At 35.3% G+C, this 129,501-nt stretch overlaps 12 protein-coding genes, 1 long non-coding RNA gene and 1 pseudogene across 14 annotated transcripts; 9 read left to right on the top strand and 5 right to left on the bottom strand.

Moving 5' to 3' along the window:
• Positions 1-8,492: 8,492 nt before the first annotated feature.
• Positions 8,493-10,507, bottom strand: LOC108215992 (SPX domain-containing protein 1). The gene is made up of 3 exons (XM_017388639.2): positions 10,101-10,507; positions 9,473-9,599; positions 8,493-9,107 (listed from the first exon to the last, which is right to left on the bottom strand). Exons 1-3 carry the CDS (start codon positions 10,380-10,382, stop codon positions 8,671-8,673), a joined length of 846 nt encoding a protein of 281 aa, XP_017244128.1. The 5' UTR covers positions 10,383-10,507; the 3' UTR covers positions 8,493-8,670.
• A 6,039-nt stretch (positions 10,508-16,546) lies between these two features.
• Positions 16,547-20,388, top strand: LOC108216258 (phospholipase D alpha 1). Its single transcript, XM_017388967.2, has 3 exons — positions 16,547-16,854; positions 17,688-19,590; positions 19,704-20,388. The coding sequence occupies exons 1-3, from the start codon at positions 16,762-16,764 to the stop codon at positions 20,135-20,137; spliced, it is 2,430 nt and encodes an 809-aa protein (XP_017244456.1). The 5' UTR covers positions 16,547-16,761; the 3' UTR covers positions 20,138-20,388.
• A 533-nt stretch (positions 20,389-20,921) lies between these two features.
• On the top strand, positions 20,922-21,564 carry LOC108217986 (uncharacterized). The gene is made up of 2 exons (XM_064092175.1): positions 20,922-21,066; positions 21,278-21,564. The coding sequence occupies exons 1-2, from the start codon at positions 20,922-20,924 to the stop codon at positions 21,562-21,564; spliced, it is 432 nt and encodes a 143-aa protein (XP_063948245.1).
• A 1,807-nt stretch (positions 21,565-23,371) lies between these two features.
• On the top strand, positions 23,372-28,656 carry LOC108216210 (uncharacterized). The gene is made up of 3 exons (XR_001806058.2): positions 23,372-23,517; positions 25,967-26,123; positions 28,305-28,656. It is a non-coding gene; the product is annotated as an uncharacterized LOC108216210 (long non-coding RNA).
• An 11,849-nt stretch (positions 28,657-40,505) lies between these two features.
• LOC108218850 (EIN3-binding F-box protein 2) lies at positions 40,506-43,835 on the top strand. Its single transcript, XM_017391981.2, has 2 exons — positions 40,506-40,749; positions 41,198-43,835. Exons 1-2 carry the CDS (start codon positions 40,725-40,727, stop codon positions 43,132-43,134), a joined length of 1,962 nt encoding a protein of 653 aa, XP_017247470.1. The 5' UTR covers positions 40,506-40,724; the 3' UTR covers positions 43,135-43,835.
• A 786-nt stretch (positions 43,836-44,621) lies between these two features.
• On the top strand, positions 44,622-45,027 carry LOC108217269 (EPIDERMAL PATTERNING FACTOR-like protein 1). Its single transcript, XM_017390107.1, has 2 exons — positions 44,622-44,712; positions 44,807-45,027. Exons 1-2 carry the CDS (start codon positions 44,622-44,624, stop codon positions 45,025-45,027), a joined length of 312 nt encoding a protein of 103 aa, XP_017245596.1.
• Positions 45,028-47,532: 2,505 nt separating this feature from the next.
• On the bottom strand, positions 47,533-50,071 carry LOC108216790 (wax ester synthase/diacylglycerol acyltransferase 11). Its single transcript, XM_017389627.2, has 7 exons — positions 49,692-50,071; positions 49,000-49,554; positions 48,842-48,908; positions 48,624-48,739; positions 48,329-48,544; positions 47,949-48,086; positions 47,533-47,853 (listed from the first exon to the last, which is right to left on the bottom strand). Exons 1-7 carry the CDS (start codon positions 49,941-49,943, stop codon positions 47,707-47,709), a joined length of 1,491 nt encoding a protein of 496 aa, XP_017245116.1. The 5' UTR covers positions 49,944-50,071; the 3' UTR covers positions 47,533-47,706.
• A 4,102-nt stretch (positions 50,072-54,173) lies between these two features.
• Positions 54,174-57,071, bottom strand: LOC108217268 (wax ester synthase/diacylglycerol acyltransferase 11-like; annotated as a pseudogene).
• A 6,733-nt stretch (positions 57,072-63,804) lies between these two features.
• On the bottom strand, positions 63,805-66,864 carry LOC108216722 (axial regulator YABBY 5). Its single transcript, XM_017389556.2, has 7 exons — positions 66,667-66,864; positions 65,984-66,118; positions 65,168-65,297; positions 64,928-64,976; positions 64,749-64,824; positions 64,536-64,607; positions 63,805-64,097 (listed from the first exon to the last, which is right to left on the bottom strand). The coding sequence occupies exons 1-7, from the start codon at positions 66,745-66,747 to the stop codon at positions 64,050-64,052; spliced, it is 591 nt and encodes a 196-aa protein (XP_017245045.1). The 5' UTR covers positions 66,748-66,864; the 3' UTR covers positions 63,805-64,049.
• An 11,062-nt stretch (positions 66,865-77,926) lies between these two features.
• LOC108218579 (methyl-CpG-binding domain-containing protein 11) lies at positions 77,927-81,279 on the top strand. Its single transcript, XM_064091806.1, has 2 exons — positions 77,927-78,209; positions 80,000-81,279. Exons 1-2 carry the CDS (start codon positions 78,129-78,131, stop codon positions 80,924-80,926), a joined length of 1,008 nt encoding a protein of 335 aa, XP_063947876.1. The 5' UTR covers positions 77,927-78,128; the 3' UTR covers positions 80,927-81,279.
• Positions 81,280-82,664: 1,385 nt separating this feature from the next.
• Positions 82,665-84,254, top strand: LOC108217267 (umecyanin). The gene is made up of 2 exons (XM_064092518.1): positions 82,665-83,019; positions 83,738-84,254. The coding sequence occupies exons 1-2, from the start codon at positions 82,827-82,829 to the stop codon at positions 84,142-84,144; spliced, it is 600 nt and encodes a 199-aa protein (XP_063948588.1). The 5' UTR covers positions 82,665-82,826; the 3' UTR covers positions 84,145-84,254.
• Positions 84,255-88,069: 3,815 nt separating this feature from the next.
• On the top strand, positions 88,070-99,888 carry LOC108218815 (uncharacterized). The gene is made up of 20 exons (XM_017391935.2): positions 88,070-89,208; positions 89,658-90,114; positions 91,283-91,370; positions 91,482-91,663; positions 91,812-91,948; positions 92,398-92,464; positions 92,648-92,780; positions 92,858-92,972; positions 93,041-93,116; positions 93,221-93,403; positions 93,854-94,014; positions 94,200-94,305; positions 95,117-95,318; positions 95,419-95,699; positions 96,921-97,042; positions 97,967-98,111; positions 98,205-98,297; positions 98,837-98,910; positions 99,236-99,289; positions 99,366-99,888. Exons 1-20 carry the CDS (start codon positions 88,235-88,237, stop codon positions 99,661-99,663), a joined length of 3,948 nt encoding a protein of 1,315 aa, XP_017247424.1. The 5' UTR covers positions 88,070-88,234; the 3' UTR covers positions 99,664-99,888.
• An 881-nt stretch (positions 99,889-100,769) lies between these two features.
• LOC108219168 (BRAP2 RING ZnF UBP domain-containing protein 1) lies at positions 100,770-106,431 on the top strand. 2 transcript variants are annotated; one of them, XM_017392466.2, is made up of 11 exons: positions 100,770-101,261; positions 101,353-101,461; positions 101,532-101,646; positions 101,822-101,919; positions 103,489-103,595; positions 103,740-103,992; positions 105,061-105,114; positions 105,228-105,368; positions 105,464-105,528; positions 105,804-105,858; positions 105,949-106,431. In XM_017392466.2, the coding sequence occupies exons 1-11, from the start codon at positions 100,960-100,962 to the stop codon at positions 106,105-106,107; spliced, it is 1,458 nt and encodes a 485-aa protein (XP_017247955.1). In that variant the 5' UTR covers positions 100,770-100,959; the 3' UTR covers positions 106,108-106,431. The 2 variants fall into 2 exon arrangements, 1 of the variants encoding a protein (XP_017247955.1); XR_010291262.1 differs by lacking the exon at positions 105,949-106,431 and having other exon boundaries at positions 105,449-105,528.
• Positions 106,432-107,556: 1,125 nt separating this feature from the next.
• LOC108219079 (uncharacterized) lies at positions 107,557-120,921 on the bottom strand. Its single transcript, XM_017392336.2, has 15 exons — positions 120,761-120,921; positions 120,396-120,569; positions 120,252-120,303; positions 120,048-120,155; positions 118,210-118,294; positions 117,492-117,546; positions 114,765-115,163; positions 113,718-113,777; positions 112,361-112,459; positions 112,113-112,223; positions 110,655-110,726; positions 110,435-110,551; positions 109,755-109,904; positions 109,097-109,197; positions 107,557-108,029 (listed from the first exon to the last, which is right to left on the bottom strand). Exons 1-15 carry the CDS (start codon positions 120,824-120,826, stop codon positions 107,699-107,701), a joined length of 1,980 nt encoding a protein of 659 aa, XP_017247825.1. The 5' UTR covers positions 120,827-120,921; the 3' UTR covers positions 107,557-107,698.
• Between the last annotated feature and the right edge of the window lie 8,580 nt (positions 120,922-129,501).

Raw genomic sequence — 129,501 nt, 5'->3', positions numbered from 1 at the left:
ACACTGGAGAATTTGAGAACTTCCAAACTTAAGTTGAACCCGTTGAAATGTACCTTTGGGGTGGCTAGTGGGAAGTTCTTAGGGCATTTTGTCAGCCGTAAAGGGATCGAGGTTAACCCAGACAAGGCTAAGGCGGTTTTGAGAATGATGCCTCCAGCCACGACCAAGCAGGTCCAGTCCTTGAACGGCTGCCTCACCTCCCTCCATCGCTTTATCTCCAAACTGGCCGAAAGAAGCCTCCCTTTTTTCGAAGCTCTAAAGGGAGTGAATAAAAAATGGAGTCATTAACTGGACGCCCGGATGTCAAGAGGCATTTGAGTCGTTGAAGTCGTACCTTGTCTCCCCGCCTGTCCTATCCCAACCTCTTGCGGGGGAACCTCTCTTGCTGTACCTCGCAGTAGCCGAAGAAGCTGTAAGCGCCTGCTTGGTAAGGGAAGATGGAGAAAAACAACTACCGGTCTACTACACAAGCCGTGTGCTAAGGGGGCCCGAGATTCGATACTCAGTGACTGAGAAGGTCGCCTACTCCCTACTATTGGCCAGCCGGAAGCTTAGACCTTATTTCCAAGGCCACGACATACGGGTTCAGACAAACTACCCCCTTCGAGCGATCCTCAGAAAACCGGATCTCTCAGGACGCATGGCGAAGTGGGCCATCGAGCTTAGCCAATACAATGTTCAATTCCAGCCTCGGACTGCCATAAAAGGGCAAGCCCTCGCTGATTTCCTGATAGAATGTTACTCTGGGGAAGGCCAGAAAAGTTCCGATGATAACCTTCCGGTCCTCCAGGATATCCCTCCTCCTTGGATTTTGTTTGTGGACGGCTCTTCTACCTCTGAGAGCAGTGGAGCAGGAGTAGCTCTGACAAGCCCAGAAGGTTTTCTTGTCCAGCAGTCCATTTACTTTACTTTCAAAACCACAAACAATTGCGCTGAATATGAGGCTCTGCTGGCCGGCCTAAGACTAGCCAAGACCCTCCAAGTCGTCCATTTGAAAGCCTACAGTGACTCCCAGTTGGTAGTGAACCAAGTCTTGGGTAACTACTCAGCCAAAGCCCCCCTTTTAGCCAAATATCTGGAAGAAGTCCGAAGCCTGCTGTTACATTTCAAAATAGCGTCCCTGGAAGGCATCCCGCGGACTGAAAACGCCACTGCGGACTCATTAGCCCGGATGGCCACGGGGACTGAAGTTTCCCTGGAAACAGCAGTATACCGAACTTGCCTGTCTTCCCCCTCAGTGAAACTTCCATCAGAAAACGACGAATCTCTCGCAATAAACACCTACGGACCTAATTGGATGACCCCATTATATCATTACCTTTCTACTGGGATTCTCCCTGAAGACCGGAAGTCTGCCCAGTCCCTAAGAACCAAGGCCGCTCATTACACCTTGATTGATGGGGAACTATATCGAAGGTCCTTCTCAGCTCCCTTGCTCAAGTGTGTTGACGTCCCGGAAGCCGAATATTGTATGTTGGAAATACATGAAGGGATCTGCGGGAGCCATTCTTCAGGAGAGGCTTTAGCCCACAAGGTACTGAGATATGGGTATTATTGGCCCACCCTCCGACAAGATTGCCTAAATTATGCCAAGAATTGCCTCCAGTGCCAGCTTCACTCCCCTGTGCCAAGGTTACCACCAACTCCACCTTCCTCCATCTTGTCACCGATCCCTTTTGATACGTGGGGACTCGATATTGTAGGGCCTCTCCCCAAGGCTAAAGGGGCCCTCTGGTTTCTTCTTGTGGCAGTAGATTATATGACCAAGTGGGTAGAGGCGAAAGCTGTAGCCAATATCACTGCCACGACTTGCAGAAAGTTCTTTCATGACATGGTTCTAACCCGCTTCGGGATTCCCAGGGTCTTGATCACCGACAACGGGAAGCAATTTGTGGACGCTAGTTTCGAAGACTATCTCACTTCGTACAATATACAGCACAAAAGGTCTTCGGTGGCTTACCCGCAGTCCAACGGGCAAGTCGAAGTGACAAACCGCAGCCTCCTAAGGATCCTTAAGAAGAATCTGGAAGACAGCAAAAATCTGTGGGCGGAAGAACTCCCAAATATTCTTTGGGCCTACCGAACCGATACCAGAAAACCCACAGGCGAGAGTCCCTTCCGCCTCACATATGGTACCGAGGCCTTGATTCCTGTGGAGCTGGGCCAACCCTCCCTCCGGGTATCATCCTATGAACCTGGAAACAACGAGGCTGGTCTGAGGGCAAACTTGGACTTCCTTGAGGAGACAAGGGAAAATGCGGTCGTTCGAATGGCCCAGTATAAACAAAAAACCGCCAAGTATTTCGGAAAAATCAACCCTAGGAGCTTCCAGCCAGGGGATCAAGTGCTTAGGTCTTCGGCGGCCTCTGACCCGACTCATAACAAAAAACTGGACCCATCGTGGGAAGGCCCCTACCTCGTACATCACAGCGCCCGTCCTGGTTCCTACCACCTAACAAACCTCCTGGGAGAACCAATACCGAATACCTGGCACGCAATACACCTGAAGCAGTATTTTCCGTAAGAAGCCCGGAGCTCGAAGTTCCTAGGCATATGTATTTCCTTCACTGTTTTAATTTCCCCTGGTCTGTAAACATGTTAATGACCTTACGTATGTAAATACAGCTTTCTATGTTTAAGTGTCTCTTTTCGTCCATAGAGTTGTTTTCTTTCCTGCATATCTTCCTATGCCATTATATGTGGTCTACGGGCTACGGCAGCGGAACCCATCTCCTACGCCATTATAAGTAGCCTAAGGGCTACGGCTACGGGGCATATCTTCCTATGCCATTATATGTGGTCTACGGGCTACGGCAGCGGAACCCATCTCCTACGCCATTATAAGTAGCCTAAGGGCTACGGCTACGGGGCATATCTTCCTATGCCATTATATGTGGTCTACGGGCTACGGCAGCGGAACCCATCTCCTACGCCATTATAAGTAGCCTAAGGGCTACGGCTACGGGGCATATCTTCCTATGCCATTATATGTGGTCTACGGGCCACGGCAGCGGAACCCATCTCCTACGCCATTATAAGTAGCCTAAGGGCTACGGCTACGGGGCATATCTTCCTATGCCATTATATGTGGTCTACGGGCTACGGCAACGGAACCCATCTCCTACGCCATTATAAGTAGCCTAAGGGCTACGGCTACGGGGCATATCTTCCTATGCCATTATATGTGGTCTACGGGCCACGGCAGCGGAACCCATCTCCTACGCCATTATAAGTAGCCTAAGGGCTACGGCCACGGGGCATATCTTCCTATGCCATTATATGTGGTCTACGGGCTACGGCAGCGGAATCCATCTCCTACGCCATTATAAATAGCCTAAGGGCTACGGCTACGGGGCATATCTTCCTATGCCGTTACACATGATCTAAAGACTAAGGCCATGGGACACCTCTTCCTACACCGTTGTATGTGGTCTAAGGGCTACGGATACGGGATGGCTTTCCCAGCATTGTCCTGATCAGCCCGAAAAATACCCCTGTGGATCGCTTTACCCCGCTTAAACTTATGACTCGAAGGGCGAAGCTATGTGCCGCTCCACCCTACGTTTACACTTGTTACCTTATGATTGCTGCTGTGAATTCATACCTCCTTACTCCATCACATAACTCTTTGCCTTTATAGACAATGATAAAGTCCGTTTCGAATCTAACCTCGACGCTTTGAGAACAAGCCATACTTAGGCCTACCATGGTGAAAGAGATAAACGTGAAATATACAATGTACGTCAATACAAGCATACATGGGAGAAATAATTAATAAGGAAACTTTAATCTCATGAAAACCCTTTCCAAATACGTCCCAAAAAGGAGAATGTCTTAATACCATTGAGATGATCGATAAAAAACAACAGTCACATTTAATAACAATCAGCCACATTTTCCTAATAGCTGTTTTTCCAATAGCAAGTCATAATTAATAGTTTGGCGAGAGCCATAAATTCGAAGATTGATTTAAAAAGCAAACATTAAAACTAGATCATCATAAATCCGAAGAGCATTAAACAAGTGCAGATCAAAAACATCTCGGGAGTCTATTACTAGAAATTAAGCGATTCCGTTCCCACGAACACACAAAAGAAACCTTGCAGGATATACGTTGGGGATCCCCTCTTACGGGATAATGGTGCTCCTCTCCTGCACCTTAGCTGATCGCTCCTCGCCCCCTTGCTGGATCGCCAAATCCTTGTCTCCCTCCAGTTGACAAGTGGACAGGTCTCCCTGGTTTGCCCCGGTTCCACGGTCCCTTGCCACTTCTCCAATATCCAGGCCCTCCGCGCTCTCCAACGGATTCTCTTCACCCACTATAAGCACCGGCTGCAGCCCTCCGCTATCGACCCCTACGGGATCCGGCTCATACCCTTCCAAGTGAAGGTCCTGGAATTTCTCCACCGAATGCTTCTCCAGATCCACCACATTCCCTGCACCTATAAAATCCAAGCAATCTTGAAAGCCGACTGCGTGAAAGGAACCCGCCCCGGCGGCTATCTCATCCTTAAACTCTGCCGATTTCTTGTACTTTTCTACACAATCCTTGTAGGTAATGTTGGCTTCTCTCTCTGTTTTCTCCAGGATCTCGTTGATCTTCTTCAATTCATCCCTCTCTTTTTGAAGTTCTTCGTCCTTCTTAACCAACGTAGCATTTATCCTTTCAACCTCGGTACGCATGCTCTCCGATATACCCTGTTCCACCTCAAGATCCTCTCTAGCCTTCGACAAATCGCTCCCATACTGTTCCAGATTCTCATTGCCCTTTTTCAGTTCTTCCTGCAGCCTCTCCACTTCTTTCTTTGCTTCCCCCAGCGCCTTCTCGGCTTTCCTCCTGTCAGCTTTCTCGTTGTCTCGACCCTGACGCTCAGTCTTGGCCTGGAGCATGTTCTTCTTGGTCCTTTCTACCAGGCCCATAACTCTAGTCCCTAGCTGAAAAAAAAAAACAACACGGGCGTTACCAAATATATCGGAATACAACGAGGGAAGACGGCTAAAGAATTACAAGTACCTGACCCAGGGCTTCTTGAGCAGCGTCCAAAAGTTTGTCATCATCCTCCGCAGCCAATCGTTCCTTGTCTGGGGACAGAGAAAAGATGTTCAAAGCCTCTAAAGGAGCTCGTCCTTCGGAAGGATCCCCCAACCATCCTCTTCCGGCCTGGAACTGCGCCAAAGAATACCCTACGGTCCCAGCAGCTGCAGGAGTAGAGCCGTGGAGAACCAGCCCCGAACCGGACGAGACAAAACCCTTGATTTCCGAAGGGACGCCTCTCGTCCTAACAATTTCCTCAGGAAGGTCCGTCTCTTTTTCCTCGTCAGATAAGCTTTCTATGACCTGAACCGGAAGCTTCTCCATCCTCCTCGCCTTCTTGGAGGCCTTTTCTTCACTCTCTTTCTCAGTCGCACGCTTCTGAACTTTTTGAGCCGAGATCACTTCTGGATTGGGGACAACTGTAACCACCTCCCCCTTCGCCGAGCCTGTTGAAGCCGCAAGGGTCCCACTAACATCATCACCCTCTTTCTTTTTCAGAGCCCGGGTCCTGGCCAAATAAAGAGCTCTCGACTTATCAATGTTCATTGTAGGGACGTTCTTCAACAACACTGCGAAAACCAACAAGAAGGGTTCACGAGTTAAGGCTCCCACAAAAAAAAAGAGAGATAAGTATACACGTATACAAAGGAAAAACGCGGAAGTTTAGACAGCTGACAACTTGCAAACTACAAACAGTCCTTACAATTATGATTGATTAAAAAGGAAACATTTCTAAAATGCGCCTCGTTCCATAACCCCTTCAACTCCTCCCCAACAAACAAGGTTGCTTTCTCCACCTCGTGCTTCTTAATCTCTTCATGTCTTTTCACAATCCCAGTGGTCCCATCAGCATTTCGATACCATGGCAAATACCCTAGGTCTCCCCCTCTAAACATCAGAAATTCAGGGTGTCATCATTTGTTGCTAGATGGACCCGCTACCAAAACCCCGCCTAGTGGCCGTCCCATCCAATGCAGCTCGAACAAAGGCCTGTGACCCCTCGAAGCCTGAAGTTGGTGAAGAGCCCAGAAAAGACTCAGCGTAGGCTCCAACTTCAGATCTGTGCACCTGGCAATGAAGGCACAGATCTTTCTGATAGAGTTCGGTCCTAGTTGGCCCAACCCTATCTTCATATCCGACAACAACGTATGGATGAACCTATGCAGGGGCAACCGGAGGCCTGCGCGGAAATGTTCTAAGGGAATCCCCACCCAGAGGTCGTCCCCCCTATGATAAACCATCTCTCCTTCCCTGGGCATCCTTACCTCATATTCATCTGGAATTTGAAAAGCCTGTTTCACCACATCCAAGTACTCTGACCTAAACTCACATGGTTTATTGATATACTCCAGCTCCCCCAACTGGTTACTCAGAAGAGCATCTGAGATCCTGGCCCCTCCTGGCTCACGGGAACATTCTTCCCCATAGGTTTTAAAATAGTCCTCTCTACGGGTATCCGGAGGAGACATCACAAACTTTTCGGGAATATCGAGCCAACCCTTGGCTGACCCTATACAACTTCTTGTCGGGACTCGAAGTTTCTTCTTCTTCCCTTCTTGTCTCGGTTCCACTACCTCCCTCTTCTGCACCTTCCTACCACTCGCACTACCTCCCATCACTCCCTTCCCCTCCACCTTTTTGCCACTTACGGCCTTTTCTTTTCTCGACAAACCCACCTCCTTCGAAACCGGCTTCTTTCCTTTCAAGATCCGTACAGATAGGGGGACATCGGAATCACCCCCAGAGGAGGGAGAGTTTCTGGTTCCCTGGACCTTTCTGGATGATGATCCGGCTACACCCCCCTCAGAAGAAGAAACTTCCTTATCAATACTGTCGCTACCCTCACTAGAGTCACCCCCCACATCCGGAGAATCAGATAAAAACCGGTTCTCTGAATCTGTAGGGCTCTCGCCCTCCTCTGACCCATCTCGTCTTCTTCGTTTACCCATCTCTGTCAAATAACAATAAAGGACGGTTAGGGCTACAACCCATTTCGACCTCGCCATGATCCCAAGTTAACCCATTTATTTCGTTACTCAACAATCAACGTATTTACATAACCCTAATCCCCTGTTTCTCCCCCAAATCAAACCCCAAATCAAATTACAATGTAGACAATCTAACAAAAACCCACACTCCTGACCCGCTCCTCTATCTACCAAGAAGTCGGACACCATGCACACTCCGACTCATGAACAAATTGAAGCAACTACCAGGAACACTCAAACATCGATTTCAACCACACAAGAACCAGGATATAAGAAACACATAAAGATAACGATACATACCTGCGAACGGCGATGGCGAGAACTTTGGTTGACACCCTGGAAAAATCTCTGCTTTCCTCCCTCACTTCTCCTAACTCCAAAGAAAACCGCTGTTGAGAAGAAAAATGGAGCCAGAAAAACTGATATACGCTCTTATACATATAAATGGGCCATTAAAGCCTAATTAGTAGGCACAACTTTTAATAAACCCCCATAATGACTATTGGAGTGGGGCCCACCACTAAAAGGAAGCAAAACTGCCGCTTCCCCTTCTGTTTTGAAAAAAGAAAAAAAAACCGAGAAAAAGAGAAAAGAAAGGGAGAGTGAGAGAATTTCGGACGCCTCGGGCCCCTAAAGGGTCACCTCCCCATCCGAGGGGCATCTGATGGACCACAAAACCGTAAGACCACAGCCGCGCCTACAAAAACCTTTAGCCCCCAGGGTCCTCCGGAGAACCGTAGGCTTCGCCCGAAATAGTGATCAAGCTCCTTGTCAGCTCCCAGCTTGTCACACCCGAAGCACCTGGACACGTGGGGTTTCCCCCTTTACCTGTCATCCCCGGAAATCCGGGATCACCCCCACCTGTCCTATCGTAGCTCGTCCTGCTCATCAACCTAGTCTCTAGACCAGCCCAGTCATCCCCTCAAGCAGACAGCTTTAGCAGTATAAATAGCTCCTTCTAAACTCAGTTGAAGGGGCAAGAAAAAGAAAAAACACAAACACACCCATACCCTCACAAATGAAGACTACGGAAACACCTTGAGATCTCGACGGCCATCAGAGACGAAGGAAAGCAAGGTAGACGACAAACCAGAAGTTCCTAATCAGATACAATTGCCTTGAGATGATTGAATTATGCTTCAAACAATTGTTAGTATCAGAGTTTAATTGTTGAGGGTCTTGATGATTCCTCGAAGACTCTGTGTGCAATGTGTAGTGCAGCTATGCTCTCTCATTTCATACGCCTAATAGCCAAAGGCCCAAAACAGACACCAATCCCTGTATTATAAGTCTCACGTTGACAAGTCATATTGAGCATTAAAAGGAGTAAATCTTGTTGCGTAAATTATGAAGCATTTGCCGGTAAATTTCTGAGAGACAAAACAAATATTGTAGAAATTATCACTAGACTAATAACAAACATAAGTGCTAAAAAATGATTTCAAGCTTGAAAGACTGAAAATTCATGATTATGCAGTAAACATGTTCTTGTATTGGAAACTCGGGACGTTATAAAATCTATGAATTTGAGGGGTGGTTAGTATCTATTAAGTACATTATACATGTGCGTAGAATGATCACCAAAGGTACAACATCAAACTTAAACGGTGTAGATGAGCGATCCAAAGACTAAAAACTTAAACTATACTATTTGGCTTCTTGTGGAAGAACTGGGGTTTGGATCCATGCATCTTCCCTTCCACTAATTTGCAGAGGTGGCAATGAGAAAGCACTAACAGTGGAGCTTCCGCTTCGAATTTCTTTCAAAGCTCGTAATGCTGATATGGTGCTCTTCATGTACAAACTTTTCATGTACTCGATATCAGCAAGGTCCTTGGCAATTTCGACTGTGTCATCATTTTTGGCAGGGGCAGAGGTTAAGGTATCGTCCTTGTTCAGTATCTCAGATGAAGGTGGCAGTTCAGCCATAGGAAAGAGGCCGTCTAGCATTGCTTCACACTCCTTCACGAGCTTGTAAAGCAAGTCAGTGGTGAAAAAAGGTTGTTGTACAACCTTCTGGATAAAGGGCAAGCGAAGGAGAGCACCTGTTCTTTTGTCGTATTTCTTCAGTATCTTGACCAATCCTGTTGTCAAGGAAACTCAGTAAACTTGCGCAAAGAAAACACTACAATTTGAAAAATCTACTGCCTCAGACAAGGAAGAATATAAAATTGTTTGCATGATCAGGATTCATAGGCATTACCAAAATCTCGTAGCATAATAACTAATCGTAAATTCAAAAAACACCCAAACAAGCTGAAAAGCCTCTACTGCCTTGCTAACCGAGTAACATAGAACATTAAACTGTAAGCTGAAGAGACACTACTGCCTTGTTACTTAGGCAACGAGACACCACATTGTAACAGCATTAAATCTATTATAAGTTGTTGCATGATCTTTGATGTCATCATGTATGCTAAAAACAATCAGATATTCTAATTGACAGTACCTGTATAGTTAAGAGCACTATAATTTTCCAACAGCACCATCTCGCCATGGAAATCTACTATCTCCTTACGTATATCTATCATCTCCTCACTCCAATCTTTAGCGCTTGCTACTCTATCCCGCAAATCCTATAACCCAAACAATAAAAAAGGAAAAGAAAGGTCAGTATTCTACAATCCGACAATCTTATTTGTACAATTATATAATTCTCACTAACGCCCTCATATATAATCATAACTATGGCTATATAAGAACCAGTCTGCTGACGTGTCAGGATAACTACATTCACACACATAAAAAAAGCAATTAATAACCGTCGAGGATTTATTGATAGCCTAGCCACAAAAGTTGCGAGTTCAAAATATTCACTCCTCCGGTTCTACTAAAATAATTGCTTGAATTACCGAATAATGGAGATCATAACAGAGTAATTACAATCATTTGTTAGTACTATGTAAAGCATATTCCTGTTCGGCCTTGTAAAAATTCACCAGATTTAGGCAGCAAAAACAAACATAACAACCAAATAACTAGATAACCAATACTATAAACAAAATTAATAATGAATGATGATAATTAATCTATCCAAAAAATTGAAATATGAGAGAATTAGAAGAATATATAATTACCTTTAATCGAATGATGTATTCTTCTTCCTTCTCAACGAAGAACGAGTTAAATTTCTCAAGCTCATCCTCCAACAAATTAAGAAAATCAATCTCCTCATCGGACATATTCTCGCCGGCGGAGAGTCTCCGGCGTTTCTCCGGTCTGCTGGAATCATCGACGGCGGCCACAGAAGGATTGATAAGCTTGAGACGCTTTTTAAGTTCCTTATAAGACAAGAATTTGTCACGCCACTCGGGCAATGTTTCGTCGATCTGGTTGCTCAGGCTTTTCCCGAACTTCATGCTTCTATTGTTATTTTCTGAGAGAGAGAGAGATATCTCGGCGAGAAACGAGAGAGAGAAAAAGAGAAACACACAGAATGAAGGTAAATTAAAGAAACGCTTCGAGTGAGTATATAATAACGGGGAATATGCGGAGGTTTGTTTTGGGAATATTCTTTTTTATCTCCCTTTCATTTACTAAACTAATAATTAATCCATATCTTCCCACTGTTATTTCCCTTTCTTTTTAGTCTCAGGATTTTGACTCATTCGTTTCTTTTAATATACCGGTATATCATGGAATATGCCACTCACATGTTCACCATCGTCTGGCACGACCTAAATCTGCAACCCGATTTATTGAGACAAAACTTGAAAATGATCCGAAAATCACCTGATTGACACGAAATGGATCTGAAATTAGAATTTCGTTTCTAGTAAGTTCAATTTTCAGTTTTATTTAATTTTAAGTGATTTTAATTTTACCCGAAATCGACCCGTTTACTGACACGAACACGACTCGTTACCCGAAATTGCCTGTTTTTTTAATGCTTTTTAATTTTTCGCAAAAATTTAAAATACTCACACATATATTTTCGAACCCGAGGATTTATTATTAGTTGTAGTTGTAGCTAGATCTCTCCACTTGTCGTGTGATAAATAGATATAAAAAATCTTGACTTGAGGCTAGAGAATAAAAATAGCATCTTCTATAAGATCCATTGAAGTGTAGAGTTGAGTAAATGTAAAGAGCGGTGAAGTGGACTATAGACGAAAGACATGAAGTATGCAGAGATAGCATATTCGATTTAGGTTCTTTTGTGCCGTATAAATCTTCTTGTAATTCAGGCCCACCAGCGGGCATGTTATGCGGTGTTGCTCTATCTTCCCTTTTCTATATTCTACATTATCCCCCTTTAATGCCAAGCCAGCCCATTTTTATAATTAATTCGAGTTTCACTAGTTTTCTTTTACGGTGAAGTGGACTCGGGTCCGTTTATTGTTCAAATTTTCGCTCTGGATTAATTTTGAATCAAACAAGAATTTTAAGTATTACTTGCTGCAAATTATTGATTTTTTTAATATTTGTTTAAGATTGGTTCCTCACCATATACTACTCCATTCATTACTCTCATTTTTTACGTTTTTTGGTATCATTTTGAGTTGTATATAAAATATAGGTTCATAAATTATTCTATAAACTTGTTCTTTTTTGTATAAATCTTTAAATATTTAACTTTTATTCATAAGAAAATTTTGAAATAATTTATAAATGGCTTAATGACTTTTTAGCCCTTGAAGTTTGGGTGGAAGTTCCGATGTGGCCTCAAAGTTTAAAAATGTACCTTTCGACTCTCAAAATATCTTTGTCGTACCTTTTAACCCTTATGGCGTATACCGGTATATAATGGGGTAGACAAAGTTGACATTTCACACTTGAGGGTTAAAGGGGGCATTAAACATTAAGGGTTAAAGGTAACATCTAATGTATTTTAATATATTCTTTAGAGGTTAAAACGAACGAGATGTATACTTTAAGGGTTAAAAGGTACGCTCAAAATTTATCCCGAATATGAATTGTCAAATTTATTCCCCGATTTATACCGGTAATTTTAAAAAGGGCTAAAAGGTACGACAAAGATACTTTGAGGGTCGAAAGGTACGTTTTTAAACTTTGAGGCCGCATCGGAACTTCCACCCATACTTCGAGGGCTAAAAGGTCACTAAGCCTTGATAAATTAATATCTTATATGAGTTTTAAAATGTATGTTAAGATAAAAAATCCACTAGAACACATAAACGATAAATATGTTATCTAAATTCACATATATATGATGAGGGTGAGGTTCATGTTAGAACTAGTTTTAAAGTTAGAACTTAGAACCCATATAAAGTCATTAGATTTTGATTAAACTAATGGTCAGCTGCATTTAAAATTAGTTATGTACTATTGTTTTTTTATGCATGATTGTAGGTAATTAATGCTTGCATTATCTTCAATAATTATATATAGAAAAATTTGAATTTACCTTCTATAATTAAATAGTTGTATATTAATTGATATTATATTTTCAATGTACTGCAGTAGTATCAGTATAATTATTCAATAATATAAGTATGATATTTGATGTACTATAGCAGTACTTTTATTTTATTTTTAAAAAAAATATGTACTGCAATAGTATCGGTATAATTATTAAATAATATAAGTATGATATTTGACGTACTATAGCAGTATTTCTATTTTTTTTAGAAAAATATTGCATTATAATACCATCTTCTTTTATATTAGTACAAGTGCTGCAGCAGTATTACGTAAATTTGTTATACATTTACATGTATGGAATTAAATCACGCAAATTTGTTATGTATTTTCATGTATGAAAACAAAATATTTGATATATTAATTTTGTTATACTGATTTGTATACGTGAAATTTAATTGAGAATTGTGTTAATCATGGAATGTAATAAATCTGATTATTAACTCTCCTTTATTAAATATGGACACATAAATATATAACATGTGATTAATACTAGTGATAATCTTAACCACACATCCTATTTATATCTAATGGTAATTTATAGGGTCTAAGTTCTAAGTATAATGTGGTTCTATCTCGAATCTGACCCTATATGATGATATATGAATGTTTTTTTGCAAGAAACATATTACAAGATAACTCGTTGAACTATTAACAAATGTAATAGGATTTCTGAACATATCGTATTTTAATTATTGGTTAAGAGTGAAAAGAGTTGTACTTTTTTGGGAAATAAGCATCGGCTAACTCTGTGCCAATGAACATATGATAAAAAAAAAAAATCCATCATATCGATTGTATGAACGAATCCCTCGCTTCATCCAAATGTGTAAAAGATCCTAGCCGCACTTAAAAGCTGAGTACTCTACCGTTGAGTTAGCAACTTTACGTAGGGCAGAGTTTGATTTTTTGGGGGGTGATAGTGGAAAAGTTGACAGATAAGTCACTCTTACCGCCACTCTACAAAAACGTACTTGAGATTTTCACCTCATACAGCTCCTCGTTCAATTCATTAAATTGATCCATTTCCATACCGCTCATGATATATATATCATAACTCTGCCATCTATTTCAAGTGCATATCCCATTTTTGCACAACAAGGTTATGAAAATCCACGAGAAGCTACTGGTCGTATTGTATGTGTCAATTACCATTTGGCTAAGTGATACTCTATACATATCATTATTGTTATTCAAGAAAACACTTACTCCTAACTTCACAACTAAGTATCACGAATTAAAGCTCGAGCGGATAGATCTAAAGGTGAGCAAAAGAAACCGAAAAACCGAAACCGAGCTGAAAAACCGAAAAACCAAACCGAAAAAAAACCGTAACCGTCAAAAACCCAAAAAAACCGTAACCGAACTGAACCGATATAACGGTTTGGTAACGATTATGGTTTTACCCCCAAAACCGAACCGAAAAATCGAACCGTTTATATAATATATAATAAAAATATAACATTTATTATATATTATAATATATAACATATTATATACAACATATTATATATAACATAGTATATATGTGTTACAATATATTAATTATATAGTTTAGTAAGAAAAGTTGGTATTATAAGTATTTAGATATTTTTCTAAAATTAATAATAATATTAAATTTGTATACTAGTATCTAATCATATAAAAACTGAAAAAAACCGAAACCGACCAACGGTTAACCGAACCAGAAAAAACCGTTCGAAACGGTTCGGTTACGGTTTCTACTTAAAAACCGAACCGAACCGAAATACACAATTCGGTAACGGTTTTAGATAGAAACTGAGCCGATCATAGAAGAAACTACTTAAAAAATTATTTCTTTCCTGTTGCCATATTGGTACTCCCCATTTTTTTTTTTAAAGTGGTGAGATAAATGATGGAAATATTTTTTTAATAAAACATTTGACAATATAGATTCAGACAGAAACAAAATTATCTTAATTTTGCTTCTCTCCAAATTGGATAACATACTAGAAATCCATTTTTTATATTCTTATCCTTCTTTTCATTCTATCTCTTCCTAAAAATCTCAGAAACACATTTATAAGCGACACATTTATAAGCGAGTAATAATTTTTGCAAAGAAGAGACTTGAAAAGCATAGGCAGGCTATTACACTCCCTTAAGAATGCACCCAGAGTCCACTAAGATTTGATGATAATATGAATGTAACCAAACTGCCCAAAAGGGATATTCTTCTTCGAGGCCCAATATGTTATTCTCTTTCTTTGTGCGACCACTCCTTTCCAAGCTATTATGCACGTGGTTCAGTTTCTCCGAAGTCAAGTATATCAATATATGTAGTTTATTTCTGGTAACAAAGTCTAGTGAATCCGCAGTAGCACTGGCTAAGTTAAATCAAAACTGTTGATATAATCCGGGTTCGAACCCCGGCTGCGGAGAATAATTTTTTCCCCATGTTCTAGCCTAACTTGTGCCCATTTGTCACTGTTAGCATCATTCTCTTTTAAACACAATTCTGCGGGGGGCAATTTTTATATAATTTTGATAAATTGACGATATGTTTATTATATTATTTTTTTTCGAAAAATTAAATTGTTGTTAAACATAATGTTAAACAAATCATTGTTAAACTTACATTATTAAACATAATGTTATGTGATGTATAGTTAGAAAAAACAAGTCAACAAAATAGCTCATTTGTTAGCAAGAGTTTCATGGGAGGTTAATCATTTCAATGATTTTTTATATCCTCCACATGTGATGTTGGAGCACATTGTGTATGCATTATATATTATTATTATTATACTATCAAACTGAAGGTCAGTCATTAAATTTGGTGAGTCGGTTAATATTCGACCTACGGACCTCTTTAATTTATAACATGTTATAATATATTTTTTAAATCAAAATATTAAAAATTAGGTTAGTATATATGATCGATCGGTACAGGTCTCTTTAACCTATAACGTGTTAATAACGAAATATTAAAAGGTTGAATAGTTGGTTTATATTTGGATATATAGGTTTTTTTAAATTATAACATGTAAAAAATATTTTTAACATTCTCATTAAAATATATATGTTCGGCCTAATTTTTAATTAGTCATTTGATGGACTTAACTATTAAGAATTTATTCAGCTGTTAAATAAAAAATTTGTTTAACTACACAATTCGATCATAAATTTATTTTCATAATAAAACTAGTTAAATCTAAAAGATACATGATAAATAACAAATATTATAACATATTTATATCATCCGATTGCCACATTTCCCGACTTTTCCAACTCTGTACAAACACAAACACGATATAACAAGAAATATGTTGTGGCTGCTCTGTATTTCTTGACCAGTAGTTGAATTGAGTTGATCATGATTCATAATGACTACGAGATTATCAGATTAATAACAGTACTTTTAGTCACCTTTTCGTGTCTTAAGCAATATATTAAGTCTGCATTTTGAAAACGTTTCTCAGTAATAGGATAAACAAACTCCACTTTAGGTGATTAGAGATAGACTTTGTTAGCTGGCCCTTGAAATTTCTAATATCAGAAGCTACCCAAATTACCTAATCGAATAGTTCCAGCTCATGTGTACGCAAAATTATCTACTGAAAACACGATTAGCAGGTTGAAGCAGAGTTGTTTAGGAAAAGGAGACTTTTCATTGGGTAGAAATCAAGCTTAATCTAGAACCTTTGTTGCCCAACTCCAATAAAGAATGACCTTGCATGTGCCTTCTATGGCTCAGTCAATACGTTCCAAACTCAACCACTAAAGTGTAATCTCTTGTAATTTCTCAAGTACTTCCCAGGGCAGCCGTCAACTTGAAGGGTCTGTTCTAAACATGCTCGATTAATCTTCAACTAATTCTTAACAAATATTTGATCAATTTACTGATTAAAGTTCAATTCGATTAAAAATTCCCAATTTATTGAAAAAAATTCTGAATTGGTAGGTTCAACTGATTAGTTTCAATTTCCGATTTCTTTAATCATGATCTTAACTTGCATGTTTTGTGAATTTGTTTATAAATGAATTTACAAAATCTGAGTATTAAATTTTTGAGTTTCTATCATATACGCAAGACTTGTTCGCCTGTAATCGGGACCACCCGGTACTTAGTAGCCTAGTGCCTTGTTTATATATTCATATGAATATACAAGTTAGAAGCCACCACCACCAGTTCACATTTTGTTAATAATGCTTGTATATGCAGACATGTATAAATAGTTGTTTAAGTTGTCCTGATCGTTGTTATATTCTTCTCGGGTCATACATCTCTGTCTGGACAGAACTAAACTACTTCATTGTTAAATATATATATATTAAGTTTAGTAACTTAAGAAGGTGATCATCTAAGTTTATCAGCGGAGGTCTGATTCTAGAATGGCGCAAGTCCTGCTACACGGAACCATTCATGCAACGATCTACGAGGTCGACAAGCTCCATGCTGGTTTTGGCCGCAAATTCTTGCATAAGGTACTAATTTGTCCCTGCCGCTTCCTCTTTTAGCCTATTCATTTGTATGACTATGTGCTTAAATGTAGATATCTGAAGATTGCTTAGCCTTAGCTTATTGTTTGATGCATGAAAGGCTGGTTTTCTTAGCAGAGTGGTAGTATACTAGTATCACAATCATTCAATCAACATGCTAGTACAAAGACAAAAGTCTATCCACTGTTTACCCTTGTTGCAAAACTAATTACCCTTTGTCCTAATGCGGAACTGAGCATTGATATTATGTTGAGAACCGGTCAATCTAAACCTTAAGATGTTAGAGGAAGGTCTCAAATGGATCTGATGCTATATTTCAACAGACATGCCATATAAACTGCCAGGTTTCTGCCTTGGATTTTGGAACTTGCTTTAAATTAAGCAGAGTCTTATGAAGCAAATTATTTTCACTTTCTGCAAGGCTTTTGCCAGTTTGTTTGTAATCTTCGGATCTTTGTTTATTATTCTTAACTTGTTTTGATAGAGATGTCCCAATCCTTCTGTGTCATTTCTGCCATGGCACGTCGTCGTTCTACAAGTTATGTTCTGTCTGTGTAGTTTGTTTACCAATTCATACTCTAGTGCAAAATTTATTGTGTAGCCTAATTCATGCGATACAAAACACAAGTAGAACTTATCAAATGAATTTCTAATAGGAGCATATGGTAAAATACTATATTGTGACACAAATCAGCACTAGCAAATTGAAATAACCTAGGCCTTTAACTTAAGACATTGTCCAAGTAACACAACTGCTGATTGCTGTTTCATTTGCTTAAGCTTTCTCTTATATTCTCCTCCATGGACTTCTGATGCAGCTGAAGCAAGACGTGGAGAAAGTTGTGGGTTTTGATAGGACTGCTTGCCGTCTTTATGCAACTATAGACTTGGAGAAAGCCAGAGTTGGTCGCACCAGGCTATTAAAAGACGATCACTCCAATCCGCGGTGGAATGAATCATTTCACTTGTACTGTGCCCATATGGCTTCCAATGTTATATTCACTATCAAAGAAGATAATCCCATAGGGGCGGAAATTATTGGGAGAGCTTATTTGCCTGTTCAGGAACTTCTAGGAGGGAATGAAGTTGACAGGTGGCTCGAGATCCTTGATGATAAAGATCATAAACCAATACATGGACATTCTAAAATCCATGTAAAACTGCATTACTTTCATGTTACTAGAGAATGTACCTGGTCTCGAGGAATAACAAGTACAAAACATCCAGGTGTACCTTTCACATTTTTCACTCAGAGACATGGATGTAGAGTGTCGCTTTACCAAGATGCCCATATTCCAGACAACTTTATCCCAAAAATTCCTCTGTCTGGGGGAAGGTATTATGAGCCACACCGATGCTGGGAAGATATATTTGATGCTATTTCAGATGCAAAACACTTAATTTACATCACAGGATGGTCTGTTTATACTGAAACCACCCTGATAAGGGACTCAAGAAGGCCAAAGCGTGGTGGAGACATGACCCTAGGCCAGCTTCTCATAAAAAAGGCCAATGAAGGTGTGAGGGTTCTATTGCTTGTTTGGGATGACAGAACTTCTGTGAAATTACTAAAGCAGGACGGATTGATGGCAACTCATGATGAGGATACAGGAATGTACTTCCATAACACTGAAGTTAACTGTGTTCTGTGTCCACGTAATCCAGATGATGGACGGAGCATTATTCAAGACTTGGCAATCTCTGCCATGTTTACTCATCACCAAAAGATTGTTGTTGTTGACAGTAAAATGCCTAATGGAGATGAAAAGAGAAGAAGGATTGTGAGTTTTGTCGGTGGTATTGATCTTTGTGATGGGAGATATGATACTCCTTTTCACAGCATTTTCAGAACTTTAGGCACTGCCCACCATGATGATTTTCATCAGCCTAACTTTGAGGGTGCTTCTATAAAAAAAGGTGGCCCGAGGGAGCCCTGGCATGATATTCACAGCAAACTTGAAGGGCCGATTGCTTGGGACGTGCTCTATAATTTTGAGCAGAGATGGAGGAAACAAGGAGGAAGGGAGATTCTAGTTCAGTTGAGAGAACTTGAAAAGATTATTATACCACCGTCTGCAGTAATGTTCCCACATGACGACGAAAGATGGCATGTACAACTGTTCCGATCCATTGATGGTGGAGCTGCTTTTGGATTTCCTGATGCTCCTGAAGCTGCAGCCAGAGCAGGTCTGATTAGTGGTAAAGATAACATCATTGACCGAAGCATTCAGGATGCCTATATCCATGCAATTCGTCGAGCAAAAAATTTCATATACATTGAAAATCAGTATTTCCTTGGGAGTTCTTTCTCTTGGAACTCAAAGGACATCAAAGACGAAGATGTTGGTGCTTTACACTTGATTCCCAAAGAATTGTCGCTGAAAATTGTTAGTAAAATTGAGAAAGGGGAGCGATTCACAGTGTATGTTGTTATGCCAATGTGGCCGGAGGGTGTGCCTGAGAGCCCATCTGTTCAAGATATTCTGAACTGGCAAAAGAGGACCATGGAGATGATGTACACTGATATAGTTCAAGCCCTTCAAGCCAAAGGTCTTGAAGCTAATCCAAAAGATTATCTGACCTTTTTTTGCCTGGGGAACAGAGAAACCAAGAAAGATGGAGAATATTTACCTTCTGAGAAACCAGGCAATGATACTGATTACAGTAAAGCTCAGCAAGCCAGAAGATTCATGATCTATGTCCATTCTAAGATGATGATAGGTAACTTCTTTGTAAATATCAATCATCTTTCAGTTACTAGTCATTACCTCAATATTTTTTACATGTGGATGTGATGTTTACTTATCTGACAATAAACTACTTCACTCTTTCAGTTGATGATGAGTACATAATAATTGGGTCAGCAAATATAAATCAGAGGTCAATGGATGGTGCCAGGGACTCAGAAATTGCAATGGGAGGCTACCAGCCGCACCACCTGGCCACCGAGCAGCCAGCCCGGGGAGATATCCATGGCTTTAGGATGGCATTATGGTACGAGCACCTCGGACTGCTTGATAACTGTTTTACTCATCCAGAAAGTTTGGATTGCATCCGGAAAGTAAACAAACTTTCAGAAAAGTACTGGGACCTCTACGCTAGTGACACCCTGGACCAGGATTTGCCTGGACATTTGCTCTGCTACCCAGTTGGAGTTGCATCAACTGGAGAGGTGACACAGTTACCTGAAATGCAACATTTCCCAGATACCAAAGCTGATATTCTTGGCTCCAGAATTGATTACTATCCTCCAATTCTCACAACATAATGGAATTTTCCAAATTCTCGGCCTAATTAAACTAGTTGTCAAGTCATCTCAGTAGTTGGTAGACGTCATCGACTAATCATATTCAAAGACTGCATAATTACCAGTAAATTTCGTTCAATCTTCTGTGTATTGTTGTGAATAGGCTATTGGAATAATTTTGCTGCAGTGCAACATACTGTACATGCAGCACCACTCTATGTATTTGAATAACAAAATTTGAATCCAGGGCTACTCATCTTTTCTTTTCCAAATTCTATGGTTCTTATTTTATTGTACAGTAGTGTTCTAAAAATATCCGATTTATAAAAGAATCCCCGATTAATACTTATTGAACGAGGGTCCACTCTATAATCATATAAAAAGGCAATGACACATGGACTATGCACTCTTTGATCACCTACCACCCTGACCCCTCTCTTCCCCTTTTGCCTATTTCAACTAGTCATTTGCATTAATCTGTTATTTTTCTCCCTTTCACACCCCCCACAACTAATCCCTCATTGATTGTTTTTGAGTCAAAAATTCAATTAAAATCTCTTCTTTTCCACCAGTGACCTTACTATTCAAAAAAATTGTATATAGTAATAATGCAATTGCAAATTGATAATCCCCTGCTAAAAGTATAATGCTGTTTCCTTCATTAACTTCCACTGCAAACACCATACTCTTTTACCCTGATCATTTATACTTGTATATACTACAAAACCTACCCATTTCTTCACACTGACAAAGCCTTCTTTACTTAGCTGTTTCTTCTTCATTTTTTTCCTTTGTTATTATTAGGATGGCCTCATCGATATTGAGTTCAAATACTGCTGCTACGGTGGTGTTGGCGACAGCTATGGCCGTCTCAGGCACCGTGATTGTTCTTGCTTTACGCCTTCAGAAATTCTCCATTAATTACCTCCCAAAATCCTGCATCTCTTCAGGTGCTATTTCTTCACTCTTTTAACGATCTGCATCTTTTCAGGTCGCTCGTCTGAAAAATATTATAACAAATATTCATTTGTAAGGCATATAAGTCGTATAAAGATTAAATTCTACGTCAAACTATTTTAGCCTACAAACTCTATAATCAGTGTAAAAATGACATGTCACGCTAATACAATTCTACATTTTTGACTTTGTTTTTTCGGGTAGTTTATGCTAACGGGTTCAATGATTGTACTGATTATGTTTATGTTGATTTAGATAACAAGAAAAGGGAGCGAAAGAAGAAGAAAGTGCACTTTGCGGAGGATGTAATCGATCCAATTGGTAACGGTGAAGAATTTAGAAAAAGATTTGCAGATAAAAACAACCGCAAGGACAAAAATTTAAAGAGTAGTGATTATAAAGTGCCGAGGGAATTGTCGGCTAACAGGATGGCTCTGTACAACGGTATTCTCCGAGACCGTGTTGTTAACCGCACTGCCTATTCCTATTAAATATCGGCCTAGTGCTTTCTACGTTCAAAGGGAAGTACGAAATCAAACATACCAGTATATCCCGCTCAACAGGGTCTCGGTATTAACTATTACATGCAAATTGTGTAAATAGGCTTCGGAATATAAGATTAAGAAGGTTTAGTTTGTAATGTTTACTTTACCAACTTCCCTTCAATTCTACAAGTGATTGCTTTGTTATTATTAGACTATAAGAGAGCTTGATGACGCTTAGATTTGCGAAATTAAGATGTTTAGTAAATTATTAGCATGATTACTGTTACCCAAAGAGCTGTCTACATTATTTTTCACTTTATCTTTCTCTTTACAGATCATGTTATAAGAGTAGTTAATTCAAGTATGGTTGGTTCGGTTGATGAATGAGCATTATTACTGTTAGCCAAAGAGCTTTTATTTAACGGAAATGAAAGGTATTAATAATAGAAATTTAAGCATTCAACGCAGAGCAACAGAGCATGCAGTCAAGTAGGACATGGGTTTCATTCTGTACTTCCAATCCATGACCGATTCAACAAGACCCACTTGTTAACGTTATACATATCTGAGCTGTGCCGGCAGAGGGCATGTGTCTATGTATTTTATTTACAGACAATCATTCTGTCTTTGTTTGTTCACTTGTTTAATTTTGTTTGCCGATTACTCTCAAACAAAAGGAGAAGGGACGCATGACGACTTCCTGTCTTTTTAATTGTTTGATAACTATGTACATCAAGAATTATTCCTGATAAATTTTGAAAACATGTATTTCAGTACAAATTTTAAATTCAAATTACATGATTTAAGATGTTATTTTAAATTCTAAATTTAATACTAATATTTTAATGTCCTGGATTTCAATGAAATCCGAATCCTGCTTCTTTTTTATGCATACATGTCATTTGATGAAAACAAGATTTTAAATGAAATCCAATTTCATGTAATAAATAAAGCCGTGCTGTACGATAAACATATTTTAATATAAATATATTATTATTCAGTTGCTAATAGTAGAATATTAAAAATAAAATATTTACAAATATTTGAGGCGGAAAAATTATTCTCGATATTCATACATTTAGAGTTAAGTTTCTTGGAGTCCGTATTTTAGTATGTTTAATATGTCCTACGATTTATAAAATTAATTGTTCTACATATTGGTTACGTTGTATAATATAATCTTTAACTTGTTGGATATTTAAAGATATTATAGAACAAAAAAGATTAAAATTGAAACCACGGGTTAGATATTCAATTTTAAATAATGAAGACTCTAAGACTCCCCACCGAAACGAGCACTCCAAAGAACTTTATTGCATAAAAGGTACACACATGCTAAGTGCGGAAATTTTTGAATTTGAATCATTTTGATCCGTGTGGTTAGTGTATTTACAAGGGTCCATCATTATTAAGAAGTAAAAACCAATCAAAATGATCTAAATATAAAAATCTCCGTACTTAGCATGTGTCATGGGCACACCATAGAAAAACCGTTCCATAAATTCATACTCTTTCCGTCCCATTCGATTTTTAACATTATTTTTTGGCACTCTTTTTAAGATATCTTTAATATATAGTTCCGTGATGTTTTTTTAAAATTTTTTCTGAATAAAATTTGATGTCTAAACTTTTATTCAAAAAATAAATTAAAAAATATTAAAAAATTATATTTTATAACAGACTCAAAATACGTGCAAATATTAATCACCGGAACAGATGGAGTAATAACTAAATACAAAGAAACACCATCGCAGTGGTTCTCCGAGTTCAGAAGGATTATTCTTAATATTCCCAAAGGCCCATCTCACAGTTTGGACGTAACAATTGGAGCCGTGCATCCCAGGCCCATCTAGCATTAACATGCCTGTGGGCTTATGCTCGATGTCACTTGATTAATCTCCGGGTAAGCCCTCGCCTCTTTGCGATATCAGTCGACGTACAATCTCCGGCAACAATCAGGCAAGTCTCTCCATCTCAAGCTTGATACACGGACATGTATCTATATATTCGTGCGTATATTGCCTTGATAACTAATTTATATTTGAATTTATCAAGTATATATGTTTAATTAGAGGATTTATTCAATTTTGGTGTACGATTACACACATTTCTAAGTTAATTTTTAGGTTATTTGCTATTCGAACGGCCTCTTAGTTGCGATGAAATTCAATAGCGGTAGGTTTGTTGCTGTTTAAAATTGTGTAACAGAATAGGGAATCTATGCAGTAATCTTGTTGCATTTCACACATATTTGGTCCAAGTATCAAATTTCAGGTTGCTATATTTGCTTTGCCTACTCGTAAGCCAGGTACTGTATAGCCTCGATTAATTTAGGGGCGGGGTGAGATGGAATTTGTCCCGAGGGCGCTTTCGGATTTTAATAGTCCAGGGTATTAAATGTGAAGAAATGATAAAAGTAACAAGTTTTTGGTGAAACTTGTCAAATATAACAACTTTTGGGTATGATGGTTATTTTTAGCAACTGGAAACAATAAGATAATCAATCTCATTTGTGTTGGATCTCATTGTTCCCTCTTACCTGTTGGGCCACACAACATCCGTTAATTCCACATTAGTATGACATTGTGCGCTTTGTCCTTAACCAAGTCTGCACGGATTTGTTTTTGGGCTACTCTCAAAAGGCCTCAAACTAACGAAGTTGTTTGGCCGCTTATATTCAACACAAATCTTTTATGATTTGGGACTTTGGTTGACACGCACTCTACAACTTTACAATGTCCCCTGCCACGCCAGCCGACCACCTCAATGATAGGAAGACTTTCGACGCAAATTGTAATCTGCGACCGCAGTTCAAGCGAGAGTATTCCATGCCGCGCAACCCCAAGATCAACTTCTTAAGCATCTATGCCAGCCATAACTTCACAATAATATGATATGGAGTTATTTGGCTCGCTTATATTCAAGCTATCCACCCCTGCCACATAACACTTACCTCCATTATTTTACCTTTAAACTGTTGATTCCATTCTAATCCTTCTTATCTTTCCAATCAGACAAAGCCTTATGGTCCCAATATTGTTTGCCATGCATATAAATATTATTATATGACAAATTTATGATTGTTAATATTGTGTACGTAAACATTTATAATTTTTGTTCCTACATTTCATTTCTATGACTTAACTTAGAGCCAGTGTGGTTACACTTAAAATAATGAATTATGACCTAAACCAGCTCAAAGTGATAAGTTCAAAGTAAAAAATTGTTTGTTTGGGTATTTTTTTATTATGGGTAGCGTATGAGTCATTAGATATGTAATAATAAAAATAAATCTAACAGGTTATTCATTTCAATAATGATATTAATTCTTATCATATACAATCACAAAAATAAACTAAGTTGTTCAAAGAAGTATCTCCTAATAACTTCTGGTTTTAAGTCTGTTTCTGAAGAATTTTTAATTTTTTGAGTCATTTTCCGACTTTTACCCAAATAAACACTATTTAACTTTAAGTCGGAAATGACTTTAAGCTTGAGCTAGACAAACGCTCAATCCTAATTCCTACAAATTTGGAGATGAATGGCTCATTTCTTCTTTTACTTATTCACAAGTCTCAGCATATAAAGATTTCACCCTCTCAGTTTTCACCCTTTTCCCTTACCTCCATTCTTTCAGCTTTAAATCTGTCAATATGTTTCATTCCAATCCTTCCAATCAGACTGGGTCTCGTGGTCCCAAGATTGCTCCCCTTGCATATAAATATTACTATACACATCTTAGGTCCCAACTCCCAAGGTTGTTTCTATAACCAAAAAATTCAAAACTAGATGTGCTAAAAAGATTACAGGTGAAGGGAATGGCCCTGTATCATCTAATAAGGGCTGATGCTAAAGAATGTTCATTAGTGATTTTGATCCTGTAAAGAAAATTGCAAATTCTGTATTAGACACAAGTATTTGGAAAAAGCTGGAGTTTCACATGCCATTTACCATTTGGAAAGATAGAAATTGACTATACATATGGACCAGAATGGGTAGATAAATTAGTATATATACATAAGGTGTTTTATGTCTGCATAACAGTTTAATTCCTCTACATTTACCCACTGTTTTATTCTTACTAAACACGATCACAGGATAATGTTCCTTTTTGTAGTTGATGTTACACTGAAATATTTGTCGCTACATATTTCTGGTTATGACCGACGTCACCAACATTTGTTGCTCAGTTTTCTTTGACTGGGCACGTGGCTTATTGTTTATCTAAATATCTGTTACCCACATTATTTTTTTATGTGGGATAACTCATTTGCCATTTACCATCTGGAAGGATGGAATTGACTATATATCGACTAGATTGGGCAAATGATATAGTATCTGTAAACAAGTATTTAAATATCTGTTACCTACATAACACCTAAGTGATCACTCTGTTTCATTGTAATAGTAATTATGAAGGTAAGGTCATCGGTTAAGAAGATGTGCGAGTTCTGTAGAACAGTCAAACGTCGAGGTCGTGTATATGTGTTATGCACAGCAAATCCCAAGCACAAACAACGCCAGGGCATGTCTACGTTTGCATATGAGGCACCACTACCTCCAGTGTACGTGTTATTCACTCTTTCTTAGTTTCGTGCATTCATTTGATCTCTTTGTACATGGTATTCTGTAACTGTATCCATATGTATGGTTGTTTTTTTTAGTAGAATTAATTGCACAGTTATTCCTACTTCATAGATGTTTCATCCATACATTACATGAATGGTAATCTTAAAGACAACATTGTTCATTAATTTAATTTTGAGTATAGGAGTAATTAATACCAGGGCCGAGAATTCAGGAAAATACCAAGAATGAGAATGATAAAGATTATAAATTAAATAAAATTACTTTGGGTACATAAGAATGGAAGTAAATCTCATGTTTAAGAATCTTAATAAATCTCTGGATTGAAATATTCAAATAACAACATTGATATTCTTTACTATAGAGGATAATTTTTAATCTCTCTACAGCATTACCAAGTCTTATGGGAATCAATTATAATCACAGAAGTGATATGTAAGAATTGTTGCTAATACAAGTTGTACGAAAGAGGGTCATTACATTGAAAATTATAAATCTGATCAAACGATGGTTAAAATGTGCATTTGTGGATTATATTTGGGGTCTTTTGTTAGTTTGTTACATTGATATGTTATTGTTTTTTCAGAATTTATCTTGTTATCGTATTTTTTTGTGTTGTTTATGTTTTTATATCGAGTTTTTCATAATAAGTTTTCTTCAAAGTCTTATTAATTTGTGTTTTTTCAAAATTTTAATATATTGTCGTTTTGATTAAATTTAAATTTGACACAATTTATTTATGTTTACCTGAATATGTTTTTTGAATCTCTCTAAATTAAATTCCTGGTTCTCTAGTTGTCATCCAGGGGAAATTTTTTTAGATCTTTCCACACGTCTTTTTGTTTCTGGTTGTGTACTACATATTAGAAGTGTATTGAAAACTTTTCTAAGGCGAAAATAACCTTCGTCGCTGTCTTGGTAATAATATTGTTAACTCTAGCATAACTCGGTGTTGCATTTCACTGTTTCTCTTTTTCTTGGGGGTAAATCTGTGCAGTTGTCTATCTTGATATTTTATTTTAGGCATGCTGCTTAGATGTAGTTTCATTTAGCTGTGGCTTCAAGTGATGTGGATGGGGATGCTAGTGTGAATTACTGCTGATTCATAGCCACACAGAAAAAACGTATCGAATATGTCATGTTCATGAGAGGATAATGACCACTTTGTAGTATTAACGATAGGTGGCAGGTGACATGCATGACAAACTATGAGTTTAAGAGAACGAAAAGCAAGTATTATTTGCAAGTGAACTGATTAAGATATATATAAGATGTTAGTTAATTCGGTTTACGTAAATTCAGACCATAGTAGTGCATGATATAACGAGCAGAGGAAGTTGCAACTTTAAGGCTAACTACGTACTCATACCTCTCACTTCGTAGTTTTAGTTTCACTTTGAATTTGACATTTACGGAGGAAGTCTGTATATATTAATTAGTCATAAGATGATTACTCCCTCTGTTTTTTTAATATATGACGTTTGACTTTTTGACACACTTTTAAGTGCTTTGACTGGATAGTTAAAAGTATTATTTTTAAAATTTTCTTTTTCTGAATAAAAATATGCAATCAAAATTTTAATTCGCAAAAAAAATTAATTAAAAATAATACTCCCTCTGTCCCATTTAATTGTATACGTTTCTTTTCAACTGCTCGACACGCATTTCAATGCTCTTATAAAATATAGTTCCGTAACTTATTTTTGAGATTTTCTTTTTCTGAATAAAAATATAACATCCAAACTTTAATTCAGAAAAAGAAAATTTTAAAAATAAATTACACAACTACACTTTACAGGAGCATTAAAGTCCGTGCCGCGTCCCCGTCCCCCAATGTATACAACTCAGGGGGACGGAGGGAGTAATTTTTACTATCCGGTCAACCCACCTAAAGATACGTGCCCAAGTCAAAAGTGTCATATAAAAAAAAACAGAGGGAGTATTTTATTTTAAAGTTTAATGTACAGTTACAATAATTTCCCTTGTGATGGGTCTACCCTGAAGTATTAACTTCCTCTTTCCCGATACCCAAAAATTACTTGAGATAATTATCTGGGAGCGATGAAGTAAGGTCATAATATTCTATGTATAATCATTGGCAAAGTTAAGCAGGGAATTCTTCTAAATGCCATGCTTATTTGTTTATTAATATTGTGTAGAGCATCATCGGCAGAAACAAGCATCAAGCAAGAGACATCAATTGTTCACAATTTTAGTGCAGGGCTACCTTCTCTCATTAGGAACGAACCCTCTACTGTGTTTGGATGGAGAACAAGTCTAGCATCTCTTTTATTTGGCCAGGGCAACAAGTAGTAAAACCACATGCAGATCAAGTTTAAAAGATCTTGAAGCTTTTTGTGATTCCATTGAATAGTGGTTGTATTTTGATCCCGGTTTTGTTTAAAACAGGTTATAACACCAAGTCATCACCCAGGATTGAACATGAACCGGCAACAGTGATATGTTCAGGAACCCTGAGAAATAACATGAAAGTTGTTTTTTTTTTTTTAATCTATTTCTATATTTGTTTAAGAATTTGTTTAACCACAAGATGAATCATTCGGGTCTTTAGTCTCGTTACCTGCAAAAAATTGCTAGCTCCGCAACTAAGTAATTGCAGACACCTTTCTAGAAGCGTTTCCAGGGAGTTCGTATTGTTTTTGCCAATTTCTTCTGCAGACAAATTTACTACTTAGATACAGTATAATTAGAGTACAAAATCCTCTCAGAATATTGAGAACATCTGTCTGGACCTAGTTTACAAAGTCTAAATGCGTGTGTAATGGCCATGAACAAGCATCGGTCAAAGAAGCCGGTAGATCTTTATGAAAGTTCCCTGGCAGGAGGCAGTTTTAGCAAGCAGGAGCTGTTTCCGATTACTTTTGCATTTCTTGACCTGTTTTTATAAATAAGTAGAAGCAATTTTTAAAAGTTGAGAATGTTAGTTATTCTCTTCGATATTGTACTTGTTTTCCAAACATTTTATTAACTTATTTATTTTTTACTTTTTTATTTTAATTTATTTACTTCTCACTTCTTTATTTTAAACAAAAAATCATTTTTTTTAAACTTATCCAAATAGCCATATAATCTTTTGTGTAATTCCACATCATTTCTCGTACATGTGTACGTATTGGCCCCTTAATCTCAAGATCTCTGATTTATTGAAAAAATAATAATTAATTTCTGAGAAAAAAAAGATTATTAACATATAAATTGCTCAAACTTGACTAAAATTCACGATTTACCGAAAAAATTCATGATAAATCTTAAATTAGTATATCAACAGATTAATTACGAATCTCAAATTATACGCCAAGGCTGCATGCAATAACAAAATATGATTAGAGTGCTGGCGTAACTCAAAACTCCCGTTTTAGTTTATATGAACTATTTTCTTTTTATGTTTGTTAAAGTGATTAGAAGATATATTTATAAACAATATATCTATAATTTTCTTATTTCATAAGAAAATATAAAATCCATATTCTGTATAAAAATTAAAAGCTATCAAATATTTCTTTCAAACATATTGACATTAAAATGCTTGGGAAAAGAAAAACTAAATGGTCATTTGGAGGAAGTAAATGACCCCATAGAGGCACAGACCACAGTAAGCGCCCACTTGCCTGTCCGTCTTAATAACCTCAAATTGAGGTGTTTTGGCAATTTCACTGTTACGTGCTATATACATTATTTTGTCTTTAACTGGACTCTTTTTTTTGTGTTGAAATATTAACGTTTTTTTATATGTACAAAACATAAATTTATAAATCACTCAATGTAGATGTAAATATTTTTTTTGTCAGATTCGTAGAAGTAGAAATTTAATAAAGTATATCATGAGATTGAAAAAACCGAAAAAGTGGTAACATTTGTACGAGGCTTTCCAATGTCGTAATTATGGACCAGAATCCAACTTGGTACTAAAATATAAAGGACTCCAAGTCTACGATGAATCTGGTCCGGTCTTCGATTCTTCTCATGACTAAAATATGCAATAATCTATGCTTTACTCAATTAGGGGAGTGATTAAGCGGGCTAATCGTTAGGTTACGAATATTATACTATCACCCAACTACCGACCTCTGTTTCGAATTAGAATACATCACAAGTTTTAACAAATGTTGCCGAGAATGAAGTTTATCATTGCATCTGGAAACCTTTTGTTTAGAGGGGAAAACAAGAAGTTTATCATTGCAACTTGACTTGTATATATATATTTGTCTATGTGAGTACTTAAGCAGTTTTTGACTAATATGGCTTATAGCCTTACAAAGTGAGTATCTGTTCGAAGATATTCTCGGGGTGAGCCAGAGTCGAACCCATGATCTGGGACGACAGAGGATAAACCCTTAACCACTGAGCTATCCGATCGTGCTCGTACTTAAGCAGTTTAGTTTGCTAATTCGTCCACATAAATTTTTTTGTCTAATTTTCATTTTTTAATTTTTTTTGAACAAAAATTTAAACGTCAAATTTTTATTTAGAGAAAATTTCAAAAATAAAATGATGAAACTATATTTTACAACAGTCACAAAATATGTGCCAAAAAAATGTACGGAATCTGTTGGGACATAAGGAGATGCTATAAGTCGTATTATCCAAATATATTAATTAAAATTACTTTTCACATATAAATAATTTTCACCCTGAATAATAAATATTTTTTTAAATTAAATTAAACGTCATATATACAACTAAACATGTTTAGGATGTATTTTTTTCCCCCTAGAAAAATGATGGTAAACGTTACTTGAAATATAAAATCAATAGCCATTTTTCTGTAATAAGTACCTATTTGGCCGTCACTTCGACTTTTTTTGATAAAAAATCGACTTCTAATTTTCCTTTTACCCGTTTGTGTAGTTTTTATTTCAGATTTTCTACTTCTTTCCCCAAACAGTTTAATAACATACGAAAAGTCCTGCTAATTTTCAGTATTTTATTGAATATTTCGTCAAAAAAAAATAAGCAGCAAGTCAAAATTGCATTTATTTTAGAACAGAAGATTGTTTATAATAACAATATCAAATAATTTCTGAAAATTGTTTTTATTACTTTAAAAGCAGGAAATAATGTTTTAACTAAAAAACTAAACAATCATCTATATTTTGTAAGACAAAAATTTCTTCCAAATTAAAGGAGCTGACAGAAATTTCTCTCACCTTTTTCTTGAATTTCTTAGTGAGCTACGTGGAAATTTGGATCGGAGAAGTTTAATTGACTTCACTCTAACTATACAAATAATCAAACTTTAACAGCCTAATCCCACTGTTTAAGAAAGCAGTTGGAATAATGTATTATGGTCTCGGACATATATAATTACATCATTCATTACTTGTGCAAAGCTCATTTAAAAGACGACGTAGCTGGATTTCGAGCCCCGAGTAACAAAATTAATCTCAATACAGTCTACTTGCCTCTAAATTAAGCTCACGGACTCATCGTAGGTACAAATGAAATGGTACTCCTATAAGTAAAAGTTAAGAAGCTTTTAAATACTTTAATTAGGCAACTTTAGAGCAAGTCCAAGAGATGCCCTATATCATGTCCTAAGTTATAATTTAGGGCAATTGATGAAAAAACTTAATCCAACAGTGTCCTAGTGATGCCTTATATCACTAGGACAAACTCCTCAAGCCCTATTTTTAGGGCACATCTCTCCTTGCCCTATCCTATTTTTTATTATAAATTCTCATGAACACTCTCTTTCTCTCTCTACTTTTATGTTATGCTTTAATGATGAAAGAGGGTTTTTAATAATAAAATATTATAAATATTGTGAGAATAAGGCACATTGTTGGAGTTCAATTTGGTAAAACATGTCCTAAGTCACTAGGACATAATATTTTATATTATATTTAGGGCTTTCACTAGGACACTCTTCGACTTGCTCTTAGCAAGTAATCTCGATTAATGCGCTTTCACCGACGAAATGTACTTGAATTTAGGTTTACTGAATTTGAGATCTAACAAAAGCATGGTAATCGACAGCTAGTATTCTTGTACTATTCCAGGACAGCGTAATTACAACCGATATTACTAGTACCCTGTTTCGCAACTTGATCGTAAGCTGCGGAGCCAGCTCCTAAATCAAGATCCGACGCACTTACATAATTTACATTGTATTACTCCCTCCGTCTCAATTTATAGGTCCATTTTGGAATAAACACGCATATTAAGAAAATAGTTGGTTTGATACTCTTTTATCTCGTGTATCATTGATTTGTACATTGATAAGGGAGAAAAGAGTTGAGTTTCAATAAAAATCACAATAAATATAGGGATTTAGTGTATTGAGAAAGGAGAATAATGTTGAGTTTCAAAAAAAGTCATAATTAATATAGAGATAAATTTGTATTGAAGAAGAGAGGGACAAGTATTTTGAGACAAAATTTTTTTCCAAAAGATACCTATAAATTGAGACGGAGGGAGTATAATTCTACTTGGAACATATTTTAGTCAAAGAAAAATGTTATAAACATTGGTAAATTAGGATGGCTTCATGTATGTTTTTTTTTTTTATGTCATATCTTCATGTATGTTTTCGAAATTCAAGAAATAATCGGACCGATGCTAATTTAGTACACTCTCCGTCCCTCCCTTTTTAGTTGTCACATTTGGTTTTATTTTAATTAAATTGATCAAAATTTGAACGAAATTTATAAATATTTATCAATTGATAAAATAAAAATATATATATCACCGGAAATAACTTTTAATCTATTTTAAAATGTAATTTTCAGTTTTTTAAAATAATGAAAGAATGACTTATAATTTTTGGTCAAAAATTAGTCAATTTGATCAATACAAATAGAAATGTGACAACTAAAAAGAGACGGAAGGAGTATTTAAAAGGGACGAGAATTCGAATTTATTTTTGAAACTCAATAATGATACGCTCAAATTCAACTGACTTTTGAAGTTTCTAGTGTTTAGGAAAATGTATGAAAAGCTCGATAAGAAAAGGTGTTGAAGCTGAACAAGGACAAAATTCAAGACATTTATTCCCAATTGGTGAAAGAAAACAGAATGGGGGCAGCTGCTTTTGAGTTGAAGTTGATGCAATGCACCTAATCATGGGTAAAAAGCACAGTAGGTATGACCCCTACGTTCACAAATTCATGCGAACTTTTCTTCTGTATAAAAACTGAAAATAATATATTGGACTCCTTACTTGTTAGGAATTTTAAACATATATAAATAAGTATTTTTACAGAAATAAGTAATTTATTTTTATAAATAATAAGTGTTAAATAATTCTTAATATCTAATAATAAAATTATTATATATATACGAACTCTTTTTCTTTTCTTTTTTTGAAATAATACATATATTTCCCATATAAGACGGGCCGAACATATAAGGATGAATATGATGGAAGCTTTTTGCGGTATAAGATATACTAAGAAATACTATAAAACCGTACTTAGAAAGTGGACAATTTTCCTCCCTACATTTATTCGTCTCTGCTGTTATAATATTAATATTAATATATAAGAATAGAGTTAAGTTCTATGGAGTACATAAAAACATTGGAGTATTGGAGTACAAATCATAATTTTTTAGTTTGATCCTTATAATATCTTTGATTATCCAAATTTTGATATAATTTATCAATTATAAGTTGTCTTGCACATAATTGTCAATTAATCATTAATATCTTTCAACTTTAACAAGTATTAAGATTATTGTTCTGCTTATTAGTTATATTGCAGAACATAGAGTCCTATGATTTATAAAAGTAATTATTCTACCATTTGATCATGATATTTATGTTGCAGAACATAATGTGCAGGTTGTCATATATTTACAAATATTATTGGACAAAAAAAATTGAAATTTAGATGACTAGATTACATTTTATCAAACTTTGTACTCCAATACTCCAATTTTTTTTGTACTCCATAGAACTTAACTCTATAAGAATATTCATAAAAGAAGTGTTCGTTAGCTAAAGACATATTGGGTTTGAATATTACGAGGAAGGCCCCCCTCCCTCAATTTGGAGAATGAAAAGGCGATGCTTGTACTTGAAATGTTTATTTATCAGCACAAGTGGTGCAATAAGAAGGAATAATAAATATCAAGGAGGTATTAAAAAATGTAGGTAGTGCATAATTCTAAAAAGACGAAAAAATAATATCAAGGGTGACAGAGACAGAGTAAAGCAGCGTCATTACAGGTAAAATGGAAAGGAAGAGATCCATTGATTCTAGCCATTCGTGTCTATGATGTTTTTGGTTGACAACCCATTTTGTGAGAATATTATAGTTTCATACAGGAAGGAAAAGAGGTTCAGTTAGGACCTAGTTATATTACCGTTGCATGCTCTGACTCATTTTATCAAAAATTTATTGCGGCGGGGCGAAAATAAAATTTTTCACGATTTCCTTGTGATTTAACGTTCATATATTTATTTTTAATACGATCATAACGATGAATATGTATTTGTATTTTCTTAGATATTTGTAAAAAAAAATTGGGTCTTTTTATGTGTTAATATAATAATAACAATTTTTATGAAGATTTTTCATATATAAAAAGTCATCATTATTAGTGAAATTTAAGCCACATATCTCTCATTTTATTAATAATTGATTATTATTGTATGTCATGAACACATGTCACGAAAAATTCGATAAAAATACACCATTACAAGTCAGGCGGTTAACTTGCAACATTGCTGAGCATGTGTTCTTTATTTTATGTCATATATTCTAAAATTTTATCATCAATACTAGTTATATTTTAAATCAGTTAATTTTCTTATACTCTCTCCGTTTTTTTTATTAGTTGTCATATTTGGTTTTGTATCGGTCAAATTAACCAAAATTTGACTGAAATTTATTAATATTTTATCAATTGATAAAATAAAAGAAAAATGTCACTGGAAATAATTTTTTATCTACTTTAAAATGTAATTTTCAGTTTTTAAAATAATGAAAGAGTGATTTATAATCTTTTGTCAAAGATTAGTCAATTTGACCAATAAAAATAGAAATGTGACAACTAAAAAGAGATGGAGGGAGTATTTTTTTTCTTTAACGTAGGAACCGCAGCCGCTACCTTCGATGCCCACCGGGTAAACTAACGAGTTCACGTAATAGCGTGCAAACTACGTCAATCAAGCTAAACCACACTTAAGCGACATGCTCTGATTCACGAGGCATAATCACAAATTATCCTCCCTTCGGGAGTATTTAATAATACTAATAAAATAACTAAATTAAAATACTATTAAATTTAAAATAAACTAACTTAATATAATATTTACATAATATAACAAATAAATAATGGTTTGAATATCTTATCGTGAGATATTCGGATCAGGATCATTATTTTGATTTTTGAATTCCGTATACTGTCGAATGATTATAAATAATTTTTGAATTAGTATAATTTGGATCGATGATACTCACTCGCCTATTTAAAGTTAATCTGAATTGATTTGAAGTAAAACTATCCTATATAATCTGAATTTTTAAATCACGAACTTTCCTACCTTGCGAGTTGTAATTCTATCGGACAACATGCGTGCAATGTATCCATGCAATTATGGAGTAGTAATCATGCCCCCTTTAAATTATTAAAAAAAAAAAACAAATTAGCGGCTGCTGATACCTGTCGATCGGGACCAAAAAGAACTCTAACTGAAGTTAAAAATATTGCAGCCGTTGGTACCGTAGAACTCGATCGATGTTTCTTGATAATTCAGCATATCTGATTTCTACTTGAGCTTCGCCTAGTATTTGAAAACAAATAATAATTCATTATTTTCTTTCTTGGATATTTTGCAGTTTCGATATTATGGTTCAACTGCCGAATGTTATCAAGATAATAATATGTTGATTGTGTGCATGTATAAATGTCAGAATGTATCCACGCGATCTGTTGAAAAGATTGAGAAGTGTAATTATATACTGAAACGGGATGGGATGATCAGAAACAAGTGGCCAAATGGCCGAACACTGAATGAATCCACGACTTTAGCCAAACAAGTGGAGGACCTCTTCCACTCTGTATTCGTGGCCTTTATAATTATCACTAGCTTATTTCAATCGCAACTACCTCTTCATAATTACTAATTTACTCCAATACCATTTCCATATAATAATAGTGATTAGTACTAGTAGACACTTGAATAATTAGAGTGTTCACAAACTTCCTCCCGAGCTTAATTGAGTAGTAGTTGGCTCGTTTTTGTGATGAGGTATCAGAGTTAGAGCTGGTCAAACAGATGAGTTGGTTCGGCTTGTTACGTTTTGTCTCGCCTAAAAATTCGTCCAAAACTCACTCATCATGAAGAGAGTACAAACTCGTTTCGGCTCGCCTGAAAACTGATCTAAAACTCGATTCATCATGAAGCGAGTACAAACTCGTCTCGGCTCGTTAAAATAAGGACAAGGCGTGCACAAATTTTGGTTAGAATGTACATATATCGCATCGCTTCGTATCATCTCATCTCATCTTTGATAATTTTATAATGAGTTTGTAGGAGGAGACGAAAACTCGACTCGGCTCGATTCAAATTTTACTTTAATACAGCTTTAACAAATACATAGGTGGATGAGTGTATAAATGGAAAGAGTGAACACATCGCTTGTGCCATTTTAATACAAGGTGAGTATCTTCTGGTAGTTGCGGCACAGACTAAAGCGAGAGTAAAGAATAAACACAAAAGATTTGGCAATGTGCATGGAATATACACACGTAGAGGTAGTTGAACAATCAAAGAAAAACAACAAAACGACGTCGACCACGGCTAGCTTAATCATTCAAACGGATCTTCTCGTGGTATGATATATCCATTCATCAACTAACGGCTTTGCTAGCTGCGTGTTACGTTTGTTCACTCCTCCCGATTCATTGGATTATACTGTACGTATCTTTTAATGCTGTATGTCAAAACTGAACATCAATTAATACTGCAAGCGTCAATACAGATAACTTGAATCGGATACGATGAACTGAGTTATGTATGACTAATATATGCAGATACGGACAGAGATATGTTGAAGACACAGAAAGTTGTGAACCGCTGGAGCTCAAGTTCAATGCACTTCTAAAAAGAAGATTGCATGTCTCTGTCCATGTCCAAGTTCATGTTATTTGTTGTAAATTTCTGCCATTGTTTCTGACTTTTTCCATTTTCCTTGTGTTTACTTATTTTTTTGGTCAAAAAAGATGAATTTTCGTTCATTTCCCGGCTTGTTTGTAAGGAGACAGACATATTGACTGTTGTTGGGTCGTGGAAAAGTCAACCAGGCCGTGTTAAAGACTTAAAGTTTTAGCGTGTACATTGCTTCAATCATTACTGTTTTTTCTTCCGGAATCAATTTTAAAATTTTATACAAGTAATGTTACCCTTCTTTTATAGGATGAACCGATTTTTAGTTCACAAAAAAATAATCAAAAAACAAAATTAACTATCCAGTCAAAACATTTAAAAGTACGTGTCAAAAATCAAAGCGTCAGATAATAAAAAATAGAGATAGTAAAACTTACCAACAGTCAATAAGTTTCCACTTTTTACACTATTTTTACTTCATTATCTTCTTTTTGTATATTAAAAATCAACGCATCACGTCACTTCACTCACTTTTTTTTTCATACTACTTTATACATATTTCTTAACCCAAACCGTATGTAAACAAATGTTGTGACGGAGAAAGTGCTTGTTATGTGTAACACTGGCAATTAAAGCTCTAATAGTGATGGTTGTTTTGACAGTTGTTTAACAAATTAATATAAAATCTAGCACAACTTAGAAGCTATATAAAATTGATTTAAAATAAAAAATTTATCAGTGTTTTGGATAATATCTTTTATTTCGGCGCTTTTATTTTAATTAATATAGTTTAACTGATTAATAATATTAATATGAACTCTTTATTATTTCAATTCTAAAACATAATATGGATTTTATATAATTTTTTTGTAAATAAATTGTTTGAGTTTTGAAAAAGAAAACAAATATTTTGTTGGTGATGTAATCTTTGTGTGGAATAATCGTCAATTACAAAATCCTAATTAATTTGGAAGTTTAACATAGTTCTTAACATAATAACTTCAATTTAAAATTAATTTATCATCAAATTCTTTTGATAATATATCTTGTTTCAGATTTTTATTATATGTCGTTGCAAAATGGACAATTGTTCTGATAGTATAGTTGTAGTGGTTTTATCTCACGGAATTTGCGTTTGCACAGTATCTTCTTCGTCTTCATGAATAACATAAGTGCAGATTAAATTTTGTATTAATATGAATTTGAGTAATAATATATTCGTTTTGAATTCTATAAAGTTTTATAGATTTTTTTTATAATTAAATTGTTTGAGGTTTATAAATTTAAATGAATAATTTGTTGGTGATGTAATTCTATTCGTAATATAATTGTTATATCATAAATTTTAATTAATAAGAAAATCTTTTTACAATAGTATAATAATAATACTTATTAAATAAAATAAAAAATATAAGATGATAATCAAATTTTGATATTTTAGATATTTAACTGAACCGGGTTTCGTTTTTTAGCAAAGAGTATAACTTTGTTAGTGTGTTTCCTCTTACTGGTTGAGAACTCAATTTTGTTAAAATCATATTTTATCAAATAATATGTCTCCGTACATAAATTAAATTTTTGTTTCATTTGTAATATCTTTTCTTTGAAAGATATTTAGTATTTGAATTTAAAATGAGCGAACAAATTAAGAGGGGTGTATTGGATTGAGATTTTAAAGCATTTTTTTGCATTCATGAAATCCGAGGGTATTCGATTGGGATTGTTTGAAATCCATTAAAATCTTGAGGTATTGAATTGGCATTTCAAATTATGCTACAAAATCTGGTGGTATTCAATTGCGATTTTAAATTATGCTTTAAAATCCGATAGTATTCAATTGGGATTGTTTAAAATCCATTAAAATCTGATGGTATTCAAATGCTGATGGATTTTTTTGCATTTCATAAAATGATGGATTTTGTGGCATTCTTCGGTGTATTTTAAGTTTTTTGAAATCTCATCAAAATCAATGGGATTTTGAAGCATTGTGCTTAAATCCCATCAACTCTGCGACATTTTATCAAGAATCCGCACAAAATCAAAATCAGATACAATCCATTAAAATCCATAGACTAAAAACAATCCATTAAAATCCCAATCGAATACACCCCTCTAAATATTTATACAATAAATAATTAATTCAGATAAAATTGAATTAAACAAGGGAGAAGTTTAGTAAAAGTAAGATTAACATAAATGAGATATGAGATATCCATCTCCAACAAATCGCGAATCGCATGATTTCATGAAAAATAGAATAATCGACGATTGTTTTTGTTTTATATTTGCTCGACCTGACTAATTTTGCAGATATTTTATATTTTTTCATTATTGACTATTTTTGTAGATATTGTATATCTTTTCATTATTGAGATATCGAAACCTTCCAATTCTAAGCAACCTTGTTAGGACATGATAACAAACCAAGCGCGGGCTCGTTTTGATCGAATTTTTGATGTTTTTTTAAATACAGACTTATATTTTTTACAAATTAATATCTTTTCTAACACTTTTCGGATGAATTAGAGTCGAACCCGGGTCTGCCGGACAACAGAGGATAAACCCATCAATTGGGCTATCCAATCGTGCTCGACTTTTCTGGCAAGTATTTCTCCTTTCATTATGTTTATTCTCTAAATTTAAAACATTTTCTTTTCACATGAAGTTAAGATTTTATTAAGATTTCAAATTCAAATCAATAAAATTTTGAATCGAACTGGGAACATTTTAATGAAAGCAAACTAACACCTAATCTTTATACCAACTTATATAATTTTCACCCACAACAAATACAATTTAAAACAATTTTATTGAAACTAAACTAACACCTAATTCTCCACCAAATTAAGTAATTTCCACCCACAAGAAATGTAAAACCACATGAAATGATCCATCACCCAAACAACCAAGTTATTAGCAAACTTATAAATGGGGAAAGGTGAATGACAAGGAGAGATCGACGTTGATTGCGAAAAGAAATCAAGAACCCCCGGTTCAAAGAATAAATTAAACACTCAGCGGGACCCACCAAAAAAACCGGTAACAAGCTGAGATTCATTGAACTTGTTGCATGCAAAGTGCGATGGACATACATACAATACATACAACATTACACACAACCAAAAGGAGCCTGCCATCGTGTCATGTATATATCATATTCATATATCTATCCTTGTACAGTACAGATACATCCCCTCTTAACACTGTCGGAATAAACTAGTATTATTACATTATTAAACTAATATTATTACATTAAATATATACATATCCTATATAACTACTTGTTCATACACATTAACCATCAAACACATTTCTTTTCTTGCTTCCTCTGTTTCTTTCTTCAATCTACTCTCTTTTTTTCACCTGCACTCTTGTGGGGTTTTTTTCTGATGCAATCAGTGTTGTTACGAGATCAAATCGGCTTCTTTTTCTTCTGCTTTGTTGTTTTGTTTCATCTCTGCGTCTTTTTCGCTCTTTCTTCAGAGTTTTCTTTCCAGAATCAGCTATGCCTGCTCTTGTCAATTACAGAGGTATGTTTTATGTTTCTGAATTTGTTTACACAAAGATGGTATCTTTTTGTTGTTTGGTGGATCTTTGATTGGCTAGTTTTATGTGATTTTGATCTCTGTATTGATATTGAGATGGATTATTATTTTAGTTTGGTGTGATCGGATATAAGAAAATTAATAGTATTTTAATTGTGACAAGTTATGGTATGAGTACATGTTGTCTTTAATCCAGACTTTATGGCTTTTGAATGTGGTCTTATGTTGCTTTGATGATTAATTTAGTATATTTAAGAGATGAAAAACTCAAATTAAGTTAATTTGTATGATTCTAATTGGACCTAGATAAGTAAAACCTAAATCAGGGTTAGATTGTATGTTGCTCTGATTCTAATTGGAACTAGATTGTTAAAGCAGTTGTTGATTGTGTGGACTGGTTTTCTGATGATAGTTTTTTATAATTGGTTTTCAGGGGATGATGAATTCTATTCTGCAGGCTCAGCATGTTCTGCTGATTCAGCTCTTTTCTTTTCTATTGGTTCCAATGTTGATGTTTATGGCCCGTCCAGGAAGAGGGCACGCATTAGCAGCCCGTTTGCTTTTGAAAGCCAGATGTTTGAGGAGCAGAAATCTTCCATTGAAATTCTTCCTGATGAATGCCTTTTTGAGATCTTCAGACACTTGCCAGGTGGCCAGGAGAGGAGTGCCGCAGCTTGTGTCTCGAAGCATTGGCTCATGCTCCTAAGCAGCGTCCGTAATACTGAAATTTACAGGAGCGAGAGCACTCAAACAGGACAGGATGTATGCAAGTCTAAGCAAGATGTTGAGATGACTACCGTTGATGAAACTAGCGAGGATGATTGTGAGGGTTATCTCACTAGGTGCGTAGAAGGAAAGAAGGCTACAGATCTTAGACTTGCTGCTATTGCAGTTGGAACAGCCACCCGTGGGGGACTTGGCAAGCTTTCAATCCGGGGAAGCAACTCTGTTCGTGGAGTTACTGACCTAGGTATCTCAGCAATTGCCCATGGGTGCCCTTCTCTTAGGGTTCTGTCGTTGTGGAACGTCCCTTTTGTTGGGGATGAGGGTTTACTTAAGATAGCTAGGGAGTGCCACCTTCTAGAGAAGCTTGATCTAACCGAATGCCCTTCAATTTCTAACAAGGGTCTGGTCGCAATTGCAGAAAAGTGTCCCAATTTGACTGCAGTAACGATTGAATCATGCCGGAAGATAGGGAATGAGAGTCTCCAGGCTATTGGAAGGTGCTGCCCTAATCTGCAGTCAATCACTATTAAGAATTGCCCTCTTGTTGGGGATCAGGGAGTTGCTAGTCTATTGTCCTCGGCTTCTGCTGTTTTGTCAAAGGTCAGGATTCAGGCTTTGAATGTTACAGATTTTTCTCTTGCTGTCATTGGGCACTACGGAAAAGCCATTACCAATCTTGTTCTTGGCGGACTTCAGAATGTGAGTCAAAAGGGTTTCTGGGCATTGGGTAGCGCTAAGGGCCTGCAGTCTCTTGAATCCTTGCTGATTACCTCATGCCGAGGGACCACTGATGTGAGTCTTGAAGCCATCGGAAAGGGGTGCCCAAATTTGAAACAAATGTCCCTCAAGAAGTGTTGCTTTGTATCTGATAATGGGCTGGTGGCATTTGTAAAAGTTGCAGAATCTCTTAAGAGTTTGCATTTGGAGGAGTGCAACAGAATCACTCAGTTTGGCATATTAGGTGCACTGTCAAACTGCATTTCAAAGTTAAAATCTCTAGCTTTTGTGAAGTGCATGGGAATCAAGGATTTAGCTCTGGAAACACCTGTTCTCACTCCTTGTGAATCTCTTCGATCCTTGATCATCCAGAATTGTTTGGGTTTTGGTAGTGCTAGCTTGGCTATTGTGGGGAAGTTGTGTCCTCAGCTTCATCACCTGGACTTGAGTGGGCTTTGTGCGATAACAGATGATGGCCTTCTACCACTGCTTGAGAGCTGCAAGGATGGACTTGTTAAGGTGAATTTGAGTGACTGCCTGAATTTGACAGATAAAGTGATTGCAGCCTTGGCTAGGTTGCATGGTGAAACCCTCGAAGTGCTGAATCTTGAGGGGTGCAGGAAGCTTACTGATGCAAGCTTGGCTGCCATTGCAGACAACTGTTCGTTGCTCAGTGATCTTGACGTTTCAAAGTGTTCTATCAGTGATGCTGGTGTTGCTGCTTTATCCCGTGGAGTGCAGCATAATCTGCAAATCCTTTCTTTGTCTGGTTGTTCCAACGTTTCAAACAAGAGTATGCTTTCCCTTGGAAAACTAGGCCAGACCCTTGTAGGGTTAAATATCCAACAATGCAATTCTATCAGCAGCAGCGCAATTGAGCTGCTTTTGGAAAATTTGTGGAGATGTGATATCCTCTATGGAGTCTAACACCTCTGTGCCAGATTAAATATGCAGATAGTGGTGTTGGGTAAGAAGGTGGCAGATAGCACTGGAACATAATTCAGTACAAATATAAATAACGGGATAGCAGTAATACTTGCGGCACATCATCAGCGTGATTCCTTTGACCTCAGTGGCTCGGTTGTTTAACAGAAGACTATGGCAGATTGATTTTTCTCACCATTTTTTTGCAGGCTTCCTTGCCAAAAGGAACGTCTAATTCAACTATTTTGGTCCCCTTCATGGGAGACTGACCCATTTCATGGCCATGGTTTTCTGAGAATATCTTCACCCTGTCCTGGTTAGAGGTCTCCACTGGTGGCCCTCAAGTATATGCAGTACTAGTCTAGTGTTCTTTTTTACTAGTCCGCCGCCTGGCTGAGATCAGGTCTGGGGTTCTTGTATATTTGTCAAGTAGGGTCTTGTTCTTGTTTTTGTTGTTGGCTCTGGCCATTTCTTCAGCATGAGTTGCTCAGTCCCAGGGGCTTTGGACATGGCAGCTAGTCCTCTTGTTGCCATCACAACCTTTGGTTGTTTTTTGTGCCAAGCCCCAGTTTTTGATAGGAAGTCTTTCCTATTTTCATGAGCTTCTCATTGCTGGTGTAATGGTTTTGTTATGAAAAATAAAAAAAATCAAAAAAAAATCAAAAAACCAAAAAATGAAATAAAACTACTTATTAAGTAGTGAATTGATTGTGTTGTGCTTCCCTTATTATTTGATGATCTCTGTGATGTATGTATGTTTCATGTTTGAATCTGTATTACTGTAACTTTCTCTTTGCCCAGTGGTTATAAGTTTGAGTTTTACATACAAATAAAAAAAAAGACATTATCTGGTGGCACACATTCACAAGCCTTCAGGCTTGGAGTAAAACTCAGGGGCTATCAATTGATCACATCATTGAAAAGGTCATACTGCAGTGACAACTAAAAGGCTTATATAATCTTTTTCTTTGTTGGAGTGAAGTTGAAGATTGTCTGCTGAAGAAATAAGCATGGCTGTTCCTTGTAGTCTCAAGTGAAGCATACTCAAAAACAGACTCTACACTCTACCAGGGCAATAATGATGAGCAATCCAATAAATCTGCAGGAGGTAAAGAAAGTAAAGAATGAGATTTATAATTTTATTTGATAAACAAACAGTTGCAGACAACTAGATAGGGTAAAAAGTAGTTGCCACCTTCAATTATTTGAAAACTTGTTCCCTCACATTGTAACTTCTGTCAAGTCAATCTGAAAATCTTGGGTCTAATCTACTGTTTCTTGACTTTGGAGATACCAGTAAACAGATTCAAAGTTCTTCCCCACAGGGGTCCCTTAATAAAGGTTGCAAAACTTATCTTTTTCAGGGCACTACTGCAGTTTTGATGGCCTTTCTCATCTCTCCAAGTACAAATTTCTACAGGGCTCTCATTACTGTGCATCATAGTGTCACACACATATAAATTTACACATTCTTCATACACTTTGTGTACATGGCTAAATTAAGAGACTGCCTCATTGCCAGGAATGTGGTGGTTACTGTGGTGCTCATTCTGCATCTCCTGATCCTCCCATTGGTTCCAGGTAAACATCTTTTTGTGGTACAAATGAAGTAAATTTTAATTAAAAGTTTATTTGTTTTATGATTTTACTTTAGAGTTGTGAATGGTCTTGTTAGGAGAAAGTGATGTGGAGAGTTCAAAGTTAAAGGTGAAGATGGCAGTAGGTTCAAGTCCACCCAAGTGTGTGAACAAATGCTTAGGTTGCAAGCCTTGCATGGCTGCACTTGTCATTAGTCCACCACTCAAGGCTTCATCGACGTCTATATTCGTCCGAGATGAGAGCTATTATCTTCTTTCCTGGAAATGCAAATGCAGAAACAAGTATTATCAGCCTTGATACTTAACAATGTAGATTCATTAGAGCTATATACAAGCACTTTTTTTAATAATTTTCTTGTGTATATAAACCATCCTTCGGATTCATCGATTCAGTGTTTTAGTTCTTTATATTGGTTTACTATCAAGTTTAGCACATAAGCTGTTTTAGAACTGCAGTAAAAGATCATACATTTTTTGTTAGGCTTGAATCAGATCTTTAAGTGCAGCTAATTGTATAATCTCGAAAAAATTTCAACCAAATATGTATTAGAGTATACTGATACTCCATTACTGCTGTAGACCTGCAAAGCTTCAAGTAAATTGCAAGAGCAACATATGTAGCACGAAGAGAACAATAGAAGGCTACATATCTTAATAATTCAAGTGATGCTTAATCAGAAACAAATAACACATAAAAACAATAGCTGATCTCTATGAAAATAGTTATGAGCTCTACTCCGAATCCACAATTGTTAAGATGAATATGATTTGCAATATTTATCCAGGTAAAAAACTTCACTTCAAAACAGATGCTGATGCTGTGAGGCGAGGAAACCAGCTAAAAGTGAGCTAAACTATAAACTATACTCCGAAGAGCAGAATTATCCAAAATCCTGAATTTCTGATACTCAACATTAGCTATGTATAAGCAATATGCACAAATGTTAATAAATGCCACCAAAGACATAGCAGAAAGCAATCTCTGCATAAAAATAGAGATGAAATAGTAATTAATAAGCATGAGAAGGTGGTATCGCAAAAGAGGAGGAACGATGTCTAGAAGCCATATAGATGTGTTCTAAAGTTCTTGAAGACAGCAGCCATCTACATTTATGTGTTCGACTGTTAAGAATAATAAGACACGCATGAGTGCACCCAGCAATATTATCGCAGACCAGAGTACCAGACTCTTAGAAGCTCAACTTGTGATGCTCAAAGAGTAGATCTCTGGCTTCTGCAGACGCGTGATGTTTGGGTTTGGAAAACACGTGAGTCTGTGTGACTACATATGGCCAAGTATCCAAGAACACAACCATAAAATAAAATTTAGAGGCATTTCAAAATTCATATGAGCACAAATAATATATGAAAGAAGATCAGTAGCAAAGAAATTCCTGGGAAACACAAAAAAAAAAAAAAAAGGCTTGACGGCAATCCCCAGTCAGTCAAATTCTCCAAGAATTTTATTTGGAACATTTTTCTGCAGATTTATCAAGAATTTTTCTATCTAAGGCTTTTGTGAGTTGGGAATCTATCCTTGAGTCTAAACAATCTTAGAAACTCTAATCTACATTGTTCCACGAATAAAGTGTTCTATCTGATGCATAACCAGATGAAAATTGGACATAGGACAGAGTAACCGTCTAGCTCAATGTCATTGATTATCAGAATGCTGTTCTGACTAATTCTAGATTGCTCTGCTACATACTTATACAAAGAAGTGGTCCATTTTACAGAAGACATATACCTTTTCTCCTTGGACGAGGCCACGAGCAAACTTTTTATGGAGTGTTCTTATTAATATGTCCACATATGCCATCTTTTTTCTACTTAGATATCACATGCTTCCTACATTGTATTACTCTGATGATGAGGCACCGCAAACTTTCAAACCTTATGATCTGTGTATTCTTTAACTCCTATAACTTACTACACCTACCGCCTCTGACACTTGGTTCATGGACCACCTGAGCGTCCACCTTTCAGAAAATCAGCCAGATTACTCAAATAATCTCTAGGCACTCATGAACCAAAACAACAGATTTTAAGTGTTCTGGCACTTCATTAGGGGCAATATTATATCTGACGTTCTAGCCCGTGCCACACACTAAAAATCCGTTTTAACAAACAAGAAATGACCCTGTTTGAAAGTTAGAGGTTTGGTGCAAAATTAGAGGTTTGAGGTGTTTTAGAGGTTTGACCACTAAAATAAGCTATTATTAGTGTTTGGTAGTTAGCGGATTGAAATAGAGGTTTGGATCCAAAAGGCTAATTTTGAAAAAGCTACTTTGAGGAGCTTTTTGAATTAACGATTTTGGTTTGTGTTAGAAAAAGCTAATCAATCAGCTATTTACCGAACAGTTTTACGAGAAACAACTAATTCAATCCGCTAGTCAAAACATCTAATTTAATTAGCTAGTCAAAAAAGCTAATTCAATCTGCTAACCGCTAACCGCTAGTTCCCAAACAGGGACAAATGCAGCATTCTGTAAAGTGTGAAAGCAGGATTTTGTCGAGCTTGTGGGAATGCTACTTTTCCGTCCTATAACAACTATCTGAGATATCCGTCTACGTTTAACTTCCACATCTGTTTCGGGTTCAAATTATTATTTATCTAATTGTATATCTATCAAATGTACACATGCCGACAGAAAATTTGCAGAAAGCAATATCCACATTTAAACATATATAGTATTAAGCATTCGAAGAGGTGATAGCATGCTGAAACACACTTTTGTATGATTCACTCATTAGACACCAAATAAAGCTCATAAGAAACTAAACTATTTATGATGCTAAACCCTTATTATAAATACCAATATAAGCAATCAATTGAAGGAACCAAACTCAAATTCTGCTACATACTTAGACTTAGTTGGAAACATTACTTTACACATTTAACACACTTGTCCAAATTGAACATTGGAACTGAAAACATAATTAATAGCCATAAAACATTTAACAAGAAGACTTTATATCAAGAAGGTACAGCAGCAGCCTTGATGAGTTTGAGGGATTCTTCCAGATCATCGCATAGTCTGTGGGGATCAGGTATGGTGTCTTCATCAACTGATAACACGAAAGTTATCTTGTCTGTATAACTAATTACGTGTATCATCAGTGCCTGCAGTCGTTAGATGTAAACGTTAGGCTATTACTACACGCCTAATTAACTAACACATTAGGCTTTCTAAATAGTCGTTTTTTGGTAGAACTTACATTTGGCTGACCATAACAGCTACAGGCAGTAAAAGCCACTGGATGCCCATCAAACGCGATCTCTTCTTGAGGACCAGGCACATTGCTGAACCACAATGTTGTGTTGAAGAAGATCTTATGGCAAAAAACACCCGCAGTCTGTCCATCGTTGATACACAAGTTATAATTTCAAATTTAGATACCTTCAGAATCGAATGGGACATAGAAAGGCAACAATACTAAAGTTAACAAAAACTTCTTGCATTTTTGTAACTTAATTTTAGAAAATTAGTACACCAGTCGAATTAATATAATTATTTAATTAGCAAAACAATCTACTATCTGTGATGAACAAACCACTATCAAGGAGCATCTTTTTAGGTGGAGTAAGAAGATAAGACCTTGACACCAAAGAATTTGATAACAAGCTTGAGAAAAAGATATGTGAACAGAGGTTCTAAGGAAGCCTTTTTGCGATCAATGACAGCCTTAGCCTGCCAAATATAGTCCAAAGGGTCCGCCTGAATTCCTATGTTGAAAGGGAGGATAACGTAGCCAATTTTGTTCCCGAATTTCGCCGTTTTCGCGCCTTCCTCCACGGCATCAGGCACTACAGCCTGCATGTATATACCAACAGTTAGCCATAAAGATTCCCAACTGAGAAACTAAACTATGTATTAAGAGAGATTATTTCACATTGATCTTGGTAGATGCTCTTAAGTTGAAGAAGAATGTCGCTCTAAGTCGAATATTTTTCGGAAGATAATTCTTTTTTTCCAGGTCAGTTGCTCCATTATATTTCTGGAGATCACCTGCATAAATGCATAAAATTCAGTATCCGGGAGGTTTTAAGTATAAATTTACACTCCGCTTATCGAAATCGGGAAGCTGGAGTATTATACAGAATTTCTCACCGTATCGCCTATTTAAATACCGAGAGAGACCGGCCTGTGTCACTCCGAGCACCACATCGTTTATAGTCTGCATGCATACAACCAAAATTTATTATTAGCTATACCAACAAAGTGTATGGCATTATAAAGAATAAAATGTGACTCGGTTTGTATCTTACACACTGCATGGCATTCTTCACCGATTTGAAATCCTGCAAATCTATGGTTCGGCGAACAAAACGCCGGGGTTTGAGCTCAACTCCGGGAGGACCTTTGAGCGGAGTCCGAGTGTCTTTGAGAAACAATGCAGTAAGAACAAACATGAAGATAGCTATGAGTGTGTTCCACAACACGTATACAACCGATCTAAACCCCCTAAGCTTGAGAAAATTAGACTCCTTGTTCATGGCAGGAAGTGTGGGCAAGGCCGAGGGATCAGAGACTTGCCGAGAATGAGCAAGTATCAGAGCCATCAAAGACATGCCATCCCCAATCGAGTGGTGGATGCGGTAGATAAGGAAAGCTTCCGCGTCTGAGGTTTTGACATTGAGGAGGTGGATATCCCACAGAGGCTTAGTGTTCGGTATGTTTGTTTTGCTTAGGTCCGAAACATAGTCTTCCACAAATTTGTCAGCAGCTTGCAGTGGCGGATCCAGCTCCGAAACTATAAAATGATTTTCCAGATCAACCTCGGTAGGGATCCATTTCAGCTCACCACTTTCTTTGTCCTCAACCTGCACTCAAACATTTATATCATGTACTCAAACATCATTCAATGTTAGTACATTATATGTAGACAGTACACGTAAAATTCGGTAAATAAGACATAAATTTAATGTTGGTATGTCAGAGTAGATGTGGAGTTGCGTACTTGCAAGCTAGAAAAGCGAGGGTGTTTGAGAAACACATGCGTTAGAACAGGTTTAACAACATCAGGATGCAGTTTAACTCTGAAACCCATGATGGCTACGATATAGACATTGGACCCAGGCTCGTGAAATAAGCGAGCAACCGGACTCAATGGCTGTCCATCTTCGTCACCTCTTTCGAGCAATCTTGATTTTTGATGTTCTTGCCCCACTTTTACATGTTTAAGAGCTCTTAGACTTGGTACTGAATCCATCGGGTGATCAAAGTTCAGCAACCTTTGATCTTTTTTGCTGATCTCAGATTAAGCAACCTATTTCAATGCGGATAAAATTCATGTGCTCATGATGACTATATATAATAAGGGAAATGATTGCACAGAAACAAAAGTGAAAATAGAAACTCAAAATCAAGTTTAAGTACTTAGAAAAATATAATGTAGTGACCCATAAATCCATGTATATCTCGTATAATTCACTTCATTTTTAATTTTATTTTTCTCGTTAATTTAATGAAATTTTTCAAGAAACCTAATATCTTGTATTTTTTTCATATTTACATATTATATTTATTATATTTTGATAAATGTAGTCACAAATACTAAATACTTTTCTTTTTATTATAAAATAAGACATAATCTAGTATTAAATAATATTTCTAAGGGAAGAGTATTATCATAAATTTTGTTTAACTAAAGAAATAACATAAAATCCATACAATTTTATATTAAAATGATGTTTTATTTTCTTGTGTATAACAATTAACCTACATTTATTTTTAATAAGCTGAATGAATAAATGGTTTTTAAAAAGCTGAATTAATAACACTTAACTAATACTTCAATAAAATAATGGAGCTTCTTTTTTTATTATTATAATTTCTAATTTAATCATGCATATTAAATATGCTTGTAATAATTCAAGGATATGTTAATTTTTGAATAAAAGACTTGTTTATAACCCTACATTTTAGATATATTTTTTAGGATTTTTATATAATATTTGGGTTTCAGTTCGCATCGGACTGAACCGAAACCGGTGGTTCGGGTTTGGTTTTTGAACTTCGGGTTGCGATTCGGTTCGGATTCGGTTGTGAAAAATACTATTCGGTTTGGGTTCGGGTTCGGTTTTCGTCAAAACTGAACCATACCCACCACCCCTAATCGTTTATTTACATAGACTTCAGTTAGTCACTAAAATGATGGGAGCTTATTTTTGTTTAATAAATAAGTTTATATACTCCATTATGTTTTAATAGAAAAATATAAATATTTGTACTGTTTAGAAGTTGGGATAGTAACTCCGACCTTTAAAAAAAAATAAGTTGACATACTAAAAATAAAAAATATAAATAACTCATGAAAATATAATACTCAAGTCATACTTTCCTCTTATCTATAATTTTTGTCAAAATCGTAATATTTGTCGAATCACTACAATCGATAACAAATACCAAGTCAGCAATTACCATATTAAAATAATACATTCTATTTAGAATAACTTAAAATAATAATAACATCCTATATAATATTGTCAATCATTATAACTACTATTATCAAAACAAAATGGGTACGAATTCAGTAAATTCTACTTAATATATTACCGGTCCAATTTAGCAGACCTTTATACCAACCATCAGAGATAGACCGAGTCTTTAAAAATATATATAAAAAGTTGGGGTCATGTTTCTGTTAGAACCATTAGCCTAATAATCCTCGCCACTTGTATAGTATTAATATGGAGCAGAACTACACATGCAAAATGTGTCATGATTACGTATTATAGTTTAAAATTATTTTTGCACACACATAACGATGTAAAAAATATGTATTCAGATTTATATCTTAAAAAATCTATTTAAAATTAAGAGTTCTGTAGCGGACCTTAATGATTCCATGGTTCAATTTTAAATACGGGTTCGCTCTTGAGCGCGACCCTAAAAAATTAATTTACCATATGAATATTACCGACAGTTTCATAGTACTTTAAGGGAAATGTTATATTCAGAGCAAATTTTTATATCCAGAGCTGAAAAAGTATAGTATGAAACGACAAAATTATCCCTCAAATTGTTTTTTTTCTTTTGTTTTGTTGTTATTATGTATGCACAGGTCAGTATTGTCTTTTCATGCTTGCTTGCATTGGATATAAAAACTTCGATCAGGATATAGTATTGTAAAAAGTTCATAAACAATTTTTAAACTACTTGTACAATATGAACATTGCCAAAATTGTAACAAGTTAAGGTGCATGTGATGACTGGAATTGCTGCGAAGAAGACGACACCTGATGAACATGCATGTGGCATTTAAGTTAATCACCAAGTTCCCCTTTGGCATCTTTAAGACTATGAACAACTTATTTCCCCTTTGGCATCTTTAAAACTGATGAACAACTTATTGTTTTTAGCATTAAACTCGATCACCTTCTTTCTATGAGGCGCCCCGACAAGCAAGTCACCTAACCTAATGTAAGTTATAGAATATGTGAATTATGTGCTTGATAAACTTTGTGCAATTTTCCGATTTTAGGTCAAAGGTTGTACATTTATAGATGCGATGCATAGACAATAAGGAATTGCTTTGCTGGAATTATAAGAATCACATGCAACCACAGCGCTGGATCAGTCGACCGGTTCGATTAGCATTGCTCAATTATGCTACCTTTAAATTATTAACAGATCTTCAAGTTTAGTTTGCATGCAATTGCGGAGCCTATGTTCCAGGAGATTTGGTGAAAAAAAAATACTATGAATTTCTGCTGTGAAGGTTTCTAAACTAATTTTGATATGTACAAACTTGACAACTTTTACCTATTAGCTCGTTGGTTCCGCCACGGGTACCATATATGTTAGCACAATAGATATCCAATAATCCAAGGTTTATATATATGATAGCAGTCCAGAAAGCATCATAAAAGATACTGTAGTCATTTAGTCCATAATATCAAATGTGAGCTTTAAAATAGAAAACCCCCCCCCCTTCCCTCCCATTTCTTATCAAATGGGTTGGACAAGGAGGTTAAAAAACATGTATAAAATAGTGGAAAAGAGAAGGAAAAGTGGGTGAAGTGATGGAACCCATTGATTTTTAATGTATAAAAATAAGATTGTGGGGTAAAAGTAATGTGAAAAGGGAAGAAAAGTGGAGAAGCGGTGAAACCCATTGATTACTTTCAATTTTGAAGTGAAAGTTTTGAAAGTGTAAAAAAATAGTTGGGACAGTGCGAGTACTTTTCACTTAAATCTCAATTGATAGTACGTACTGCAATATGTCGGAGACAGATGCGGGGCGGGTGGGTGGAAATCTTAGCTAATAATAGTAAAGAAAATATTTGAGAGGTAGCTAGTAGCTACTAGCCTTATTCTGCAAATCACAGAGGTGTTAAATGAGGCAGACGAAAAATTGATTATCGAAGAAAATAATATCGGCTGGACCACGGATGAAGGATGTCGAAAATATCAGGACTCTTGTGGTAAATTATATGGCTGCAATGAAAAAGACGGTGGGCAGGGCCATCTTTTCAAGTGGATGCTCTTACTTGAGGTGGAGAGAAAAGGAAAGGCCATGTGACGCGAGACAAAGAAATGAGCAATTCATCAAATTTGCCCTTCTACTCGAACACGTTTAAATTTTATGACTTGCCTTAGTAGAGGTTACTCAGGTTAGGTTTCATGTGCTTCCGCCTCAAAACAGAACAAGAACAACAAGCGCTTGAGATTGATCTGGATATAGTACAAAATGTTTTGTGTTCAATATTTCTTAGACGCGGGAATTTATATAGTTAAAATTGGTTAGTTAAGTAGAAGATAATGTATCTCTTTCTCTTGTATAAATTATTTAAACTGTTGTGTATCACTCCTGAATCCTGATAATGAACCCATTTGTTAGGACCAATCTGTATGATAAAAAGATTATACAATTAGCTGACCGTCTGCTGAACTGAACTGAATCATAATATTCTCGGTAAACGCTAACTCTCTACTCAGATTCCTAAAAAAGTAAATCTCTAAGTCTCTTCTTCTTTTCCTGGTCGTCATTGTTTGGGCTTTCCATTGGTTTTGAAGACAATCTTACAAAGGTTTTTAACCTCAATTCAACTGAAGACCTGCCAACACGCTAATACTTCTACTCGGGTATATTGGAAAAAACTATTTTTAGGACATATAAAATTTCAAATATCATTTAGCATGACAAAATCAAAATCTACAACAAAATTAATGTTCGACATATTTGGAGAAGAATTATATTGCACTTGCAAATTTGAAGCAGTTTATATAATGTTCCTGCAGCTAATACTTCTGCTGAACAAATATTGCGGATATTGGAGAAAACCATTCGTAGCACATATAAAATTAGAATATCATTCTGCATGACAAAATCAAAGCTTACAAATCTTTTAACTGGGAAAAAGGCTGCAACAAAATAAATATTCAACATATTTGTAGAAGAATTATATTGCACTTGAAAAGTCCAAGAAGTAAATAATACCCCTGCAGCTGAGGGAAGACTAGGTAACTTTGTTACAAGCTATGGTTTCTCTGATTGAGGAATATGTTTTCATGCTTCATGAGAAACATTACTTGCGCAACATACTTAAACACAAACATACTGTTTGTAATCACTGAACATATATTAAGACGGCACAACAGCAGCCTTGATGAGTTTGAAGGATTCTTCCAGATCATCGCATAGACTGTGGGGATCAGGTATAGTGTCTTCTTCAGTTGATAATACAAAGCTTATTTTGTCGGTATAACTAATTACGTGTATCAGCAGTGCCTGAAGTCATTAGATGTAATTGAACGTTAGCATGTTAATTCATAAAGGCCTAATTTAGCTAACACATGCTTGCAGGCTACATTAGGCTATGTTGATAGTAATATTTGGGTATGACTCACACTTGGTTGACCATAACAGCTGCAGGCAGAGAAGGTCATATCATGACCATGAAATGAAATTTCTTCTCGAGGGCCAGGCACATTGCTGAACCACAATGTTGTGTTGCAGAATATCTTGTGGCTAAGTGCGCCTGCAGCCTGTTCAATGTTTATCATTGACACAATCACATTTTGAGACAATAACAATTATAATAATACGGGTTTTTTATGTTGTGCCCACAGGCACATGCTAAGTACTAAAATTTATAAGTTTGACTGATTTTGATTGGTTACTATTTTTTAATAATGGTGGACCCTGCATATACAACAGCCACATCATCGAACTAAGCCAAACATATAGAATTTAGTGCTTAGCATGTGCTCATGGAAACACACTAGACAAACTCATAATAATATGATGCGGGTTAATTTGAATACTGCCAAGTGTAACTACGAGCTCATATCAGTTGTCATGTATGAGTAAATAGATGTATGCACGGACCCTGATGCCGAAGAACTTGATAAAGAACTTGAGGAATAGATATGTGAAGAAGGGTTCTAAGGAAGCCTTCTTTCGATCAATGACAGCCTTGGCCTGCCGAACATAGTCTAAAGGGTCATCTCGAAGTCCGATTTTGAAAGGGAGGATGACGTAGCCGATTTTGTTCCCAAATCTCGCGGTTTCCGTGCCCTCCTCATCAGGTACAGCCTGCACGTATACAAATAGTTAGCTCCAAGATTCCAACTGATCGAGAAACACAGGCACTCTGTACCTGTGCGTGTCGAGAAACTAAAGAAAAACGGAGCAAGGATATTATTTTACGTCGATCTTGGTAGATGCTCTTAAGTTGAAGAAAAATGCTGCTCTGAGACGTATACTCTTTGGAAGATAGCTCTTAGATTTCTTCTGCTCCTGATCAGTAATTAGTCCAATATTGTTCTGGAGCTCACCTGCGGGAATGCATATTGGTGTGTATGAGGGTTTAACTTTATACTTCCGCTCTCTTCTTTCCAATCTACTTGGGGAGCTCGAATTATAGTTCTTATTTCTTACCGTATCGCCTATTTAGATACCGAGACAGACCAGCCTGTGTTACTCCGAGCACCACGTCGTTAATAGTCTGCAAACACTCAGAAATATACTCGGTTACTGCATAATTATATACCTGATCATTTGACTTTCAAAGACTAATTAAAATGAGACCTCTGTCCCATTTTATATGAACCACTTTTCTTTTTTGGATGTAAAAAGAAAAAAGGCGATTATTATAACTACACATTCATAAACTACAGTACTCATTTAATACTAACTACCTCTTTTCATGTGGTTAGGATTAAGTCCGGCATTCATTTCTTAAAAACCTGCCATTCAAAGTGGCTCATACAATTTGGGACAGAGAGTAGTATCTTACACAATCCAGGGCATTTTTCACCACTTTAAAGTTTAAACTCTTGTATATCCATGGTCCTGCGAACAATACGCCTCGGTTTAAGCTCAACTCCCGGAGGCCCTTTCAGTGGCGTCTCAGTGTCCTTGAGAAACAATGCGGTGAGAACAAACATGAAGAGAGCTACGAATGTGTTCCATAACACATACAGAGCCGACACAAAACCCCCGAGCTTAAAATAACTAGATTCTTTGTTCGTTGCGACAGGAAGCGTAGGTAAGGCAGAGGGATTTGAAACTTGACGAGAATGAGCAACTCAAGCAAGTATTAAAGCCACCAAAGACATGCCGTCCCCAATTGAGTGGTGGATGCGGTAGATAAGCACAGCTTCCGCGTCCGAGGTTTTGACGTTGAGGAGGTGAATCTCCCACATAGGTTTCGAGTTTACGATGTTTGTTTTACTTAGGTTGGATACATAGTCTTCCACAAACTGGTCTGCACCGTCCATGTTAGGGTCCAAATCCGGAACTATAACATGTTTTTCGAGATCAACCTCTGTTGGAATCCATTTCAACTCACCACTTTCTTTGTCTTCAACCTGCACGTAAACAAATGCATGTTACTCAAATTATCATTATTGTTAGAATATGATCCTCGTAAGCCCTCCTTCTAACACCTCGAGATTTTGGGAGGACAGCTAATTATCATGATCATATTCTAACCGATTCTCCTAAAATCTCAAGGTGTTAGAGGGAGGGCTTACCAGGATCATATTCTAACAATTGTAAATTTTGACATGTGCCGACATAGTTTCAATTTATATAAATCTAATGTTGGTAGGTTAAAATATATAAGATACGTACCTGCAAGCTAGAGAAGCGAGGGTGTTTGACAAATATATGCATCAAGATGGGTTTAACAATATCTGGCTGCAGTTTGGTTTTGAATCCCATGATGGCTACAATATACAGATTGGACCCTGGCTCGTGAAATAACTGAGCCATCGGGCTCAGTGGCTGTCCATCTTCAATATTTCTGCCTAGCAATCCTGACTTTTGAGTTTCTACCCTGGTTATAACATTTTTAAGAGCTGGCGAACCTGCAAGTATTGAATCCATTGTTCGATCCCTCAGCTAACTGTACCTGTAGAGCAAATACACATATGAGTATTTATAGGGCACGAAAGATGTCTACCATCCTATTTGACAAATCGTGATTAGCTGTTAACGGATTGAGTATTTGTTCGGTTTTTAAAACTTGAATTAGCTAATTGTTTTGGATGAAATTATTTAAGGAATAAATTTTTGATTATTTTTTTCTATTTTACTATACACAATAAAATCCTGTGATCCCTCTAATCAAAAACTCCACCAAAGAAACCTTTTCAAAATTAAATTATCTTAATCCGCTAACTATCAAATAATTCACATACTCAAATATTCAAATATCTCATATAATCCAAATCTCTAATTTTGATATATTTCTAATAAAAAATTTGATATTATTATAGGCCCGTTATTGATACAAGTAGTAAGAAGTCTTGAATTCAAGTCAAGTTGGGGTAACATTTTGTTCTCATGAGTGTGATCACAAAAACTACTTTATCAACTTGCATTGTTGCATGCATTTGTATAAGTCGTTTCCTCAAGTCGTTTCCTCGTAAAATTGTTTCCGCTTGTTCGATGAAGCACCATTAACAAGTACCAGTATATATCTCCTAGGCTTCCGGCTGATGGCCAAACCATGGGCCCGTCTTCCCCGCCCATGCATTAAACATTAAACACTAATCTCCGACAAAACCCTAAGTTTAACTAATAAACAACCTAATCCGCGCTTGTTTTAAGTGACGGGTCTTAAGACTTAGCTAGCTTGTTAGGTGGCCGTTTTTCATTAATATGACGAATCATCCTGTCGATTTTATGTTCTGTTGCATGCTTGTGGGTGCATTACATAATAACTATTTTATTTATAGTTAGCTTGTAAATCCGACATATAAGAAGTTATTATGTTTAGGAATCATTGTGATAAATATTAGTATATTTTACGTCTTGGTTATGGTATCAATTCAAGTAACTAGTTCTGCAAGTATATCTGTCATCCTAACGCATAAGTCTAAACAGTGTTCAGTAGCTAATGTGGATCCTGTTTATCTGTGGCTTTAACACCCGAAGTTTAAGACATTTTCGATTTTAAATCAAGGAATGTATGTTGTATAATATATTAGGAGTCGGTTTAAAATTAGAGATAAATTGAAAACTGATTTAAGATCAGAACTCAGAAGTTAGTTTGAAGTATAAATCACTCATAAATAAATAGGTATATATTGAGACTCGTCCAATATGCATACTAATAAACAAATAGGTTAAAGCTCCAAAATAAAGTTGTATATGTCCAACATGAACGTGCTATTAATAATAATAAGAAGTTAATAAATACGATATAAATAAATATATATTATTCGGTTGAACCAAATTTTTTATTAACTGATATTTAACCAAACCAAAATTTGAATATGAATAAATTAAAATTTCAGAAAATTTAGAACCAGGTGGATCAAATTCGCATGTTTTTCTTCAGTTTTCGGTTTTGGTATTGATTTTGCGTGGCCCTAATAATGAGTAAGGATGCCTTTTTTTTCACAAGATTTTGGATTAGCATGTCACTAATAGCTCAAAAACGTGGGTTCTTGCGTTTCTAAAAATGTACCAATAAAAATCACTGGATTTGAAGTTCTTTTAATGAATAAATCTAGGGGTGTATATTTAATTTAGATTTTTGGTTATTTTTCCATCAAATTCATATATATATTCACTTCAAATTTGAAAAATATATTAAAATATGACAATATTCTATAAATATTTCAAATTTCCAATTTTCTTTCCCGGCAAGTTGACGCGAATGAGATCCATGGTGTTGATACGTGTTTGATTTGCGGGAGCAAACTGGGCCGGGACAAATTTTGGTAAACAAAATTTGTGCATTAAACAATAAGAGTATGAGGCTGCAGGAGGGTATACCCAAGTGGAAAGGATTACAGTGTTTTGCTGCTGGGCTTAGCTTCTTAGTAACATGACGCATCGGTGAAAATATTATGAGTTTATTTGTATTTTCGCATTGGCTTTGGATTGTGTATGGGCCGGAGCCTATGCAGTGATGATAAATATGCAGAAAATTGAGATTCTTCTTCCCTCTATCAGTCTTGAGTCTACCCTCTGTTAATTGCTCACATATAACTAATAATATAACAAACTAGACATATGATTCATAACATACAAATGATCAGGGGAAAACATTTTACGTGGAAATCCTGGATGAGAGACAATTTTCTGCTCAATGATATTATAGCACCCCATACACATATTAAAATCTATCTTATGGTTAAGCTGTTCAAAACAATTTTCACTAAACATATGCTACTAATATATGTATATGTTAGAGGCCCGATCCAACAAACTAATTTGGATCTAGTAAAAATAATAAGTTGGAGATCAGAGTCGCATTTTGTCTCGATAACGAGATGTCGAGTGTTTGAATCTTATCCATAAACGTTTTTTCGTGAGTGCTAGAATTTCAGCAATCGAACATTAAATTTGGGCATTGATTTGATATCATTCATCCCTTCTCTCGAAAGTTTCAAATTCTAGTTGTACAAAGAGAGAAGCTACTCATTCTTGCCATCAACCCAGAATGTTTCCCCCTTAGGCTACTTTTATTACTTACGCCAATTGTCCATGAAAGTCAAGAATCAGAAATGGTGTAATCATATAAACTGGACCACTTCCACCTTTTCACAAGTCCAATAAACAGAATCATACAGGAGAATATGAAACCACAAAAGGGCAACACTTGAAATGCTTTAGTGGCTTTAGTGGAGAGAGCTTGTATAATTTATAATGGAAGATATGATCAAAGGAGCTGGTATATATTTCTCAGTGGTCCTGGAGTTTCTTTAGTCAGATGGGTAATGGTTTGTGAGGTGTGTTCTATGTATATCAGTGACTTGCTCATCTTCGAAAGATAAAGCTATAAATTAACTTTCTTACAGCAGATGTCATTATATATGGACATTAAAAAGAAAGGAGAACTAGCTAGCTAGGCTTCAACATTTTATGGACCATCCTTTACGAAACAGAAATATGGACTCCCTTTATTAATGGAAAACCAGAAGGTCGGTTACTAGGAGTCGCTAAAAGATTGTTCACCAATGGAGAAATTTGCAGCATCTTCGCGAGATTTCCTAGTAGTGGCCAAACGGAATGCTTGAGTTTATAACGCCCTCGAGTCCACATATATGGTTCCAATTAGTCGATATATTTTCATTGGTACATAGTCAGGGACGGGGGCAGTGAGGCAAGTCATACTTGCCCCCACTGACATTCACAATAGATATATATATTTCAAATATCATTCTCATCAAATTATTTATTTGCCCTCATAGTTGAGTTGTTCTCTGTTAAATCAGGAGGTAGAGAGTCGATCTATTCCTTTTGCTTTCTTTCCCTCCCTATTATATTTTGCCCCCACTAGTTCAAAAGTCTGGCTCGGTCCCTGTACATAGTCCTAACATGTCTGTGAGTAAAGCATGGTTGCCATCCGGAAAAACCCAACCTTGCTGCCATAAATACCGTGGAACGGGATGTGCTACAAATCTGACCATCCCACGATATTAATATTTACGGAAGTCGGAAGAGTGTCTGCGTGTCTAGCATGGATTACCCATTTAAAAATATCATAACCGCTGATTTAACTTATGAAAGGAAAAATCATTGAATTATCGTACACATGATTTATGTTTTGGCCACTAGCCTTCCACCTCAGATAGCATGTTAGAGTATCTTCAACAGGCTTTGTTATAATGGTCGCGCGGTTAAATTGGATGCGTAAGATATTATGTAAGGGTGAAAGAAGGGGAGAAAAAACAACGATATAAAATTCCATCCAATATGTAAGGTTTATATGTAAGGTTTATGAGTCATCTCATAAAGTCTCATAAAAAAGCAATGTAATATAAAGCATCAATCAATATGGATTCATAAAAAACAAAACGAATCCGTTCATAGAACAAAAAAAAAAGAGCTTCAAGCCAATAAAGACTAAGAAAATCGGCTCAAGAAAAAATTTAATTATGAGCTCCATTGTAGAAATAAGACCTAACCATTAAGTAAGAAGCGATGGGAACGATGGAACCTGTGAATTATTTCGATGAATCATTTCTTCGGACAGAAGAAGATTATGTAAACACTTACTCGAAATCTTATCGGATTCCGTTGTGGAAGACCCAACTTTTTCTGAAGAATTCGCCAGGATATATCTAATACATGCATAATATCATGAAAAATGGATACAAATTTTTGACTGCTACTTAGTATTGGCAATCGGTGTATCGGCAATAGGTGTATCGGCAATAGGCCTGAAAAAGTATCTAAAAATATCCAATTTAGATATTTGTGCCCTGTCGAAATAAGGAACCATGGTATATATGTTTGGAATATATTGTTATAAATAAATGATGTGTAATCTTGTGCCCGTAGAGATTGACAAATGTAGTGATCTATTGAAGGTTGGTTATAAATATAGACAAGTGGGGAATATGGGTGGAGTGTGATATTTTCAAGATATTATCTATATTTTTTTATTTTTGGTATGTCAACTTCATGGTTGGAGTTGCTCTTAGATTACATTTTTCTCATAAAAAATTCTTGTGTTGCACTCCACAAAGATACATTATGTATATAAAAAAAACACAAACATTATCATAAAACTTTATTTTTCATAAAAAATATTTGTTAATACTATAATTACATCGTTAAACTCCGATCAAACTTGATGCATAAAATCTAACATTTCTACTCATCTAAATTATTAATATGAAATATTATAAAATCACAGAAATCAGAATACAATCGCATACACATATATATATTGCACGATTACTATTACATCCATCCAAACGCGCCAGATGGAGTGAGAGCCAATTGATTATTTTGTTTGGGTATCATATCGTACTTGTTAGGAAGGTAGGCTGTTAAATAATTAAATTCCAGTTGACACATTTTTTTCTCTGGAAATTAATTGAAGCTGACACTGTGTCACAATTGACGATTCAATAAGTTGCCAAAACTAGGGTAAACATTTAACATCATATAAATAGCTGGATATATGGTACAGCTGAAAAGACGTTCCATGAAGATGTCAAATTTATGTTTGCTGTTTCGTTACATCGTCCGTAGCCTCTTACATTTCAATTTTCGCTCAGGCGTACTGCTCGTATCCACACACACATGTTTAACTGCCTATAAATTTGCTTCTTAATATGGAAGTCACTGAAAGCTACTGTTTGAAATGGTAGTCTGTAAAATTTATTCAGAAAACGACGTAAATAGATGTTTGATTAAAAGCCAATGCATACTTTGTCAAAAAAAAAAAAAAAAAAAACCAATGCATACTACTAACCAGCAGAAGCTGTTTTTCTCGCTTGAATTTACAGGTGGTCTTTTAGAAAACGAAAACCTTTTCGGAGGTGAACAATTAATTATAACTATAGTCCGGATTTAATGAAGGAACAATGTATGTAGTTTTTACCCATTTTATAATGGTCAAATATGGCCTGATTTATGCCAGAAAAATATTTATAAATAATTATTTCTCACCACTTTAATATATAATATTTCTTCCATCTCAATTTAGATGATATTTTTTTACTATTTCACAGAGAAAAATTTATGATAATGTTTATATTTTTTTCATTTTTAGTCCTATTTTTAGTATTATTTGTCACAAGCCCTATTTTTTTTATTGATTTCATATAGTACTTATTAGATGAATGATATATTATAAATGACAAATAAGATACGATAACTTTTGAAAGGGCCTTTTGTGTGTTCATAAACACGTAATAACATTATTTTTTAGTTAGTTGCAAGATTTAGATTGGTGAATAATTTTTTCGGGACCATCATTATTAATAAAATTGATCGATTAAAAACCATCACCTAATTAAAAATTGAATATTATTGTGTGTCAAGTAAGAAATTAGTTTTTGAAGATTTTTGACGAATGTATATTGAAAGAAGAGAAACTCAACTAATTTGCGATAAATATCTAGATGCAGTATTTTTCTCCAACATTTATTAGATCTTTGTAAATTTTGATATATTATCTAACATATCATAATCCATGAATATATATATATATATATATATATATATATAGTTAAGTTCAATGGAGTACAAAAAAATTGGAGTATTGGAGTACAAAGTTTGATAAAATGTAATCTAGTCATCTAAATTTCAATTTTTTTTTGTCCAATAATATTTGTAAATATTTGACAACGTGCACATCATGTTCTGCAACATAAACATCGTGATCAAATGGTAGAATAATTACTTTTATAAATCATAGGACTCTATGTTCTGCAATATAACTAATAAGCAGAACAATAATCTTAATACTTGTTAAAGTTGAAAGATATTAATGATTAATTGACAATTATGTGCTAGACAACTTTTAAATGATAGATTGTATCAAAATTTGGATAATCAAAGATATTATATAGGATCAAACTAAAAAATTATGATTTGTACTCCAATACTCCAATGTTTTTATGTACTCCATAGAACTTAACTATATATATATATATATTATACAAAAGATATTTATGTTCGATCTTCACACAGGTATTAAATATTCTTTCCGTTTTGAAATAAATTTTGTTTGACTTTTTGACAGATATTAATAAATTCATTGCCTGTATACTTTAAGTCTTTATTCAAAAAAATTAGATTATATTATTGATCAATTCTTTGTTCCGCCGAGTTAGGCAGGAGAATTGAGATCATCACAAGAAATGAATGCAGAAAACAAAAGTGAATAGAAATGCATCCTTTAGTTTCTCAAGAAGCTGAGACAAATATTACACCGGAAGAAGTAGGAAAACATGTAAGCTTATGTCCTCTAATAGACAGAGGCATGCAGTACACACAGCTCAAGGTTGTCTTGAGTTCAGGATTTATAAAATTCATCAAGCATGGTAATTAAAGTTCATGAACATTTTAGTACTAGTACCTGGTACATAACCAGAAATCAAACATTTTCTATCACTTGTTCAGATATGCAGACCTCGGCATGCGAAACTTTGCAGCATTCTGCGCACATTATAAATTCATTGTCAACTGCTAGTCAATTTCAATACAATACTCTATAATTTTATAGCTGTGAACATCCCATCTCAAAAGCATAACTGAACCCTTGAAACAAGTCATAATTTTAAAAAGATGAAATCTATATATGGGATAGGTACCTCACCAGCCATTTTAACTTATACTCCATTTTTCTCGTCCTCATTTTCTTGTTTCTTTATTCCAAAAAATTATCGATATTAAATTAATACGATAAATTACATAATAAATTTGTTAGTAAAAAATAATACAGATATTTGACGGTATAATTTGTTTATTATGATTGAATAAAACATGTGTTTAGAAGTCCGTGCATGTTAGGGCCGTAGTTTAGGCTGATCCATAAATTCAATTTGTATATAAAGAAGAACACTGAAAGTAGAGTGGGAAAGCTGTATATTATACCTCATCAAGTTTAGATTGGTTGTTATTGCTCTCCAGCATGAGTCCAAAATGAATATGAGGGAAATGCGCCCACTACATAACAACGAAAGTTCGCAGCAGTTCATAATTATCCCCACAACACTTATACCTCAAAGAAAAAGGAATAAAGGAAAAGTTTACTCTACTTCTCTGAGAGAGTATATATGTATATAAACTATAGGCAAAATTACTTACGTTCTTTGCAGCAGTGCTGAATGCTTCCCTGTGGCTGATATCTGGATTGTTGGCCTTGATCCTTTGAATCTCCTCTCTACATTTTAGTAATTTGAGAGTAAGTGAATTATCTTTAATGGTAAAATCTAGAAAAGAAGGTTATAAAATTAAGACAAGATGTGATGAGCTTGCTTCATTACTTTATGAACTGGTTATATGCAGACGGAACACGCTGCCTCTTCTCGGGAGCTACAAAAAGAGGAAACATGGATATAATCACGATTAATTAGAGAACTGGAACATTCAATTATAATGATCTAATCATGATTTACATTTTAAGATTGTAATATTATCCCGAAACTAGGTTTAGATTGTAAGTTGTTATTTCTGATCATGATTATTTTTTACTTATAAACAAAATGTAACTGTTATCCACATACGTCGATTCACAACGCGTTGCTCAGGGGGGTTTATTGGTAGTGGTCGAGTTGTTATCTTGTTGTTGCTTCTGGCGGAGGAAGAGGAGCTCATATCACTCCTGTATTCCGGTGAATACCCACTGTTTGGAGCCTGCTTATCAGTAAGATAAATGGTGTACATCAGAATAGGCTAATGAAACCCCAAACTTAATCAACATATATCAAATCATAAAATCAAGCTTAATGCAATACAAATTACTTAGTTAAAAGCTGCCGAATTGAATTAAAAAGTAACTAAAAGAACAATGAAGTGAGTGTATATTTGAAGGTACATCATCAGATTATTTTAAAATATCAAACCAAAAAGAAATCATAATATCTTCCCCAGGTATAAATTTAAAATGTTTCCCAAACCGAAGACAGAAACTGGAGAAAAGAAATCATGAAAATCTAGTAAGCTGTCCATCAAATCAAATCATCAGAAGATCTAAACAAGGGGGGTATTCCCGTAAAGCCGCAAAAAAGTTGAGTCTATCATCAACAAAAAACCCTAGAAATAGTAGGTACATAGCCTAGCTAGCTAGGCTTTAGGTCAAGGCTCATAAAGATGGAGGTCAGGATATAGGTTTCAGTTATGGCGGCTGTTTAGCTGGAATTCTCAGATGTAGCTAGGATAGACACAGATCTGTGTATTTATTCATAGATAATAAAATAGATTCCCTCAAAAGAAGCAATACATAAATACCATGACCTAGATCAAAAGGTTGGGTCTATTATCATAGATCCCCCAGAAACTCAGCTGTTATATTTTCAAGGATTGTATTTATATGAAGTAACCTGATGAGGCTGGTGTTCTTGCCAGGTGGACAGTGCCTGAAATGCAGCGGCTGCCATGTTGACGGACCACAGATTCGAACAGTGGCCGCATCGGACCGTCACAATCTCGTACAAGCTGCTGCATGGAACACTAACCTGCAAGACAACAATTTCAAATAAAAAAATTAATTATAAAAAAATTAGGTATCAAATTATATCTAAATTAAACCAGCTTAAAACGATTAATTCTGTGTTTGTGGAGTCATAATTAGTGATGGTAGAGAGCGATGCGCCACTCGGATGAGGAGGACTCGTCATCATCAAATGCCTTGTTTTGTGGGCGTTCGAATTCCAACCACAAGGCCTTTTGGCTTTTAATTATCACTCACTCGGCATAAAACACGAGCTGAAAATTTAATTTTATCGCAGCACTTTCAGGTGTGGTCGTCTTTTCTTGACTGCAGAAGAAGTAAAGATAGGCAAAGGAGTCGTCATGAGACGATGGAGACCTCACTACACAAGAATACAAGAGGAAAGAGAAAGAGAAATATCCATAGAAAATGATCGGATCAGAAGCAGTGACAAGGTACACAGCTTTAATCAGGAGCTCGAATCATGTTTCTTGCACTCACAAACAAAATATACGAATTCATAAAGCAGATCGATCGATACTCAATAATAAAATAAAATAAATCATAAAATACCGCGAGAACTATGTTGCAGAAGTTGCAAGGAATGTAACAAAGCTGTTCGGTGGCTGCAGAAACATTGATGCAGCTCGACATGGATGATGATTAAAAACAAATAATGAAGCTTCAATTGAAAAAACTGCACTAGAACATGGAACTGGACTTTATTCTCTCTCTCTCTCTGAAGATTGGGTGTGTGTAACATGTATGATGGCACAACCTGGTTTTATAAGTACCCTACAAGGGTGAAAAGAAAAATTAAAAGAGAGGTATAGGATCCGAAGTGGTAAATAATGGTTGAGTTGATGACAAGGCAATTTTGTAAAATTTATTATTTTGATGTTATTATTATGAATGTAATGTAATGTACTGTTTATACACGTAAATGTGGGTATTAAATATATACACGAAAACACACAGAAAAAGGAAAAGAAAAGGGGGCTACCTGGGTACAAGGACTAGAGGTAGTGCCCACGGCAGGCAGAGACTGTTGGACCGGTATGGGAAAAGATAATGTTGTATTAACTGTTCATCGACCGGTGTAGAAAAATGGGAAAATGCCGGTTCAGACGTCTCGATTATAAACCGGAAAGGATCCTTTACAAATGTCAGGTAAATAGCCAGCCTAACTACGCAATTAAGGTCTTGGCCGTTAGGGTTCTATTTAGTACTAGTAATGCGAAGAAAGTCCGGCTACTTAATTATCTGCAATTAAGATAACACCGTGGTGTATTCAGCTTTATGATCCATATTTCCCTAGACCATTTACTCCTTTTGTCCCAATATACTGTATACGCTATTTGGCATGTTTTTTAAAACTTGTTTAAAGTATAGTTTTATAATGTATTTTTTAAAAAAAAATTCACTGAAAAAAAAATAATTTGATGGTTAAATTTTTATTCAGAAAAAAAATTATAAAAATATTATGAAATCATAATTTATAAAAGTCTCAAAATACGTACGAATTGTGAATGTATACATCTGACTGGGACGGAAGTAGTAATTTTTATAACTTTTTGACTACATGGTTGCTCCCTTTTTCCCGTAAAATTCATGTCTTTAGTGAATGAGCTCCCATGATTTTGGTTTTGATTTAGATAGATGCGGCTTATGACATATAGTTTAGGGAACTTAGCACTTATACTAATTTTTGACATGTTTATTGCAAAAATACTATTCCTTTTAATTCGTTGTAAATATATTATTTTGTTTAAAAAACCACTCGAGACATTTGTATTTATACGTTACTTAGTGATCAAAAACAACACCATCTTATGGCCTCACATGACTCAGAAAATCGATGAACCCAACCCCTTCTGATTCTTTTATTTCCCTCCTCTCACTGTCCCTCACTCTCCTCCCCTCTATCATTAATCTCTCTTGAAGCCTCCTTCTTTTCTCACTCCTTGTAATCATTCTCAGACTTCGCAACAACGTCGTCAAAGGAGAGAACGCGGTGGAGGTAAATGTAGGGTCGGCATGACACCGGCGGAGGAACGCAGTGATGAAGTCTATTATCTATACATCTATTTCTCTTAGTTTCTGAACTGTTTTTTTTAGAGCAAGTTTCTCAACTGTTGATAATAATTTGTGTATTAATCTGTGTGTAGGTTGGAATTATAGATTGAGAGAGAGGATGAGAGTGAGAGATGAAAGAGATATAAGGAGGGGGGCTGGTCTTATATTGAAAAGAGAATGTGTATTTAATTGGTTGCTTTTAGTTAATCTCATGGTTACTTTTTTGATATTGGTATTGGCCCCGCAGGTTACTCATTCTCACCATTTGCAACCACTTGCAACTTATTATGCAAATAACTATAATTTTTAACAGATTTTTTCTAAAGTTGCATTTGTGGTTGCATATGTGATTGCTAATAGTTGCAGATATGTTTGCATATGCAACCTTCGTATTTTTGCAAAAATTCGTTTAGACTTGGGTATTTATGAAAAAAGCCCTGTAGTTTATTGCTAGCCATAGAAACGATCTCTTGAACAGATAAATAATCTAGAAACGTACAAAACTATATAATGTGTTAAAACTTAAAAGTATCTCTAAATAACATTTTTAGGGACGGCAACGAGTTGGATTGAATAATATTTTCAATATGATATCTAAATCCAATATTTTGATCAGATTTGGTCTCGATCTCTACCCAAAAATTGAGACTTGACTCGATTTAACGGATTTGGATCAAATCGAGTTTTATCTTAAACCCGAAAATTTAGAACAAAATCAGATTTGGATTCAGATACAAATCATACATATTTAAAAAAAATTATGCCCCATTTATATATTAACATAATTTTACAATATACTTTCCACAAATTCTATTATACATAATAAAATGTATTGGTTTAATAAAACTATACTGCTAGCTGTCAGAAAAGTTTAAACATTCATATTTGCTTTACTGAAAGGATACACAACTCATTATTTGTATCGTAATGGTGTATTCTATAAATTGAATGATTTGCATAAATATATTGTTATAATATTACTATTCAGTATTGTTGCACCAATTACCAAATGAAAAAATATATTATGTTTATCTTTTATAATATATGGGATAAAATACATTGTGTGTATATATATATTAGTTAAAAATATTTTATTAATGTTTGTAAATTATGTATCGCAATACATTTAATAATTAATCACAATATATATATATATATATATATATATATATATATATATATAGGGTCCTACTCTGGTACAAACCTTCTTAGCGTACAAACTACAAATCAAAATTAAAAAATCTCTAAATCAAATCGGAATATAGCACATATGGTATGGAAATTGATTGTTGCGAGATGAACAAAAATACAGTGAAGTCGGATTTCAAAAAAAAGTTCACCGATTGACGGGAAAATTCAAATTAAAAACGGAGGGGATTCTGTGGATCATGTGTGGCAGAATGTATATTAGCTGGTGTGTGGTTGCCCCTGCGGGGCCATTGGATTTGATTCATCCAAGGGCTTATATTGAGTTTGTAGTTTGTACACTAACTTAGTTTGTATTTGAGCACTTCCCTATATATATATATATATATTATAAGGATTTGGGTGCGAATCGAATGTGGATCACGTTTCGAGTATATTTCGGGATATCTAATATCCAAAATCTTTCGGGTCTAAAATCAGGATTCAAATCCCGATCCATATCCAAAATATCGAATTTGAAATATTTCAAACGGATCATAACGAGTCGGCTATCAGTTGTATAACATAAAAATGCCAACTCTGATGAGTTTCATAAGGAATAACGATGTCATGTTAGGTAATAAGCGAAAATAGTTAGTTGTTAATTGATTAAATTAGTTGTTTTCACTAGACTATGGTATAATTATTTGCTGCACATGTGTAATTTGAACTGGATTGAATCAAAGTCGGACTATATATATCGAACAAATCTATTTTGACTCTAATTCTTAACCTTAGAAATATCTACTATTCAGAATGGTCTGATTCGAAACCAAAAAAATTTGAGTCTGACCGGATTTTATTTATATAATATATTTTCATAATTTAGCTCAGAATTAGCTCAGAAAAGTAGTGTGTGCGTGTAATCAAAATGATACTAAACAAATTTGGGAAAAAGTTACACACATGCACTCACACACACGTATCATGTAATTGATCCAAATGTTTCGATCCATTTTCCGGTCCAAATACCAAAAATAACAGATTATTTACATGATTAAAACTTTGATATGGTCCAAATTTCTATTTTTTTTTCCCCCTCAAATCTCTAATTTTGCAAATAGCACAAGCGAACGAACATTTATGAATTTTTTTAGCTAAGGCTCATTATAAATCTATATATTTATGATTTTAAGCCTTTTCCGGAAAAAAAAAACAAAAAAAAAAAAGGGTTTCCTACTTCTAATTTTACTTTTTTGCTTAAATATTGACGCGGTATTTTTAGAGAAAGTCTAAAAAACAGGAAAGAAATTTATGCATTTATCTAAAAAAATTCTTCCCAGTGCATTTGGAAAGAAAGTAAACAAAATAATTGATGTTCAGTTTTCATGGCTTTTCTTTCTTTTAATTAGTTTAATTCTTTTATTTTCTTAATTCCGGAAAGCAATAGCTGCAATACCGTAAAAGATGCAAATAAGCTGAAGTGCTGTGTATTACTGGTCAGCTTACTATAATCGCTAGAAGGACTGCTAAATAAAGTTTCCTTTTTTGGTCAATTGGATCGCTCGAAACGTTATGAAAGACATGAGTGAGATGACTGCTCATGTTTTATTACAGGACTTGGAAGATTGTACACTACATGTATAAAATTGACCCTTGTCGAATCAGATACGCTGAGGTTTTCATACATCAATTCAAATCCTAGCAATTATGAAAGTGTAATTGAATGTACATGTGATCCGGAGATTGTGTGTCCTGCAGGCTGCACCCACTTGCCTGATAAAGTTTCCCAATCTCTTTAGCTAGCTAGGATACCGCTCATCTATGAATTCATCTTGCCTAATATTGGGTTTTGGTTTCAGGTTTAGCCTTTTGTGTTTTCTCGTCTACGAGTATTCTTTTGAGATCAGAAGTATTGGTTTGTCTTGTGTTTTGTTCTATTCAATCCACGCTGCAAAATAATTGATTCTTTAAACAATTCAAATGTCTTGTATTATGGATCATAGGAAATAATATTGGTAATTTTCACCGCTGCGTTTCTTATATTCTTTTGAGATTAATTGCGTTGATCCGTGAGGATCAGTACTTCGAAGATTAATATATTATATATAGTACTTAAGAAAGAAAAAAGAGTAGGAAGGTACGAGAAAAGATATAACAAATGTCAAATGCAGTTGTGGTGATATGGTTTAAAGACATTGTATTTGTATATCATGTGTTGAACGTAATCAATATATTCAATTTTAAAGAATGAACTTATTAATTTATAGCAATTGAAAATATTAAAGAATTTATTATTATTTTATAATTTTGTATCATTGATTTTTTTATATTTAACTACTTAAATATAAATAAAAATCAAAATTAAAATTGATTCTCAAACCTCCATCTGATATATACCTCCCTCTTTAGGTATGAAAAATCCATATATTGGGGGTTTAAGTTAGGGGTTTGAAATTTTATTTCCTGCAACCAAACACCAAAACTTGGAATAAACAAAGCTCATACGTGATTCTAGATACTAAAGAACCAAACGACACCTAATATCTTACTCTGTCTGATAGGATATAAAAGTCTTTTATGACTTTTTTTCATGTATTTTTAAAATTTTTGGCCATATATTTATTATTTTAAAAAAAATTGTGAACAAAAATATGACACTAATATTTTTGTTCACAAAAAGAAAATTTTAAAAATAATTTTTTCAAGTATACGATCAAAATTCTTAAAAGACTAATTCTAATAGATGGAGTAGTTGATATTATCTAATTCTTTAAAATAATTTAAAATTTTAAGTAAACATCTCAAAATTCTAATCCATTTGTTAATATTCGAATGAAATATACCATATTTAGAAGAATGGGAAAAGGAAAATTAACAATTCCGATACGAACAAATAGAAAAAACAAGCCGGAGAACAGTAGTTGTCACTTTTTGTAGCATTGATGCCCCTCATTCCCGCAAGTTGAAAGTTAGGGCTGGTTAGGATAGTCGTTTTCTGTACAACAAATATATAGGTCACCAAGTGGCAAAGTTGACCATCCAGGCCTACGTATATGGAGTGGCCACGGGAGCCGCCTATTACCGTATACTATGGGGCGTTTGGGTGAGCTTAAAATAATAAGTACTTGCTTAAAATAAATAAGTGGAGTAGAAGTTAGAAGCAAGATAAATAAGTGGAGTAGAAGTTAGAAGCAAGATAAGACTTATAAGTGATTAAAGTGTTTGAGAAATAAGTATAAGCCCTGAAACAAAAGGTAGTATTCCTAGTTTTTTATAAATACTTCTTGACTTATTACACAAACGGTACGAATAAGTGCTCATAACTTATAATCCAGAAGCTGGATTTATAACTTCTAAACAAACACCCACTATATACCCACATTGTATTTTGTTAACCGATCGAGCATGTCACTACGAAATATCCGAAATTCCGACTCATGAGTATCATCGGTTTCGCAATTATAATCGTTTTAATATCCCCCATCTCATCCTCGGAATTCATTTGTGAATGCATTATTAGTTTCACCTTTTTCTTTTAATAATTGCTTTCCAATGAAGAGAAGGGCGATTCTCCGGATCTAAAGTATAAAGACTCTTGGTGTCAATAATGCACGTGATAGCTACAGTGGGGTTACTTCGAATATATATTCATATCGTAGCTATATTATGATATTACATTAATATATTAATAAATTCAATAAATTCGACTTCAAAAAACAATTCAATAAATTTATTTTTATTATACCGTCATTAATCATATTAGATTAACATATTAATAAATTCCTTTTTAATATATCGAATATATGGGCATTTATCCACATAATCGAATTCACAATCACATTCGTTCTCGTCTCTCGATGAGCTATCCGTCCATGAGTATTATTACTCTCTTCCCCAATTGTGTATCATGTTTTTATTTTTGTTTCAGAGACACAAACCTCTCTATATTCGTGAAATGATGTACAGTAGTTTATTAGTAGAAATTGGTGATTTAATTCGGCAATGTTAAGAAAAAAAAATAGCTTTTTTTCGACAATAAGTGTATATAAGTAACTATCCACAGGACATGAGATGTGAGGCGTTGGTAAATGATAAAAGAAGGGGAGCCATGGCTTAAATGATACACATGCTTTGTCATGGGTGGGAGCTAGCTAGAAAAACCAACGGTGGTTCTCGCCAATAATGCGCAACATATATTCTCCTTCGATTAGATACTCGAGAACTGAGTTTGAGGATAAGAACATGTTGCCAGAGAGAGCTATTGCGTTCATTTATTTACTTTATTCTCGACAAATTTTGTAGTGGCATCTATTACAGAACATATCATCTTTCGCACCTATATTGCATGTACTATTTCAGATTTTACATGGGTTTTTTTTGTCAGGGTCCCATTTTACATCGTTCATATAAAAATATCGGTTTTTTTAATTTGTGCCCATGGGCACATGCTAAGCACCAATTCTCATAAAAATGAGTTAATTTAATTAGTGAAATTGGTGTGTGAATGCAGGGGGCCATCAACATTTAATATTCATCCATCAATTAAAAATTAGTATTCTTAAACATGTTAATACGTGATTAATAACAGAGTAGTATTAAGTGCACATAATTGTGTATATAAAATTTGTACATGATGATGTGGCAAGTGATGTGGTGGGTTTTAAGTGGGGTTGTTGATGTAAATGCAGGGGGCTCATTCCAATTAAAATCCACCACATATCATTATATACATGTTTTTGTACATAATTATGTGCACCAAGCATTTTCCTTAATAACGTGAATCTATGTAAGCGAAGGAAGACATTTCATGCAAATTATAGTTAAGATTCAACTCTCAGGAATGAACAGTGATTAATTAAGTTGTATATTCTCTTGGGGGCTTAAGTTAAGGAAATAGGAATAAACTACAAAAGACATACTCAACTGATTGTTCCCACTTTAACATGCCAGGAATTCTACATGTCATGTCCCAAAGTCCACCCTTACATACACTTTTAGAGATTCCATGCCATTACTCTAATTACATATTTACATTTATACAAGCATTTCGATTTGCGATTTCTTTTGAACACAACATTTCTCCACAACTATCTGTCTGTCTCATAGAGTGGTTAATTTATGAGTATTGTTTTGAAATTTGTAAATTACATTTTCTTTTTTAAAAAAAGTGGCTACTGCAGGCAAAGAATTAATAAAACAGAAAGAAAAAGTCAAGTGCCGAAAGAGTGGGTAAACCAAAAACATCTGTGCCTAAAAGTGAATGCTCCTTCTGAAGCTAGACATGCCTAGGCCCGGTAGATTAGAGTATATTGTAGCTGGTTTTGTGTGCTTGGCTTTTCTGATCACCCCGTAAATGTCATAAAATCCTGCACAACTATACTTCTTTTTCACTTTTTTATTACCTGTCTCTCTTGGCTGTATATACACGCTTCTTTTTATTCGTTTCAAATGCAGGCTTCACCTATCCATTTTTTAATGCTTCATTTTCTTTATCTTTCAAAAAAAATTCATATTAAAAATTTTCAAATAATAACTTTTTCTCTTTTTTTAGGATATATTTTCGATTTTTTACATACCACAACATTCTAAATAGTCTATATCTATAATATGAAAATGAATCTCAGTAACTATCTCTTAACATTTTATTCAATCTATCAATTAAATAACAACGGTCTTATATCTTGTGTCATGTACAATTGACCCATAATATTTTTTATTTTATGATATACTCCTGCGTCTCTAATCGTGTATATATCTGAATTGAACACGAAAGTTAAGAAAGTAAAGTAGAGAGGAAGAGAAAGAAAAACAGATAAAGTGATGAGAGTTATCCATATTTAATTGATAAATTTGAGAAAGTGTATGAGAGTAGGGGGTTAGAGTTTTTATATTATAAGAGGTTATTATTTTTGGAAATTTTTAAAATATATAGAATTGAGTGGGATATTCCGAAAAAAGAATATTTTAATATAAATGTGTTCCGGTTATAAAATTACATAATCTTCATTCTTCAGGAGGCCAGATCCTTCAAAGTACAGAGATCACACAACTATCACAGCTTATATTCTGAGAATGGACTGGAAATTACACGATGCTAGAGGATCCTAATAAGTCAAAATTTCACGGAATATTTGAATTTCATCAAGTCCACCCGTCTTCCTCGACCTCACTTTAGTACTACTAACAAATTTATTAATTTCTTAAAATCACTTGTCTCACTTCTATTATAAAATTCATTTAAAATTATTCAATAATTGTATGGTGTTAACAACCGTTTATATATTATGTATTTTCTCTATATCATATAATATTTCTTCCAAAATCCAAATCTTTAATCCCCAATTCCCCACCTCTTTGTATTGCACTTATATGTACGAGGAATAAACGTCAAGTTAATAAACACGGAAATCGCCGACTTTTAAGCGCCAACAACATTTCGGTCTAGACTTGCGTATTTCAGAAATTTCCTCTGGCCTGTAAAATGCGGGCAATCTTTAACGGGCCTGACTTGCTAGTTGTGAGCCCATTACTCTGAGCTTCCAAATGCAAGAATGCTGTCGGAGGGTTTGCAATGACACACATATTATAAATACGTATTTTTTAAATATTTGTTTACAAATATACTATCTTGTCTACAATCTTGTATATTTATAATATTTTTAAACATACAAATAATTAAATTACAAGAATACTATTTTCATTTTCCATTCCTTTTTTACTTCTCTTTCTCCTATATCTCTCTCACTCTCCTCCCCTTTATCTTTCTTGTTCTCCCACTCTCTCTCAGCTATCATTGAGACAAAATGCACAAGATCTCCAAACGATCTCTCCTTCGAAACGGCGCCGTTCGACTTTGAAGTCCCGCTCCCCGTCACTGCTATCAATCTTTCAAGAATTAACACATTTAAACGATAATTATATGTCTTGTGTTTGATTTGTGTAATTGATTTTACTAATCATTATGGGACGATTGTCGAATGGGTTAAAAGGGGAAGGTCAAGTCGGAGCGAGGAGGGCAAATGGGGATAAGTGGGGGCTGGATGTTGAAAAGAGAAGGTATTGAAGGTGATTGCTTTTAATTGATTTCATGGCTGTTTTTGTGACACTAGAAATGACCTTGTAGGTACTCATTTTTGTCATTTGCAACCACTTGCAACTTATTAGGCAATTAAATGTAATTTTTCACAGATTTTTTCAAAGTTACATGTATAGTTACTAGTAGGGCGGATATGGTTGCATATATGCGACCTCTGTATTTTTACAAATATTTTCTAGAATACAATATATTGACAATTTGTTTTATACAGTGACGATATTTTTGCAAAAATTCTTCTATACTTGGTATTTATGAAAGAAGCCTTACTATTTATCATAATATCAGTATTTGTTATAACTGAATGCATGTTCTCATTATATGCAATATATGATATTTAATTCTAATATACTTATCATATTATTTTTTTTCTAAAATTGATTGGCTAATCCGAGAATACGTATTATGAATTAGTTAGGTGTATTTCTAGGCACACACTAAAAATATTTTTTGTTGAGGTGAGATTTTTTATTGATATCAAAGTTGCATTTTTAATATTTTTTCAAAAAATGAAATTTTTGTGATGTGTTGTCCAGATTTGATATAAACCTATCATCCCATTATACATATCAAATGAAAGAAGAGTTGACTTATTCGAGACAATTTTTTATAAAAAGCTTATCCAAATTGAGATGGATTGAAAGAAAACAAATTTTTCATTCCAGCAAGGTAAAATTTTTACTCCCTCCGTCTCAATTTATAGGTCCAGTTTGGGAAAAAAATTTGTCCCAAAATACTTGTCCCTCTCTTCTTTCAATACAAATTAATCTACATATTAATTGTGATTTTTTTGAAACTCAACATTATTCTCATTTCTCAATGCACTAAATTCCTATATTTATTGTGATTTTTTTGAAACTCAACAATATTCTCACTTATCGATGTACTAATTAATGAAACATGAGATAAGATTTTATTTAACCAACTTTTTTCTTAATATGTGTGTTTATTCCAAAATGGACCTATAAATTGAGACGGAGGGAGTATTGTATTTCAACGATAAGTGATGCAAAAATGATTACACTACTGTAGCAATAAATACAATGAACAGTTTTTTTATTGCGGCCGTGATTACGAGATTTTCGAACCTCGAAATAGTTGGACTATGTAAGAATTCAGAGTGAGTAAGAACCAGAGCAAGTTGTCGGCGGACAAGTGTCTTATCAAGAAACATTGCTACTTATCCACATCTTTCTTCAAAAATAAAATAAAACTACCTCCATCCCAAATTAGATGTCCCCGTTGACTTTTGGCACGTAACTTTAGGTGCATTGACCGTCTACTTCCGAAATTTATTTTTTTATTTTTTCTTTTATAAATGAAAATTTCATATTTTAATTTTTATTTGCAAAAATAAAATTTTAAAAATAAGTCACGTATCTATACGGTCAATGAACTTTAAATTGTGCGCCCAAAGTCAACGGGGCCATCTAATTTGGGATGGAGGGAGTATGATCCAATAATTGCACAAATAAAATAATCTATCTATGATTGTCATGTATTTTTTAAATAACTTTTGCCTGCATTTATTTTGTCATACATAGCCGAAATAAAAAAATAAAACTGGACCGGATAAAAAGTCAGAAAATGAATACTTCTCTTTCTCTCGTTTGTGTCCAAAAGCATGATATTTATAGATAGACAGGAGTAGATAGATAGGCATAGTTGGTTGGTCTGAAGTAAAATATCTATTGTAACTACTTTGTGTGCTGTATTTCAAATTTAAGGTTGTTAGAACATGGCAAGCTCAGTTGAGAAAGAGGAACAAGAACAAGTTGCCTTCTTGGAACTCCCTGCTCCTGCTGGCTGGAACAAAAAGGTCTTTTTTTGACACCCTTTTCTCTATACATATCTGTGTGTGCTTTGTTTGAGTATATTGTTCTAAATTTCTCTGTTTTAATTTTGAGTTTCCATGAATTGTTATGCTGTTTGTTAGTCAAAATTGGGTCTTGGCATGTGTTTAATTTTGTGCAATTTGGTGTCTTTGGCTTAATTGGTATTGCTTTTAATTGAGCTAGGGTTTGTTGTCAATTTTCTTGATTTGGGCGAATTTCGTGTAATTCAGCTCATGGATATCATACATGGTTCTCTGTTGTCTTATTTCTTTCCTTATATGTGAATTTTAGGGGTTATTAGTATATATGGTAAATGGATTGATAAAAGATAGTCAACTATGAGGTGCTAGCGTGCAAGCTGCAGCAATTTATCCATATGTAAGAGTGTTTTAGACTCGGGTCGGGAGTGTCTGACTGTCAATTTTAACTAGCGTAGCTGCACAAGACTTGGATATCCTATTATTTTGCCAAGACAAGACCCTCTCCGTATTTTCTAACAATTTATTTTGATATGATGTAGTAGCAAAAGTAAACACAACGCTCAAAACATGATTTGTGAAGGACTTTGCGAATTACTTATGATGTTCCGTTTAACCACTATATCTGATTTCTACTTTTCAGAGCACGTCTTTGTGCTAACTGCTAATACTGGGAGAGTGTAGTCTTCTGCTGTTCTTATTTTGCATCATAATTTCATCACATGTTCTTTTAGTTGGTCAAAATGTTTGATTTCAGTTCAAGAATATGACAAAGAATTGGTGTGATGCTTGAAACTAAAAAGTCAAAGTAAGATAGTGTAAGAGTATGCTTGATGAATTAAGATAACTCTTTTAAGCTGAATTACTAGTTACCAACCAGGCTTATTTGCCGAAACTATAGTAAGGGAAGACACAATCTTAAATTTTGGTTTTGTTTCACATATTCACTTCATTATCTACAAAACTAGCAAAACGATTTGGCTGGTCAAGTAGTTCAAACTTTTTGCTATCTTTAATCTCCAGCTCATGGGTAAAGATGGCATACTATTTAGGTGTCTCAGGGCAATTTTTGCTTGACTTTATATATCCCCTGTGAAGTTTGTATGTTCCTCATTTCTTTTCTATAAACCTGCTTTTCTACAGCACTTAGCACGAAAATGTTAAACTGCATAAACTATCTTCTGTGACCATTTAAAGATGTGCAGTAGCCAAATGTAAATGAGTACCTCGATCAGTTACATATTGTAAGTCTCCATTTAAATTTTTTAATAGTCAATTTACATCATATGATAAGTCATAATTCAAAAGTTGATATTAGAGTTTCTTGAATTAATCGTATTTTTGGTCTGACATACATAATACACGTAATATGTATATTTCATCTTTCCCAATTCCCCTTGCTTGTGCGTGCTCACACGGACACAATAAATAAACACAATTTTGTGAGTTCGCACCTATTTATTGTCAAATCAAAAATTATTTACTTTGTTGGCGATAAACTACATCTTATCGTTGTTGTGTCACTTTGGTCCACTTGTCCAATATGTGCTGCTGTATGTCTGTACACGTATTGATATATGTGAGTGTATGTTTAGTGTTGACTATATGCTTTTATTGTTCACCTAGCCCAATTACCCGGGGAAAGAAAGTGTATGAAGTTTGAGGTTTTTCTTATTGTTTCCCTTTTCCTAGTTGGTTTTGTCCCCTGCTGTTATTTTCTTTTCTTATATTTATGACGTTAGGCAAGGAATTAGGAATGTGATAATCCAGATTTTGAGTAAGAAAACTTTCTGCAGTTTATGCTCAAGAAAGGTGGCACACCTAAGAAGAATGAGATCATATTCACTGCTCCTACTGGGGAAGAGATCCCTACCAGAAAGCAGCTGGAGCAGTACCTTAAATCACATCCAGGTGGTCCAGCAATAACAGAGTTCGACTGGGGAACAGGTGACACTCCTAGAAGATCATCAAGGATTAGTGAGAAGACAAAAGCAACTCTGTCTCCTGAAAGTCACCCGACCAGAAAGAGGAGCAAAAAAGCCTCTGATGGAAAGAGTGTCGGAAAGGTGAAAGAACCTAATCCTGAGGAAACCCTTGAGAAAGAAGCTGAAGTTCAAAACGCAGAAAAAGATGAGAAAGGTAATACAGCTGCAGAAATTGGGGAAGGTGTGGAGGAAAAAATGGATGAAGATACAAAATATGTGGAGAAAGATGCCGTGAAAGACAAGCAGGCAGATGAAAAGGTCGGAACTCAAGTTATATTGGAGGATGTTGGTAAGGGAATTGAAGATGAGAATAAAGAAGAAGTCCATGAGGAAGATGGAAGAAAAGTAGAAGCTGCTGTGGAAGAAGCTAAACCTGATGAAGGTGTCAAAGTAACTGTAGAAGCTGAAGAGGACAAGGTACTTGCTGAAGCAGAAAAAGAAACCTCTAAAGAACCTGTGGTTAATGAGGCACCTTCTGCTACCGAATTACCCAAGAAAGATGAAGGATTCACACAGAATGCACCGGCTCAAAAAGAATCGGAAAAAACACCAGTTGAGCCAGGGAAAGAGGTTAACTCGGGGGAGCAGATCAAACAGGGAATCACTGTGGAGGAAAAGATTGAGGAAGGCGACGACAAAACTGGAAACTGTGGCTTGGCAACTCCTAAGCAGAATGACGTAACAAACAAGTCCGAGGGAGAAGTGGCTGAGAATGGTAGCTTTGCTAATGCAGGATAGATCAAGCTCGATCTGAGTGATCACAAACTTATCCTTGCTCCTTACTCTTAGTCTGACATTTCGTCTTGTGGATTACCCTAAATGACTGTAGTATTGTTACACGGGTAACGTAGATTTCTGATTTTTGTGTTGCACATGTAAAATCATAGATTAGCCCTTTTAATGCTGCGGACTTTTGCTTAATTAGAGGGACATGTAGCATGTACTCCTATGATCAGTACCTTGTACCATTAGCATTTTACTTCGTAGATCAGTCCTTCAATGCATTGATATTTCTTTGCATCGACTGGGACTTAGGTTGCAGACTTAAATGATTGTAATATTATGAATAAGTAGTTTATGTTCAGCTACAATCTTACAGTGCCCTTTAACGCAACTGATTGCGGATCTCTGCTGTTTAAAAAATACTTATTTACAGAAATAAAAGAATAAAGTACACATCAGTGGCAAAATTTTATCCATATTTTCATTTTGGTGGCTGGAAATTAAAATTTGTAATATGATGGATTGTCTTATTCATCAAAAGATGGTTAAGGGTAACTTTTTTAGGAAAAAAGTTAATTTTTTCTCAGAAAAATAGTCCATCGTCGTTTCTTTGATAAATAAAAACAAAGTCCATTTAGCAAAAAAAAGAAAAAAACAAAGTCCGGTCATCTATTCGTAAATTTGAAATTGTAACCACTAAATTAAAAAACGGATAAAGTTCATCTGCCGCTTTATATTTTTACTTGAAATAAAAATATCATGTAACTATACAATACCTCAGTTTTTGTGGAAATGACACACAATTGCAAGAAATAATGATATACTAGCTACATCCCAAATTAGATGAGCTAATTGACTTTGGGCACGTAATTTTAAGTGCATTGACCGCTTAGTTCTGAAATTTAATTTTTTGATTTTTCTTTTGTTAACGAAAATTTTATATCTAAATTTTTATTTGTAAAAATAAAATTTTAAAAATAGATAATGTACCTATGCGGTCAATGAACCTTAAAGTGTGTGTCCGAAATCAACGAGCTCATCTAATTTGGGATGGAGGAAGTATTGTGCCTAATATTTCGATAACTCAAAGTCCCGACTAAATTCTATATTATTTGCAAATTTTCTGAATGATGTCTCGACTAAACTTCAATTAGCATAGATTTTTGTTTTTTCGATTCTGTAGAACAAAAGAGATGAGTAGAGCTGCAGAGGATTATGAGGATACACGCGATGAGGTGTGAAACTGAAAATCAGCTACTACTGCAATTTAAGAAATAAACCCGTGTTTTACATGGATTTATAAACTAAATAAAAGAAAAGGTGAATAAAAAACAAGGAAAAAACATTTTTGAAGTTTGGTGGAGAACACTGTTTCACATTAGCTCCAGTCAAACACAACTTAATACACGTAGCTTTAGCTATAGACTTCTAATTTACCTAACGAGTAACAACCCTGTCCAATTTTATAAAATTCCAATATGAAGTTCTAGACATGCAACTGTGTCGGTGTGTCCCATCATCGACATATTCAACGGTTCGATTTGTTTAAACAAACTTTGACGCGGGGGATCCGATTTTAGTCCGGAACCCGGCCATCCATGGGCCCACAAAGACTCCCATTTCACATGCAAAGCTAGCCGTTGACTAGAACATCGCCACCGTCTATATAGTTGACACGTGTCCTCAATCAGACGATTGTCAGAGTTCCAAACACAGAGTGTAAGTACATACAGTAGCATCTATAAATGCACAGCCACAGGACACCCACTCTCCCCACTTGAGCCTAGCCACATACCACACCACACCTTCCCAATCCACATATACACCGCGAGAGAGAAATCGAGAGAGAGAGAGAGGCGAGAGAGAGAGAGAGAGAGGGGCGATTGACTCGTAGAACACAAAATTAGAAGAGAAAATGGCAAGTGGAAGAGTGAATGTGGTAGCATTTTTTGTAGTTATGGTAATAGGAGCGGCTATGCAGATGGAAAGCACGGATGCGCAGAAGACTCATGATGTGAATGGACCAGCAGGCTGGATTATTCCATCAAGCCCCAACGTTTACTCCACCTGGGCTGCTTCCCAGACCTTCGCCGTTGGCGATACTCTCGGTAACTTTCTTACTTATATAATTATAAACACGCACATAAATCCATCAATTTTTTTCATAAAATAAATTCATGCATTGTAGTTTTGTTTTTGTTTTATAATTTGTTTGATTATTCCACATAGTATTTCTAAGTGTCTTGATTATATAATAAAAATATTATTTTTGAGTATTGTTCTCCTAAATAGAAATATATAATGAATAAGATATTTTATAAAAAATCTCGAAAATTATATTATTTGTTATTTGGTCAGAGAGGCTCAGAGCACTTAAAAAATATCTTTCAAAAATTCAAACAATTTATAAAACAAAACATAGGAGTACTCCTTTCATCCCTATCCATAATCTTACAAAATTTTGACATTATTTAACTGTAAGTTTAATTTTGTTTTAAATAAAAATATGTAATAAATATAATAATTTACAAAAAAAAGAATTAAGAAATGATATTATTTGTTATGTGATCAAAATTATGTGTTAAAAAAATTAAATTTTGTGCTAAGAAGTAAGAAGTACTCGTTTCATCCCACTCATCCTTTACTATTTTTTGACATCATTCAGCACGCAGTTTTACATATAAAATATAATTTTGTAATTTTTTATAATTTTTTAATTTACTAAAAGTTAAAATAATTTATAAAATTATAGACAAGAAATCATGAAACAGCGTAGACATTCGGATGGACTAATATTTCGTCTAAAAAAAATTTGATTGTGGGCAGTATTCAATTTCACGACGGGAGCACACACGGCGGCGCAAGTGACCAAGGCGGCGTACGATGCTTGCACCATAACCAACCCCATTGCGGTGTGGCAAACTGGTCCATCCAGCGTTAAGCTCAACTCGTCCGGCCCTCACTACTACATCTGTACAATCCCAAGTCATTGCTCACTGGGTCAAAAAGTAGCCATCACTGTGGGTGCCGCCGCAACTTCACCAGCTTCTGCCCCTTCACCCGCCGCAACTCCCACAGAGGCACCGGCACCAGGCAGCACCGCCACTCCCTCGGACGCACCGGGAAGCACCACCACTCCCTCGGCAGAGACACCGGGGAATTCAGCGTCATTTGCTGCCGCTGCATGGCCGCTCACAGTTTTGTCCGCCGCCGCCATGGCTTTATTTTTCTAGATTTAGAGCGTGTCGATATTTGTTTCTATGATTCGTTCTTATTGCCTGTGTGATTTTTACTACTCTTGAATTTTATGCCAATAAAATCGTATCTATCTCGATAATTTTAATTTCGGTGACCATTTTAATTTATTTTTCTGTTATGTGTTTTTAAAACAAGACATGTCAAACAGAGACGAAGTTTCGAACGGCCTCATCCGTTAAGTTAGTGCTGAAATATAATCACAAAATCCAAGGAACTTATTTAAATTTAATTATTGACCAACTTTTCAAATATTAAAATACTATATCCATGTACATAATTTCATAAATAATTGGAATACAAGATACGAGCGCAATTAAATTGGGAAATCTTGGTTACAACTATAATACTATATCCATGTACATAATTTCATAAATAATTGGAATACAAAATACAAGCGCAATTAACAACATAACTTTCCACATCATTGAACTGTTGTGTGATTAATTAGTGAGTCCAAATAATTGACAGCTCATTAAGAGAAAAACACAAAAGTTCTATACCTACTACCTTCAACTTTTTCTTCCCGGTTAAACACAACTTCTGCTCACTTCTGTCTTGCGGTTTAAAATATACATTGATATTCTAGACTTTGTACCACAAAGTCGTTACAATCTGAAGTATTTTCCTCCGGACTATAATAGTTTATCATCCAGAAATGGGACCAGCCACCCAGTGTGTTTTGCATGGCCCATTTTTTTCGCATTTTCACAACCACAGACCGCCGCCTTCTCATCTCACCGGCTCCAAAATTATTTCCCGAGAAGTAATAAAATATATAATTTTTGATAAGTTTGTATATTCGAATAATATAATAATATTTTTTTGACAGAGAATAATATAATAATATGACTACTACTCTTTAGTTATTCTCTAATTGTAATTTACCTGTTTAAAAAAGAGTTAGAAATAAGTTTTTGAACTTCACACCTCTTCTTATCAGATAATTTAAAAGACTCAACTCTTTATCCATCAGTGTTTACGCGGAGTAAAGATATTAAATATGTTTTAAGGATATTAAAAAACAAAATGAAGTGTCTTGTGACATTACTCCTTACACCGAGTAAAGATATAAAATATCTCTTAAGGATGTTAAAAGTAAAAATGAAGTCTTTTCTTATAATATGGTGAGAATCTTGTATGTGGTCTATTTTATTTTGAGTTCATTTTTTTTATCTGTTAAGTTCGAATGGCTACCCAATGTAATGAGTTTATGGAGACAGATGAGGAATTCTAACATGATCACTATAGAAGATAAGGAATATGGAGGGGAAAAATTATGAAGAAAACACATAGTCGTTAAGTGAAATCGACACACGATGGTGCGTGGTAGGTAGATTTCTCACAGACTCGGTAGTTGACTATCAAATCATGCAGCACCAAATGACTTCTTTGGGGAGACCGGATAGGGTTTGTATTAAATAATTGAAATCAGACAGGTTCTTATATCAAATTTATGATGAAATTGATATAAAAAGAGTGTGCGACGAGAGTTCATGAACTTTTGGTCGCTTTCAACTGGTTTTTGAGATGTTGAAAGATGGCGACGAAATAAATACGAGGGGAAAAAATTATAAAGAAGACACGTAGTCGTTAAGTGAAATCGACACACGATGGTGCCTGGTAGGTAGATTCCTCATAGACTCAGTAGTTGACTATAAAGTCATGCAGCACAAAATGGCTTCTTTGAGGAGACCAGACAGGGGTTTGTATTGAATAGTTGGAATCAAGCAGGTTTTTATTTCAATTTTATGATGAAATTGATATAAAAAGAGTGTGTGTGACGGGAGTTCATGAACATTTGGTCGGTTTCAGCTCGTTTTTGAGATGTTGAAAGATGGTGACAATATAAGGACCATGCCTATCGACAATATAGAGATATGGGTGCTGGGTCGGGTTTTATGTCACATGTTGCCACTGATTTAGGGAATTACATAAGCAAATTTATCGAGTCAGATTAGGGCTGAGCAAAATCGAACCATATAAATTTTGTTCGATTTAGTTTGAACATTTTTAAAGTTCCACTTAGTTTGGTTTTTAGTTATAACCGAACACAAATTTCGGTTCAGTCCGGTTTCTGAAAAACATAATTTCGGTTTAACCGAAATAACCAAAGTGTTGTTTTATGTGTTCCGGGTTGATAAAGTGTTGTCTGGGTATGAAAGATTGAGTTTGACTTGGTGGAGATAAAAGGCTTGTTGGTTTTGAGCATGAGTTGAAGATAGTAGTGTGAAGAGTAGCAGTGAGAGATGAAGAAAATACATAAGCGATAAAATTTGGTTTTTCTTTAATCGAACTTAAAAATCCGAAGTATTTTCGGTTCAGTTCGAAAGACAAGTTCATTTTGATTTTCAGATATATGAAACTTCGGTTTGATTCGATATTCGACCAAACCGACCGTTTGCTCAGCCTTAAGTCAAACGTTAACAATTCTGTTGGAGTGTGACGCAAATATCTCAAAGTCTGGGTTTCAATTCTGCTAAATATTTCACTTAAAGAGAATGATGAAATTGAAGAAGAACGACTTAGGCTGGTGCTGGGTAAATTTTAAGTATGAGGGCCTCCCTATGTTCTGCTTCATTTATGGGATGGTTGGACATGGGGAAAAGTATTGTAAAAAGCTATTTGATACACCATCAAAAATGATAGAAAAACTATATGGTCATTGGATGTGTGTCGAACCAAGTAAACGTATTTATATAATGGGGATCAAATGGCTTGGATCGGAGGAGCAACTCTAGTGACCAATATAGACGTCAACATGTAATGTTGTTAATAAGAAATTTATGGATTATAGGGGTGTCTAATCCAAAAGGAGGTGTAGTTAATTAAGTGTATTATATATGATTGACCCGAAAAGACGTAAACTCGGCCCCGAAGAATCAGGCCCAAGTGAAGATGTGACTAAGAGCCCACAAGAAGAAGATCAGAACCCAAAGAACATGTTTTTGACGGGTGCTCCGTTGTTGCAGTCATTCATCGTTGCTTTAGTTAGCTGTAAATGTCTCTGTTTAGAATAACATTTTTCGCTTAAATATCATATTCTTTAAAATGTCATTGGAGTTTTTCCTATAAAACTATTGGTTCTAATGTTTTTATTTTTGAAAAATAAATATTTTTCGATTTAACTTCAAATTATGCATGAGAAACATCTGGTCGTTGTTGCTGCTCCTTGAACACTGTTAGTAATAATATGCAATCACATGCTCTGCTGATCGAAATTTTTACATCTCACATTATTGCAAGTGAAACTCTCTTTGAATCAAGTTTTTATCAATTATTTACAAGTATTTTATAATGGATGCTTAGTATAAAAATTTAAGATTAGAGTAAATAACATTTTCCAGTATTTGCAGATTGATTATATTGATATTATTTTATAAGACACAGAAAAGACATGTTAATAGAAATGAGATTTATTTATATTATTATCAAGATGTCGCGGATCCTCGCCTAGTTTATAATCAAAGATATTCCCTCCGTTTCAATTTAGATGTCCACTTTGGAAAAAAAATTATGTTTCAAATTACTTGTCCACTTCAACTTTCAATGCAAAATAATATTTCCAAAGTCAATTTTACTCCACACATCTCTTATTTATATTTTCTAGATCAATCTCACACCACATGTTATGATCATTTAATGCAATTAATATGTGAACAACCACATTTCGTGTGATTTTTCGAAAGTGGACATCTGTTTTGAAACGGAGGGAGTATAAAAATTTTGTGAAAAAAATATCTCACGAACAAACAAGTGGCCACTGGCAAGTAATTATTGCAGAATAGGAGTTTGCTCCTGGTTTCCATGTTGGGTTTGGTATTTGTCAATGGGCTTTCTATAACAGGACACTAGATGGGCTCAATGTTGAAACAAGTGTGACCCATCTCCCCATTATCCATTACCCGGAATAAGCACACCATTGTCGGAAAACAGACGCTAGATCGTCGCTCCACTCTGTCTCCGTCTTCGTCGACCACCTCCCACCACATTTTTCACATTTACTCCCTCGATTCCCTACTACCAAATCTCTCTCTCTCTCTCTCCCCCATCTCTCCCTATTGAAGCATGTCAATTGAGCGATCACCCAGCGAGTCATGGGACATGATGCTCCCGGGCCCACCCTCCCGTAACAACGGCGGTTCATCCGATCTAAGTCCCACCGGTCTACTCTCCTACGCCGCCGGCAGCAGTGTAGTCGTCGTCGACACTCGCTCTATGCAGCTCATCACCGTCATTCCCCTCCCTCCGCCATCGAACTCATCTCTCTCCCCCTTCGTCACCTCGGTGCGGTGGTCCCCACACCAGCTCCGCCGTGACTTGCTCTCTTACGATCCCTCCACCGCCGCCTCTCACTTACTTCTCGCCGCCGGTGACCGGCAAGGTCGCATTGCTCTCCTCGATCTCCGCGCCAAATCACCTCTTCTCTTTCTAGATACTTCGGATTCTAAGCTCGGAGTCCAGGACCTCTGCTGGATCCTGACCCGACCCGATTCATACGTGATTGCTGCTCTCTCCGGACCTTCTCTGCTCTCTCTCTACAATACTTCCACTGGCAGGTGTTTCTTCAAATACGACGCCGCTCCCGAGCTCTTCTCGTGCATTCGCCGCGATCCTTTCGATTCGAGACAGGTTATTGCATTAGGACTTAAAGGTTTTCTATTATCTGTTAAGGTGTTGAATGATAATTCAGAAGATGACGTCACTCTCAAGGAGCTACAAGTTGGCACCGATACTTCGGAATTGCAGAGGTTGGAGAGGGATAATGCAAACGGAACGAATTCGAATGCCACATCGCCTGCACTTGCGCTTTATCCGACTTATTTTGCTAAATGTGCTTTTTCGCCACATTGGAGGCACATTTTGTTTTTGACTTTTCCAAGGGAATTGGTTGTGTTTGATTTAAGATACGGGACTGCATTGTTTAGTGCAAGCCTGCCTAGGGGTGTTGCAAAGTTTTTGGATGTGTTGCCGGATTACAGCATGGAGTTGTTGCATTGTGCTCATATTGATGGAAAAATCAGTACCTGGCGGCGGAAAGAGTAAGCACTTCCACATTTAACTTTTGATTGCTTAATTTTTTGTTTATACTAATTCTGTTGCGTAGATATAGTGAATATCTGACATTCTTGAAAGCCTTAGAATAATTCTGTCAAGAATAAGTGTAGTGGTATCTTAGACTCCTGTCGGACCAACGGAATTAGAGACACCTACTTGTTTATGGCGTTCCTCACATTTTTAATGATTACTTCTACATTGACGTGTCCTGTAAATTGTAATCCGATGAAAGAAAAATCGAATATGAGTTGTCTATAATCCATATAATCCTTTGCTATGTATTTTTACAATTCACATAATGACCATCAGGACAATTATGACTTGTATACTGTAGTATTTATTTTCATAAACAAGTTGCTATGCTGTCTTTGGCAAGTGAATACATTTTAACTTGCTGAAGTTAAGGGGGTTATTTCTTGGCATATTATTACAGAGGCGAGCAGGTTTACACTATGTGTATGATGGAAGAATTGATGCCCTCAATTGGAACATATGTCCCCCCTCCATCAGTACTTGCAGTTTCCATCTCATTATCTGAGTCTACCCTACAAAATGTTAGCAAATACTGTTCTAATCAATCTTATACCTCACCTGAGGTGGATTTTGATAATCCTTTTGACTTCTATGATGTTTCTCATATCATTTCTAAGACACATATAATATCCATTTCTGATGATGGAAAAATTTGGAACTGGCTCCTGACTGCTGAAGGATTAGGTGAAGCTCCAAAAGGTGAAAGTAAGTCAAGCTCTAATTTAGAGAATATGTCAACGGTAGATAGCAATGCCAGTGACCCTGGGTTGGATTCTATTAAACCGCTTGAAGATATTACAATCACTACCAGACGTCTGTCAAACACCACTACCAACGGTGAAGATATGTTGTTTAAGGTTGGTTTAATAATATCAAGTTTAGTCTTTACTATGTTTTATTGTATTTTATCTTGTGTCTCCACTTCAGGTGACAGTAGGCTAATTATTTGAACAGGAAGGGAACACTAGCCCAGTCATGTTATTGGTGTTCGTTAGGTGTACTTCTGTTCATGTCTTTGCTTATTACTTTATCCTGTTCACAAGCTCTCATAAATTCTATAACCTGTAAAATTTGGCTTCAAAGAATGAGCCCACTAAAAATATTGCAAGTAAACATTAAATTTAAGGCGTAGAGCATGTTTGGCCGGGCTGAAAGTGGACACCGTCCTGCTAATAGTAAAAAGTATCTTTGAGGTGTTTTTCTGTCCCTCATTTTTTTACAAGCTCATTTGAGCTGCATAACCCTAAATACACTTCCCTGTAAGGCATTTTTTTTATTACATAATTATATTTTGTTTCTTCAATTGAAACTCTATCTCAAATCAGAATTTACCAAACAGTTAATTAAAGAGTAGAATTGCCCAAACAAATAAATAAAGCTTAAAGCTAAACTATGTACTATTTCACTTAAGGTTTATATAAAGTACTTAAAGATGCAAGTAACTTATTTTATGATAAACCAAACATTAAGCGTATTCACAAAAAAACACAAGTTCAACTTCAGATGAAATGTTATGTTATAGCTTAAATTCTATGACAACTAATATTATTAATGGTATTCTATATTCTTATTAATCTATTTTACAGTGTGCAAAGTTAGATTTTATTAATTATTATTCACACAATTGGATACCATGAAAGCAGTATAATACGATTTTGATGTAATGCATAATTTGGAACAATATAGTTGAAAATTACAAATATAAATTCAGAAAATGCACAAAGAAAATGGGAATGTAATTCCTTTTAAAACCAATGCGCACACTTCAGGAGTTCAGGTCACCTTGGGCAGGCTGAAGCACATGTCTTAGACATTTTTTAGACGCTTTATGGATTCAATTTGCTTCAGGTGTACTGAACCGCTTGTCAAAGTTGTGTTACCACATCAGGGGTGCTTTTTTAAACTGACAGTGAAGGATGTTGTGTTTTCTTTGCATAGTCAAATCTAACATAAACCTGTAAGATAATGGCCTTGTTAGTCTTTTGGTATTCAAATAGATGTAATATTAAGTTTCACTCTGTGCAGATCAGTCTCGTCGGACAACTTCATCTTCTTTCTTCAACTGTAACAATGCTGGCTGTACCAACCCCTTCTTTGACATCCACTTTGGCACGTGAGTGATTTTTCTTCACAGGATAATCATGTGTTTACTTGGTTCTATGGTTTTGTAGCCTAAACTTTGACAGATCAATTGACTATAATGGTTGGACCTTTATGTGTGAAGGCGGTGGAAACTATCCGGCTGTCGCGGTTGCACTAGTTGCTTTGGGATCCCAAAGTGGTACAATTGATATTGTTGATGTTGCTGCTAATGCTGTTGCTGCAAGTTTTTCCGTTCATAACAATGTCATTAGGGGATTAAGATGGCTTGGCAATTCTAAACTTGTCTCTTTTTCCTATTCTCAGGTGCATTTTTTTACATTTACGTTAATACAAGCTGCTTATTCCTTCTTATATTTATATTCTAAACGGGGACATACTTTTAAGGAGTCACTTGCCATGTATATGTGTTTGCGTATCATAATAAAATGCAAATATTACTTCTTGTATTCAGGGAAGTGAAAAGATTGGAGGCTATATTAATAAACTTGTAGTGACATGCTTAAGAAGTGGGCTTAATCGAACATTCCGGGTTTTACAAAAGCCAGAACGTGCACCTATAAGAGCTTTAAGGGCTTCAGCTTCTGGAAGGTTAACTTTTAACCATCAATGTTCAACTTTTTAAGCTCTACCGGTGCACACTTTATAGAATTTTCAGCACCCTGCGCACATAAACTATCAATGTATTGAAGTTACTGGAGCATATTTCCCTTTGTGTGTATCTGTATTCTGTCATTCATAATAAACATGGCAGGTTCTAAGAAGATGACTAGTATAAGAGGTGGATCATGTCTACAAAGAGATATTTTTACTAGCAAAAGGGCTCTGTTATACATTCATTACGTTTTTCCTTGTTAGTGTTTTGGTTCTAATCTCTCCACAGATCTATTCTAGTGTAAAGGATGTATGCTATTGTTAGGGTAGAGAAAATCAACTATCTATTCAATTTGGGTTCCGTAATTAGTTGTTTTGCTCCCAATCACCAAGAGCTTCATGTTCAACTTGTAACACGAGACCAATTTTGTGTCATTGAATTGCAGATATCTTTTAATATTGTTTCGTGATGCACCTGTTGAGGTGTGGGCAATGACCAAAACTCCGGTTATGGTAATACGTCACATTATGCTACAAATTTGTTTTCATTCCTTTTAATGATCACATTTATACACATTGCAATGTTATTTTATGTTATTAAATTGTAAAAAATACACATAACCTTGCCATTTTGTACTCATGCAGCAACATGATTATCAGAGGAAACTTTAACTCGATTTATATATCCTCATGCAGTTAAGATCTTTAGCTCTTCCGTTCACGGTATTAGAATGGACACTTCCTACTGTTCCAAGACCAGGTCAGATGGGACAATCTAAGCAATCAGATCATACAGCTGTAACTGCAAATGCATCCTCTTCAGAATCAAGTGAGTCATCTTAATTTTTTTATTATCGTTCATATTGACACATTTTATTGACCCACAACATTCACTCTTAAATGTAGAAGGAGTAGGTCCTGATGAGACTGAAGATGACTCCTCCGAAAGTTTTGCATTTGCATTGTTAAATGGAGCACTTGGAGTTTTTGAGGTTCATGGCCGAAGGATCCGAGACTTCAGGTACACTTGGCAGAATGTTAGTATTTAAATCCATATATTTCTTTTATTTATTTGTTACTTGTATGCAGACCAAAATGGCCTACTTCTTCATTTGCTTTATCTGATGGACTGGTCACAGCAATGGCTTACCGTTTGCCTCATGTAGTATGTATCAGTTGTTACTAAATGCTGTATGGAAATTTTGGTGTTAGTTTGCTTGTTTGTAGCAAACTTTTTATTTAGGCAGGGGTAACTCGCTCATTTATTAGGTCATGGGAGACAGGTCGGGGAACATACGCTGGTGGGATGTGACGACTGGGCAGTCTTCCTCTTTCAATACTCACAGGGACGGGATCCGGAGAATCAAGTTTTCACCTGTCGTTCCCGGAGATCGTAGCCGTGGGCGCATTGCCGTGCTATTCTACGACAACACATTTTCTGTATTTGATCTTGTAAGTGAGAACAATGAAGTGGTTGGTTCATTCAGTGTAATTGTGTGTCTATTGTGCATTAATGATATTGATAATTTCACTTTTAACATATACTTTTTAGCTTTTGGCTTTTACTTGATCAGTTTGCAAAGTGCAGGTATTAAGAGTGTAATCATATCTTGTATTAAAAACATGGGACACATATCAATCTGCTGCTTTATGCATATACGGTTAGGTAGCCTAGTTTAATATGACATACCAAAACCTGATGTCCTTGTCCAGGTTGTCATTTCTTCCACATTCTAGCAACTATGGGCAGTGTAATTTGTGACACCTGAATTTCGATCAAGACAACTTATAAGTCTGGTTTTATATTTCATACATGGTGGAAAGGTTTAGTATTAATACAAAGAATTCTCCAAGAAACATGCATATTAAGTTCTAAAATGTATGAAGTTCTCTGATCTGCAGGACTCGCAAGATCCATTAGCCAATTCCCTTCTACAACCTCAATGCCCTGGAACCCTCGTCTTGGAACTTGATTGGTTGCCTTTGAGAGCTAATAAGAATGATCCATTGGTGTTATGTGTTGCAGGAGCTGATAGCAGTTTTCGTCTAATAGAGGTTACCATGTATGTGGAGGCAACATCTGAGCAATAATATTTACTTCTATAGATGTTTAGTCAAGTCATGAATACGAGATAACCACATTTTCTGTGGAAATAATTGTGGAGAAGGAAACGCTTGTTGCATTCAGTTTCTGGGAAATGGTCATGATTGTTTATCATTGAGTAAGACTGCTTGTCTTTTAATGCAGGAGTGACAAAAAAATTGGACATACAACTCAACCAAGATCACTGAAAGAGAGATTTCGGCCAGTGGCATTATGTTCACCTATTCTACTGCCTACACCACATGCACTGGTATAATATATATTCTAATTTTCTTATCTTTTTATCGGCATAAGCTTAGGGTCAGAACTTCAATGTTCAGCTCACCATAAAATTTGTAGACGTTATTTCAGTTTTGATTATATATCAAAAAAAACATCACAAAAGACTTGGCACCAAGTTGGATAATAAGATTGTTGCTGACTCAATAACAAACAATGTGTATTTTAGTAGGCCCACCATATGTGGTAGTAGGTTCTTTTATGCTTTAAGATGAACTGTTTTGCAGAAAATGTTGAATATGTAACTTGGCTCTTTTTTAAATGGATTAAATGGCTCTTTTTTAATTGGATTGAATGCCGAGTGAGGTGGAGCTGATATAATAATATTTAAAGGACTCCCGTTAAAGTCAACCTCTACTTTAACGGACGTGAAATTTTTTATAGTTCAGTTAATAGATTGCGAGGTTAGTTGTGTCATGCTTTTGAAAGTTTTTGAGTTTGATGATCCACTTGCAAGTTGGATGTCCGATGTCACCTGGGTGATGAAATGCCATTTAATCCCAATTACAAATAAGAATAGCAGTAATTCCATCTCTGCTGGTATTCGGCATTTCTGTATACGACCAGTATTTAGGTTCTCAAATCTTCTAAAATGACAAAGTACTTATGCCAAAGCAAAAATCTTTTTGAGTTGAATATTTCGTGGAAAAGTTTTATCAGAATCCCCTCGTCAGAACTTATGGTATTGTCTAATCTTTTTTCTAGCTGATTGGATGTTAATATTAGTTAAATCTAAAAACTTGCTAGTTACCTAATTGGCCATTTGTGTATATCGGAAAAAGGCATTGCGGATGATACTGCAGTTGGGTGTCAAGCATTCGTGGTTTAATACATCAACCATTATGGATAAGGGGCATTATAAAATTCTTCAAAGTGGATCATCAACAGGAGATCTTCGTAGTTATATGATTAATTCACCACCTGTCGGTGACTCTGTTGTGCCAGAATTGCTCCTTAAAATTTTAGAGCCTTACAGAAAGGAAGGTAGGTCTCTTTTATCTGGTGGTTAGTTTATGTCGCAAGTGAAATGAATTCAGTGTCTCTAGTCTGTCATTTTCTCACATGTTACCTTTGGATTCTGAAGGATGCATACTTGATGATGAGAGGGTAAGCATATATGCTAATGTTGTCAACAAAGGTTCAGCTGCGAGATTTGCCTTTGCAGCAGCAATTTTTGGGGAATCTGCAGAAGCACTTTTCTGGTTAGAGTTGCCTGGTGCACTTAACCACTTACTGAATAAGATTGTTAGCAAGTCACTTCAGAAAGCCCCAATATCAGCTTCAACTTCTGAAGATGAGGATGCATCTATGCTACTTAGAATAACATCAAAGGGAAAGTCAGTGCGTGGAAAAAAGAATGTATCAGTGAGTAAAGCTTTCTGAATTTTCTCAGAATTATATACTTTAAAAAACTTATTTATTAGCAGAAATTACTGTTCAACTTGGGATGTGGACTGCAAGATGATCAATTGCATCATTAATCTTGTCAAGAGCCATGTTCACTTTAAAATATAGGTTAACGATTTGCCCACTTATGCACACTGTTTTTGGTCATTTTTTTTCTAGTATTACATTTACCAATAGATAGCAGCTGTTACAATATCATATTTTCACAATGAAAATATTAAATAATTAGAACTTATTTCTATGAGCTTATTATCTCCTTGTCTCCTTGTATTGTTTTCATCATTTAATGAGTACGCCTGATTTTTGTAATTTCTTTTTATAATATTACTGTCAGATTATCTGTAACCAGACAATAGAGTTAATTACACTTTGTAACCCCTAGATTTGCTCCAAACGCAGTTTAGTACCTGAACTTTAAAACGTGGCAATATGCACCCTACACTTAACATTCCCGTGCAAGTTGTAACCCCTAGTCACTATTCCGTCCAAATCTGCCGTTAACTTTAACTGTTTGAGAGGTAACAGTGTGTATATTAGTTTCTAACAGCTACTTTACCCCCGTGACCCCTCAAAGTTTATGTATTATATTTTGAAATTATTTCTGAACACACACAACGATGTAAAAAAAATTAAAATAATTTTTAAAATATGTATTTATTTTAAAATTTTAAAATAAGTTACATTGTTTATGTAAAAAACTAATAATTTCATATTCTAAATCTAGATACATATTTTAAAAATTATTTTAATTTTTTTTACATCATTGTGTGTGTTCAGAAATAATTTCAAAATATAATAAATAAACTTTGAGGGGTTACAGGGGGTAAAGTAGCTGTTAGAAACTAATATACACACTGTTACCTCTCAAACAGTTAAAGTTAATGGCAGATTCGGATGGAATAGTGACTAGGGGTTACAACTTGCACGGGAATGTTAATTGTAGGGTGCATATTGCCACGCTTTAAAGTTCAGGTACTAAACTGCGTTTGGAGCAAACCTAGGGGTTACAAAATGTAATTAACTCCCAGACAATATAACATTTCTTAAAAATTGCAATATATAATGATTTGCTTCGCAATATGATAAAATATTGTGTTCATGACTACCTGTTGTATTGGTGGCATAATTTTAACTATTACTATAATAATGAAGTACCCTGATCTGTTACATTATTGGCAGAACTTTGGTCAGCATAGGTTGATGGCTTTTGACCAAGGAGAGTTGTGGGAAAGTGCTAATGAGCGTATTAACTGGCATGAAAAATTGGAGGGGGAAGAGGATATTCAAAACAGAGTACACGAGTGAGTTCCTCCATCTTATTTTCCTTCTATTAGTTTCTGTATGAATTGTCATTCGGTGTAAATAATTGAAATGTAATGAAATTTGTTACGAAAATGCTGGGACTACTTGCTACTGCTGATGATGTTTATGGTATATGCATGAAATCATAAACGAGAACATGATGCGTTGCTAGTCGTTACCTATATTTTGGCTGGTAATTTGACTCTATTGAGAAGTTAGAGTTTAGAAAGTGGATTTAAAAGAATTGAGCGAAATTGGACTGCCGCAGAGAAAGATAGGGACAGAATTTTGGAAGATAGCAGGGTTTTTCCATTATATATAGAGAGAAAATTGAATTGGTGAAAGAGATTACAGTAACTTGTTATAATGTAAATAAGTGTTGCACAATTTACTCTTTATAGACTCTCAGGATATCATTACTCAGATTAGTTACAGCACTACAGCAGTAGTGCAGTGATTGGACTTAAATTTAGTTGTACTTTTAATACTTCTGTCCAGATGCAACTGGTACCCTTTAACTTGTTAATTACTGAAACTGCACCAAAGTGATGGGAAAGATCTGAGACATATTTATATAGTCACTTGTCATACACACCACACAAGCACACACATATAGGGATGGTTCATATTCATTGTCTGTTGTGAACCTTTTAGCCCAGACCATCTCTCTCTATCGCTCTAGAATTCAGCAATTAAGTTAATGACTATTTAACTGATTTTTTTTGCTGAATTGACCACAACCAGTGGCTAACTAACAGTTGCTAGTTGCTACATATCTTATGGTATCATGTTTAATTGTGTGCTTTATATGTTGGGTCTACATATTCCAAAGATTCTCACTAAAATAGGATTTGAACCCGTGGAAAGTTTTTGCTTTTGCTTTTGCCTGAATACATATATGATTATATCTCCTTCATGAACAGGCTTGTTTCCACTGGAAATTTAGAAGCTGCTGTTAGTTTACTTCTTTCAACCCCTCCAGAGAGCTCTTACTTCTATGCAAATGCATTGCGTGCTGTTGCTCTATCATCTGCTGTATCAAAATCCCTTCTTGAACTTTCAGTAAAGGTAATTGAGAGAACTTGTTTAACCTAATGTGGTTTTGATTGTATTTTTAGGATGTCTATATAATTTCACATGCCCATTGGTCTTCTTGGAAAGGTTGTTGCAGCAAACATGGTCAGGAGTGACAGGTCATTGTCAGGCACACATCTGTTATGCGCTGTTGGTAGATACCAAGAAGCCTGTTCACAGGTGATATCTCTTTACTCGAGTCAGTTCTTTACTCACAGGATCAATCACATGATCCCTGATAGTGGTTGTCTCTGTGAATGATTGAACTGTCATTTTCACCATTGTACTTGTAGATGTTACTTGAATAAAATTTTGAGTTTACTTTCTTAGCGTCTTTTAGACATGGACCCTGTTGTCCTTATATCTTGCGACGCAGTGGTCAGAAATGATGCAAATAAGTCTCTGCAGTAAATGTTTAAGAGAGTTTAATTTAGATTTGGATATTGGTGACTGTAGTCTGTAGGGATCATACTGTGTAGACACTAGACATACATGTTCTTTTTGTTGGTAACTTGAGAAGTATAAATGGGAATCTATTGCATCAATGGATGGGTGTTAATGTCCAAATTTGTGTAATTGGATATTTCTGACTTTAACTAATTGTGTGCTAGTTCATTTACTCCATCTCCCTCAGGATCAAACATTGTATTACCGTTTTATTGGTCAACATTTTGCTTTATGATTGGTTCATCTTAGCTTCTTATCTTTTTTGTCATTAGCTACAAGATGCCGGATACTGGACAGATGCTGCAACCTTAGCAGCAACACATTTAAAGGGTTCTGATTATGCAAGGTTAGATGCTTCACTTCAGTTTATATTATAATATGGAAGCTTATTTTCCTTACACGCAGAAGCTAATTGACATGATCTTCTACTCTCTCTGGTCAATGTAATCATCAGTTAGGGCACACATAGTAGGATAAGAATGGTACTGGGAATATCTATAGTGGTGATTAGAATTTATGCTTATCATAAGATGAGAAACTTGAATAGATTTCTTGTGCTTTTCTAGAACATGTTTGTTTTCAGCTCTGGGGTATATTGCAGCTAATTCTGTTTTCGCTTTTTTTATCGTGACTTATGTTGGAACTCCAATTTTGTAATTGGTGTGCTGCAGGGTATTGCAAAGGTGGGCAGAACATGTCCGCCACGTTGAACATAATATCTGGGGGTAGGCTCTTATTCTGCTTTACTCTTCTAGTGTGTATTATTGTCAACCTCCAGAATTTCATTATCGTCCATCGCAGGGCTCTAGTCTTGTACGTGGCTGCTGGTGCTTTGCAAGAGGCGTTGGCTGCACTTCGTGGAGCACAGCAGCCTGAAACAGCTGCCATGTTTATACTTGCTTGCCGTGAAATCCATGCCGAATTTGTATCCAGCTTGGATTCAGATGAGGAATCAGGCGAGCCAAATAAGGAAACACTGCTCAACTTGCCAGAGTTGAATCCTGATAATGAAGATGTTATTGCAGTTGGAGAATATTATGGCGAATATCAAAGAAAACTAGTGCACTTATGCATGGATTCACAACCCATTTTTGATTAAACCCATTGGTATATATAGGTCATTCTTTCTCATCTACCATCACAAAGTGTTTTTGTAACGTAAATATAATTTAGGTTCCCGCATTCTTGTTACTCAGGTTTAGGTGTATGTTTTGGCACCCAGAACTGTTGTACATACTGTCTTAAATTAGATTAATTAAGGTTTTGATTGTATGAATATCACAGTGAAAATTCTTTTAATTTAATTGTAATGTACATTGATTCATATTTATTTCGCTACTATAATCAAACACTTTTGACAACAAAAAAAATAAATCAAACACTTCTGCTAAAAGTAAGCTGAATGTCGACCAAAATAATGCAAGATTTTATATGTGCTGAATAACCTGGTCGTTTTGTTAGCCTGAATTCATACAAATGTTAAATTCTCTTCCACAATCAAGCTTTGGAAATCTAAAAATTATTAATAACCTATAATGAAATAAAAAAGAATTATAAATTCTTATTTTTTTTACATAAAATAACTAATATTAATAAGCTAAAATTTAGGATTTGAAATATAAAAATTTGCTGAATCTTAAAATTCAGGGTATACTTGTGCAGTAATTCGAACGGTGAACTGGAGCAGATTTCTGAGGCAAAAAATAAAATAAAATAAAACCTCCAAACAAAATAGAAACATCAAAATATAATTTATAATATCATTTATTAAAGAGTAAAGTGCACTTTGTGTACTTCAACTTTACTCAAGACAACATTTGTAATACTGTAGTTTCAAATCGAGCATTTGCAATATCAATTTTTGTATTTCATCACACTTTGTTGTATTCCGTTAATTTGGGTTAACTCCGTTAGTAATTTAAGGAGTAAAGTGCACTTTGTGTACTCGCATTTTACTTAAAGTGCATTTTGTGTACTCGCATTTCACTGTAAATTTTCAACTAGAGTATTGCAAGTGATGTTTTTGAGTAAAGTGCGAGTACACAAAGTGCACTTTACTCCTTAAATTATTAACGGAGTTAACCCAAATTAACGGAATACACCAAAATGTAATAAAAGACAAAGATTGATATTGCAAGTGCTTGATTTGGAACTACGGTATTGCAAATGGTGTCTTGAGTAAAATAGGAGTACACAAAGTGCACTTTACTCTTTATTAAACTGATAATCATCACGTGTGAACTTACAAAATAAATACAGGTAGTATCGATCAAGATGATCTAAACCAACAGACCTCAAGGTCAATCAGCACAGACCAACAACAAGAAGCGTCTCTTTGCCTCCGGTACAGAACACAACACAAAGTGCCTAAACAGAAAACACAAATCCGAGGAAGATGTTCTGTCTGAAGATTCACACAGTCGACAACCCCCAGCCCTTTTACACGACTCCTAACTCTTCATCTCTTCATTACAACCCCATCAACGAACTCAGAGGCGTGGCCCATCTCTTTCGTAATCTTCAATCCCTGTCTTCCTCTTCTTCTTCCTCCGTGGGCCCCACCTACACGCTTTCCAACCCCTCTGTCCGAAGCACTCTTCTTTTCGTGGCTGCTGTTCCTAATTATCTGTCTTTTGATGATTTCTTGAGCTTTTGTGATCACCATGTTAATTACTTCTCCCAACTCATCTTTCTCAGGTGCCCATCTTTCTTTTTTTTTATTTTTTATGTATGTGATATTATCATGTCTGTTAAATGTTTTAGTGTTGTTTGTATTGTTTATGTGTAGGAATGATGGGATGGAGGATCGGTATAGTGTGGTGATTAGGCTTGTTGATCAGCTGAGTTCTGATGGCTTTTATTGTTGTTATAATGGAAAGCGATTTCGACAATCAGAGGTACTGGAAATGAGTTTTTGAGTCGTGTGTTTTTGTTATGCGATTTTGATCATGTGGTTTTAATTTTTAGGGGGAAATTTGTCACATCTATTTTATGCAAGCAGTAGAGTATACTGAGTTCGCTGAGATTGCGAGTGAACCTCCTCCGGGTTTCGCTGAATTGCCAACTTGTCCTATTTGTCTAGGTATTGTATTTCCTCTACCGAGCCCTTGAATCTTGATTATTATGCTCAGTTGATGCCGTGTTTTTTCTTTTCTCTATCTACCTTTAAGGAATCTTATGGTTTTTTTTTTTTGCTAAATGGAATCTTATGTTGGAAGTTTTGATGGTCTGTGCTATTGATGTTTTCGTGTTTATAGAGAGATTGGACCAAGACACAAGTGCAATCCAGACCACACTTTGTGATCACTCTTTTCGCTGCTCTTGTGTTTCCAAATGGACCTACATGTCTTGCCAGGTTACTTCAATTCTTTTTATCTTCAAATTCACATTTCGTTCTTTCTCTTTTCTTATACTTATGTATAATTAAATGTTAATGGTAAAGCAAACTACTAAGTAATTACTTGGTGCATCTTTTATTCTGTGTACAAGTTGTACAACTAAACATTCATTACTGCTGTTCTGCTTCTTACCAAACCAAATCTATCAGACACAATGAGATGTGTGCGGTCTTAACCTCTAGTCAGTTTTTTGTTGATCCCAGACTATTAGGAATCTCCCTTGGCATATGTTGAAGAATGAACATTCCTTAGTTTTTCTACTCCCTCCATCCCAATTTAGATGAGATTTTTGCTCATTTCACACATATTAAGGAGTATTAAATTGTTGTTTCTTTTTCCATCTTTACCCATATTCTTTGTGTTGACTTCTTATTGTATATTAGCTAGTGGTACATTTGAATGACAAATAAGAGAGGGTAAGGATGGAATATAATTGATAAATATGCATTGAAAAGGGAGAAGCTCAACTATTTTGGGATAAAAAAATTTCCCAAAAGGCTCATCTAACTTGGGATGGAGGGAGTATATTAATAGTTTATTAATTTGTGAATTAATGAAAGAAAAAGACAGTGTGAAAAGTAGGATAATGATATGTTTGGATACTGAAGGCACCATAGCGTAAAACAGCATTAAAAGACAGCGTATTTGAAGTTTGCAATGTACTGGCTATGCTCCCCACCCTACTTATTGGCTTCATCTTCCTTTTCTAATATATATTATGTATTACAGTATTAGTTAGTGGATTGCTTGATCAACTCTAGCATTCTAGCCTATGTGGATTTTCTTCTTCTCTTAAGAGTTTGAGGGGTTCAGTATCATGGAGGGTGTGTCAATTATATGCTATAGTTGACCTTAGCACGGGTGTGCCCGAGACAAATTGGTCCTTAGCAGACACGTTGCTCATATTGGATGTTTAATTTTCAGCTCTTTGATTGATCGTTCAGGGTCACATATTTTTGTTTTTTCTGTATTTTTTGTTTAGCATCCTGGTTGTTTTGTTAGATTCCAAATTCCTTGAATTTTTAGACTCCACACTTCATATTGATGCAAAATTGACCTTCAAGCTTTTGGAGGTTTAGACGTTAAAGAGAACAGTTGTGCCAAGATTTTCTGGAAGTCTATATTTTGTCTACAAACTACAATTTACATCTTTTGGTTCTACCTTTAAGTCTCAGTAGTGGCACGAGCGTGTAAGTTATAAAATTTCTGTGGATTTGCAAATGACCAATTTTAGAAAGAAAAGAAAAGGATATGTTAAATATTCTGATACTTATATGCTATGTACTTTATGGGCTTCTGCCGTTGAGAATATGTAGGGTGTTATTGTGCTTCATCAGAGTGGATGATGCTGAACAGTCAGAGATAAACAACAATTTATTTTTTTATTTTAAACTTCTTATCAGTATATTACTCTGTTTCCTCTGGGTTTACTTCTTGAGCACGATACTTGTGTATTGTGGTTGCATTGTTATGCCATAATCCAAATAGAGATATAAATATTGACTAATATTCCCATATGTTAATAGGTTTGTCGACTTTGTCAGCATGAGGAAGAGAAACCAACATGTGCAGTGTGTGGAACACTAGAAATCCCCTGTGTTTGTCTCATATGTGGTTTTGTTGGATGTGGAAGGTAAACAATATGTTTTCCCGGTAATAGAAGTGTAGTAAGAACATTGAATGCCTGAATAATTGGTCTTCTAACTTCGCAATTTTATTTTGGATGTTATGTCGTCAGTTTGTTGAGTGACTAAGCGAATTATTTTTCTGTGTGCAGGTATGAGAAAGGACATGCTATTATGCATTGGAATGATACGCAACATGGGTATTCACTTGAATTAGAGAAGCAGCAGATTTGGGATTATGTTGGTGACAAATATGTTCACCGGTTAAATCAATCAAAAATTGGTAGCAAGCCGGTCATGAGAAGTTATAACAATACATCAGAAGATGGAGGATGTGCTACTTGTGTTTCTAACGAGGAATATTCAGAAATTGGTGGTGCACTTTTTAGCAGCAAAGTTGATGCGGTAATTTTTTTTAAACTTCTACTCATATGCTAATATTAACTCGTCAATTTCTTGTATTTTAAGTTAACATAGGTGCGACAAGAATGATGCAAAAAGCTGCTTAGATCGCCAAGAAATTTTCAGCATCTAGTCAGAAATTGCGAGGAATATTCAGAAATTGCGACAAGAAAGGACTATAAGTTTTTTTTTTTTTGAAATGAACTATATGTATATGTTTGGGTAATTTTATTGTTATGGGTAACTTATAGTCATTAAATATGTAAAAGCAAAAATAAAATGTTTAGGCTGTACATTTGAATGATTATAATAAGTTTTTTCAAATAAAATTTAAAATAAAATAATATAATAAAGTTGTTAAAAAAAGTACTTACCGCTGACTTTAAGCTGTATTTTAATCTTAAGTCATGTTTTAACTTATGACACGAACAAACATTTTTCAACTCAGCCAGTGATTTAAACCACACAATTTTTTAACTCAGCTACTGATTCAAACCCAGACAAACGGGCTCTAAGCTTATTATCTATTCATATGAGTGTAAGTATTGAGCTGTTCTGTTTAATAAAATAATTTTGCAAAAGAGATTGACATTCTGGAGCTGCCAACTCTGAGGTGTGTTCACTTGGTGGGAAGGGAATGGGGAAGGAATGGAATGAAAACTATAAACCAATTTTATGAAGAAAGAAGACTCTAAGAGTGAATAAACATGATTGTAGGGAAAATGATGAAGAGATAGAATGGAGCACTCCTTTCAAACATGGGGGTTAAAATTTTAGTTCAAATAACTTGGAGTGGAATGAAAGAATGAATGAATATTATAAACATTTTCACCGTTCTTCTCTAGATAAGAATATAAATTTCATCCATTCCAACCCCATTCCATTCAATTCAAGTGTACGCAGCAGCCTGAGAGGTTATGAACAAAAAAATCATATTCAGAATGCCAGTTGGTGTTTTAAGTTACATTAGTCATATTATTATGATTACTTGATTGCCTAAACAATGCAATTTATAGATGTATTATTGCTTTATCTTGTACTGTTGGACTGATTTGTTTATGTGCTGAATAGATAGTTGATGAGTATAATCATCTTCTTGCAACTCAAATGGAGACCCAAAGACAAGTAAGTTCCTGTTCCTCTTCTAGTATTGGCTATGACTGCTATGCACCATCTGGCAACGTTTTCTCAGCCTTTCACTTTTATTCTTCTTCAACTTCGTAATTGTCTTGTTTCAGCACTATGAAACTCTACTTAATGAAGCAAAAGTTAAAAGAGAGGTATCCATATCTAAAAGAAAAGAAATGGCTGATTATGAGATGCGGAAGCTTCAAGATGAAATAGAAGAAGCAGTTAAAGAAACAAAAGTTATTGCTAGTGTAAGTTCACTCCAAGATTTTAAGCTCAAAAAATGGAATTTTAACTTCTTTGATTTTTGTAGCTATTATTTATAAAATAGTGTTTGTGGTGTTAGATGAATGAAGAACTTGTGAAAGACCAGGATAATTTGAGGAAAAAACATATGGATATCGAGGAGAGGTAGAACTTTTTCTCTGCATGCTTATCAGTTTTTCTTTATAATTATGTTAGAGTAAGTGCTATCATGGTTCAAAATAGTCAATCTTCTTTCAAGAGTGACGTACTAAATATCTGTAGACCAATGTCCCTGTTGGGCTATTGTTTGCCTCTTGCTTTAAGTTGTTTCATGCTCATTTTACTTCTCGCTCTGTAGACCAATGTCCCTGTTGGGCTATTGTTTGCCTCTTGCTTTAAGTTGTTTCATGCTCATTTTACTTCTCGCTTTTGTTTTCCAGTATAATTTCAACACGAAAACTGAACGCTGAAAAGATTCTTGATCTTGAAGAACAGGTATACTCTAAACTTTATGTTTTTCCTGTACCAACAATTTTATCAATCTGTGGCTACATGATACACACAAACTTTTAACCATGGTTTCAGATTAGAGACCTAAAAGTGTACATTGAAGCTCAAAGAACACTTGCTAGCATGACAGACTCGGATGGCATTCGGGGTGGAACCCTCCTTCCGGTTCAATCCAGCCAATCTACTGGAAACAATCCTAAGAGACGAACAAAATCAGGTCGAAGGCGCAATTAGTTGCATATATCATTTCTATCTTGGCACTGAGCAAGTGATGTAGGGAGTCGTTACATTGCTATCGAACATGGAACAAACATTATCTGGCTACAATCATGAAAATTCCAACAAGTATGGTTCTTATTGATACTTAGATTCTTGTAAATCATACAACTATCATACAACCACATATCCTTGAGGGGCGAGGCTGCATTTTCCGTGTCAAATGGACATGACAAGACAGACCTATAATTTCATTGTGATGTGGCTATATATGATATTGGTTTGTTGGACAAAACAAACCTATAGTTGATTGTTGCTAATATATTTTGCGGTCCATATCTAGTATTGAATTGGCATAATTAGTCTCTGTTTATTGGATTACAAATACTGGTCTACATCCTAAGCAATACAATATCATATCCAGATATATTAATTTTGAATCATATTAATTATTATTATTATATTTATTGTTGTCAGAATATTTGAATATTTTTTTGTGTCAGGTAGAATATTTGAATATTGTTATTGAATGTTTTGTCTATACAGATATTTTAATTTTAATATGATTAATGTATAATCATATTTATTCATCATAAGAATCATAAAAATAAATAAATATTTTTAAAAACATCCGTATATAGCATAATCAAATTATTATATTTAATATAAATAATGTATATTATTACTTTTATTTTTGGTTTGGTAATTTTTGTATCACACATTGACGATCATTGTTGAATGAATGAGGTACCATAAAGCTTCTATAACTAGCTTCTATAACTATGAACAAAAAGTATTAATGTTAAGAGTGAAATTTATTTTATTTTATTTTAATAATTATAGATATCAAATTTATTAAAATTATAAAATTACAAAAACTAGTATAAATGTTTTATTATGAGTAGTATTTAATATTTTTCAAGAAAACTCAGGTGTCCAGAAGAAATTTGAAGAATTTTAAACATGATTCACCAAACGGTTTTAATTTCATGTAAAATCTGTCAAATTACCTCAATTTTTCAAACACGAGGTTTTTTTGGAAGTGTTGCCCCATATCACAATTTCAAGCAACAATATGACAAGATCCCATATCATTTTATAATATTTCATCGTGTAGCGTTTACGTTCTTTTTATAATGAACTACACGATGTAACGTATACCCTCTTTTTTTAGCCAAAGCTGAAACTCACAAAAAAACACCTACAGACCTAGAAGCCTAAGACCAGATAATGTTACTTTATCTACGTTATCTATCGTTTGAATTTTAAGCCTATATAACATATCTCATAAAATACTAGCATTTTATTCTTACAACCCTAACGCTACATGATCCAATTAGCATGTATCCGGGCCATATTTTCACACGGTGATATTCAGGACATTTCAACTAAAATATGTGACATCTGTAGTATGTGACATCAGGAGCCTTTTCTCGGGTTCTGCAGCCTTAAGAAAGAGCTCAAAAATTGAATAACAAAATCCATTCCATTTCACAAGGATTTGAGCTTAGTGATATTTAGACTGATACCAAAAACCATTTACACAGCATTAAAACATCATCATAATTAAAAGCTATATAAACATCTTCCCTTTCAACAAGAGAACTGTTTACAGAACATCATCATCATCTTGGTAAGGTAAAAAGGAACCATCCTCAATCGGCAACGAAGGTGGGGTTCCTGGAGGGATCGAAGCCGCACCATTCTCCCCTGCCACAATGCACAAAGCCTCTGCATCTCGCAGGATAGGATCAAGTTCTATTTGACTACTGAGTTCATTTATAAATTTCAATAATGTATCGAAATCCATTTGTTCTCCCATTATTTTGCTTCGATATTTCTTAAGAATCGCCACGCACACATACAAGTGTAGATGCTCACTCAAATAATGTGTCCATAAAACCTCCCACAGTCGCAGTATCTCCTCGTATTCAAATTCTCTGCAAACATGATTAAAAAATCTTTAGGAAATCACAAGATATAATAAAAGATTTGTGATATAATAAAGAATCTAGAAACACAATTGTGCTGCCAAGGCACTTTGACCAAATTAATTATGCCAGAAGACAATACTAAACATTTGAGAAAAACATAAGAGCAAGTCCAATGGTGAGCTATATCTTGTTCTATATCTATATTATAGCTCAAAATCAAAAAATTTCAACTCCAATGGTGTGCTAAACTTGGTGCTAAAATAGCATATTGCTATAGTTGGTGCTATATTTAGCACAAACTATAGCAATAGCTATAATTGCCACCTCATCAAAAAGTAAAAAAGTGGTGGGAAATGAATAATAAATAGATTTATATCTCAACCTATTCAAGTACATGAATGCACATATATTCATTTGGCACAAGATATAGCACCAACCATTGGAGTTGTGATATTATTTTAGCACCAAAAACCACTTTTTGGTGCTATATAATAGCAATAGCTACACTTATTTTTAGCTCATCATTGGACTTGCTCTAATGCAACTTGCAATATAGTCCTCAAAGGTATGGAAACATGAAAACCACCTGTCTAGAAAGACTTCCTAACCACAAATTGGCTGAATCACATCTTTACTAATTTGTCTAGCTAATAATGTGAAGTGAACTGGTTCTGATCAGCAGGAAGCTTTAGGCTAAACATAATAAAACTGCCGCTCAGTCGAGGCTTTCTAAGTAAAAACTGAAATCCTGGTATTCTTCAGTTGCAAACCACTAAAATTATTTGATACAAGACCTTTAACCTTCAACTAATTTTATCTTCTTAACGCTTAAATATTATCTTCAAGTAAAAACCAAACATATCCGTCGTATCCTGCTCTAGATAATTTCTGTAAGTGAAAACAATATATTGGTGCTGAAAATTGAACTTAAAATAATGCACATTACATAAGAATTTATGTAGCTTCCAAATAAGAAAAAAATAAAGTAAACTGACAATATTGAAACTAAAATATGAGAGAACAGGTGACCTACAAAATAACTTATTAATAACTGCATTGATAATCTCACTTGCCTTTTAAATTGTATAAGAACCCAACGGAAACAGAAGAAATAGTTTAAGCAATCCTTTTGCTTGAAGTAGTTGTGCAAAGGGCTGTCTAACAATTCAACAAGCTGCCACCATAAACATAATTACATTAGCATTTATTTTAAGCCTTTTCTGAAATCATCAAGACCTTGCCAACAAATTTAATCTAGATTAATTACATAGAGAACACATTAAAACATTAACATCATTATACAAGAAGATCTGTAAAGACAATGCTAAAACTTCAATACACGTTTGCAGTATGAAAGTCGAGTATATTTGCACATTATTTGTTTTGGAGCAAACGGCCATGCTTGTAATTTTTTTTCAAATATTGTCTGTCCTTAGTTATATATAAAGCTTACTTGCTATTATCCAATGAGAAAATTGTAAAGTATACTATTTAAGGTATCTGTTGGGCTAACAGGAGATATATGATTAAAAATTAACAGAAGGAGAACTGTCATCTCTCTGTTATTTGTCTTGACATCCAAAGATTATCCTCTTAATCACAAGATTTTTCGTGCAAAGCTTGTAATAAATCAGGTATACTAAACTGCTAAAAAGATTAAATCTATAAAACTTTTTAAAAGATCCAGTAAAGCTTTAAAACCAAATGACCACAATATAGAGGGAGTAAGACCTTTGACAAAGCAAACAGTTGAGAATGCATGCCATTTTGATCACGATTAAAGTTGGGCCCAAGCCTTTCCATCAGTGAAACAAAACACCAAAACGCTTCTGATTCATCTTGCATAATATACAAAATTGGGGATAGAAGATCACTCATGCCCTACAAGAGACAAGTTATTATGTTAAATAAAATTGAGTTACAACAACTTGTACATGCACTGTAAAAGACACAATTGGATAATATTAATTCTTTGATAGCACAAAGATGTTATATATTTTACGTACGGAAAAAGTGATAATAATACTTATTAAACTGGTCTTCAAGTTTTTTGTGCTACTTAAACTTGAAGTTGAGACAAAAATAGCAGCTGAAAAGAAAAACGTGCATATACATCAAACTGTTTCTAAGATTCAACAAGACAGCAACTACACAGTTGTATTTCATTTTTGATCATTTTAACTTCTGTTATAAAGTGTTACAGTTTACACCAGGTCCATTCGCCAAGTTTCAAAAGCATTGGTTTTGGGGAACTGATGAAAGAAACTCCAGTATTTGCAGTTCTTTTCCTTACGAAGACAGAGTCAACGAAGAGTCACAACAGTCACCAACATGAAACCTCGATCATATTAGGCACGTGACTAATTCCTTAGAAAGTAGATGCAGTTTATAGTGATATAGAAAAATCCTACCTGACAATAACCAAGATCAAAATTGTAGAATGAGTATGTCAGAAGTATATCACGAAGAACATTCACATTTGGATTGTCATCTCCTTCGTAAAATGATAGCGACCTGTCGGTCCTTACCTTGAAACAAAGATGAAATAACAATGTAAGAAAGGAACTTAAGTACAAAACTAACTTTAATGAAATTCATTAAAATTGAAAAATTGTGCCAGTTTTTAGGTACCACATCTTTGTCGATAAGACCTTTCCTTTCTCTAAATTTAGTAAATCTTTTTGCCTGCTCTGCTGAAATGCTCTGTAAAGGGAACATAAAGAGATACAATATAAGTTCTTGAATCTTGACTTCAATTGTCCTTGCACAATAAGAAGACAATTCACAATAACAGGAACTGGTAGAGGCCAGGACATTACAGTCAGAATATAGTTATATATCATCACAAGTTCTGCAATATTCCAAAACAATTGATTTCATGTGTGTACTAAATATAATGGTCAGCTTCCACATCAAAAAGTGGTCTCGCTTCTATTTATCATTATTTGCAATCTCGTGGGCTTAATTCTATGAATATCTAGTTGACATAATAGGAAAAGATATCAAGGACTAGGACTAAGAACCCATGGTCACTATTGTGTTACAAATGATTCTATTTATAAGGAAAATTACAAGAAGAAGGTTAATTTATATGTTTTTGTTCATGACCTTGTATAAAAAAAACAAAGATTTAAGTATTCTTTCGGCAATAGTAGATATCATGGTTGGACTAGGAAGCAAGAACTCAGATAAGGCGACACCAGTACGGGACATGGTGATTTAAGACTCATTCTGATGCATTTTCACTACTAGATGAAATCGACTAAGACAATTCTCGGGCCCTTTTGGCGTTTCCTTCCAAGTTTGTCCGATTGGTATCAAGCAAATCTCGATACGAATCCTCTCTTTTTGTAGAAGTGTAGTCCTTAAAGCATTATTGCATTATTTGCAGATGAGAGAAAAGAAGAGGTGGAGATGAGAGAAAAGAGATGCAGAGAGAGAGATGAGAGAGGCTGTGAAATTAGATTATCAGATCTCAAGTTGGATTGTAAGAAGGTTATCGGGCCTTAGTAGACTATTGGGCCATAAAAAGCAGGTTAATGGACCTTTTATAATGTGGGCCAAGTGCATGAATGCGTCGCCCCCATTTCGAAGGCGAGTCCACTGCCATATGTGTGTCAACACACCACATGGCGAGTAGGGCATGTACTCAGCCGACTTGCAATTGAGTCCCTAAAGCTGGCGAGTCAGACACTCATACAGCGCCCATTTTGAAGAGTCCGTGCTTCTTACGTTGCACATCACTTTAAAATGTGAATTCAGCTAATCAGCTTTCATAGGTTAAAGACATGTTTTCAAATGCTAAAGCTTTAAATACTAATACATGTGAGGCCATATGGTGAAGCACATCCATATTGTTAGAATAGGCCACGATGAAATACAAACCTAAACAATACGCGAGTTCCCGAAAAGTAGCAAATATGTCTTTGCATTTGAAAGAAGCTGGACATGCAATACAGCTTAATCTGTATCTCTATTTTTTTCTTATGGTAATAAATATTAAAAAAAAACCATATGCCCATGAATACCATGTGTTCTAAAAACGGAGCATAAGTATATGCCTAAGCACTCTAATGTTTAGCTAGATACCTGCCACTGCAACTTAATAGTCTCATACTCTGTTTTCTTGACTGCCATCATATACTCCCTTTCTGCATAAGTTGAATCATGTCCATGGTATCCCAACAATAATGTCCAGACCTGCATACATAATATTAAGACCTTGAAAAAATTCGACTCAATATACCAGCATCCGCAAAAGGAATATCAAAACTCTCTCCACAACACACACGCGCACACACAATTGTATATAGACAGCAAAAGTATAACATATAAACCTCTTTCCGCAGTGGATGCTCCACTCCCCCATAAAATATTCTCTTTCTTAAAGCTTTTTCATCTAGTACCCGTCCTTCAGGGTCCAAGAAACATTCCCACTGCAAATACTCAGTTCAGGAGATAGTAAAAAAAGGTGCGAAGAATATACTTCATGAACTTTGAGATATGAGGAACGCAGCTTATACCAAACAAATTGTTGCTACAAGGAAAATATTTGACGCTAATCATTATCCCAGATAATAGTGGGGGTTTCAGAATAGTTATCCGTATAATATATATGATTAGTTGATTTGAATGTGATTATCCGATCTCCACATATCATAGGGGTGATCAGTTGTCAAATTACTTAACTTCTTTAGATCAATTTTTCAGCAAGGGACTGACTGAGGTTGTAGAGTTGAGAAGCCTGTAATTACTGAGAATTACAGATAAACCAGAGGAATTAGAGAAATGGGAGAGATTTAGATCAATACAGCTTGAGATCGAAATGAAGGGAATATTAGCTAGGGATTTCAGAGGAAAAAGATCACAATTAACTATCTAAATAAAAAGATTAGAATCAGATAGATATATAGATAGAGGAGAAAGTTAGGTAAAACTAGCCCATTCCATTTTATAGACTCTAGTAAATGACATATGATGCATATTGACTTGATAGACTCTTATTAAATATTAATTAGGTTTTCCTCTTTTGTTGGATCCATGCATACTAAAAATAAGATCCTGTTACCCTTCCCAGCAATTTTCCTCTCTCCCGTGCTCAAGAAAATTACAATTTTCTTGTAGGATGATTATCATTTCCAAGATCGATCATTTGCCATTCAGTTTTTTTACTACATGTTGGATACGATCAATATTTATACATCCCCAGTTGGAACCCTCTAGAGGTAGTAATCATTATGTGGTTCAGTACTTCAGTCACCAAGATTCTTAGTGTTTAAAGTCATATTGCTGCATCAGCATCAGTCTCTAGATTCCATGTGATAGATAAGAAGGTAAAGTTATCAGGAAAAATATTAAGTAGTTGAAGGGATCACCTTACTAGTTCAGTTTACTCTCAACATACAATATATGAATACTTTACATGCATGTATATGAACAGGTTCAGGATAATGTGGATTGTGGTGTTAATGGGAACCTTGCAGAGTGTTCGACAAAATCAAGCTTGATAAACTTAAAGGCAAATTAGCCTAAAATAAAAATTCTCTGAATAAATTTAAACAACAACCCCTAATGCCTAGAGCAAGAAAGATATGCAAGATAAAGTTGCTTGCTTTACACATATGATTCATAATTCTGAGCAATTGAATTCAACATCATATTTGGCCAAGAATGAACAAGGATTATAAACCTTACCTCTTCAAGACCCATGGGAGGCTGACGTGGTTTTCCCCACACAAGTGTTAATTTATCAACCTGCAATTAAGCAAGCTCAGTCGACCAAGAACCTTCACAAACATTACCACAACATGGAAAAAATTGTAGCTACAACACTGGATTAGACGCAGTATAAATTTGTATATTGGGTCTGTCTAATATAGTTGCGAGTTAGCAAAATAGTTGTTTTTGAATTGGTCCGGAAGCTTCAGACAACTAGTAGCTGCAAGGATTGCCTACTGCAGAATTTATTTAGCTCAAACTTAAACTGGGAAACACTAAGAACAAGAACACTGAATAAATGGAAGTGAAGAAAACATCTACAACAGAGCTTCTGAAGATAAGTTTCCGAATTTAGACATGGCTTACACACTGACTTGCCATGTCAGGATAATCCTGTTACTGCCAACCATATAATAATCTAGGCACCAGAGCAAAAATATTTCATGTAGGCGAGCATTTTAGTCTGTCCCTAAATTACATGATATTTGGTTTTAGCTCCATCACCTTCAAAAATAAAAAGAGCCACATGGAGAAGGCTGTATAAAAAACTTGGGAAGCACAGGGAAGCCTAGTTTTGCTGGAGTAGAGATCAGTACATAAGCATGGTGACACATTCTGATTCCAGTACTAGCGTAGCTTAGAGAGTCTAGTCCTATATTATTTAATTATAAGATTTACTCGCTCTTCCTGCCTGATTATAGGTCTTAGGAATGAACACTTTAAAAATCAAAGCACAAGCAAAAATGAGTGAAAATATATGAAAAACATCAGTGCGAAGTTTTTAAAAATTGGAATAAGTGGTCTTATCAAGATATCATCGGGGGATACAGATCTACATAAAAGCTATCAGCATTAAGATATATGTACAACTGTACAAATCAACAAAAATACACGTATACTATACAAATTCGAATTCAATATTGAAAACTTGAAATCTGATATTCTCGCTACTATTGCTATCACAAGTCAAAGCATAGATCCTCCAAAAGAGCATCTTGTAGAGTAAAGGAAAAAAGAGTTCACCTCCAAGGGATCTGGGAGGACAGGAATTTCAGCAGGAACCCTGACATTATCTGTCGCTATTTCATGAGAGTAATTATGTGAAGACTGGTTATGATTCCTCTTTTCACTTATACCAAAGCCATCACTATTTTCGCGAAAGAGCTGAGAAGTTGTTTCCCTAGCAAATCTTGTGACAAGAGAGAATTTTTCTAACACTTGAATTGAAAGATCCCGAGCAGGATCATGAGTCTTCTGCCTCTGCCGACCATTTTGGTGAATACTACTCAAACTGCCATCATAAACACTTTCACTTGTTTTCTCATGGTTTCTACTCGAGGGGGACACACTTGTCGAATCAGATGGTGCTTGTCCACTTGCAATAGAAACAGCTCTCGGAAGCTCTAACGAAGACAGTGTTCTCTACAAAAAAAATATCATATCGATGAAATTAAGGACTGTTTCGCTTACCACAAGAAATTTACTTTCTTGACTTGTAACTGGTATTTCTTATAAATTGTATCTGTTTAGATGCTTCAATTGAAATATATATATATATATATCTTAAAAAGTATAACAAATAACAAACATTATGTAAGTTATATCTAAGGACAACATTACTTTGTGCAAGTCAAATTATTAACTTTACATATATTATTAAAGAAAGTACAGATTAACAATTTCGATAAAATAATAAGATAATATTTCTTTGATGGATCTCTATATAAATAAGTAGTCCTTTTAAAACTATAAAGTAATATTCTTTCCCAATTACATTTACATTTAAGACAATTTAGTAAATTATGATTATTTTATTGTATGTTTTTTCTTGAATATGGGATCCTGTAAGACTTTATTGCCAACTTCTCCCGGAGCATCGAATAGTTCTGAGCATCCAATAATTCTGGTATGTTATTTGAGAACTGTGCCGAGAAATTAAAAATTCCAGACGCTTTAAATGTACTAGGATATGTAAAATGATTTTTATTAGCATATATAGTACATGAACGGTACAAATTCAATGAATTTGAAGCTTAAAATTTATTATAAATCATTTTTCTTATATATTATGATTCACTCTTTAAATAAATAGTTTATTAGTTTATCAATTAATTAATAACTCTTCAGATTAATAAAATCCCAACATTAAATTATAGAGGTTTTACTGTAACAATTTTCCAGGATTTTAAGAAAACTGCCACAATATCAAGGCCAATCATTACAGTGGTAAAGACATATTAGAAAAGAGATGAAAACATTGGTTAAGCAACGATTTCCATAGTTTGGAGCATCTAGGTGAATATTTACAACATTTTTATTTGCTAAATGAATGTTTACAATGTTAAAGATCAGTTACACGGATTTATTGATTTAAATAGAAGCATAATCATTAATCAGATTACATATCTACAGCTTGAAAAATGGAACCAGATTCAGACATTGGATCCCGCATAAATTACTAACTAATATCACAGGAAATATTGATTGCTATTCGTGTTCACTCTGTGACAAAATGTAAAACCTATAGGGTTTCAGAGATTTACCATTGTAGATGAAAATCTATTTAACAGATGGAAAGACCTACAATGCTTCTAACATTCACAGTTTTGTTTAAAACAAAAACAGTAGAATGCTTTGATTTTTCCCTACATTTATGTCATAGAGCACCCAGCAACGAGGTGATTTAATTCCTAAGCTTATTTGATTACACAATCATCCACATCATGAACAGGTCAAAGTTCTTTAGCAGCTAAATAACACTCGAACAATTTAGAGTGTGTGTCTTCAGCGACAGATGGTAGAGTTGTCAAGCATATCAAATAATTTGATATAATTCCCTTATCCAAAGCAGGGACAACAAAATAGGATATAGTTGATATAGTTGATATATATATATATATATATATATATAGGCTCATGATCAAATAGAAACCAATTTTAAAATAAAAACTAGAAACCAATACAAGTTAGTGATATTCTCAGTACAATTTAGTGATTATCTCTTTAGGATTTAGTGATCTGTGCTGCAGAATTTAGTGAAAACTCAATCTCCAGATATTAACCAGCTTAGAATCTCCAGATCTGTTCATGTTTTCGATTCAGATGGTGGTGATAGTGGTGGAGATGGTGGAGGTGAAGGTGGAGATGGAGGAAAGATGATTGTAGCGGAGGTTTGGGCGGCTTGAAGTAGGGGGTTGGAGCGTTGCCGGAATAGTGGCGGCTCCGCCTTTGAAGTTGAGTCGAGGTGGAGAAAGAAGTATGAACGAATCTGAAGGAGGTTGAAGTGGCGATTAAGATGGGCCTGGTGAAGATGGAGGTGTGGAGGTTGTGTTGTTAAAGAAATAATGGAGGTGGAGGTGGAGATGGAGATGGAGGTGGTGGTTATGGAGGGGGTGGGCGGCATAGAGGTGGTAGTGGTTATGAAGGAGGCGACGACGGAGGTGGTGGTAGTGGAGGTGGGGTTGGTGAAGATGGAGGTGGGTTTGATGAAGATGGAGGTGGAGATGGGGTTGTTTAAAAATTTAGTGGTATTTGCTTTAGGATTTAGTGATATTTCAGTTTGGTTTTTAGTTTCTAGGATAAGGAGGTTTCTATTGGAGTAAAACTCTATATATATATATATATATATATATATATATATATATATAGGTATACAATACATTGTGGGTTAAAACATATTTCGGTGTGTACAAGCCACAAAATTAGTTGAGGCTAAGATACAAAAAGTAACGAGTCAAATTAGATGAGCACCTGAAGAGGGTCTTGAAAATCGTTAACAAGGAATACATTTGCATCTTCTGCTGACCTGGAAACAAGAAACTGACAACTATTAAGCAAGCAAATGTCATCAGGTTGTTTGCAACACACATCACCTGTTAATTACAATCTAATCAGAACTTATAGTTAACATTATCAGCAGACCATAATTTTATAGGCATTATACTGGGCACAAAACAAATCGTCAAAATTTTATAGCATTAGATGTCAAAATACCCACATGATGATTTCGTCATGAACATACTGTGGAAGCAGAACTATATTCATATATGCATATATCTATAGTCAAAAATATACTGTTGTAGCATGACATATATACTACTCTCAACTTTATTTCCCTTTACATCTAAAGATAGTAGCTTAACAAAATTTCTTATATGCTAAAGGTACCCGGATGGTGTAGAGTAAATATAAACCTACTTTCACTATATTTACATTACATGGGAGTAAATGCTTAAACACAATTTCTAACAAAACTTTGGTTCGGGAAGGAGTAAAAGGAAACTTAAACTAATACTACTTCTATTGACTTTGCATAAAGTCAAAACTCAAAAGTTATTATAATTGTGGATCCAGGAAAAATTAAGACACATTCTGAATAGACTGAAGTATATCTTATTATAATATTTATTTTTGTTCTTTTACAAGATATAAACCTTGATCAACTAACTGTTGTTAATTAGCATTGTACCTTACAAGAGACACATGTTGCTTTATAGTACCAAGAAACTCACGCACCCCACCATTGTAAAAATAGAGAGGAGGAAATGCAAGACCTGCAAAAGAATTTGGGCATACAAAGTCATCAACTTAAGGACATATATGCTTACATAGATTGTAGACACAATTCATAGTCAGGCTGACATAATTGTCATAAACAGAAGAACCCCTATGCAATAATACTCTCTAAAGGAATAAACCTATAGATTGATAAAAAGTCACGGTCCCAAATCGGGACAAGTATTATAACTAAATAACCCCTCTAGATTGATAAAACGACGCGGTCCCAAATCGGGACAAGTATAATAATTTAATAACCACTCTACCGTGATTACTAATATATTTTAAGAAAAATTTTGTGTTAAATTGAACATGAAACATATTTATTTATTTTTACTAATTTGTGCAATTTTTTCTTAATGAATAACTTCAATCATGTATTATCATCTAAGTAACCTATAATTCAGCAGAATTTCATCAATTCAAGGAGGGTTATCAAATTTATATGTTATTTTGACCTTGAAAGTGTCATTGGACATAAATGTCAGCATATCACTTAGAGATTTTGTATATGAAATGTATTAGTATGTAAAAAATAATTATAGTTATTTTCATTAAGAAAATAAAAACCTCTTCTATATGATAACCTCCAAAGTGATAAGTTTCTCCGGTCCCAAGGATATCACTTTAGAGGGGTTCTACAGTATGCAGGGGTGGCAATTTCGGATAAGGGGTTGGGTTACCGAACTCCCAAGACATGAAAAGCAGGTTCTTTACATTACTTTTTGACACGCATTTTGAGTCTCTTATAAAGTATAGTTCCATAATATTTTTTTTTTCAAAAAATTCCATGAAAAAAGTTTGACGTTTAAACTTTTATTCAAAAAAATGTTATGGAACTATACTTTACAGGAGACTCAAAATGCGTGCAAACAGTGAACATAAACTATCTATTGGGATGGAGGGAGTATAATATTATACGTAAATATATTTCGGGTCTAGTTCAGGTACACTGGGTCAACCCGAATCCGACTTGAGTTTTTCGGATAAAAAATAACCCGACCCGAAATATAAAAACCCTGACCCTAATGCATACTTCTTCGAGTCAGGTTACGGTTCGTGTCGGATTTTGCCACCCAGCACTTGAAAAACATGAAGATGTTAATGCTCGGACAACATAAGACTATAAAATTAATATTTCACAAGTTGCATGAAGATATTCAGTTATTAAGTAAAAAATTGAAGGACAACTAAATATGCATGCTTATATATATATATACATATATATATATATATATATATATATATTCAAGTAAGAAGAACATTTTGTTTGTGAGAATAGTGAGAACAATTGTAGTGCAGAACAACTGTTTTGAAGATTTTTCACTTTTTAAATGTTGTATCGTTCTTCAGCAAAACAATAGTATTCTCAAGTGCAATGACGATAAAAACTGTTATCCATAGAGCGCGATCCTATTTATATATATATTATACACGCACACACACACACATATATATATAATGATTATGAAATGGTAAACATGACTTTTAGCAGAAAAAAAGAAATTGAAATATATGTTTGTCTTCTAATGTAATAACAAAACAATATGGCTTCAAACATGTTCACAAACACAACACATAGAGCATATAGTACAATTGATTTTCGAGTATAATGATAAGATTGATGTCACAGCTCACAAGCCCCGGCTCTTGTACAAAATTAAAATGCGGTACACATTACTTAATAGCTACCAGATTAATTGGCATCAAAACTAATATAGCAATAAAAGACAATTTTCATAGTCACACCTGATGATAAAACAACGATAATATATTGCCAGCCAAGAGTAGGTGTGTGCCTCCGAACCGATCTGATCTCCGTAAAAGCCACCGCCCTTATTGTGTAAAGGTTTTTATCTACATTCACATTATTTACACAAATACACAATTACCTCACCAATTCAAGTGCATAGAAACATCAAATTCAACAGATCAGCATATTTCAAGTCTAACCTCTCTCGGAAATCTTAGCATTTGAGCTATGACCTTTATACGGAAACCACGACTTCCAAAATTGACAATAGTTAGTACGTCAAATTATCTAAACATATATACTAATACAGGTGTACAATGTGCATAATAAAAGAGATAAGCTACCATAAACAGAGAAGATCCTTGTTTAATCAACTTCAATCTACCACTGATCCTCTCGGATGCATACTGTGTCGGATGAATTGTGACATTATCCTTCAAATATACCAATTCAGCGCCTTCCGGATCGCTCGATGTACTATGCTTACTACTATCACTTCGAGTCATGCTTGCCGAACCCTAAACTCAAATCATTCACAAATTTTCGATCAGCAACATTCAAAAAATACACTACTAAAACGCGATTGAGTGCACAATATAAGCAAATCGACTGAGCACTTGTAGTTAAGCTATTAAGTTCGTTATTAATTCAAATAGGCTATACAAACATATATGTGTGTTTATAAAATTGATGTGGTGAGATTGCTTACTTGTTGTAGAGAAGCGGCGGCGTAATCCGCATCGTCGGATAAATCGTGCAGGTCGGTTTCGTGCATCTCCGATCAACTTGATGCAGCGTCAACACGATGATGGATATTCTGGGACACGTTAGCATCTGCATTTAATCATATCTATCTGTTTCTATATATTTATTTGTACAATTATATTAAATAAATAATAAATAATTATTATAATTATTTTCTGGACAATGTTTTTTTACCTCAGTCCTGAAAAATGGTTCCCGTCTGTTAACGGATTGGATTCGGATCGGATCAGCTTATATCCATATCCATATCCATCTACTTTATCGGATTCGGATTGGATCGGGACCGGATTTTTTCAGGCCGATCCATATCCGGATCCATTAGGATCACGGATCGGATATCCGGATCCATTTAATTTTTTTCTGATTTTTTAACTTATATTTAAAAGTATTTTAAAAAAGATCATGTCGGTGATTATTCAAGGAGGGACAAGATGAAATGAGACACCTTGATGCAAGTAGTTTGTTACATTTTTATTTTATAAAAAAATCACAAATTAAGAGGAAATATACACAAAATGATAAAATTTTTGAGATACCAATACTAGTTGCTATAACTTTACAACTCGTTCATACTTAGTTAGTTAAATGATTAATCAAACACAGTCACAACCCACAACTCACATAAATAATATCAAGAACTACTTTAACTAAAAAAAACTATTACAACTAAAAACATACATATATATATATATATATATATATATATATATATATATTAATATATATTCTACCGGATCGGATCACCTTAAATCCATATCCGCTCCATTTATAATCGGATTTTTCTTATCGGATCATATTCCGGATCGGATTTTTTTTCAATGAATCCATATCCGCTAAGAAGGTCCCGGATTGGATCGGATCGGGTCGGAGCTCCGGTCCAATGACAGGCCTATTCTCGAGTAACTCCAATCCGTAAAACGGTAAAGATAATTAATATATTATAAATAAAAGTTATAGAGATTTTATGAAAAAAATTCAATTTTATACGTATAAGAACATTGTTTCTTGATGTTGCCATATAAAAGTTCGAGATTTAATGAAAAAAATTAGAAGTTCGAGCTATACGAAAGATTTGATCTTGTAAATAAGTTGATATTTCCGTAGCCTCTCTTTAATTATAAGTTTCTTTTGTAAAGAAAATTTGTCGAATTCGAACAGAATATGTAAAAAGAGACGTATGATATAATACTGTTTGGTAGTTAACGGATTGAAATAACTTTTCTATTCAAAAGGTTAATTTTTGAAAAGGTATTTGGGAGAACTTTATGGATGATTGAAATTTGTTTAGTTAAAATATATATAAAAACAAAAGTTAAACAATTATTTACTAAACAGTTTCATACAAAATAACCACTTTAATTATCTAATTCAATCTGCTAAACAGTAATCGTGAAACATGGCCTATATTTGGTTAATGAGACATTATCCATGTCTATAATTTTATCCAACATATATTACTCCCTCCGTCCCACCAGGTTCTTTACGTTACTTTTTGGCACGCATTTTAGGTCTTCTATAAAGTATACTTACATTATATATTTATTTTTAAAAAAATTCTGAAAAAGAGTTTGACGTTTAAATTTTTATTCAAAAAAAGAAAAATTATAAAAAATTATTGAACTATACTTTATAAGAGCCTCAAAATGCGTGCAAACAGTGAACGTAAACATCCGGATGGGACGGATGGAGTATGTTTTACCAAACCCAAACAGTAAGATTCATCATCATTTATATCATATATTAAAATAATATATTTTATTATAATATATATATATATATTGATAGTAAAGTTCTATGAAGACCATTTTTATTGGAGACCATGGAGACCATTTATGTTCTGCAATCAAAACACTATAAAATGCATTATTCTGTGAAGTATGTTCAACAAATATCATGTATTCATTCAAATTGTTGAAAATCATATATGTTTCATATGTATATAATGTATGTTCTGCAAGTTGAACAATGTCCTGCAAACTAAATATATTTCGTAGAATATAACATTTTGTAATGTTCTACATGCGAAACTTATATGATATTCAAGATTTTAAAGTGAAATAATGATTTTGTACAACATGATGTGCAAAACTATACGTTTTGCAATTTTTTTATGCAATATTTCACTTGCAGAACATAAGTGATCTCCACGGTCTCCAATAAAAGTGGTCTCCATAGAACTTTACTCTATATATTGAAATAATAAAAATAATCTACTTTTAAAATATAGGCAATCAATATAATCATTTCCATTGAAGGGAATGTCTTACACATTTGGTAAATTTTAAACAATATCCTGCGGATATAATTTAAGAATGATTGTTCGCGGTGTGGTATAAGATTGGAATTAGAAATTAGGTTAAGGTGGCATGGGTTTAAAGTATCATATTTGATATCATGTGCTTGGTTGAGTGTTGAAATCAATATATTCAAATATAAAAAAAAAATTAGGTTGTTAATTTATACTAAATAAAATATTAAGAAAATTACTATTATTATATATTTACGTTATTAATTGTCCTTATATTAATATTAATATTTATTACATAAATAAAGATAAAAAATAAAAAAGAAATTGATTCCTTTTTTTGACGAAAAACGAAGAATTTAATAAAGAACTGAAACCCGCCGAGACCTCAAATTGTCAATTACCTGATTAAGAAACAAAAAACGAGCTAAACATATAACCGCTTTGTTTTCAGATCACTTAACAAACGGAATATTTAAATTTTTTAATCCAAAAAGCATTACAATCAAGTCGTGAGCAATACAACCTACATCAGTTGTGAATATAGTAGCATCGCAATTGGCCTTCACATAAGCAGCAGCATCTGTAACTTAATGTTCAGAATTCTCAGTTACATCAACTGATACTGGATCAACAAATGACCCCAAAACATGAACAATTTTATGTCGTGAAAGGAGCTCTTGCGATATTTACCACCGTGCCATATTTGATACAAGCCTTACGGATCACCATGTGATTCCTTCTTAGAAGCTTTAACGAAACCAATAACAAAACACAAAAAAAATATCAAACAAACAAAAACGTTCTCAAAAATATTAATAAATCATATAAAAACGGGACGACGGAGTACTTGTACTGTGTGCGTTTTTATATTTTGCTTCATCCAGGCTGTGTGATACTTATATCATGTCTTCTACCGAAACCGCGTATCCTCGGTTTTTAAAATCGAAAACCGAAACCGCAACCGGTAGTTCGGTTTCGGTTTAAAAATCACGGTTCGGTTCTCGTCGGATCGGTTTCGGTTTTAAAACCGCATCACACAAAAATTTCACCAAATAAATGTTGCAGTAGATTTTAGAAACAAAAATTTTAATAGATAATATGCAAATACATTATATGTTGGCATGCAAAATTTCCTTTTACTAATACACTCAAGCTTAGAAAGAAAGAGTGGACAGCCAAAACCACACTAATGCCAAGTACACAAGTGGTTTCTGGATATGAAATAAGAAGGGCCTGGTTTATCCAGTTTAAAGAGAATATGGATACAGGTTTTAAAATAAATTCAGTGCACAAACATTACAGTGAATCAAAGGAACTTGCTCTGACACTGGGAAAGTGCAGTGAACTTATATTTTACAATCAGTAAAACAGTATCTATTCTTTGAACGCAATGAAGGAATCTGAACTCTAAACTTATAACTTATATAAATATTTATATATTTACTTTTTTAAATCGGATCGGTTTCACGTTTTTTCGTTCGGTTGTTAACTTTCCGGTTCCGGTTTCGGTTCGGATTTGGACGGTTCGGTTTTTATCGGTTTTGAGCGGTTTCGGATTCGGATATTTCGGTTTTTTGCTCACCCCTAATGTCTTCTGGTTTGGTTATAAAATTATACCCTCTGATTATATGCAACACAAAGAGATAATTTGTTGCAGTATAAAACAATAAATGGATGTAAATAGTACTGTGTACTAATATAGGCCTGCCCAAATCAAAGTGTTCTCCACTCACTTGTAACATTTCTTGTCATATGTTTATCGGCCCTGTTTACAACCGGGCTGGACTTGGCTGGCTGTTTTACGGTGGACTGCCATTTAATTTGGTAGATCATTCTCATATCACACTATTACTGTGTCTGAGACCTTAATATAGAGTGTCTTCTTATGTAGAATATAAGATTTGCTTACGCAGTGTGGGACAATATGTATTCTAAGGTTTACACTGTTATCTTAGCTTATAATGGAGACAGTAATGGTGATATAAATACTAGATTTGGAAAGAGAAATCGAATATGTGACTTATCGCACACAAGACCTCAGACTTTGACTAAGAACTCATCCGCAGATCGCAAGTCAACATATGTCTTAAGAATACATGCTACATTTTTCGGCTTATGAATTATAATAAGATTTTCTAAACAGGTCCACATGTTTGTCTCGGCTGAGAAAAGAAAAGGCGAGGGAGAGCACCCCTAGGATCTGGCAATAACGAAAGAATCTGTTCTGGCATGCCAAAGTATCGTGGGCGGTTGTTTCGAAAATCTCCAAAGAAAAAGAGGTGGCCTTTGGAGGAAAGCAATGCTAATGAAGTTGGTTCGGCAAAAGATGGAATAGAGAAAAAGGAAAAAAAAAATGAGTCAAGAGCAAATGATAATGCCTTATATCACCCTGCAGCTGTCCGATGTATGATGGTGGTCCGGGTCGGGGGTGTAGATCCGCTGTGCAGAGATACTCCTGCAAAACAATGCAAATGGGGAGTGTTTCCCCTTTTGCACCTCCGGTGTGATAATCAGATAACTTTCTCTCTAAATCAATTAAGCTTAGTTCTCTTTGTGTGCGTACCTGACCTTGTCTCCTGGCTCTCTATTTATACTCCTCGCCATTCGCCTTTTAGCAAAGCGGGTCTGTCCGGGTCGAAGGGTGGGCCCCCTGGTGATATCATAGCGGGTATTGGTACCCGGCATGGACTGCTACCACGGATGTCGATAGACAAGTATGTTACCCGTAGTCTAAACATCTGTTGTGGGGGTAATTGAGCCTCCTACTGCTGTTGAGGCATCGGGGTCTGTTGGTAAACGGAAATCTGATGTTGCTCTTTTTCCTTCTCCTAAGCGTAGTCATGTTGACGACAGAAGTACTGTGATAGTTGGTAAGCATTCTCGCCCTAAGAAATTAGTTCCGTCCCGCAATCTTGGGGTAATGAATCGCCGTCAAGTTCGTCTTCAGCAACAACTCATTCATTCTAGTTCTTCTGGAGACGAGTATGAATGTGACACAGATAGCGGGGTTCAACGTAAACGGGTGGGCTTCCTATTTAGGACTACTCCCCACGCGTTGTTGCCAGATATTTTAACAGAAGATGATCGTTGGAAATTGGAAGGTTGTAGTGTAGAGAAGCGTATAAAAAGGGCGGAGCGTGCTACTGGTTTGGTATGGAATTCTACTTTGCTCATTTAAGTGTTAATATGTGCTTGTGATATACTTAATCTTCCAACGTGTTTATCTATGTGTGTTTGCAGGTCGTGGGTGAGGTGTCTGGCTTAACCTCTGCTTTGATGTCCGAAAAGTCACGGAGTGCTGAGCTTCTAAAGCACAAAGAATCTCTGGAGGAGGAATTAGCTAAGGTGCGGAAAGAATGGGAAGTGGCACTGAACTTGGAGCAAGCTGGGTTTGAAAAACGAGTTGCCGAACTGTTGGCGGAGAAAGAATGTTCTCAGGACGCAATTAAATCCCTTGAGGCTCGTGTGGGCATTGCTGAGGGTCGCCAGCGGGCTGCTGAGGATAATTTGGAAATTTTGAAAATGGAGAATTTGGAGTTAGGTGGGAAGTTAGAGCTTAGTGAGACGGCCCGTTGTGCCGCGGATGAGGCGATATCGCGATTGGGAGGTGAGGTCAACGCTTTAAAAGAGACGCTAGAGGGTATGCCCCGTCGAGAATCGATAGTTGCCGAGTTTCGGTCTAGCGAGGAATTTAAGCAAGAGTTGATCGGGGCCCGGGTGTCTGCTGTGGGAGCATATCAGGCTAGTGAGGAATTTTCTGAGGCTGTCCAAAGTGCTGTTGAAAATGCGGTGAATCTCTTTAAGCAAAGTGTTGTGTATTCTGAGGAACTGGACGAAGCGCGCAAAGCTGCCGTTGCTGATTTTCGAAGGAGTGTCGAATTCAAACAAGCTGTGGGTGCAGAGGTTGGGAAGGTGTCCATTCAAGTTGTAGAATGCTGCCGAGAGTTCTTTAAGGAAGATTTTGGGAGACCAGCCCAAGAGTTCGGAGTGGTATTTACCGAATTTATGCGCCGTCGTCGAAGTGGGGCTAGTGGAAGTTCGACTCGGGGCTCTCCCGTTGTGTCTTCTACACGTTGACATCCATCGGATGTTAGTTATGGCTGGACTTACTGGACTGTTTTTGGAAGACTAGAGTTAATGTTTAAGTATTTTCTGTTTTGTTATTCGCCGTGCGTAGGCCAAGGTCCCCTGTTAATTGGATTCAAACTTGTTTTTGGTATTCTATCTCAGCCCTTGCTATGTTATTATCTTACGATCCAAAAGGGGTTTTGTATTTGCGTTTTAATCTTATGTCAAATGAATTCTGTCATGTATTTGGCTTGGTTCCCTTTTATCAGTTTTTGTGATTTGGAAATATACCCGTTTTGTGATGTTTGTAATTGGTGTCGTAGTGTGATATACTTGATGGGCGTCGAGGGACGTCGCCCTTTAGCGTTTCTTGAATATGTTACTCTGTGCATTGCTATTTGTCTGCGTGTGTGTGAGTAGATAGTTTTGACGTAGATATGGCCATATGATTCATTTTGACCATAGAGTACGAGACGGGATTTTAACTGATAATACATAGGTTGTCTGAAAATGCACGAGTTGTCTGCAAAATACATGAGTTGTCCGAAATATATAACCGACTTCACCGTAAGTGGGTGAAATGACATAATGCTGCAGCGTTTAGACAGGAAAATGGCTGCGCATATCTAGCATATTAAGCATAATATTTGCGTAACTTGTCGGCGTGCCAAGTGTTGTTCACTTCAGTTCCGTCAAGTCGCTCTAACTTGTATGATCCTCGGTTTAATACTTGTTTCACCTTGTATGGGCCCTCCCACTTGGGTGCTAACTTACCTGTGTGTCGAGGATCCGACGCTTCCGTTGCGCGGAGCACCATGTCGTCCACTGTGAAATTGCGGATTCTTGTTTTCTTGGCGAAATACTCCTTCGTTTTTTCTTTGTAATGGGCCATCTTCTGCACTGCTGTGTCACGAGTCTCTTCCAAAAGTATCAAATTGGTTTTTAACCCTGCTTCGTTGTTGACCTCATCAAACTGCAACAAACGGTGGGATGGAGAACCGATTTCCACCGGAAGGAGTGCTTCCGTGCCGAAGGATAATGTGTATGGTGTTTCTCGGGTACTGGTTCGTGCCGTTGTTCGATAGGACCATAGAACATTTGGTAGCTCTTCCGGCCACTTCTTTTTTGCTCCGTGTAGTCGTTTCTCCAATCCTCTCACAATGATGCGGTTTGTCACTTCAACCTGCCCGTTGCTTTGCGGGTGACAGACGGATGCTTTTCGATGCTTGATGCCCAAATCTGACAAATATTTTGTGAACTTTCGACCAACGAACTGAGTGCCGTTGTCGGATACCAGTACCACCGGTATGCCAAAGCGGGTAACAATGTGATCCCGGACGAACTTGATGGCGTCCTCCTGGGTGATGCTCCTCAATGCCTTTGCCTCCGCCCATTTGGTCATGTAATCTATAGCAACCATGATAAACTGTAATTCGCCCCTTGCTTTCGGGAATGGACCCATGATGTCAATCCCCCACATGGCGAATGGGATGGGTGATAAGATGGATGACGGGATTGTGGGAGGAGCTCGTGGCATATTAGCAAATCGTTGACAGCTGTCGCATCTTTTCACCAAGGCTTTACAGTCTCCCGCCATGGTGGGCCAAAAATATCCTTGTCGTATAATCTTGTGGGTCAGCGCTTTGCCTGCCATGTGTTCACCGCAGATACCCTCATGTATCTCACGCATGCAGTAGTCTGCCTCCTCAGGGTCGACACATTTCAAGATTGGTGCATCAAAACTTTTCTTGTATAAGCATTCGTTCTCAATGAAGTATCGGGCAGCTTGGCGCCTTATCTTATCTGCTGTGACTTTGTCTTCTGGCAAAACGTTATCTTTCAGGAAGTTTATGATAGGCGTCATCCAAGTTGAGTCATTCTCATGTATTTCCCAAATTTGGTTCCCCTCAGTAGTTGGGGTCCGCATGGTTTCAAAGTATACTGCCGCTTCAAGTTCTTCCTTGTCCGCCTCCGCTAGCCTTGACAGCTGGTCCGCCATAGTATTGTCTGTGCGATCGACTTGTTGTAACTCATACTGCTCGAATTTTCCTAGAAGTCCTTGAGTTATTGCTTGATATCGGGATAAGGTTATGTCTTTAATAGCATATTCACCCGTTGTCTGACGTACCACAACTTGCGAATCACTGAAAATCTTTATTTGTCGGGCTTGGAGGTGTGCTGCCAAGTTTAGGCCCGCTATGACGGCCTCATATTCTGCCTGGTTATTTGTGGCTGTGAACTCGAATCGAATCGCCTGTAACACCTGAAACCCGCTAGGGCTAACCAACACGATTCCGGCTCCGCTACGCGCTTTTGTGGCTGACCCGTCGACGAATAAATTCCAACAACTGCTTCCTGAATTGCCTGTG

This window comes from Daucus carota, chromosome 4, assembly GCF_001625215.2.
Source record: "Daucus carota subsp. sativus chromosome 4, DH1 v3.0, whole genome shotgun sequence".
NCBI lineage: Eukaryota > Viridiplantae > Streptophyta > Magnoliopsida > Apiales > Apiaceae > Daucus > Daucus carota.
The sequence above is the reverse complement of the archived record's forward strand: the minus strand, read 5'-3'. Positions and strand labels throughout refer to the sequence as shown.

Coding starts and splice junctions, on each gene's coding strand:
- LOC108218850 (XM_017391981.2), top strand. CDS start 40,725: ATGCCTGCTCTTGTCAATTACAGAG. Junction 40,750..41,197: donor TGCTCTTGTCAATTACAGAG/GTATGTTTTATG, acceptor ATTGGTTTTCAG/GGGATGATGAATTCTATTCT.
- LOC108218815 (XM_017391935.2), top strand. CDS start 88,235: ATGTCAATTGAGCGATCACCCAGCGAGTCATGGGACATGATGCTCCCG. Junction 93,117..93,220: donor CTTACCGTTTGCCTCATGTA/GTATGTATCAGT, acceptor CTCATTTATTAG/GTCATGGGAGACAGGTCGGG. Junction 95,700..96,920: donor GTGGAAAAAAGAATGTATCA/GTGAGTAAAGCT, acceptor CATTATTGGCAG/AACTTTGGTCAGCATAGGTT.
- LOC108219168 (XM_017392466.2), top strand. CDS start 100,960: ATGTTCTGTCTGAAGATTCACACAGTCGACAACCCCCAGCCCTTTTAC. Junction 101,920..103,488: donor GGACCTACATGTCTTGCCAG/GTTACTTCAATT, acceptor ATATGTTAATAG/GTTTGTCGACTTTGTCAGCA. Junction 105,115..105,227: donor AAATGGAGACCCAAAGACAA/GTAAGTTCCTGT, acceptor GTCTTGTTTCAG/CACTATGAAACTCTACTTAA.
- LOC108219079 (XM_017392336.2), bottom strand. CDS start 120,826: ATGCACGAAACCGACCTGCACGATTTATCCGACGATGCGGATTACGCC. Junction 115,164..117,491: donor ATTTTCAAGACCCTCTTCAG/GTGCTCATCTAA, acceptor TTTTTTTTGTAG/AGAACACTGTCTTCGTTAGA. Junction 112,224..112,360: donor AGCATCCACTGCGGAAAGAG/GTTTATATGTTA, acceptor TTATGTATGCAG/GTCTGGACATTATTGTTGGG.
- LOC108217269 (XM_017390107.1), top strand. CDS start 44,622: ATGGCTAAATTAAGAGACTGCCTCATTGCCAGGAATGTGGTGGTTACT. Junction 44,713..44,806: donor GATCCTCCCATTGGTTCCAG/GTAAACATCTTT, acceptor TGGTCTTGTTAG/GAGAAAGTGATGTGGAGAGT.
- LOC108217267 (XM_064092518.1), top strand. CDS start 82,827: ATGGCAAGTGGAAGAGTGAATGTGGTAGCATTTTTTGTAGTTATGGTA. Junction 83,020..83,737: donor CGCCGTTGGCGATACTCTCG/GTAACTTTCTTA, acceptor GATTGTGGGCAG/TATTCAATTTCACGACGGGA.
- LOC108216258 (XM_017388967.2), top strand. CDS start 16,762: ATGGCGCAAGTCCTGCTACACGGAACCATTCATGCAACGATCTACGAG. Junction 16,855..17,687: donor GCCGCAAATTCTTGCATAAG/GTACTAATTTGT, acceptor CTTCTGATGCAG/CTGAAGCAAGACGTGGAGAA. Junction 19,591..19,703: donor CCATTCTAAGATGATGATAG/GTAACTTCTTTG, acceptor TCACTCTTTCAG/TTGATGATGAGTACATAATA.
- LOC108217986 (XM_064092175.1), top strand. CDS start 20,922: ATGGCCTCATCGATATTGAGTTCAAATACTGCTGCTACGGTGGTGTTG. Junction 21,067..21,277: donor AAAATCCTGCATCTCTTCAG/GTGCTATTTCTT, acceptor TTTTTCGGGTAG/TTTATGCTAACGGGTTCAAT.
- LOC108215992 (XM_017388639.2), bottom strand. CDS start 10,382: ATGAAGTTCGGGAAAAGCCTGAGCAACCAGATCGACGAAACATTGCCC. Junction 9,600..10,100: donor AATACATCATTCGATTAAAG/GTAATTATATAT, acceptor TTTGGGTTATAG/GATTTGCGGGATAGAGTAGC. Junction 9,108..9,472: donor TAGTGCTCTTAACTATACAG/GTACTGTCAATT, acceptor CCTTGACAACAG/GATTGGTCAAGATACTGAAG.
- LOC108218579 (XM_064091806.1), top strand. CDS start 78,129: ATGGCAAGCTCAGTTGAGAAAGAGGAACAAGAACAAGTTGCCTTCTTG. Junction 78,210..79,999: donor CTGCTGGCTGGAACAAAAAG/GTCTTTTTTTGA, acceptor AACTTTCTGCAG/TTTATGCTCAAGAAAGGTGG.
- LOC108216722 (XM_017389556.2), bottom strand. CDS start 66,747: ATGTCGAGCTGCATCAATGTTTCTGCAGCCACCGAACAGCTTTGTTAC. Junction 66,119..66,666: donor TCTGCAACATAGTTCTCGCG/GTATTTTATGAT, acceptor GTTGTCTTGCAG/GTTAGTGTTCCATGCAGCAG. Junction 64,098..64,535: donor ACCAATCTAAACTTGATGAG/GTATAATATACA, acceptor TAATGTGCGCAG/AATGCTGCAAAGTTTCGCAT.
- LOC108216790 (XM_017389627.2), bottom strand. CDS start 49,943: ATGGATTCAGTACCAAGTCTAAGAGCTCTTAAACATGTAAAAGTGGGG. Junction 48,909..48,999: donor TGAAGAATGCCATGCAGTGT/GTAAGATACAAA, acceptor GTATGCATGCAG/ACTATAAACGATGTGGTGCT. Junction 48,087..48,328: donor TCAAATTCTTTGGTGTCAAG/GTCTTATCTTCT, acceptor AACGATGGACAG/ACTGCGGGTGTTTTTTGCCA.